Source organism: Drosophila erecta, unplaced genomic scaffold (assembly GCF_003286155.1).
Source record: "Drosophila erecta strain 14021-0224.00,06,07 unplaced genomic scaffold, DereRS2 tig00000055-arrow-pilon, whole genome shotgun sequence".
NCBI lineage: Eukaryota > Metazoa > Arthropoda > Insecta > Diptera > Drosophilidae > Drosophila > Drosophila erecta.
The window spans coordinates 14,037,252-14,141,547 of NW_020825200.1; the positions used below are offsets into that span (position 1 = coordinate 14,037,252).

A 104,296-nucleotide genomic window follows, 5' to 3' on the forward strand; every position below is an offset into this window, starting at 1 on the left:
TACACCGATTGCTTTTGTTGTGGTCGAAATACCCTAACGTAAGTGAAGCGGCAGTATTGGCTTTGTCGAAGCTTAAGTACTATTTTTTTTAGGCCATGTTGTTTCATTAAATATTACTTATATGAATGTATATGTATTATAAAAAATCTTCACCTTTTCCCTCAAACACAGCGTGAATAGTTGGTTTTTACCTTTTCCACTGGCACAGGGAGTTGGCGCTTCGATGCGCGAGTGTCCTTTGCTGGCCGCTTCAGTTGCTCCGACTTCCGTTTCCGCTTGCTGCTGGCAGCAGACATGGCGACGGCCATGGTGTTGCTGAAGGGAGGGGAGCAGGGGAGCAGGGGGTGGCCAGCGACAGCGACATCGGCGCGACGTCTGATGTCAGGGCTTTAGCGTCAGCGGGTCTAGTCGGAAGATGGCTTTGAGCAACGGTAAATCAATAGTGCTACCCACATCACTTGCAGCCACTTGCTGGCAGGAGCTGAGATCTGGAATCTGGAAGTGGGAGGTGGGAGCTGGGAGCTGGGTGCTCGGTCTAAACTTTTCCACTTGCCATAAACTTGGCCAATATTAACTAAGCGGGCGTCAGCAGCGATTGCGGGGTGCCAGCTGCGTAAATTTCGAATGGAGCTGCACTCGGATTGGGAACAATGACTCCATGGTGAAAGTTGCGGGTGCAGGGCCACAAACTTGCCAGCAAACTGCACTCATTAACAGCTGTTGTCTTGAGTTGGCAGTCAAGATTGTGTTTACTTTTAGAAAGTTAATTATGTTCGTGCAAGCGTTTGGCATTTACTATTTTTCGTATTTATTCTGCAATTAGTTTAGCTGGCTGCCGAACCCGAACCCGAACCAAATTATTAAATTCCCATTTCAAACGCAATGCCAGCAGTGGAGGATGTGTCGAAAGTTGCCAGAACAGAAACTTGTTTTCCATTGCGAGCGCAAATTAGTTTTCAATGTATTCAACTTTTCGACGAAATTAGCTGCACTCGGAAAAGTCGAACCGAACTAAACAAATATCCGACCAGCTTGTGTTGTTTCATTTTTTTAAACCCAACTTGCTACAAGCTCCAGGGTATGCCAGAAGCGTGGCCAAATCTGGATTTGGGTAGGGCGAACTTTAATGCCTTTTACTCTTGCCTCAAAATAATATTTATTTAGGTGTGATTCCTTGAAAAGCAATAACTGTTTTTGAGCATTGAAACGTGCACTGTTAAATTAGTTTGCCATAACCAATGGAAATGTTTTCGGGATATTAATTCGGTGGGCGATCCGGGCCGAGTGTGAATTAATTAAAAATTACGCTAGAACGCACTTCCAGCGGAAAACAAGCCAGTCCAAACCCGAATTCGAAGCAACCGCCTGGCCGCAAACCAATGCCACATATTTACTTTTATCACAGCCCGAGCAGCCGGAGCCCAGAAACCCCAGAGAAAGCCAAAGCCGGCAGAGCACAAACAAATGGGACTGCAGCTGGGGGCGGATCCTTCTTCATCCGGAGTCCTTCTCCTTGGCTCTTTGGCTCCTTGGCCTGGCCGGACTACAAATGAGTGGATAGTCCGCAGTCCGCAGTTCGTAGTCCGTATTTGGGACCACGCAGCTCTGCCACTGACAACGGCGATGCTCTCAAATTGTCGGTCGTTTAAATACATTTAAATATAAATGCAGCGCGCAGCCCAGAGCTGCGATAAGAAAGCGGCAGCCATGGACATGAATGCGGATGCGGATGTGGATGTGGATGTGGATGTGGATGTGGAGGGGGCTGCGAATGGGGGTAAGTGAAATTCCTCATTCATTCATTTCCATTCACTCTATCAGCGTGGAAAATCGTGTGTGCGCGGTCTCCTCCCTTTTCACGTGGCATGGAAATGTGGGCGTGTGGTCGGAGTCTTGCCACAGCCATTTTAAACGGGCTGCAAGTCGCAGCCAGCGATAAACAAATATATATCCAACACTTGTGATGCGCATTTTAAAATAATGAACGGGCACGTAAGCAAAGTTTCGCCTGGAAACGATTAATTGTTACCCATTAGCACACAGTCGTGTTAAAAGTTTCAGCAGTGGCGTTAAGTTGCACACACAAAAACCAATTCGCAATCTGCACTAATAGAGCCCAAAACGATGTTCTTTGGTTTTTGCCTAAAGTAAAGCTGCTTTTTACAAATGAGTAAATAGAAAATCTACGATTTTAGTGATTTACTGTCCAATTCCTGGAAGCCGCTGTGTTTGAAGCACCACCATTACCCCTGAAGCCTTCATAAAAAAGCATGAGCGTGGCCGAGGCGAAGACATGACATACGGGAGAAAAATTTAATTACATATTTCCTCACAATACGTATGCGCCTCCACGGCCTCAGCCTCGCATTTTTCCATCCGCGGATCGAGTCGTGGGGTTCAGGGTTCAGGCTCAGGTCAGCGAATGTGATTCATTTCGCAGCCACGGCCGTTGGCGTGATTAAATTTTCATTTTAATGCACGACTGAAGGAGCATTCAGCTAGTTTAATTGAAAAACAGTGCAGCTGCAGAGCTAATATTTGGTTTGCAGCACGACCAAGCCATCCCACTTCAACACCACGTCATCCTGTTCCATTCCATTCCGAGGATTACACCATGCGGAATTCCTGTCCGCAGTCATGTCGGCGCTTTAACGCTTACACGGATCTCATCGAGCTCTGCTGGCCAAATGAGTTCCTGACGTGTGTTTCATGGCACGTCGAATTAATTTCATATCTCATGTTTCCAATGCCATTGCATGCATAGTTAATCGAATTTACTGCAGATTTTCCATGCCCATATTCATATCCATCTGCAAATCCACATCCATCTTCGCAGTTTTCCCAAACTAATGGAGCAGTAACAGTTGCTGTCTAGACTCTTGACTTTTGCTGACCTCTGTTTAGTGCTTGTTTTTGGTTTTTTTTTTGGCAATTAGAGAGCAAGCGAAGTGGCCGTTTGACTATTGTCATGGCTCATTCACATGTCGATGACTTGGCTAAGTTGATAGTGGTGCCCACTATTGATTTGATAAAAGTACCAATCTGCTCCAGACATGAAAACTTTCGATTCGACCGACTCTCAGTGAGTCATTTGCAGCTGCTTACCTTTAAATTCGCATCTAGACAACTGTCTGCCTCAATTTCTTCGTCACATCGCTGTCAATTATCTGGGCGACACAGCAGGACTTTATAAGCTGCCACTTCGGAGAGTTACCAGCTCCTGTTTGGGGAGACACCAGGCGGGCGACGGATGTATTCATGCATCAGCCGGGCCAAAGTGACATTTATTGGCTGTCAGGAAGTCCCTCAGTCCGTCACTCAGTCACTCGACAGTCAGTCGACAGTCGGTCGGAAAAGTGGGAAAACAGGGAAAACTGGGAGAGCTGGCAGGGCGGAGTAAGTCATTGGGAAAACACTTTGTCAGCCTTCTGCTTTTCGAGCAATGAATTGATGAGTCTTGCATGCGAATTATGAAGCACTCTGTGGCCAAGAGGGAATGTGTTTCACATGTGAAGACGCCTCTGTCTGCAGTTAACCTGGTTCTCGAAACAATCGACTTTATCGCCTGCCCCAGATGGACATTGAAAAATGGCAAATGGGAAATAAATAAAGGTTATTGTTTTGCTTAAATATGTGAACGATCTATTTAGATCAAAAATGTGTACAAAGTGCAGCGGGATCTTCCTTCAATCCAAAGTCACTGTCCTTGGACACCAGGCGCAGCAGTTGAGGTCCTTGCAATTTTCGCCCAGACAGCAGCGGCAGCAACTGTCCGCAAGTCCTGCAAACAGGCAGAAAAGCATGGCGAGGAGCAGCAGGAGCCAGGACGAAGGACACTTCAGGCTGCGGTGTGTCATTGCTGGACAAGCAAACCAGATTGCCAGCCGGATGCTAAACTGAATGCACCGCGGCATTAGGCAATTTTCCACGGCAGCTGGCGACGGCAATCCATCATCACCAGCCTGGCAAAACCCGGCACCTGGCAAACAAAGTCATTAGCTGCACTTCATCCGGAGCACACGAAAATAGCAGCGCACATGCGTTCTGTACACGTGCCAAACCTACACGGACCCCACTTAAGATGATGCAAAGTCAACAAGTCAAGGACCTCTGGAGAGGCAGCTGAGTTGAACACTCGCAGAAAAGGAGTGTTTTGAATGCAAACTGATTATTTATCAGCTATAGTTAGAGGTGCTGTAGGAAGTTCCACAAAAAACAATATTCTACAATTGAAATTATATACTAGTAATTATTAACAAATATTTCTGTTCTATCTGAAACATGCGCTGGCATTTTTTCTAGTGCATGGAACCAAATGCTAATGTCGTTGAACTGTCGCTGATTCATGTCTTCAACAAGTTTATTGACAACGCGGCGTATGATTAATGTGCCTCCTAATTGCTGAGTGCGCCAAAGTGAAGTGCCATCGATATGTTCTTAGCAATTTGTGTGTTTCGCTCAGTCTTCTTAACCTCTTAAACTCTGGGACAAGCACCTTTCGAGCCTGAACTCCAAAGCAAGAATATATTGCCAGTTTATCTGACACTTCAAGGGGCATACATTCCGCATCATTTTCTTGCAAGCATAAAACATGATTTGAAAGTCGGTATGGGGCAGCTAATTTTAAAAATAACTTCATCCCTTACAAGTATACAAGTATATGTGATATGGATGAGGTCACCTCCCTTCAGGTAACACATTCACAAAAGGGGCCAAGAAAGAACTTCGATTTGCTGCGACAAGCGAATGCAAACAAACATGCAATAAGGTACGGCAGAAATTGTCGATTTAACTTAGTTTATAATGCCACTTGAATGAGTTTGCTTGGCACAAATGCGAAAAGCAAAGCGAATACGACACTGGGCTAGGGTTGCCACAGAAGTTTGTAACAAAAATACCGCATATTCACATCAGAAACAGTTTGAATTGGCTATGATAAAATAGTTTAAAAAGCACAAATACTTTGATTTAAGATCGTTCAATGCAGGCCTGATAAATATTTTGAATCTAGCTAAATTGAAAATACTAGTATCCTCCTTCTGAGCACCGGAAAAGTCCTTTCATTTATGCTCCTACACGAAAGGTCCTTTCAGTGCACAGAATGCGACGAAATAATACGCCGAGAAGGATCTGCCGACAGATGTATGCACTGGAGCAACTGGAGCAACCGGAGCAGGGATTTGGAATGGTTTACTGAGGAGCCGTCTGGTGGCGTTAGGAGAGCCGAAGAACTGAGCCAAATGCAAATACCAGGCGACACGTGAGCCCCGCCCCAGGCACGCCCCCTTGGCATCCAATTTGGCATTTATTCAATTTAAATATTCACACCATTGTGTAAAGCGAACTCGTATTAAAAATATCTGAGATGGAATATCCGAGCTAGACGCCACTGATGGCATAATAAGCCAAGGAGGAGTACAAAAGCTGGGAAAATAGTAAAATAAAGCGCATTCGAGTGAAATTGAACAAAAGTCAGCATATCGGAAAATGAAATAAATATTTTTATTATTATGTAAATGGCACAATGCTATGAAATTCAATTATTTTAAATTTGTATGCACAGAACGAAGAGAATAGGACACCGTATTTTCATATCTACCATGCAATTATCGTATTGTTTTTAAAATAACTGACTGAAGTGAAATGTTAAAGAGCCGTACATTAAAATAAATATTTGCAATTTGTTTTAAATAATTGATGGAACAATTGCGTGAGAATGCAAACTGATACAAGTCGATTTTACCACCATCGGCATAAAAAGTTTAGTTGCTTTTGTTAAAAGGCGTTCACGAAACCCCATTTATTTACATTTGGCCTTTCGCATTTATTTATGATGTTTACGGAACAATGCACCCTATATTTAAATCCAGCAAAGCGTGCCAGCTTAAAGTTCTGATGGAATTAATCATTTTTGGTTTCGTTGTTGTTTGACTTTGGCACGCAATGATAGTGCCAACAAAATTTAATATTAATTCAATATAAATGCATTAAGGGATTAATTTCCATTGTTAATCGATGCAGAGCAGCGTGCAAATGCGCCTAATGAGCTTTAAAAGAGGAAATAAATGAAAACTAAATGCAAGCGCACGCTTCGGCGAGCGCAAAGTGCATAAAGTTTATGAAACCCAATAAATGGGACTGGCCAAGTTTTTGGTGGCTCATAAAATATGTACACTCAACTCGGCCACTCGTCGAAGTCGAAGCTGAATCTTCGCTCCATGCTGCTTGCTTTCTTAATTAAAAAACTCATTTCAGGAGCAAACAATGGAAAACGGGCAGTGGCAACTAATGAAATGGAAAACGCAAGGCAAGAAATAATTACCCATGCATATAAGCCAAATGCAAATTTCGAAGTTTGTTTTTAGAGTGAAAAGAGAGTTTGAAGATGGCACACCAATGAAACAGAGCGTCGTATAAGTTTCAAGAGCTTTTAAAAAAGTCCTTAAGCGAGTAAATCATAATGAAAGTTTCATAAACTTTTGTATAACTTGAAAATAAATGCACTAATTCTTTGCTTTTTTAGCAGTGGACTTTACTAACATTTTAAAGACCAAATTGAAAAAATTCCATCGTGTTTGGTTTTTGTTGAAGTGCAGTCTATACTTGCCATTCTTGCCAAATTCCAATCAACATTCTATGTTTTTGCGGAAATGCATTTGCTAAATAATGAACGAAAGTCTACCATTTTAATGGAAACAGCTCCTTCCTCTAGAACTTTCATTAAGATACCTTTGTGGCCACAACTCAGCGAGATATATTTAAATGTTTTCCTGCACATTAGTGTGCATTAATATTATTAAAACTAAACAACAATGGCAGTGCTAGCCCGGAGCACTGACCTCATTTGTCTGGCCGGGGAGTTGAAGTCGAAATGGAGAGTCACTGGTGGGCGTAGGGGCGTGCCACTCCTGTCGCCTCACTTGATGGAAGTCCTCTGATGATTTGCGACGCCTTTTACTTTTCGCTTTATGCGCTCCGCCCATTTGTTTGCATTTGTGTTGACACTCACTTCATTTAGCAGCCCACAGCAGCTGCAGCTGCAACCTCACAAAGGCAGCAGCAGCAGCAGCGGCAGCGGCAGCAGCAACTCTTGCCACATCAACAACAAGAGCAGCGGCAACATCAGCTGCGAGTGATGTACGTGAGTGCAAGTGCAATCCGCCCCCGGCTGCAGGTTAAGGACCTTCTTTTGAACTTTAAAATGTTTGCTATTGGACATGTGGGCACCATTGGAGTAAGGTAGTCGCCTGGATGATACCCTGCTTAGCCCTATTGAACTTACTGTAAAATGATATAAAATGATATACATCCTATGAAGCTTACCTTCATGGTAAATTATTCTTTTGTGTCGTATACCCTTATTGTTCTTCAAGCTATTCCTACTGCAGCACACATAGCTTGAGTTTTAAAAAGGGTATTTGCTACTTCGACTTTCCTCGCAGTTGTGACTTACATATTTATTCTGCCACTGTTTCCACTGCGGCACCCACGAACCCCCATTTAAGCCTCCTCATACCCTCTCATCTCTATTTGTGTTTGTGTTTGCTTTGTGGTTTTGCCATCGCATCCAGGACCCGTGACGCTTTTTAATCTTAAGCGCCTTCCGCTCGCCGCAATTGTCCAGGCCTCCAGTCAACTGCCCCTTTTCTGGGACTTGGGTCCAGCCAGCTGAACAAATATTTATAGCCGTTTTTACCCTTGCTACAGTTCCACCTGGCGACTTAAGGCCGGCTTATGTGCTCGCAAACCAATTAAAATGGCCAACGGAATCGTAAGACCCCAGACGCTAAGGCAATGGCAGCAAATTAATTTCAAAGGATTACGAGTGGGCATGGAATTGTATTTAGTTCATTATGTTCGCATATTCGGTTATGGTAAGTCAGTAACATCCAGCTGCATCCCCAAGTATGTTATTTTTAAGGACGAGTAGTTCTGTAACTTCGATATTCAGCTGCATTCCCCAAGTGTGCTATACTTAACAATTCTCTATCTTCTGTGACTATCCATAGTTTATCTCGATTTTATAGGCTCAGTATTCTTTCGTCTGTGCTGGGGGCTCTTAAAGGATCCCTCCTTATCGGACACCTTTCGCAATACTTTAGCTGCTGCCTCCAAGCGCTGCCGGCGATGTAAGTCTACACTCTGCTCCGGATTGAGGTCCCTGAATAGGAACTCATCATCTATGCAGCCTTCATCCTCTGCCTCAGAATCGCGTTCATATTCGGACAGGTTCCTCCAGATTATTGCCTTCAGCCGTTGAAGGCGCTCCATCATGAAAAGACGAACCACAATGAGGATCAACAGTCCAAAGATCAATCCGTAGAACAACAGTTTATTGAGTAGAAAACCGGACGCCACGGAAAGCAAGCGGAAAAGTTCTCCAACAATCGTATTCATTGTAAATATGAACTGGAACGACTCGTTTCGACTTTTTACTAGAATTATTCTGAGTAGCGCAGGAATGGATAGTAATATAATGAACTTCAAATGCAACGCATGCCTGGTTACGACTTCTGTTTAAGCTATTTTAAATCTTTTTTAACTGAAGGCTATATACAGATTTCTGAATTTAAGAGAAATTACTACAATTTGTTTATATTTCCTTTAGTTTAGAGCATTAGAGCAATGTAATGGCAAACGGAACTTCATTTTCTGCAATCAAAGTGAAGGCAGTGAGTCAAAGTCTAAGGACGCATTGCTTACTTCTGGGAAGACAGCTCCCAAGGATTCAGTTTTGGCCTGCTACTGAGCCTGAGCCTCGTCCTGTGCCTGACCAGCACTTAAAGGTTCAGGAAGGCTCTTAACCCGGTGCTTGGGGCGGTGGCCAAATCCACACCACTGTGCACGGGAGTCGGATGAAAATAAATTAAAAATGTGTTAGACTCGAAGCCACACTCACCCACCCCACACACACACATGAGGCAACGTGGACACTTATCCAGGCGGTCGCATACACAGACATATTAAGGAACGTGACTTGGCTGTCCTGGGAGAACCACAAGCACAGCCACATAAGTTTAGCATGTTATGAAAAATGTATACACAGGCGGGAGACGGAGGAGTGAACTGGAGTGACTGCCTTTGTCCGCCCGGCACGTAACGGCCACGCCCAGTCTCCCCAGCACCCGATCCTGCCCGCCCCGCCCCGCCCCCACAGCTTTTAATGACAAAAGTTATGACGACAAATGACTCGGTCGACTTTCACTACGAAATCAGAGCCAGGGCCTCACAATGGGACCATGAATCATTTCCCGCTGACTTGACGCCGCTCTTCTGAATTCACTTTTGCCATTTGGCCGCCTTGATTTGTAGTCGCTGTTAAAAGCGCTCCGCATTTATCATTATGCAAATTATGAATTAAATTTTAACGGAATGCCGCAGATAATAATGTAAATGTTTTAATGCCTCGCTGATAATTATGCAAGTCTTGCTGCATCGGCGAAAAATACACGCTCGACCGCAGCCGCCGTCGCGGCCTGCAAATTGAATTTGTTAATCAACTGCATTTAGGCTTAATTGAAACTGCGAATAGTGGCCGTAAAAACCGGAGGCACTTTAAATATTAAATTCCACAAGTAAAATTCAGACCTGTGGCAAAATTGCGCACGTGCCCTCGGTGCATTTGCGATTATCGGCCAACGCAATTACAAAGTGCTGTTCGTTTGTTAGTAAACTGTACACACCAATTATGATCCTTGATTTTGATTGTGGAACGCCTGCGTTGAGTTTGAGCTTATCTATAGGAGCAATGGCTTGGCCAAATTAAATTTAATTGGCGCTCTTCACACTGATTATTAAATGCAGTCAACTAATTTTCAGCTGCAGGCGAGTGACTCATTTCCCTTTGAAACTGCCACATGAACACGAAATCGAAAATTGCATTATGATTAGCCGGCCAGCTTTCAATGCCAGTCGGTCGCCTTGTCATATGTGACTTGATAATTAGGGCAACTTAACCAGCTCGAGGCACTCAGAGCCTCAAGTTGATGTCTATTTTAACAGGAAATACTGGACCTTTCCCACACTAACATACACACTCGAAAACATGCAGCAATATTTACGGCAACTGATGGCAAACGTTGCCTCGGGCGACCTTGTGTCATAGGAAGCGTTAATTCAATTTTATTACGCATACGCAGTGTGGGCCGCACACAAAAAGACACGTAGGCGCTGAAAGTGGGCCCTGTAGTTTCTCCGCATAAGCTAATATCTGCACTGCGACAGTTTGAAGTGTGTTTAGCAGAGTTTGTGTCTGTTGATTTACTCCTTTCTGGAGCAGCAATTAATTAGCATGCCACAAGAACATATTGGGCTTACACAAAACGAAGTCGCATAAATTTGCGGCATTCCGTAATGCTTAGACATTTAAAAGGGCTACAATCCATTAAGATATGGGTTAATTTTATAGCTTAGTGTAGGCATAGCTGTTTGATTGTTTTAAAAGTAATTACTTTTGACATATTTATCCTAGAATTTGTCTTGCAATCTTAGGATAACCATAAAATATCTGTAGTAATTGAGGCAGCGCGTTGGGTCGCAACTATTCAAACTGATTCGCTGGGCTTCCTCTTTTTATCAGGGCTCAAATTACTTTGCGAATGTTTCTAAAGAAACCGCCGCCTACATATTTCCACCTTTTTTAATATTTTATGCTCTTTATAGGCGCAATGTGGGCTGCATCTGATGGCGCTGCCACTTTTGCCTTTGTGCAATTGCTTTTTGCGGATATTGTTGTTAGTTTTACTTTTGAGATCCGTGTTGGCTTTCGCTGTTTGTTTTTGCATTGTGCGATGGCGCTTTTGTTTTACACGGCCGGGCACTGAGACTGTGGTTTTTGCAGTTGTTGGCCGCTCCGGCTGCCGTGTCCTATTTGTATCCTGGGTATTTGTTGGCACACAGACACGAAAAATGCTCACATATACTTAGGTTCACTCGCATTTATGTCTATTGGCGCGCGTCCATTTCCATTTCATTTCCGTTATTGCAAAACTTTTCGTATTAAATATATTTTTCTCCCAGCGTTTGTTTCATTTCGATGCGAAGCCTTTGCTGTCGTGGCTGTCGTTTTTGGTTTTTGCACTCCAGCAAAGTTGTTTGTTGCTATTATTTCTGGTACTTTATGCGCCGTGCGCCATTATTGCAGTTGTTTCCTTTATTGTACAAGTACAAGCATAAAAATCCCCGCATTTCCATATAAATATCCCGCCCACCCACTCGCCTCATTTATTGTGGCCTACTTACGGACGAGTGTGCTCGGGCCAGCGGCTTACAAATTGACATGCAATTAAATGTAAGCCACAGGCATTTATTATAATTGTTCGACCCCTTCTTCTGCCTTCCCGGGCCTTTCAAGCCCGATTCCGCTCCTGGCCAAAATGCTGACGCTGATTAGGCAGCTGGGCAGCTGGGCAGTTGGGCAGCTACAAACTAACATTGTTGTCGGCCTCCGCTGGCAGCTGCAATTAGCATTCTGCGCTGTAATAAATAAAGTAAAATTAACCACAATACCCCAAACAAAACGCTCGGCCGAATTGTCCTCATTAATTTGATTTCGCAAACAAAAAGTCAGCTGAGCTGCCCGTGGCTGACTTTAATTGGAAATCATTTTCAATTTTCGATGGCTACCAGTAGAGCTTTAGTTTAATTCAAAAAGTTGGCTTGGTACAGTATTGCTCATGTCTCTTTTTATATTTCTAATAATCAGAAATTTATACATTTCCGTAATTTACTGAATCGGTTTGACTCGCCCGTTTTATACTTTATTTGCAAAATAAAGCTCACCTTTTTTGCATACCATTTTGTGGGTCAACGCATTCAGAACGAAGTGACCGCAAATTTCTAGCGCATTCGAATTAATGACACTGAACATCAGTAAAAAATGCTGCACCGCAAATCAGGTTAGTTTTCTCTCTGCTGACTCGTTAACCAAACAGTGTATTTTGGAAATTGTAAATGTAAAAACCTTTAATTTTCGCTTACATCTCTCTGTTCAATGGATAGCAATTCTCAGTAAATGTGAACTAGGGATTTGTTTGGCCAGGAAATTTGTTTCTAGGAGAGCACAGCATCGCTGAACCAGAAAGTCATGCGATCCCCATCAGAAAGTTTTCGAGGAACTTTCACCGAGTGATTGCGTGCCACGGAATTGTAGCGCCTAAAGTTTTCATTTCCGGCATTTAGCCGATCCGCCATCTCGGCAGCCTGCTGGTTCAAGGACTGTCTGTAGGATAGAGCTGTTTCCGAGCGAATGTAGCTGGGTCCATCCTTGGATTCAGGCAGTACATTTGATTTGTTGGTCTTTGAATGAGCTCGATCCTGGCTCGCCTTCTTGGGGATAATATCAGCGGGGCTTGGTTCTCGCGAAGTGATCTGTGATTCCTGCATCTTAAAATCGGAATGCTTTGGCTTTTCAGATTTCAGAGATTGCTTGGAGTCGGAGTCAGCAGGCTTTATGTTTAAGGAGCGCTGCGTGCCGGTTTCAGATGGTTTATTCGACACCTTGGAATTCATTGTGGCAGTGGACACTTTGTCCGCTTCTGAGGAATTTTCCTTCTTCAAAACTGACTTCGGAAGGGTGGTATTTGAGGAAATACTGCTGGCTATTGCAGATCGTTTTAATGCTATGTTTGAAGACTTGGAGTTCATGTCAGCCTGACTTTGCTTATGTGTGCAGCTAGTTTTGGAGGCCACACTGGACTCTGATATGGACAATTTGGTATTGGCTCTACCCTCACCACTGACCTGTCGGTGCGACCTTATTGGCATTAAGGTGCGCATGGAGTCCTTTGAAACCGCTTCCTTTGATGGGGAGTCCTTGGAGAGTTCCGTCCTGGAGACTTTACCCGCATCAATGCGGTCTTTTTCGTTGAGGGCTGCGGCCTGCTTCTTGGCTACGGCCATCTCTTCATTGATGGCCTTGGAAATGTCCACCTCGCCGATCCTGGACTGCCCCACACTTTGATTGCTGTTCCGGGCAGACAACTCCTTGGATGGCTGCAGGTATTCGGACTTGGGTACGAACACCGGTGGCGGATACGTAACGCAGGTGGGTATTTTAAATTCAGATCGGGCTCCACTATTGGGCGGTCCCACATTGAATGGATTGAAGGGTTCAACGTCGAAGTCATCAGGAAACATGTTGGGCAGACAGGTTGCCAATTGCCTATGGGAGTTACGTGTTTTCGTCTAATTTCACATACCCAGAACTCGCAGAAACTTACCTGATTCGGGTTTAATTTTAAAAGGTATGGGCCAGGAGGTGGTAATTTTCAGTCTTTGTGTCGGTGAGCCAAATGTTTTTTATAATTTTTGATTGGCTTTTCGATTAAGACATCCGGAACGAACTGACACAAAAAGCAGCTTACACTAGTCTTCAAAAACTCCATGATGGCAATCTGTTTTTTCTGCTATTGTAATTGGTATGCTCCATCCAAGTAATCTTGCTTACCCCTTTCTTGTTTGCTTTTTTATATCTCTGGCCATCTCGGCTGCCTTCTTCAAGTTCTATTGTGGGCTTAATTAAAAATGCCTCCTGCTTTCCTTGGAGCTAACACAGCTTATCAGTTCGGAGTGTACGTGATGATAAGGTCTGAGAGTTTCATTCTTGAAAAAAGGCTGGAGGTCTTTGCTCCGAGTTATGCCAAAATAATTGGCAGGCCGAGGGTTTGTTGTCAGATCTATTTAAATCTCTCGCCAGTATTTCGATCAACTTTTCGGAGTGCGGTTACTGAAATTCGAACACGGAAAATCTTGTACGGAAAACAGAGACACACTTTTATAATGACTAGTCTGAAAAAACCGACTGTCCACGAGGGCTCACCGCAAGTGCCCCAGAACAGCATGGTCACCTATGGCAGCGGGCTCGTCTTCGGCGGGAACGTGTATCCGGTATTGGTGGACGGAGTGCCCATGCAGCCGCCGCTGGGCGCTCATCAGGCGGCCATGCAACAGCGCATGCATATGCAGCAGGCGCTGCCACAGGCGCAACATGCCACCCATTGCCCCGAGCCCATTGTTCCATACCCAACATGTCAACGAGCGGGAACTCGGTATCCTGCGCCCTCATACGTGTCCAGGCCGAGCCAGCAGAGCTCCGTGAGTTGTCCTGGCCCAGTCATGGTCCGGCAGCACTCGACGTCCAGCAACCTCGCGATGATGCAACCGCTGCAGGCGCAGATTCTACAGCGCCGGCAAATGCAAACCGCCATGGGGAGTCCTTGTGGCACTAACGGCTACTACAATTTGCCAACGAATGCGGGTGGTGATTCCTGCGGCTGGAACGGCTATGCCATGATGCAGCCAATGGATGCCAACAAGCCGTACTCCTTTGGCTGGAGTCTTACCGATTAACTTAGCTGCTTTATCCTCTGTAACGCTGTTTGGACAATTAATGAAATTATATGTGGATTGATTTATTCGAGTCGGTATACAATCGTATGTAGTGCACAACTACTGCGAAGTATTCAGCTCTCTTGGAGAAGGTGCCCATTTGCAGTAGCTCGTCTGGGCTTCCAGTTTGCACTTCATAGAGCTCCGAGGTTGCTCCACCGTGGCGGTGGCACCTCGTTTTGGGGGGCTGGTCGTCATTTAGTGGTAAATTTCCGTCTTAGTTGCCAACGAGCGTCAGACGTGACATTTTGCAAATTCCGTTTTCAGCATTTTGTAATCGTTCCAGCACACATGTGCCACTGAAAGTGGATTCCCACCACCACACAACACCCATTTGGATCCTGGATTGGAGGAGCATGTGTGGTAAAGGGGTTGTAACAGGTTTCCTAGTGGCTTCATATTTTTTCACTGGCCTGCGACTCTTGTGACGATGGTGTTATGGGAAGTGGCACAAAGAGTTTTTAATGCCATTAAAAAAGGAAATAAATGCAATTACATTAGCTATTTTGGAGACAAAAACCATGGAGTTATATATAAACAGCACTTGCTGGGAGAAAATTTATCGAAGATATCGCTGAGCATTTATACTGCTTAAAGTTTGAGGGCGGAAGTGAAATGCGATGCATTGGTTACTTATATTTATACTCCGCCATACCTTTTTACGTAGCCACAAATGAATTTCTGCGAAGTTCAGGACTTGAGCAAATTACTTCCTTCGCAATGAACGTTACTAGGGGATCAAGTTTCCTGCTTACTGTGATAATTAACATTATTTCCATAAACAACTTTCTTTGCGGCGTGCCTTCGAAGCTAAGCTTCTGACGTCATCGGGATTTTCTGAAGAGGAAACTCAAACCGCAAGCTGCACGTTGGCAAACACTGCCACATACCCACCCGCTCTCTAATGATGATCCCAAAAGTCAACTTGCTAAAGTAACACGAGCTCAAACATGCACACATACAGACACAGACACACACGCATACACGCTGCACAAACACAGGGACAGCGGACTCATAAGCACATAGTGGTATTAACGCCATAATTCGTAAGTTACACACACACAGACACACACACACACACAGGCGCCGCAAAAGGATTAAGTTATATTAAAGTTGCGAGCACTGCATTTTAAGTTCGCCTTCTTTGACGATGGCATAAATGCAGAAAGCCACGAAGTCGAAGCCAAAGCCAAGGAATTTGCACACACGATCTTGGGTGCAAAGGACTCTGCTGGCCGAAAAGTGCGCCATGCAAATGCCGAGTGACCCACATTTAAGAAATAATAATAATATTCGCAGCGTCGAGCCCGTTATAAATGCAATATATGGCATAAGTTTACGCGTTCGCGAAAAAAGCCGCACGGCTTGTATAAATTTGCAATATTTTTATATAGTTGCAGTCGCTGGGATTTTTTTTCAGTTCAAGAGTTAATTTTTGTTCTCCTATTTGATTTCATTTTTTATACTTGTCCTTGCCTTTGCGTGTGCGCACATTTATGCGAAAAGTTGGCGTAAAAGTTTAATTTAAAAGTGCATTTGGACTGACATTGACCGTTGCGCCAAAACAATAAAAAATGGCCCCAAACAGCAAGCGCCACAAAACCGACAACTATCAAGTGTAAAGTCGCCGGAGCAGCGAGACATAAAACAAAACTAAATAAATTGACTTTCTTTTGGCTTTGGCTCTGCGCATTTAAATCAATTTACGCTTCGTTTCGCCTTCGCTTTCATTAATTGCCAACTGGCAGCTTGGTGTTTAATTGTTTTGGCTTTTGTGTGGATAAGGCAGTAAAAAAAGGCAGTTTCTATGCTCTGGTAAATTCTAAGAACTTCCCGAAATCTGCCAGTTTAATTCTCAACCTGTTTAACTTGCTTCTTGACACTTTGCCGAAATTTGGTTTATGAGCCTACCGTGCCTAATAAAACTTATATGTCTGGGAGTAATAAAACCCACGCAGCCCCCAATTCCATACGATTTTTAGGCCAAACCCTTCGGAATTTGCGAGGGCGGATGGAAACGAGCAGCGGACTTGTTGAAGTGTTTATTGTTTAGAATCCCGCGGCGTCGGCATCAGAATACATAAAACATTTTTTCCCTTTGAATAAAAGATACGCAGATGAGAGTCTTGTAGGGCGGCTAAGTAACCTCTTCAACTTTTCCAAGGTTCGGCTGAATGTCTGAGAATTGGATACGCATTTCAAGTGTGAAGCTGTTTTCGTGTATTTAGATATGGGATATGTGTAACCGCATTCCAGCATTTCAAATTAGTTCAGGCCTTCAAAATGTTCTATTCCGCGCGTGTGATTGAAAAAGGTTGAAGGGTGGTCTATGTGTTCTACTTAAACATTTGCAAAGTCTAGTGTAGAACCAAGAAATCAGTGCTTTGGGTGTCAACACCTACTGAGCTCAGACCAAAGATAAAACCAGTTTTCTGTAGCACACCTTTACTTAAACTCACAATGGATCGAAAGGGCCGAAATACACTGCGTCGAACTGCTCGGCTAACCAGACGCAGGCGCTCCACAGGAGGTGACGAGCTCGGCAGGATCAAGGCTACTGAGCAGCCGAGGGTGGAGCCTCCCTTGGAGCCCAGGACGCAGCAACGGGTCTTCCTCTACATCCAGCTGAACGAAATGAGCAAGCTGCCCAAGACGGAGCATCCTCTGGAGCTGCACCTCTACCATCCGAAGAACACACTGCAGAAGATGCAGGAGCGCTACACCACAGAGACCATCATCTATCAGCACGAGTTCAGTCTGAAGAAACCCGTATTTGCCATGGGTGTGATGCAGGACGATATCGAGGACATGAACACGTTCAGCGATCAGCCGCTGCTGATTTCTCTCTATCAAAGGATTCCGCGGCGCCGCAAGGGAGGATCTGGAAAGGGCAAGTCAACGAAAAGGGGCACATCCTCGTCGCAAGAAATAAATCAATTAATTACAAAGGCTTCGGGGAGCAATGTGCACGTGCCCCATGAAAAATCGAGCAAGAGGTCATCCGAACTCGATGGTGAGGAGGCTGGGGAGGAAGGTGAGGGCGGTGCCTTTTTGGAGGGGCGTCTGGAACTCCTATCTCGCGGCCACTGCGATCTGCTGCAGCTTTTCCAGCGACGCCGCTTTATAAGCGACATCACCATCTATCTGTATCCGGAGTACCGGTCGAAAAAGATTAACGACAAAATCACCACGTGCAGCGTTTGGCACATGTACTCCATTCTGCCCATCCTGAAGAACTTTACCTTCACGAATTTGGCTTTTCTGACCCTGGAATCAATATACAATGTTCCCGAAGAGCTGCACTCGAAATCCGCCGAATTGGGCCTCAGTGTTTCCTTTCGTTCAAAGGAGCCGCAGGAGTCGGATGGTTCTCTTAGGGTGATTCCCTTGTGCACCTACTCAGGATTCATTTCACAGATCATCAGTGACCAGAACACCATCATCGTGTGGGAGAACATCAAGCGGGATCTGCACCTCGACATGCACTTCAGCTTCAACCAAATGGAGACCAATTCCAGGATAAAGCTTCCAAAGCTGCTTCGCATGCTGCTTTGGGAACAGGACGTTGACTTTCAGATCTACAAAATTGATCCTGTTTCGGACCTGGCCTTGATCAACAACTCTCTGCACCGTTTCGTTCTCAACGAGCAAATGAGAAAAATCCTCGAGGAGGCTGTGGTTCACAATGACTACGAGTTGTTGCTGCAACTGTACCAGGAGACGCCCAGCAATGTCCTGTACGAGGGCGTCCTTAATCCCAGCATATTTGGCTACCCAGGAGGTGAGGGTTCCCAGTTAATAGACATCTTAACACGGTACTGCGTACCTTCCCCAGTGAATTACTGCCGCTTTGCATGCAGGCTGAGTCCCGTTTTCGCACCTACCATCAAGCTAAGCCTACCAAGGGATACCATGGTAATGGGCCCAATGTTCTGCACCTTCAAGATTTGCTTCTTTCAGCCAATCTGCGAGCGCAATGAACCTCTGGACAAGTACAATGAGAGCCTCCTCAAAAGCGCAAAGCTGCGCCGCTGCTTCGACATGGAGTTCGTCAAGGAGGACGAGACGGATGAGGATGTGCTCCTTGAGCTCTACCGCGCCTTTGATGATCTCATACGCGATACAATCGGGTACATAATCAAGCGAGATGTGCAGGACATCAGTGATAGGAAGGACTTCTTTTGCTGCCAGCTGGGCAACCTCTGCAATCTGGTGCTGAAAATATGCGGCTGCGACTTCAACATACGCATGCCAACCAAAACGAACATTGAGTTCAGAGTGGGTATCTAATCAAAGCACTATTTGGCACTGTATTAAATAGTCATCCTTTAACCGATAAGGAAATGCTGACCCACATGTATGAGGAGCTGATGGAGCGCATTGAGGGTGTGTTTACCGCCTGCTGTTGGAAAAATAATGCCGACAGTACGTCGAACCAGGATCGTGGCTTGAATCGGCTGATGCATGATATGCGACTGGTCAGCTGCACTGGCCAACGCGATTTGGCCATTCATATGTACGAAGAGATCGATCACAGCACCACCAACCGCATCATATTCGACTTCTTAACCCTGCTAAACAGCGTCGAAACCCTGCAGTTTGAACAGGCGGCGAGATACTTCACGAAACCCCGAACCACCGATTGGAGTGGCTACTACTTTACGTGAGTTTCAAATGGTTAATGCACTTCAGCTTATTAAATTATGACTTATTTATCTCATATAGCGCAGTCTGGTCTTGCAGCTCTATATTAACTATATGATGGACCTTAGATCGACAGACGAAGAGGTCTTGAGCACGGCCAAATCGAATATGATCGAGAGTCTGCGCCAGTTTGCCGATAAGAACAGAATGGAATCAGAAATCTGGATCCTTTTGTACTGCTACTACAAGGAGTATTATTACTTACCCGGCATGGAGTTGACGCGCTGGAAATTCCTGAATCTTCAGCAAATTGCACCCAAGACACTTAGCTTCACTCCTACTTCGCTTTACGAACTATACTTGCCGGTCGACTTTGATATGAAGAGCTCATCCACCTCGATGAATACTCAGTTTTTCCCCGTCTTCAAGCTATTTGCCCGCCTAGGAGCATACGCATTTGCGGAAATTGTATTTTCCGACATAGAACAGTGTTTTACGGAGGCTGAAGCCTATCTTATAACCACCACCTTGAAGATACTGCAGCGCCAGATCGATGACAAGTTCAATATCATTAAGATGCCTACGGACAACAGTGCGGCGGGAAAGTTGAAGGTGAGATTATTTTCCCATACGACACTAAAAATTATATTCAAAAGGAAATAACTATACAGCGCTGTTACCAACTGCACATCAACGGCAGTGTGGAGTATTCACGAGGGCGCTGTGATGAGGCCTTAAGATACTTTCAGGAGTTATTCTCAGTGGTGGATCCGATGGATAGGTGGCTATTCAAGCTGAGTTTCCTGCGACTCGGTCAGTTGGCCTTCCAAAGGGGACAATATGAGCTGGCCGAAAAAGCATTCGATAGCTGTTTGCCTGCCAGACGCAAGAGCTTTACAGCCAACTATGGCAAGGGACTGACACTCTACCATGTGAGTCTGCACTCGATAGTTGCCAAAAGCAGTTAATTCACATGACTAACAAAAGCTCAACCGCCTGGAGGAAGCCATTCCCTATCTCTCGCGATGCACTGAAGTCGACATCTTTATACCCGATGTCTGGGGATACTTAGCTACCATTAACCTACGACTTAGCAGAAATAAGACGGCCTTGGAATGCTGGAAGGTGGCTAAGCTGGTTAGTATATCTACGGCTCTAAACTTCTTACTGCGTCTAAAATTTCCCCTTAAGTACCCCGAAGTAAGCATCAGCAAGAGCGTTTATGCCGAACTTGATAAGATCCGGTACTCTGATGTACATCTGCTCGTAGATGATGATGGAAACCCGTCCGAGAAGATGTCGAAAGCGGACTTTATTCCTTTGTAATTTGGCGAAACAAAAGGCATTAGAGTAACCCAAGAAAATATGAACCACGGAGTAAAATGCTCCTAAACAAACACCTCCCATGTCACGCCTTTCATCAAGTTTGGCCAGCATTTATCACTTTAATTCAGTGGCCTGCGCTCAGGTGAAATTAAGTATACGCACACGCATATGTTTACAAGGTATTTCGGTCCCTAAATGTCCTTCGCCTGCCTCGTCGAGCTGGCGCTTGTCAAAATTTTAGCCGCAGAGCGGCAGCACATACGTGAATATGCCAACACAATGCATTTTTGGCCAAGGGCGAACCGCCACAGCAATAGCAATAACAAAAGCAACACCACCAGCAAACCAACAACGACAAAACAGAAACAAGTGAGATACGTAGTTAAACCCTTTTGGCCAACACTCAACCCATGACAGGTGTTTGCGCTGCAGAGCCCCAGTGGGGTATAAGGAACTGGCCAATTAGCTTGGCCGTCTTCAATGAATTTCCAGAGCTTTGCGAGTCACCCATGTACTATTTGATTTTGTTAATTTATTTGCCTAATTATAATTTGTGTATTGCCAAAGTTGGCACTATGTTTGCCCATTTTTAGATAGGTGTTTGCTATAATTCGCTATAAATCGTTTTAGGAATGCTGTTTTTACACTTATGAGTCTTCATTTCCACAAGATATTAATAGTAACTAGCGCAATCTATAATGCTTTGACTTCTTATATATACAAAATATTCCTTTTAACCAATTTTAATGCAGAGCATCCGCTATTCGTTGGCATATATATGCGCTGCCTCTGTTGTTGTTTACCTGGCAGCAAGTGCTCTAAAATCCGCTTTGACAGCTCGGCTGTCAGCTCAACTCAAACCAAGCCAGGGGTGGTCCTGTTGCCGGGGCGGGAAGTGGAGGTGGAGGTGAAACCGGGGTGCTGTACACTTTTTTGCCTGTCTTGTTTGGGCCTGACCCTCAACTACATATGCTAATGACGGGACAGCCTGGAGGGGCAGGGGCAGCCACTCAGCTCGGGCTGTTGAGCTAGTTTAAGGCCAACAACTCTCGGCTGCTGAGCACACACATTGGTGCCACCACCCAACCCCACCACCCACCCCCACCACCCACTACGCACACATTGGCTTCATCAAAATGAAATTTGTGAGCAAACACATAAAGTGAATCAAGTAAGCCAGCCAGGTAGCCGGGACACATGCTGCTAATGTTTTAAGACGGCTTTAAAATGCGTTTCAGTCCTCGCCCCTTTGAGGTCCATCAACATCACGCATACGACGCGTGGGCACCGCCGAAACGAAGACAAAATCAATTAGACACTTGCATTTACATACCTATTCCGATTGCTGATGCTGATGCCGTCCATAATGCCTGCACTCAACTGGCCGGCGAAACAACAATTGCAATTTAATGTGCTGCCTGCCTGCGCCTGCTAATGATAATGTTGTTATGTGCCTATTATGCCTGTTTGTGGGCTCCATGGGGTCGGTGGGGTACTGAGGCGAGTCTGGTTGCGAACACATGTCATTACCATTTGCATTATGCGAACTTTGCTGTCTGACAGCACTCAAAGTGATGCTGTTAGGCGCCTGCACTCGTGGGCATCCCCCAAACAGCAAATGAAATTAAAGCTGTACCCAAATGGGGCCAAAATCGATGTGTAGCAAAACTGTCAATATGTGAATGTTCTCGGCATTGTGAAACTGCGTTACTAAGCGTTAAATTTTTGCTACCAATAGCCCAAATGGAATATGAAACGCCTCTACCTTGCTTGCATATATTAATTTGTATGAATTTCATATGCCGAAATTCCGAAACAATGCCGAGCTGAGAGCCAAGCCAACCTTGAGGATATGGAAGGATACAATGTGTGGTGTGCGGAAACCTGAAGCAATTTCTAATCAAAATATGCGATGGACAGGCTAATATGCAAATACCTTGTAAGCAGCTCAGACGCAAAGCAGCTCAGCTTAATACCAAAATAGCTTAGCTCCATCCGCCGCAAGTATCTTCAGCTCCGGCTAATATCGCAACCGCATGGAAAAAATGCGATAAAAAAGACAAGAAGAAACTGCTGGCTAAAACTACAACAGCTGCGGATGCTGCCGAAAAGAAAAGTATGCAAAGATTCCGCCCAGAATTAAGTTGGCAAAGAGCTAACGTAAAATTTACACCAAATGGCTGGGAGGGGGGAAATGTTTGCCCGGGTGTGACATGAAAATTTCATTTGAAATTGAATATGGAAAAAATGGGATGCCTCGTGTGTGCCGCCTGTGCGGCAGCTGCTGCAATTGACAATTATTATTATTGTCAGTGCGAATAAGAGCCGGGTTGACTTGGATGTTGGCCCGGTTGTTTGGATGTTTGGATGTTTGGCTGGTTGGTTGGTTGGTTGGTATTCATATGACACCCGTGTAGCTCATAACCAAGCATCCAAAATGCCTCGACATCCGTCGGCTTCAATAAAATCCAATGGTCGCATTAAAATCATTTAAATTCTATTGTTTTGTCAGCTTCTTCCTTGAACTCCCCACCACCCCCCCACCCGCTCAGCGCTCCCCTCCGGACTGCCGTGTATTTCTTTACGGCTGTCAACCGCACACGCAAACTCACACACGGACGGATAAAGCCACGGATTTTGAGTACGCCGTACACACGGGTACGGTGAATGCCGCATAAGCTGTTTTCGCTGCGGATTTAGGTGATATCAGCAAATGCATATTTAATGGGCTTGCGATCAATATGAAATGTGCGGTGTGGAAGGACCCCTCGCGATTCGTCCTGCCGATTAATGCAATTTAAGGAGAGCAAAGGATTTAGTTCGCGAAATTGTTTACTGTTGGCGGCGGCCTATTTAAATTGATAGTCAAACAACAGCAAATTGTAGTTAGAAAAGCGCCTATTTGGTTTGTGATATACACCACTCCTTAGATTTAGGATTTAACAAAATATTTGATGGTTGAAAAATGCGATATAGAAGCATTAATAGCCAGGATCCAGATTAGATCCAGATAGTTCGTGCTGAAATCTTTGAAATCGCGAAATGAAATCGCTGGCGCCACTTAAAAATCATATCTGCCAAAAGGAAATGGCACCTGTTCGTGCTCCCCCTTCCCTCTCGCTTTCACCTCAGACACCCCAGGTGGGATTCCATTTGCTAACCTCCACTTTGGCCCCTTATGCTCCAATGTTTGCAAATTCTCAACTTTCAAAAAAAGCGACAACGAAACAAGTTGAATGCGCGCCGCACGCAAATGCGAAATGGAGACGGGGTAAAGGGTTTTCTGGCTTTTCACAGGATCTGTCTTGTTTGCATAATGCCAGCCAGTCAACAGCCACCCACTCACGCCCACTCCCACCCACTCACACCCACTCGCACGTACTCACACGTACTGCTGGAGTGGAAAGTAAGTCAGCGGTTTTCATTTTACAATTTGATAGCCGAATAAGAATTTTCCGCTGACAGAAGTCGGAGCAAGGAATCGTTCGAGGAGGGCTGGCAAAAGGATTTCCACTTTTGTGCCGTTGATTTGTTTGTTGATTTGCGTAAGTAACGTTCGCAGGGCGTCGCCGGGCCCTAAATCCTTTTGCCAGCAGCTTTATGGCCAAGTTGTTTTTAGATTTGTCGCACTTATAAATTATTTAAAGTGGCAGAGCGCCAGCTCAGCTCGGCCTGATGAATGTGTGCGCTGACCATCATTGACCCCGTGACCCCAAAAGTAAAAGCAGCATTTTAACGAGAGGCACTCTAAGCACTCGGAGAAACAGTAGCCTTATTAGAATAACACACTTGCACTATTGTAACCAATGGTTTAGTTATTACTATTTTTGTGGCTAAAAATAACCTAAGCAGCACTAATTTTTCCGCATTTTGATGTCAAATGCAAGCGGTTTTAAGCAATTAAGTCTTTACTAAGCAAACTCGTACTTACTAATATATTTCTTCCTGTGCACGCACTCTTGCAGATGGAACAGTGACATGAGAGATCATAAACAGTGGCTAAACAAGGTGCTTAAATTATGCCACAAATTCTGAAAACCGGCTGTAAATAACAAGCCGGACCAGCAGTCCACCGCCCCGCCCACTTCCTTCCGCCCCCGCTTGGCCCCCCATCCGCCTTTTGAGGACATGCATTCATATTTATGGTTGTCTATCTGTGGCCCCCTCCCGCCCACTGTTCCGCTGACAAGGCCATGCGTCGCCTGCCACAAACGGTAGCCACTGCCGCACCATCAGGACCTTTGCCGCCCATGTCCTGCTGCTCCTGCTGCTCCTGGCTTGTTGCTAGTTGTTGGTCTCATGGCTGGCTGGCTTTGGTTTCGAGAAATCAGTGTGGGTGTGTGATGTTTGCTCGAGTGTTTGCCTGTGCTTAGCGCTACTCAGCCGGCAGCTGGTTACACACACATGTGTGAGTATCGGCGGCCAGCGATTAAGTTCCGCTTTTCGGCGAGCGTTGCGATATCGTCGGTTTTCCGACCGCAGAAGGTCTGTCAGCATTGTGCAAGCACAGTGAAAAACAAACGAAACTGCTGTGTATTATTTTTTAAATTTTTATTTGAAAATTTGTATTTATGTGTCAGAGAAATAAATAATTTACCTAATTGAATGGCCTCGTAGCAACTGCTTCATTATTCAGCATTTCCATTCGCTCGTAATATGTACATGTGCCATATATGTATACTATGTAGTCCATGTGTAAATGAAATATAAAGCTTTTGTAAAAAGCACTTAGAACCAAATGCGAACAAAAAGTATGAATAATGGTAATTGCGGTGTATAACCGATGTATTATATATATCTGAAAGTCGGCGTGGTTAAGAAATATAATTGCCAGCCTTGAGCTCGAGTTTAGCAAGCAAATGATAAATTAGTTAATTATAATTATAATAAATTATAGCAAAAATATATATATATTCTTTTGCCAATGATTGGAGAAACAGTTGTTTTTTCTGAGTGCCTTGCCATGCGACTATTTTTCCGACTGTGGCTACAGTTACCTGCCGACTTGAAAATCGGGCTTCCTTCCTGCACAAAACGATTTTAATTAAAATCGGATTCAGCATAGACGATTTCCGGAAATTTAATTGCGTGTGGCTGCAAACTGTGTTTACATTGTGTGCAAGCCGCTCGACCCGACTCTTTGATCCACAGTCCCCCAACGCCAAAGAGACACTTCGAGCAATAGATGTCAGGTGGCCCAAAAAACAATATAAACTACATGGCAATTGGGGTCGCATGCCACGGGGAGGGAGGTGTGCGGATGGTCGAGAGCGAATGGTGGCAAAGATAAAAAATAATAAAAATTCATAAATGAATGCTTGAGCGCTCCTTGACACACGGAAGTTGGCCACCGGATGTGAGTGTATATATGTGTGTGTGTGTCTGTGTGTGTGGGCGGTGCTTGAGCACAATGGCTCCTGTCGCTTTGAGTGAGCGTGTGTGCGTGTGTGCGTGGGTGTGCAAAGGAAATCCACAATGCGAAAGACAAACGTCCTGCCGACTCGTCCTTGCGCCTGGATTTTTAGTGTTGTTAGCAGTTCCGGCTTCGAGGCAGTAAAAGCCATTATGGTATTTATTTTATGTTGCCCAGACGGAGTCTGAAAATTGTTGACAATTTTCTATTTTAATCTGCGCATCCAGAGACGGTCACTCGATCTGGCCGTAGAGGTAGAAACTTAAATCGTTCTACCCAGGACTCGAAATTTATTGGGGCACAGCGGACCGCACTCTTCGTCCCTCTCTTCGCCCGACTGGCTGACACATCCTTTATCCTTTTCCGCTTGCGGCCATCGCAATGGGGCAATAATAAACAGTTTCCGTCACTTGTTTGACATATCTACAAGGCGCAATCTGATTGCGCCGCACATTTGTTTGTGTGCTTAATGATATGTACAAGGACTGGCCAAACATTAACCCTTTCGACTGGCCAAGTAACATACATATAAAGCGCTTGGGCCGTGCGGTTATTGCTTGATTAATTTCCGGTCAAATGGCCCCAGACACTAATGACTATTTAATGTTACAATTTACACTTTATTGATTCGCACATAGGTATCTGATTGTGTTTGTGTCAGCATAATCGGGGCATTATGTCAAGCTGTCACGACCAGGTCAATTTAATGCCGTTTAAAGGAAACTTTTGTTCGAAGACTTTCCGCCGCTCAAACGAAACAAATTAGCCAGGTTGACAGCGTATGCATTCAACGTGCAGGCCCTGCAACAAATTTATGCTGCATTATCTACACCCCCACCCCCCCTGCAGATGGTTTTTCTTATTCGCATTTATTTCCCTCATTTTATGCCCTTTTGGCAGCGAAGGAACTGGGAAAAGTGGTTTGCATTTTGCCTAATGCGACGTTGCATGAAAACGAAAACAGCCACGTAAACAGAAAACAAAATAAGAGTTACGCCAACAGGATCAAGCGACTGTTTGATGCCCTAAAATCAGTTGGGAATATATTTGCTGAATTATAATTACTTGTGAAATATTTAAATCTTAAAATAATTTATATAAAGTGTACAAACTTAATCTATTTACATTAAGCTATATGCCCATTACTATGCCTATATTACTCTACAAAACTTTAAATCATTTCAATTGCTATGGAAAGCGGTTACCCAACGTTCTATATCCAGAAATGAAATGTCTATTCCTGCCTTCTCATTTCATAACTTTAAATGACAATTGCAAAGTTATTATAACAAGAATAACCATTAAGTTTGCGTTCCCACTGAATTATACCAAATACCCTTATGGCAAGTAAATCTGCAAGTCTAAATCCGGGGCAAAAAGTACAAGCAATGCGAAATTTTTGCATTTTGCATATGCAGAAACACAGACGCTTTGGACTTGAGTGACCCCCGGGGAATGGGGATTCGGATACCAGGACCAAGTCCGTTCTCAACTGCTGCCTGTCACAAAATTTGCAGCCAGCTTCGGACTTCCAGTGGTCTTTGCGGGGTATATAGGACTCGATAAGTCCTACACTGAGAAATGCTCGTTTTTAATTGCCTAATCATTTCAAACAAAAGTCATTCATTAAAGTAATTCATAAGTAAGATACATTTTAAATGAATCTTTCAAAAGTTAAGAACGAAATTGAAGTCCTAAAGAATTTTAAATAAAATAAAAATTTTAAATTTTAAAATTTTAAATAATATATTACCATTTTATTTTGATTTTTAAGTAGTACAATTTTTTCTCACAATTTCCTAATTATTCCTTAGATCCCAATAATCTACCAAATGGAATGTAATCTTTAGCATTTGATGCTATTTTTTTCAGTGCTTGTCGGAAACAGCAGAGCCCAATGGCTTTCGGAACTTCTTCCTGGGTGTTTTTCAGTCGAAACCGTTTGAGGCTGGGCCTATGGGACGCATCCCGGCTGTGGCTGCTTCTGGACGTTGGAGTAGTCACAGCTATTATTTTCTGGCATTATCTCATCATATTTCTGCGCTGCGTTAGTGCTTGCAAAATTGCTGGAATTTCCTGCTGCCCCTGCTCGTGGGGACTCAGGAACAGGACCTAAACAGGACCTGAACAGGACCTGGCGAATAACCATTGAGTTGGCGAGAGGATGAGCAGGATGCGAGCCTGTTTATGGCTCGAGTATGCCAGCTAATTCACAGAAAATACTCAAGAATTATGTGCTGGCTCAGGCTTATCCTCAGCAGGAAACAGAGCAACAGACCAAAGCAGTTCATCATCATGTGTGCGGAGTGAGTTTTGAATTCATATCACGTATTTTATTACATCGTTATTCATGATATTGACTCTCGACGGATGGAAAGTTTTACCCGCCGCTCGAGATATTCAAAGTGCAGTTCAATAGATTTCGCTGCCATAAAGAATACATTAAGTTTAGGGTCTCTTCTCGGCAGGCAGCATATAATTAAATTGATTTCCACGTTCGTTTTGCTCCCAGCGATTTATGGCCATGTGCGATAAAGTCAATTCGAGCAAATTGAAAAGCAAGCAACGAGTTTGAAATGTTGCTAAAAATGGCAGCATAAATTGTATATGCATAAATTAAACATGCCAAATTGATATAGTTCTTTTTTCCGGCAGGAGTTCAAGCATTTCTGGCATTTTCCCCGGCAAAGCGAAAAACATCCAGCTATCCTGGCATAGCCGGGCTTTAACTTATGAACTATGTGCTTTGTTCAGATATCTTGCCTCAAACTCCTCCAATGTTTGTGAGCTGACTTTGCAAAACCCTCGAATCCCCGACTGCTTGAAACTTCATATCAAAATACCAAAGCAAATATTTATTATCCGTGTGTGCGGAGGAAAATTCTCTTTCGATCTAAGGCCACACCTTGGCTGAAAACTGAAACGACAACTACCGAAAAGTCTAGGAAAATTGCGAACAGAAATTATTTCTGGCATTTTAATAAACGACTGGCAGCCACTGGCAACTATTCTAATAGGTTTTGTTCGGTACCTGTCGAAGAAACTTCAAGTGCTTTAAATATTCATTTGTAAGAGTTCGTACCATGCGGCGTATGCGTAATTCAATCAAAGCCACAGAAGAACCGTTGAAGTATATTAAAACTGTTTCAGACTTTTACAAGCACAACATAAAAATGTCAGAGAAATAGTCGGCGAAGCGTATACTAACACTAATTAAGCCATCGTATTAGCCGGCCTTTTCATACTTAATTTGGAATTTTATACGACCGCCTCTTGAAGCCTCCCCTGCATTTGCAGCGCATTTCGCGACGCCATTTAAAACAAACATAAAAAAAGGCCAGCAAAACACCGTGAAGTGCTGAAATTAAAGCAACAGCAGCTAATTACACGGCGACCTAATTTTATGCGAGAGTGCGAAAAAAAAGGAGTCCGGCGGTTGGGGATGCGCCAATAAATGGCAACGAGGCCAAGCACCTCCGAAAACAAACACAGAACCACAGGGAAAAGCTGCGATTCCGCTCACTCCACGGAATTGTATCTGTGTGCTTGTTTTTTGCTAATTAGCGAATAACCGTGTTTAGATTGCAAACACTCATGCCGGCGAAAAGAAATAACAGACGCCGGCAAATTAATTGCCAAACAAGTGAGTGCAGAGTTGCCAACTGAAAACTGCCGTCGCCCAAAACCAACTGCCACAACAGGATCGGGCCTAATGTCCGCCTCGCAAAAACGCCAGCGGAAGTCGATGCGAGGGGAGCCGCAGGAATTCATCATAATTACTTCACAGCATACGACTACTGAAACAGAAATTAAGGCTCTCACTGCTGACAGGAAAGTCAGCTCCTTCGCAAATGTCGCCTGTGGCTGCTGCAGACTACTGTTGTGCCTCCCCTCGCAGGGCTGCAGCACGCACTTGTGCAGCAGGGAGGCGGAAAAATCCTGACCCCGGCTGCCAGACGCGATGTGGTCGACGACAGCGGCTCTGAAGGTGACGTGGCCACAGCTGCGCTTAGTTAATTAGTTTAGCAGTATGTTGGTCCGGGTTCGGTGCCTGTATCTGTATCTGTAAATGTATCTGCGCCTCTATCTGAAACTGTATCTAACATGTTGCGAGCATCCGCGGAGGAGTTGAACTCTGGGCCTGTCATTTCGGACCACTGGGATTGGAGTCCTTGCTGCGTTTGCCACTGTTTGCGACTATTTGCTGTTGGTGGTTGATCAGCAGCTCGCTGAATTTTGGACGCTGTATTTGCGCGTTTCAGTTCCAGTTTCCTGCTCCTGCTCCTGTTTCTGCGACCAGGCTCTTCAATTACCGCCGACAAATTGTGACGACAACTGTTTGCAGCCTGCGAATTTAACATTGCTTAGCCGGCAGCGGATCGGAGTTGTTTGAAGTGCTGAGTCGACGAATGCTAATTAGAGCTTCAATCGGGGAATAAGCTGAAGCCTGCTGGTGAGTATTAAGCTACGGATTGTAGAAGATCCAAAAAATATGGATCAAAGTATATGTAAGTAAATATAGCTTACTTAAAACACTTTCGCAATAGGCTTACGCTTTTGATTTGGCAAAACAAATTTGGTTATTGAGGTTTTTGTTTGAAATCCTTCTGATTCAATTGGGCTGCGTGTGTTTGCTCAAAAGTCCTTGATGCATGACAAACACTTTAGCAGATTTAATTTCAGTTTTTAAAGTCTAGCAACGTCAACACCCGCAAGGACATCGGGAATAACAAGGGAAAGTGTGAAACTTTTATGTTGTTTGTTAAAATATAACCTTAAGCCCCTTCTTGGTCAAGACAGACTGCACACGCCCACTTTCCCGCCCCTCATTTCCCCTGAAGAACAAACGAAGTTGGACGGACGGAGACTTCCGAGCAATTCCCTGGGGGGCATTTTTCAAGTGGAGCCCGACATGGGCGAAACTTTTGCCCATCTCCAATCTCCCTCGGAGCCGGGCATTAAAAATTGATGAGTTCTTAATTTGTGTTGCGCTGCCGCTGCTGCTGCTGCTGCTGCTGCCATATTGAAAATAGATTAAGTTCTATTATTTGCAGTCATGATGTGGATTAGCACGGACACTTCGCAGGAGCCTCGAGCCCGGAAAGGAAGCGATTCCCGACTCAGGGACTCCGTATCCCTATGCTCCTGGCCGCTGGCCGCCGGGGCAGCCTTTATGGACGTCATCATTAATCATGCTGACAAGGGCCGCTTGGATTTTCATTTTACGCTGCTGATGGCGCTGCCGCTGCCGCTGCCGCTGCCGCTTCCACTTCTGATGCCATTCTCGAACCCATTTCCATGGCACTTTTGCCCTGGCTCTTCTAGCCCCTCTCCGGAAAATCCTATTTCGATTCTTATGCCGTTCCCATGGTCCGTAACAATTTTGTTTGCCTTTTGCGTTCAGTTTGTTTGTATAATTTATGTGCCTCACCGACGACCAGGCCAACTGGCCAAATGCGTACTCCCTCTATCGGAAATGGCCGGATGGATGGGAACTGGGCAGTGCTAGATACAAAAGGCAGCTAAAAGTATATGGTTAATAAAAAAATCATTGTGGGAAGGGAAAATGAAGATCAGGGGAATTGGGATTAGGTGATATCAATTTGCTATTAATCACTGTGAAAATGTTGTGAGTATTGGGTTAGTTTGGGTACCATATTAATCCTGGGCCAACATTTGGCTAGCAACTTATTGTTGTGCATATTTTCAGCTTGTTCATAAAACTGAAAGTGTGAATCAATCAATCTTACATTGATGTGAATTTTTTAAAAGTTTAAATATAAGCTACATGTATTTTGGGTTCGATTGCATAGTTTGGTTTCGGTTTTTCTAGGCCCAAATATATATTTTTCGCTTGTAATCGGTATCGCCCGACTCGTGATGGTTTCCTAGGTATTTTTCAGCCTCGATACCCACACACAACAATTTGCGAGTTATTTATGCGCAGCGCGGGCTCTAATTGCAATTTCCGCGCAGTCGCGAAATGTTGCAAAATGTATGGCCCAACCTCATGCGACTTCGGCAAAAACTCAATAATATTTGCCACGCACATACACGTCTTTTTGGCAAATTTGCCAATGACGATGGGACATCGCGTGGGGAATGACTAAAATTTATTCATGGTAATTTCGTCAAACTGCGCTATTCCAGCACTCAAACACGGCATTTGTTGGAAGGTAAATTTAACAGATTGCCTCTGTGGCCAGGCCAGATTTTGGGGACCCCATGCGAACAGATTTGGAATTCGGCTCTTTATTTAATACGGTCCAGTGGCTGTTGATTTAATTTGGCGCCCAGCGCGGGGCGCAGTTTATATGGGCAGAATTTAATTAACAATTTCGCGCCGCCTTCATTGACTGCTCGTCCTCGTAATTGAAAATATCTACTCATTTTCAGGTACGTAGTGCCAGCCAGACGATCGCTTTGTTTGTTTTGTATTCTATGGCGCTGGTGTAATTAGCTTGGCGCGCATTTAAATTTTCGAAATTAATTAGTTTAAACAACTATGCGGTTTTTGTGTTTTCGTAATGCACCTGTTCAAAAGATTTTGTCCGTTTTTTCTGTACTTGTTACTGTCGCTGCCAATTAATATTTTTATTTCCTTTGCTGCTGTCTTATTGTGGGTGAGTGTGTCAATAAAATGAATATAGTGATAAATTCGCGTAATATAGTGCATTATAATTAATTATTAATGGCAGACAATTATTATAAATTTATGTATGAGATCATCATGGCTTACATATGTAAAAGCGCTTTGAATTTACATTTTTGTAAGCTCATTAAATTGATTTGATATTCAAGGAAAGTCCAGCCTGGCATTCACACACTTATCTGACCATTTGAATGCGAATTTATTATTCCGGATGCGATGTCGCCTACGAACATTTCCTAATTAGACAGGGTTCCCACAGCCCTCCACAGTATCCTTTCCACACACTCCCATGCACACCCACACACCCACACACACACCCAAATTGGAATGAACGTCGAAAACTTTCAACGCCACAATGAGGCATTGCGTATGGTTTAAGCTTTATTTATTTGCGGCCATAAATAACGCTTAACGCATCTAAATCTTGAACTTTGTGCGAATGCGCTGGGTTAGGACGAGGGCGGAGTGCGGCAAGGGCTGGGCGTGGCAGATGAGAATGCCCGAGTTGTTTACCCCGACTAAGGATAACTCGACATGGCTTAAACGGATGCCGTCCGATTCAAAAGCCAAAAGTTAGAAGACAATACAAGAATCGTAGGTATTTCGCCTGCCGAGATTTATGAGCGACCTTTTTGCGCTCTTAATAAAATGCTTTAAAGTTGAATATATTTTTGGCATTCTCTTTTCAGTTTCACTTGTCCGAGGTTTTCTGTTGATCTAGCGCCATATTTATATTGGCAGCAGTTGTTGCGGCAAGAGGCGGAAAAAAAGCACCAAACAAGAAAGATAAACATAAAGTTTAGAAAGAATTTTAGGCTATTGCGAACTCAAGGTTGTTTATGTTTGCTTATATGTTTATAACTAACTAAAGTGTTCTTGTTATACATTATACATTTTGTACACATATTTTAAATCAATTAATTTATTTTCTATACATGCAATCAATCAATCAATTGACATACGAAATCAAACGCTTTCATTAAGTGTTTTAAAAATGTTTAAATATCTAGGTTTTCCTATGCGCTATTGCCTTGGCTTGTATTGTCCTGGTTGTGTGCATCCTGGCCCAAAGTGACGCCTTTCGGGGCTGTCATGTTGTTCTACCAACTGATGGGTTACAGCTGCCTGCTGAAACTTGTGTCTCGTGCTGTCCGCCCACTTTTCCCGCCCCTTCCACCCACACAGCAACACCAACACACACACACACACACACATATTGGCCTGGCAAATGTCAGTTTTGGCACCTACAACACTTTGTGGAACTTTTTGTTTTTTCCTCTTTTTGGAGTTGCGTGAGTGAATATTTTTGTTTGCCAATGTAAGGGGAAAGTTGGTAGTGGGAATGGGGGTTGGGCCAAAAGCTTTAACACACTTTTCTCTGTCGCTGTGGATTTTGCTTACAAATTAACATATAAATTGATTTTTCGCAGCGGCAAAGTGTTGAGCTTTTCGCATTGGCAATGTGGGCCAATAGGTGGGCCAGTTGTAAGATCATCTGGATGAGCATTTGAAACGCATTCTCTTACCTAAAAATGCAGTATTTTTGTTTGCCACTGAGAGCGATTAAGATTCAATTGCAGGCAGAAAGTAATTGTTGTATCATGGCTTAAACTCCTTCGGCCGTCCACAAACCATTTAGGTCCGTAAATCGTTTTAGCGCTTTGCCTTAAGAACCGGGTCAGCCGGAAGTTGTATAAATTACAATCCTCAATCCCCTGCCAGGCCCGAAAAAAGAACGGAAGCCAGGCAAGCAACCACATGCCCAGCCTGGACTTATTATGGCCAAGATACTCGTGCTGCTGCAATGGTTATCTTTAAAATAGCCACAAAATCCATTTAAATTATACAACAAAGAATGGATATAAACAAACAAAGCTTAGGCCAGGCCTCAGGGCCATCTTAGATTCAGCCAAAGTTCTGGCCAAGTTAATTACACTTAATACGCATGAGGAAATGGTGAGCCTGTGTGTGCGAAAGGCTTTGACCAGGAAACCTGTTTGGTTATTTGGTGATTTGTGTTTAGAGAATGTTCGGAATATCTTTGCCAAAGGGTTTGAGGGCGTTGGGCTGGATTTGTGTGTGTGAAGACATAATATTGGGTAGGTATTTTGGCAGATATAAGCTTGAGAGCTTGCTTGATTCGGACGAAAGGAAGTGCTGGACCTTACATTGCCTTTAAGATATGCATTTGGGAAATACTGCTTATTGTATTTATATTGATCCTAAAACAAAGTGAAACCGTAGATACTTTACTATTTACACTTTTACTTAGTACCCAAGAACCATAGTTTTATATCGTTTACTTAGGGTACTTGACATTCGATCCATTCAATCAATCATCGCAGCCATCCTATCCTATTTACTATTTGAGTTCACAGTCCAAAGTGTGACCATTAAATATTTTGGCAAATATCCTGGTGTAATCACCAGCAGAATGGCCAAGGAGCAGCATTTGAAGAGGAGGAGCTGTGTTGTAGCAACAGCTGCCCAAATTATTCTAATTGCCAGTCAATGGACGTTGCCTGGCAAAACAAATTTAAAATTCCATCAATTTGGCAAAATAGTGAGATGGCCGAGAGATCCGAATCAAATTATCCTAAAGACGTTGACATTGCTCATTGTGTGCCGGATCTGGCAAATAGAAAGTTTCGCAAGAAGTCCTTTGTTCGTTTCATCTGTCGCAGTCTCGCAAAATTGATTTGTCAAGCAGCCACATTAAAAATTGACAACTAGACAAATACCAAAACGAGTCGGCCATGGAAATACGTGGAAGGTTTTCCAAGATGAATGGCCATCCCACATCATCTTTTGGGCCAGCTGGCAGGCCAAAGTCAGTTTGTAGTCAATATTTCATGAGTTTGAATTAATTTGGAGACGTATTCGCAGCTGCTCGATTTTATTCGAGCACGTTTCGGGCCTGTCCATTGTTAGTCAGTGGAGTTTTTCAGTTTGACATATTTTGAGAGACCACTTGCCCGGGGACACTCAAAGTTTTTCAATATTTTGCGTTGGCCCGACCATATTAGTGATGCAAATTATTGTGCATGCATGCGTGAATGTGAATATTTAATTTGTTCTCAGCAAGGAGCCTACGTATGACAAAAAATGGAATCGTATATTTTTATGGCACAGCCCGAAACGAGCTAGATAAATGAGACAAGTTTGCAGTGGGTCATTTTATGCCTGGGATCCGAAATGGGTTAAGTTTTCTCAATGTTGGGAAAAGCGCCTTAAACTACTGTGAAACTTATGGTCAAACTTGGCATATTTTGGGAACTGCCTCTATTAATTTAGAGTCTTAAATTTATATAACGCAGACATCAATATTTAATTGGCACACTAAGCCAGCTCCACACCTAATCTCTTTCAACCTAATGACCAACAAAGTTCTCCATGAATCACCTGCCATTTGGAAACGCTTTACTTATGCATTGCCTCTCTTGTGGCTGCAAACCACACTCCAAAGGATACTTACATGCATAGATTGACTGCCCGAATCGTTTATTTTATGCACAAGCACTTCCGAACCACATCGCAAATTTTATAACACACATTAATTTTGGTTAATAACTTTATAAGACAAACTAGCCAACTTGTTTAGATATCAAACTCCCGCTTACAGCCGGATGTTCCGCCCTTATGCCGCAAACTTTGAGTCAACATTTTTCACACAATGTTTGTGGAGCCTTCTTTGTGGAGGGATCGAGTTGGGGCATAAAATAGAATTGGAATAACCATACGATAAGCCCAATTTGTGCGCAGCTTTAGTGGGGCATTAGCCATACATAAAGCAAAGATAGACGCCTCCATATTCGTGCGTTGATGTGCGTCACTTCCGCTTGTAATTGTAGCTACAATGTCACAATCACTAGACCATATAAACGCAGCCAAGTCGTCGAAAGGGGGATGGGGTGTTGGATCGGCCAACTCTCGCACACATAAACAACCAGGATACCCACACACACACACTTACATTGGGGGCTGAGGACTGGCATTGTGTGCGCTTGTAAGTGGCTTGTGTCTTGCCCACTCGCCGCCATTCCACCAAACTGAAACTTAGACTGCACTGTGGACTGGAAAATGTATCTGCAACGAAGTCAACAGTAATCTCTTAATTTCATGGATGATATTTTGTAACTTTATACCAATATGTAATGAAATTTGTCGTAATATGATGCTAAATGTTTGGGAAAACCTTCTTAAAAATATATCTTTCAATAATAGGTCTTTGAATATTGATACATATATGTAGCTAATGATTTCATCTTCTCTAAAAACTTACTTTGCCCCACAGTGCTCGAAACCTCAACATCGCGGTCCTCTCTCGAACTTGCCACATTGTAAGTAGCCGCTCCAAAGGCACATGCCCACACAGACACACACACACAAACACATTCGCATCCCAAAGATACTCGGCATCCGGTAGGAGATATGGATGTGGGCTCTGTGTACGGATACTGTGCATTGCCTTGGCAATATTTACAAGTCACTTGTTTTTATGCCTACATTAATTATGCGCGCCTCTGACTTTGGTTTTTGGTCGGAGTCGTGTGCTCGTTTTCTTTGATTTTGATTTTGATGGCGTTGCCGCTGCCGTTGCCGCAATTCCTGCTTGGCTTTGGTTTTTCCGGGCTCTCGGGCGCTTTCAACTATGCGGCTGATGCTTGGGAGGAAGCCCCAAGTTCTTCACAAGAAGTGCCCCGAGCACTTCTGCGGCCATATATTTGCCGGCTTTAGACGCCTTTCGGGTGTGCTGGCTTAGGGCTTTTCCAATAATTTTCAACACTCATGCGGAGCGGCTGCCGTTGGTGCGGCGCTGGTTTAAGCGCTGCTCTTAATTGCTCCACACTGGAAACTGTCTTTCGCTCTGGGCCAGCCAGCTACAGCCAGCTACAGCCATCTACAGCTGCTCATAAATGTCAGGTCGAGGTAACAACTGGCTGGCTGCATTAAGTGACCCAGTTGTGCTTCCCTTTTGGCGCTCGCAGCCTGCGTTCTCCGTTTGCGCCTTTTAATGACATTATTGCGCACTGAAACGTATAATGCGTCAGTGCCGGGTCCGGGTCCGGGTTTTATCCTCCGTACGGGCTTTCAGTCCGGGCCCTGTGTGCTGGCTTTGCTTTGAGCTGGGCTGTGACCTTGCACGCGCCTTGACGTGCTCACTTTTGGGCAGACACTGCGTATGCGTGATGTGCGCATCTTGAGGCCTGCAAATAACCTTGTGCTGCAAAATTTGCGGCAGCAGGGCCGTCATTACATATGCCAAAAGCGATTGCAGGTCTTTGGGATGATGCCACTTACGATAATATTATTTTGCCTTACTGAATTTAATAATCCATAAATATTTAACTTTGCCTAACTTTATTTATGCCCTCAGCATTTTTAATTAGCTTATATTTCGTTTTCTGTCACTATGGTTTTGAATATGTAAGCACTTTGTGTCGCCAGCAATGAGAAAATTCTTCCTCCTCTTTTGAATATTAATATTTAATATGCTTTCATTTTCGACTTTGTAACACACAGTTTTTTTCACTTACATAATCTTGCCAAATTATTTCAATTCTGCATAAAATAGCATTTAATCAACAAAAAGGTATTTGTGTGCATTTTCTATCCGCCACCTCGTTCATCTCTGATTTAATTTATTTTCTGTGTTCCAACACATCCAGCTTAGCATTCCCTCCAGTTTCAAATGGACGTTTTTGCGTTGCCTACTTAGCGGCGCATTTGCATATCCCTCTCCATTCTTCGTTAGTCCTGCTAGGAAAAATACGAAAAGGATCCATCTCCATCTATTTAATATTCAATCGCTGAAATTGTTTGCGTCCCCTTTGTTGGCTAGTCCATTTGGCTTAAAAAAAAGCGACATAATATAGTTTTTATTAAATTCTTCAGTTTAATGCGTTTTATTCGGATTAATTTCTCTCTTATCCTTTATACACTTTGCTTCTCTTATTATCTTTACTCATTTCGATTTTAATTTAGCTTAGAGAATTAATTTATAGCTAGATTGTGTGTCTTCTCATTGTCCTTCTGAATTTATCTCTCTGTTACCGTTTATGGCCCTTTTATTAGGTCTATGCGTGTATGTTCTGCTTTGCCTAACCATTAACTTATGCTAAACATTCTCTTTATATTGTAGTGTATGCCATATAATATTTAAAATTATTCTGCCAGCTGGCAATTTTTTCGTTTAATATATTTACCTTGAGTGTGTCTGTGTTTGGGTTGAGACTTAAACAGTTGGCTAGGCTAAAATGTGTTTTTTGTTGTATTTTCGGTTTTTAATTTAGTTTTTGCTGCTATATTCCACTTGGTGCATTTGCCAACTAACTCACTTGGTGAAAATAAAATTTAGTCCTTCGCTACATACACAAATCATTCCGAGTACGAGTGTGTTTGCCTTGTTCTTACGTCTAATGATTTATTTATGCAATTTACAATAATCGATATTGTGCTTAAATGATTGCTTCTTCCCTCACTCCCTCATATGCATTTAGCTATTGCTAATTGTATTTTTTTTTTTCCTCAAAATACTTTTGCAAACATGTCCGCTTTTCTCAATTTTTCTTCAATTTATGTTACAGTGGAAAAGTCTTGAACACTTTACAGAACTTTTGGGTTAAAAGGAAAAGCTTGGGCTTTGCTTAAACGATTTCTATGGCTACATTTACATACAAGTCTCAAACGGGGCTATCCTAAATTTAGTTACTTCTTACAATGTTAGCCGATCTAATTTACGATATCTACTTTAACGATACCCGGAAACACTCGTGTTCATGTCTGTTTGATCCAATACAACAAACTTAAGGCGGGAAAAATCAAATTCGGAAGTGAGTGAAGGGTGAAGGATAAGGGACAAAGGCTTGCTTCAGACTTGGAAAAGTTCTGTGGAAAATAAATGCGATACATTATTTAAATGCAACTCTGGAGCGGATGAGGCCCGAATTAAAATTTCATAAACTAGAGCACACTACACGGGGGAAGCCCTTGACGCCACTCGCGATTTTCGGCCGGGTTTCTCGACTTGGCCCTTAGTCCTTTCCCCTGAAAGGCTCAACAGTTCAACAGCCGGGTCCTCGAGCCGGAGTCCTTTGTGCCACGGAGAGCAGGTGTCGCCATGGCGAAAACACATGCCACTTGGCTCTGAAGTGCGCCACCGACTCGGAACCTCGTGAAGTGGCTCCGCAGAAGGGGTGGATGGGACTTCCCGTCGATTGTCAACTAACAACGCCTGCGAGAATACAACAGCCCAATCGGCGCACATAGAACCCCACATTGGAACCCCCACATGTCTAGTAGTCTGGTAGGCCCGGGATTTCTTGGCGTCCCTTGCTTTTTCTTGCCATTGTGCTGCGGGGAAGCTGCTGAAAACTTTATATTAAATGAAAAAGTTTTTCAATTACATCAGCGGAAATAAAATGCTGCCAGCTTGCCACTCGAAGCACGCAGCAAACAGAAACAAACAACGACAAGAGGCTTTTGTTTAGCGGCGTCTTTGTTTTTCGGCTTTATTAGGTTAGGTCTGCCTATTGTTCTGCCAAATACTCTGAAGGCAAAGAGTCCTGTGGAAAAGTCGTGATATTTTGGCAGTGCCGACATGACTTCATGGAACCGTGACTAAAGTCACAAATTGATTTTAAAGTAGCACCTCTTCAATTGATGCATTTATGGGTTATCCATAACACTTTGCGTAAAACAACTTTAGATCCCAAGATATTTAAAAATATATTGCTCAGGCAGAACTTCCCACACCTGACGCGAACTTTTCCTTATTCCCATAAGCTAACTGAAACTGGATCCTTTTCACTGGGCTGGCGAGGTCCTGTCCCTGCCCCTACTTTATTTGGTTTTCTGAGACTTCTACTCGGACTCGCATTCGCAGCTCTCTCTCTTTCAGCCAATTATTAGGTTAAACTTGGGTCTGTCCTTGTTTGTTTTGCTTCCTTTTTGGGGCAAGCCAGCAAAGAAAAAAGGGAAAATGTAAGGAAGTAAAAAATCAGCGGGACGGAAACAAGTGAAGGGTGAACTTAGGCTATGAGTGGTTTGCTGATCAGCCTGGCCATTTACAGAGCCACTGAATCGTCTAAGGCCGCTTCATCCCTGGCAGTTGGCTGCTGGCCGGGTCAAATGTCGCTGGTTTCCTGGCCATCGCCCACGTATCCCTCGTCGGGGCTGTCGGCCAAGGGGCCATTAAGCTGTTTGAGTATCGCGGTGTCTGAGCTCTCTTCCTCGCCGGCAGGTGGCGCTGCGGAGCCAGCGGCTTCCTCGAGTCGCGGCGAACTCGCCTCGCTTTCATCCAGCTCCGGAATGGTGGACGTGGCCGTGGATTGTGTGCAAGCTGCTGATGTGGGCGCTGGTGGTGTGGCCACCACTGCGGCTGGTGGTGGAGTTGCGGCCGCTGGCAGGCTGGTGGGTGACTGGGCGAAGCGGTAGCCGGGCAAGCAGCTGGGCCACTGCTGGAACGGCGCCGGCATCACCGCCAAATCGCTTTTGTAGCCCTCTGGCGGCGAGGGGAACTGATGCTGCTGCTGCAGCTGCAGCTGCTGCTGCTGCTGAAGTTGCTGCTGCTGCTGCTGCTGCTGTTGCTGCTGCGGATAACCCTCCGCTGTGAAGCGCACATTGGGCAGCTGGTACTTCTCGTAGCTCACCGTCGGACCCCTCTGGATGAACTCGGCCTCGAGGCTGTAGCGCAGAGTGGGATTGCCGCCCACACCGACACCTCCGCCTGCCGCCGCAGCCGCCTGAAATTGCTGCTGCTTGTGCAACCTGTTGTGTGGCAAGGTGCGGTAGAAGTTGTTGGCAGGCTGCACCTGTTGCTGCTGCTGCTGCGGCTGTTGCTGCTGCTGCGGCGGCTGCTGCACCAGATGGGCGCTGCTGTAGTCGTACGCAAAGGCTCCATCTTGGCCCAGGAAGCACACCGGATTCAGGTGGACATCAACTTGATGGGGAGCCGGCTTCAGTTGCATGCCGCGCGGCAAGGTGGTCATCGCCTGTGCGAAGCGTCCCATCAGCGGATGTCCCGGATGTGGGTGCTGGTGTCCCGGATGCGCATGTGGAGCGGCCGCCAGCTGATAGCAGCCCTCGTACTGACCGCAGTCGCTCTGCGTCTCGTACTCCCCGGCTCCGTCGAGACTCACCGCCGTCTTGAGCTTGTGCTTGACACTCTCCGCATCGTTGACCAGGTCCGGATTCTTCTCCTGGTAGTTGCGCAGCGAGGCGGGTGGGGAACAGTAGGCGGCCGCCAAGCCATGGCCATTGCTCAGGAGCAGCGGCGGTGATCCCGGTCCAGTGCCCATCAGGTTGACATTCAGCTGCAGCTGCTGCTGGGCGGAGTTCGGAGTGGCGTAGAGGAGTAGGTTCTGCTTCATCTGATTGCCCAGGATAATGCCGCCGCCGGCTGCGCCATTCGCCGCCTTGGTGGGTGTCAGTGTGTCGCCCAGCAGGAGTCCTGCATTTCCGTTCAGACTGTCGCCGCCGTCATTCAGTATGGAGGCGCACTTCATCATTCCCATGCCCGTATCCTGGGTACTGCCCGTCGAGGAGTCGGTGCCGCCGGCAATGCTCGTCACCTGATCGCACTTCTTGCGCTGCTTGGCCGGCTCCGAGGTCTTCTTGCACTTGACCACGATGGTGCAGAGGAGCACCACGAAGATTATGCCACCTCCGGCGCTGCTGGCCACAATGTAGTTCATGTAGTACCTGGGGAACGAGACCTCGTTCACCACCGGCGGCTCCTTGATTATGACCCTCAGGGTGTAGTTGCTGAAGGTGGTGCCAGCTATGTTCTGGCCCACGCAGGAGAAGGTGCCATTGTCCTCGGCGCCTACGTTGTAGATGAAGATTTCGCTGCGCTTCTCCTCGGCGCCACTGACTCCGATCGTCTCGTCGATGTAGTAGTACATGTGCAGGTTGTCCATGAGGCTGTCGTTGCTCATCACCTGGCCATTGAATAGCCAAAGGACCTTCGGCTCCGGGATGGCCCTGACCAGGCAGGTGATGGACATGTTCCTGCCCTCGCTCACCTCCGTGTAACTCGACTGGGGACTGACCTCCGGCAGACAGGCCAGCTGCTCCCGCTGCAGGCTCTTGATTACCTGACCCTTCAGCCTCGCCGGCTCCATGCACTTGGGCTCCTCGGCCAGCGGGGTGTTGTAGTTGACCAGCCAGAAGTGGATGTCCAGGAGGCGGCAGTCGCAGTTCCACCGATTGCTGTGCAGGCTGATGCCGTGCAGCGACTTGGGCAGGATGTGGGTGCCCTGGATGAAGCCAATCCGATTGCCGTCCAGTCGCAGCCACTCCAGGTTGTCCATGCCCACGAAGGCCTCGTTCTCGATCCGCTCCACCTGGCAGTTGGATAGCTCCAGGGTCGTGAGGAAGGAGAGGTGCCGGAAGGCCGAGGTCTTCAGCTCCCTGATGGGATTTCCACTCAGCGAGAGGCGCATCAGGGAGCTGTAGTCCTGAAACGTCTCGCTGGGCACATTCTGCAGCGCATTCTCGCTGAGATCCAGCTCGACCAGATTGGTCAGGCCCCTGAAGGCCTTCTCGTGTATCCGGATCAGCTGATTCCGGGACAGATAAATCTTCTGCAGGTTGAGCAGATCCATACGCAGAAAGCGCTCCGACTGCAGCACCTGCAGCGCATTGCCGCTAAAGTTGAGCACCTGGGTGCCCGGATCCATGCCCTCCGGTAGATTGGAGAGCTGCTGGCCCCCGCACTCCACCGTCTGCTTGCCCCCCTTCCACTTGCACACACACACCTCCGGCGGACAGGCCGCCGTTAGGGCCACAAGTGCAAGGAGCGGTATCCAGATGGACAGACCACTCATTGTCTCAAGTGCCTCCGGCTGGGCTGCGTCCTTTGTTCAAAGATCCTTCTAAGTTTCCTACTTGCGTTTTCTTGGCTCTGCCTGTGCAGCACTGGGGTAAACAATTTTCGCCAGCTGGCTCACGTTGGCATGTCAAATTATGCAGCCGGGCTCTTTCCGCGGGTAAATATTATTAGCCGATCGGACGCTGTCACGTCTACTGGAGCAGTGTCGGGCCATAAAAGTAGCGCTTCCCCATCCACTTTAATCGCTAGCGGAGTGCCGCCCGTCATTGTCCTGTCGCTGGCGCTTTTGTCATGGCTGCTACTTCCGCTTCCACTCGGCGCAGCCTCTACTCCTTCAGCGTCCTTTGTATTAATTTCATAAAAATGCCAGGCCCTTGATTCGCGCTTGACAGCGCTCAGAAGTAGGCAATGGGCTCGGGGGCTATTGTCGCCTTTTGCGGCTTTCTGACTTTCTCCGCTCGCCTTTCTTTTTCCCCCCAGCCGCTCTTTTATCTCACGGATACGCTGTTTCACTGGCGGCGGAGAAAGGCTGTTGTGCTTAATGAAATTATAACGTAATGCATTTGCCGCGTCTACTTGTCGAACTGGTTTTGTGTCTCGTTTAACGCCGGTTGCTGCAAGGAAATGAAGAAAAGATTCAAAAGAAGGATGAAGTTAATATTACATTTAAGACAATCATATTTTGCTTTAGCTTTTGCTTTTTTTCCAGGCAGATAAGATTAAATTTGATTCAACAAAATGTATATACATAGACCCTGCATTATTAATAGAAATAGGCATTCAAGAACAAATTTTGTAAAAAGTAAATTCCCCGTTTCGATGGCCCATATTTTGTATTTATGTCACAGTAAAACTAATTAAAATGCTGCGACTGGTCGATTTGAAAATGGTAAAACGCGATTAAGCTAACAAAAATGTAGCTCTCAAACATTTCACTCTAATCCCGAAACATTTTACGCATTCTGTGATTACAGACAAACTAATTTTCCTCTCGTGCGATTAACGCACAAAATAAATTGAAAATAATTTGGCTCATTATCTGCGTGACATGGAGCCATAAATAAAGCGCAGTCGAGGTAAATTATTCCCGATAATAAGCCCACTGGCCACTTTTGTGTCTGGGCCGGTTGATTTATTTTGAATAGTTTTTTCAGCAGGTCGCGTTTCAACGAGGCTTCTCAATTATTCAAGTGTTTGTTTTCTTGCATAATGAATCGTATCGGATTGGTTCGGAAGTGAATCGAGTGTCTCAACAAGCTTATTATGCCCCGAATTGATATTGCACTTATGCAAATATAAATCCGCGCCGGATAAAGTGAAATGCGAATCGCAATCGCACCGCAGCATTGACACAGCGAAAGTACGAATTGAGTGCAGATTGTTGGGCTTTAATTGGATGGAAATGGATTGGTCGTTTTGTTTATATAATCCCAATAATTTGCTGTGCCCATTAAGACGCATCATTGTGTGTCCACCTTGTTCCCGCATTTATTTGCTTATTATTCATATTTTTATGAGGGCAGTTCATTAAATTCGCCCTGTGGCCTGGCAGGTGACATTAATATTTGTCAAAATTAATCTAAGTGAAAAACAAAAGGCACAACGAAGTTGAACAGGAAACGAGAGCCATAAACAATTGAAAATGTCAGGCATAAATCATGCAACATATTGCCCGATGGCTCCTTAGTTAAATAACAGATAAATTACAGGAAAATTAACTTAAATGCAAGTTTATTATGCGCACCAAGAAATTGCGTTCACGTGAAAAATAACATAAAAACAAAGCCCCAGATTTCGCCTGGACTCTGGGTAACCCAAGATGAGCTGTTCGGTCACAAAGGCAAATCCCGTAAAGATTCCAGTTTCATTAGCCGCCCTTCTGCCCCATTCCAAATACCCAACTACGGATGGACTCGTATTTCAGTTGACTAAGAACAAACCGTCTGGCGCCAATGCAAATGCGTAATGGATACTCGGATTCCAGCAAATTGACTTGATTTGGCAGCCACCTGAAGTCTGTTCTTCGACCGACAGGCCGACAGGACGACAGGACATTATTAATAACCGAACATTAATCATGGCCGGCGACTTTCAGTGGCCTAATGTAATGTTGGCCCAGCTGCTTTTGACTCTCACTCAAATGTTCGGCACTTAGTACGAAACTGAAGCCGAGATTGTAATGATACACCTGAAAGGTGAGGTTGCTCAAGGACCTGCCCTACACCCAATGGCAGACTGTTAATTGGAAAACTGTATTCTGGCCGACAGTACACAAAGGCATTTTTGGGCAGCACACCGAACACTGAACACTGTGGGAAAAAGTTTGGAAAATGCATTATTCAGACTTCGCTCTAGTCGACTGTAAATATTTGTATTGGCACTTGCGTAATTGACCAATTCAACAGTGCTTTCCTGCTGTTTTCGGTTAGTCTAAGCCGAATCGTAATTTTAATTAAGTTTTCGGAAATGTCCCTCTCGCCAACTTGCGCACAGAGATAAATGGAAAATGTTCTTTCCCATTTGGCTGGCTTGTCAGCAAACATTTTTTGACATTTTCATTTGTCAGTTATGAAGCAGACACAGACAAGAGATAGAAAATCCTAGCTCGCATCTGTGTGGGTGTGTGTGTGGGTTGTGCACATTTGTTATATCCTTATCACAAAATGATTTGACAGTCGAGACCAAGAGGCAGTTGAACCTCTGCGAAGCACTTCCAACTGTCCGGGCCCGAAACTTTTTCTATCTTGTGTGATTTAATAAGATGACAGGAACGTAGCAGACTTGTAAAATTTGAGGGATTTATTCAACTGCTGCCTGCGGCTACTGCCGGAATAATTCGGGCTAGATAAATATTTATTTTACCTTCCACATGTCCCATGTTCACGCAGACCCAGACATCGACACGCCAGTTAAACTGCTGTCACTGGGAATAATTTCAATTTCATTCCGTTAGCTCGTTTGCAGGAAATCAATAGGCCTTTACAACAAATTGACCTTTCACTCAGGAGCAAATGAAGATTTCATAAGAAATTCTCTTTGAAATGTTGATAATTCTGATTATACTCCTTATCGGTGCTGATAATTTGTGTGCGAAATGCGGTTTACAAGATACTTTTGTTTGCGCTTGTACAACAGGACGTATGCGTTATAATGGAACGTGTAAACTAAAAGTTCAATCACAAGCTGTAATCACATTTATAGTTTGAAATAGTGTTGATTATAGAGTTTGTAGAGCTACATTTATACATACTGATAAATTTGTCCAATAAAAGCCAATGAAATTTAAATTCACTTACAATTTGGTACACATTATAAGGAAAATCGAATTTAAACGTAAATTAAATTCATTCATCCCGGCCTAAATGTCTAGTGCTGCAACCGCACTGCCTCTTGGCCCAGCCCACCTAATAAGCCTAAACCTAATTAAAAACTTATCAACAGCTGCGGCAAAATGGCAATTTTCCAAGCATTTGTTTGTTGCCGTTGGCAACCTCAAGCCAGACAACACCAAGCGACTCCGGCTGACTTCTGCGGAGTCCCAGAAATTGTAATACAGTTTCTGAGAACACTAATTCAACATAGTCGCCTGGAAGTGAAATTCCACAGGCCACTTAAAGCCGCACCTGGAATTAGAAACTTCAAAGGGGCCCTGCGCACATGTCATAACATGTGGAAATTAAAATTTACATCACAACTTAAGCGACGTCGTCCCGTCGAGATCCGTTTTTTCCCGTCTTTTTCGCAGCTCCTTTTTTGGCAGGCCGAGCACTTAATTTGGCACATTGCCGTGCATATTCTGGCAACGAGACGACGACAACAATCCGCCCAGGTGCAGCCACAGTGGCGACGACGGCATTTTGTTGTAGAACACATAAATTTTGTACAAACTGCCAAAGGAGAGCGAGCAGTGGCATAAAAATTGGTGATGTGGCCATCGAAAATCATCTGTAAATACATTCCAGGCTTTTCATATACAGCGGACTAGCTGGAAAATAATAATAAAATACCAAGCCTGCATTTTCAAGTTGAAATAAATAATTGCCTACTGCGAGAATTCATTGAATTGTGTTTTAAAGCCACAATTATTTAAGCGGTCATTTGTTGTATCATATTTATCTGTGTGTAGCTATAAAAAAGCTAAGTGGCCAGCACTCGGGCGACACCAGCTACAAAAATCGCAGCAATGGTCATAAAACTTATACCTTTGCTGCGAATTACGAGCCCCAACTAGCCGCAGCAACAACGCCGCAGCGGCAGGAGTGGGCGCAGGGGGCGTGGCGCAAATAAAATTACGCATGCAATGGCAAAATAAAATATGCATCAAAAATAAGCTGCAGCTGAATCCGCGAAGTGCAAAAAACGCCGTGGGTACGGCAAAACATATTTATATAAAAGTAAATAGCAGAGCCAGGACTTTTGGGTTCGTTAAGCTCTGCGGGCTGCAATGGGTGTGTTGCGGGGAGATGCAGAGTCCATGGACAAATTTGCTGATTCCGCAGCATAACTTAATTATTTTATATGTGCCATGGCGATAGAAGAAGCCATCTCACAGCTTGTGTGGTATTTATTGCTGCATTTCGGCGAGGGCATCCCGGTTTCGGCTTGACATTAAGTATGCGCCCCGTGTGCCGCTGTTTTATGTTAATTTCCACTTTACGCTTGCCGACACAAACACAAATAAAAATGTGAATATGAATGTAATCCAAACAAGCGTTGTGAAAATTTTTACTTAAAAGATTTTTATTTTTTTTCCCTTTTTTTTCGAGGAACAGCAGCTGCTGCTCCCCTAAAAGCTTTAAGAGCCTCGCGCCTTCCGCGCGGTGGGTATAAAAAAATCAACTAATTTTCATTTTATACTGCAGCAGAAACAATTTTAATTCAAGTGCGCCAGACGCACGAACACAGCGCCACTAACAGCCTCTAAAATTTTAATAGCTCACACATTATAAACGCAAATAAACGCCTCCGCCGGCATTCCTTTGAGCACTTTCGTCCTTTCGTCCTTTCGTCCTGCTGCCACTTCGTATTTCGATGTACATTTGCCTAGCAGCTTAGGTTGTTTGTGGCATGTGCACTTAGGGATGGGGCGGCGAATAGGGGAATGGGGGAGAATGGCGAGAAGGAAAGTTTTCCGACTTTCCCAGCGTCCAGCGCCCACTTCAGGGGACTTCCCCATATCCTTGAGTCCCGCCTGCAACTTAAAGGCACTAAAGCTGCACAGAATTAAGCATACTTCTAGGCACTCAGCGGCACATTATGTTTATCATTATGTTTATACTATGGGTATATATGGGGCCTAATGTTGCCGTTTTCTTGGCCAACGCCAGCTGTTGCCCGGAAAAGTTCAACTCGGCCCTAAGGTGAGTGGCAAGCCGAAATCAATGCAGTGCACAAAACTTTTTAATTGCTTTTAAAGTTTCGCAAATATAGCAAAGCATTTTGGCCATCGAAAACAAACACATTTTTTACTGTGAATGAAATATTACCAAAAATATTAGGAACAGAGCTTGTTTCATGTAAATTTTGGCTGTTTCGTTAGCAGTTTATTAACTTTTATGTAGCCCAATATGCAGCTTAATTGCTTTTTAATATTCGAAAAACTTCGTAGCCCTGCAAGGAATAAACTTGTTTAATTTTATTTAACTTTAAAAATAACACGTAATACGAGACACTTTTGGCAACGTTTTATGACTTGAAGCGTAATAAAGCTTCCCAATTATCTTGTGTTTCAAAGGCGATTTTAACCATCGCTGATCTAATCGTAAATACATATGCTATATATTTTTATTCCACCTTTCCGCCCATTCAAATGCCGCAAAATGGTCTTCTTTTTGTCTCATCTTTTATTGCCTAGCGTAATGTTTAATTATACTCTGGCTGATGACGTCCTGATAGCTTTTCTGCTTTTCTCCTTTCTGCTTTTCCGCTTCTCCCTGCATTTTTTTGGCGCATAAACATAACGCAGTTTATATTTTATTTATTTTTCCCTTTTCTTGTGCCTGTTTGCTGCTCATTTTCGGGAGGGAATGCCGCCTAAAAACCAATCATAAAAAACCCAGCCGTACGAAACGGTTTTATGACATTTTCCTGCCAGCGAAACCCCACCAAAGCCACGCCCCAGTGCCCCAATGCCCCCCAGCCTTCCACACATGCGGCTGGGTAATTTGCCATAAAAAATTGGAGCACAGGCTCGTATTTGTGCAATTTCACAGAAATTGTCAATTTGCACTCCCCCAAAAGTCTAAGCCGGAATGATGATGACGAGGAATGTCAGCGGCTGATGGCTAAAAGGCGGGAGTGGAGTGGGGCTTATCCGAGGGAAGGGTTTTGGGTTTTTTGTGTTTTTTGGGCTATGGCAGAAGACATGAGAGGAGCACGCAAATACGCGTTGATATTTTTATGTGTCTGCTGTGTGCATTGGAAAATCGACTGTTAACATTTAACGCTGCAAATGTAGCCACATTTATGTATTCCTTTCAGTTCCGTCGGCTTTATTTGATTCTCGTTTAATTTCGCACAGCCACCGCCTGGCCCCTAAAAATTGGCATAACAATTACGTCGGAAATAGGCAATGAGAATGAAGCTTTCTACGTTACTGGAAGTGCCGGACTCCGAAGGACTCTCTGCCCGGAATGCGACTATTTGCTATCTGCAGAGCACTAACAATGGTCTGCCTCAATGGCACGTAATTGCAGTGAACACAGTCGCAGCACGCACAGTGGGTCGAAATCATCTAATTGTACCTAACCCTACTCAACTGTACGATGAAGCTCAAACTTCTAGTTCTCATAGGTCCCGAGATCATAGGATCCGTTTTCATATTGATCGAACTTGACTCGTTTTCATTGTTAGCTTCGCAGATATAATTGCACCTCCCTAAGTTCCAAAGACGTCCCACTGTAACCCCAACTATTGCACGGCGCTGCAACATATCCTTGCAACTAGCGCTTCCGTTTCCGTGCGTCAAGGAGACGGCGCTCCTCATCCACCCCTCCAGCCCGTCGCATTTTCTCCTCGACTTGCCACCGCTCTTGTTGCCGTCTTCTGCAGCATGCCTCTTCAGACCGCCTTTGTTGTCGCTTGCCGTGTGAATGAGTGCAATTAGCAGAGCCACTTGCTCTCGACGATGCCGTTTTTGTTTGTGTCCGGCTCTGTTGCTGATCTGTCGAGCGACTTGCATTAAAAATTAATTGTCCCCTGTCTCCTGTGTCCCGTGTCCTGTGTCCTGCGTCCTGTCTGCGTGCACTGTGCACAGTTCAATGTGGATGTCAATGTTTCGGGTCAATTATACGGGAAAGTAGACACTGCGCCCACCCAGAAAGTTATTGAAACATTTGTAAACGCCATTAGATGTTTGCGATTCTGTTTGAGCTCGAGCAGCGCGTAAATATAAGGAAATGAAATGCGCACAAATATTCCACTTAAGCCCACTGTTCGCCTTTAAGAAGGATTAGCGGCCTTTGTCGGAATTTCCTGCATTGGGATTTCTTGGGGCTGAGCAATTTTTGATTAAAATTACATTCATTGCGGCCTTTGAAGTGTTGGGATTTGCCAACGGACATCTGTAACCTAAATTTTCCGTCCGGTTTGGGTCAATATTTTGCCAGCTTAGGCAACGCACGTGAGCCGGGCCAAAAAGGACTTTGGCTGGAAAATCCCCTAACCAAAATGTGGGGATGATCACGTTCCTTCTCAGCGGGATTTCGTACCTTTTTGTGGACTCTGGACTCGGGTCTTTGGGCCAGCATAATTTGCCGGCACTAGCCACGTTAAGGCGGTCCGGTTTGCGTCCTGATGGATTGTTTGACTAATTAATTTTGCTAGAGAATTTTACAAAATTGCATTTGGCCCGGACCAAAGTTATTAAATTTTTAATGGATGCTTAAAGGCCCGAAGGCGCTTTATGTGTTTTTATTTCGCCTCGGTCGGCAGCCAGATGTTTAGCATTTAAAGTGATTTTCATTTGGATTTTTCCTTAATGCTATTACGTTTTCCTTTCCTTTGCCTCCTTTGCCTCCTTTGCTTCCTTTGCTCTCGGCTCTCAATTATTTAGCCATTGACAATTAGAGACTTTCGCAGATGCTGCCGCACCTAATGCGATTTCGCCTCATTATTCTCAACAATTGTTCATTTTCCAGCGATTTTCCCAGGAAATTATATTTGATTCAACGCATTTCTCTGGCCCAATTATCGAACACTTCTTTTGTGGTCGAGTGTCATCGTGAATAGATTTAAACAAAAAAAGCAGTAATTATATTTCCTAGAAATTCTGATGTTTACAAACATCTAGTAGACTGTGCTGGACTTTTCGCAGAAATCTGCTCGAGTGCATTAACGACTCAATATTCTGAACAAAATGGATGGCTGTCGACGAGCTAGAAAGCGAATTTTCCTAACTTATCTGCTCTCATTCGTGCTGCTCTCAAGCTTTTTCTACTACCTCATGGCCTACAACAGCAGGAATAACTTGGGCATAATGCGACTTCGTGAGGATGTCGACGATATATCGGTAAGGCGGTTGCCTAATCTCTGCCAGCAGACCCCTTAGCACACAGGCTTTCCCCCAGCACATCCTTCGTCAGCAGCAGGTGGGCTGCAAAGGAGCGCAGGGGTCGTGCAAGGTCAGTTGTGCTGGAGGCGATCCAAAGGGAAGTTGCGACCACCGGGATGTAAGTGCCTATGTGGACACGCTGCTCAAGCGCAAGATGGGACATTTGATGGACGACGTTTACAATCTGAAGAAGCAGGTGATGAGTGCCGATTGCTCCTCCAAAAGTGGCCAAGCGGCACCGAAACCAGAAGCCGCTTCGCTGGCCAGGCCGCGCATTAACTACGCCTCCGAGGATCTGGGTGCCAGGATCATCAATGTGAAGGCACAACCCATCGGTGGCACCAATTTCATCAAATGGCTTCTGGGCCTGGACTTCAGCGCCAATCCGCCGGTGAATATGATTCGAGCGGCGCTTTCTCCGGGTGCCTGCTTCGGATTCAATGGCAGCCAGGCCACCGTGACTCTGCAACTGGCCAAGACCATCGTCGTGGAGGTCATATCCCTGACCCACGTGGCCCGCGAAATGACGCCCAGCTTGTGCGTGAGGAGTGCGCCCAAGAACTTCGATGTATACGTAAGCACTCTGTTGTAATGGATCCCGATATCTTCTGGGGTTTTCTTTCCGCAGGGTTTGCGAAATGACAATTCTAAGAAGGAGCTGTTGGGACAGTGGAGCTACGATAACGCGGCCAACAGGCGCACTCAGAGCTACAGTGTGCGGAGCGAGTTCTTTTTTCGAAATCTGGCCTTTTTGTTCAACTCGAACCACGGTGCGAACTCCACCTGCATTTATCGGTAAATGTTGCTCCAAAATCGTACTAACAAATGTTTTAAGCACCTGTCTTTTTTTTTCCAGCGTTGAAGTGTATGGCAGATTGCATTAATGTTTTTAATTTTTATTTATATATTTTATATCAGTTGTTTTGCTTTAAATGTTATTTAAATGTGTTTTACATGCTGGCATGTATAGTTTAAATATTACTTTTCATTGCGAGCCATTGTTGCACAAGCAAATACATAAGTATTGCCCAATTTTGGCTATATAATGTCTATGTACATTCCAAGTAAAGCAATAAACGAGTCCGTAATAAAGTAAATTTCAGAGTTAACCTTGCTATTTTGGGCGTTCAGCTTGCAGAATGATTCCCTGCTAAACGGTGCAACTAATTTAAATTTCTCAGCACGGAGCGTTGGAAATTTCTGGGATCCCCAGTGACTTGTCGCATCCGCTTTGATCTTCCGCGAATGCTGTGTTTTCGTTTAATTTCGCTCGACCTGAACGCTGAGGGGTAAACATGGCATAAAAAAGTCGCCCAGGGACGAGTTGAGTGCCCCAAATAAAAAGAGGATGCAAAGTAACGTGGGATCTGAGCCGTTTGATCTGCGCCGTGTCACATTGTCAGTGCCCCGAGACTAATTAGCGATTGTTGGCGGTAGCATGCGTGAGGACCACGCCCCCAGCGCCCCTTTGCACATGCGTTTATGTAATTAGTCGACAATATGCTCAGATGTCATCTGAGATTTACGCGGCGTTCGATGGGGAATTTGGCAGCCTTTCCAGCACGGGAAGCCATCTGCCCGGAATTGTTTCGTTTGATTTCGTTCGTTTCGTTTGATTTGATTTAATGCGATTCCATTTGTGACTTACTCGGAATTCGTTTTCGTAATTTGCAATTGTGTGTGTTCCGTGCACACACACACATGCACACACCTGCACACACCCATACACGGAAAGCCACGGAGGACATGAGCACAAAAGTCTGATTGTCTAAATGTAAATGTCGGTGGATGTGTGTTAGATGTGCCTGATTTTGTTTGCGCAAAAATTTATATCCGTTGTTCTTCTACCAAACAGGGGCATGGGGAATTTTTAATGCACTTGGATACGAAGTTCAAGTTAAAAATTAAAAATATCCTTAATTTAAAATGAAAGCTTTTTTTATTGTAGGAAATCTTCTGCATGAAAAAAACCTAAAAAATGCCTACATTTTTAGAGCTCACCTTTATAAAATTGCAATGCGACAAATGTACACAAATGTACTATTTAATACGTATATTCTTTTTTTAACTGCGGGTAGTGTGTTTAGAGTTCGTTATGCCCAAGCCTAGCTTTCGCCATTTTCTTCCTCGGTGGCGCAATTGTGGCTTGTTTACACGGCAGCCAGTGTTTCGTTCCATTCTGCGGTCTGCGCTCTAATTGCGCTCTGCAATATATCAGAGCCCCTCCCACCGTGCCACGCCCACCTGACACTCATCTGCAACCACCCACACACACGCACACGTACACATACATCCATGTATGCGGATAGCTCTTCACTTTGCGCTTTTTGCGCATTTGGCGCTCTTTCTTAGCCAGCTGCTGCCGTTTTGCCATTTGCTTACGCGTTAAAGCTGACAGGTAAAATGGATTTGTTACGGCAATAGAACAGGTAGCTGGCTGGCCAGAGGAGCGGAAGACGGCGATTTCACGAGAGCTGGCTGGAAAATGCATGACAGGTGAGAGGGAAACCCACGGACTCGTGCCGGTGCAGCCGGAAAATAACTTGGAATATTTCTGAATATTTTGGGAAGAGCTTTTCGAGAGCATGAGGATATGCTCTGATTTTGTAAGCTTTGCTGGAAATATGTGTTAATATTATAAGCATTTACAATAAAAACGAAGGTATCAAATTGTCCGATCATTTACTGATTGAGGTAGCATTAGATATCTTAGCTTGGCATAAAAATAATAACAAAAATGTAACAAAACTTATGCTTATTATGATCAAGAAAAGTAATTCCCAATCCGAAATCCGGCATCAATTAATCATGTATTTTCCCTACTCAACGAGTGTTGTTCCGTTCAGTAGCAACTCATTCTGTTAACCGAACGATGCTCGAAAGGACTTTTGGCCAAATCGAAAAATACATTTGAATAATGAGAGCGTTGAGAGCTGCTGCAGATTGGCTGAGTGCTCTGCTGCATTGTTACGAGCAGGAAAGCCGGCAAACTGGTGTCCTGGCAGTTGGCAGGCAGCAGCTGCTCCTGTCTGACGTCCTGTCCCCTGACAGCCTTCCACTGTCTGCTGCTGTTGGCCACTGACATTTTGGGATTTCGGGCTCAAAATTTGAGTTGCCAGTCGCTTATGCATGCAGCCTGGGTTGGCTAACAACCAGAGCAATAATAATTGTAAGCACTGGCTGTCGGAGTCGAAAAGTTTTGGGTTTGTGCTAATTATGCCGCCAGGAGTTGGGCATTTGCAAGGAGCTTGGAGTTCGGAGTTCGCATTTCCGAATACGGACTGGCAGCTAATTTTTGCCAGCTGTCAACGCTCCCCATAAATCCCTCAAAGTCAGCAGCACTGCACCCACGTGACACATCAATTCGCATTCTTGTCTGTCGCTGGCACACGCACATGTGTGAATACACTCATATCCATCAAATTGCAATCGTCGGTTGTGTCGCCGCATGCAACGTCGCTTATCGCTCAGCTCTGTAATGATGGCAGCAAACACCGAAAACCCGAGGAGACCCGAGGACCCCGAAATTCCCCTCATTTTCATCACCAGCCCAACCCATCCCATTCCCAGCTATCAATCCATCTCCTGGAACTGCTGCAGTACATTTTTCATAACGCAATTCATGTTATTCATGTGCCAGCGACACGTCTTCGTGCCCCTTGGATTCGACTTTGTGGCAACTGCACAGTGGTGAGGGATTGACAGCCGCATTGTTTATTTTTCTAACTAGTTTAACCCGTTTCCCCATTAAGTTGTATATATACCTTATAAATCTTCAGAATATTTAATATTCTGAGAACGTGCTTAATTCGAATTTAAAAACAATCTCAAAGCAGTTTTATGGGCCATAAAAAAGTCATCAACTTGTTAAAAATTCTTTCCCAACTACATTTCAATATGAGCTCTAATTCTGCTTCACAACTGCATAGTTCCTTGACTGCGAAGAAATATCTTAAGTTTTTAAAGCGCCTTCCTTGTACCCTAGAGCAGTAGTAAAGTAATCAGTTTAATATCTTTGCCCATTTCCACTTAATGTTTCGACATTTTGGATATTTATGTGGGCAGACTATTACATGCGCGCTCCCACTGTGCGATGTCATAAAAATTGTCTCATTAATCATCACACGACATGCCCCAACGCTCCACGCCCCCTGCCCCCGCCACGCCCCCTTTCTTGTGTTCCCGTTCGTGATGTTCCCCAACTCAAGGGGCTATTTTTGTGCCATTTGCAGGAAGCACGGACTTAGTGTGAAAATCCAGCGAGCAATTAAATTGGCTCCCCCATTTTAATTTCCATTTCCAGTCCCAGATACAGATACAGATACAGATAGAGATTCAGCACCAAAAGCAGAACCAGCATCGGATTCAGATGCAGCCCCTCGAACAAGTGCAGGCAGCATAAATCAAAGGAATCGGCCCTTCGTGGCAAATGGAAGTGGTATTTTTACTGGCGTGGCATTTTAAATTGTCTGCGCCATATTTAAAATAGCAACTAATTAATTTCTTTTTTCACGCTGCTGCTGGGAAGTGCGCATTAATAAACAATTAAGTCCCTTTAATTGCAGCTAGCACCGTGGATTATAAATTTCCAAGTGAAAATCCCCAGACCCCGGAGCATCCATAATGAGTTGGGGCTCCCAACCAAATTCGTTTATTATTGATCAGTTTGGGTCATAAGCTGCTTAACTTTGCCCCGCCAAAGTGCCAAGCCACCCAGGGAGCTCTTTTTAATAGAGTCAAATGCGCTGCGAGGCATTTGGCCATTTCCTAGAAAATTCACTGCTCACTCTGCTAAGCCGAAAATCTGCGCTCATAGTAGCTCATATGGTGCACGGATTTTCTAAGTCGATTTGCAAAGGACGGTGTGCTAAGTTTGGGCATCTTAACATATTTAATTAGAGTGCAAATCAAACTTAAAGTCAATTCATTTACATACCATTCAAGAGTGTTGCTGACAGATGTCCAGTCTGGAAGTAGAAAAGAAGAAGTTCCTTTTAATAAAATAATTAATTTACGGAAACGCCCTCTTCAATCCACTCTCACTGACAAGCAGTTTTTCCTTTTAGCATAAATGCCAGCTCCGGCGGGAAAACAACATTCGCTGGCATCTTGGCCAAGTTAATATGATGGGACACGTTAAGCAGGCTTGAATGATGTGTATCAAGGACGCAGAGAAAAAACTACCAACTGTGTCAGCAGAAAGAAGAAACAACGCCAACACAGCAGCCCAGTGCAATGTCTGGTTGGGAAAAATAAAGGGAAAAAGGACAAGGACGAGCGGAAAACCAAATGGGAATGACGATAGACATTGAACACAAAAAGGGAAAATGGAGCGAAGACATTAGCCTGGAATGACAGCAACAAGATGCGAGATAGACACTCGGCTTATATCAGTTCTGTGTCCTGTTCTGCCGAGGATGCTCTACCCCTCTTCTGCCCCTTGGATGCGGAAACAAAGGCAACTTGCAACCGAAAGGCGTCGAAAGTGCGTGCAACAAATTGAAGACAACTCGGTGAACAACAAATTCCAATTGACAGGCTCCTCTGCAAATGCTGCGAATGAAAATTCGGTGGAGCAGAAAATCGTTGATTTTTAAAACAGCTGTGAAAAATTCATTCCAGCAAAAGATAACAAGCATTGAATATCACTACTATTATTATTAAGTTTATATAGAATAGAAATATATATTAATTAACTTCTTTCCATCCTGCCTTTTATATTTATTTTCTTTTCTTACTTTTCTGTCTTGCACCTCTAATTAAAAACACTGTTTATTGGCGCAAATATAAAGTTCTGCAGCTCGTGCTCATCAAATTTTCAGCCCAGTTCAACATCTCACGCAATGTAGTTTTCTTGAGCAATCTGTTACATGTTGCCAGTTTGAGTTTTCTATTGAAAATCGCTTTTCTGGCCCAAGGACAGCTGGCTTGGCCCAGATCCCAGTACTCGCATTCAGAGCCACGCACACACAGGACTTATTCATCACTCACTCACTTAGTCAGCGTGGCGCCCAAGGATCGATGCCGAAGGAAGATGGAGGATGTGGGCCGGGAGGAGGGAATTCGGAGACGTAGCTCCTTCGTCGAGTTCCGATTTCGCTGGCCAGGAAAACACAACGCCGCCAGCTGGCATAGGGCTTTTATTTGCCATTTGTAGACGAGTCCTAAGTGCAGATAGGGAAATGCCTTTCGTGGCTCTGCTTTAGTTTAAATATTTATATAAGCGCGGCATTTTATGAGAAATATTTCGAAATTGCTCTGCATGGCCGTGCTCGAGTATTTTGCTTTTATTATTATTGCAATAGGCCCGCACTGTGGAAAAACGAATTTATGCCAAGTATTTTTCTTTGTTACAAATGCACTTTGGCAATGATATTTGTGCTGAGCATTACATTTTTCATTTATGGGATTTTTGGAATTTGTGCAGCTTGTTCAGATTACTAGCCTAGTGATGCAAGCCTGCTTTTAAGATTATGAGCCTGTGTATCCATCAAAGGATTCCACATTTTTAAACACGCAACTCTAAGGAGCTTGCTGAAAACACAGCTTCATTGATATCCAACCACTTTCTCCGCCTTTCAGTTGCAAACAACATTGCACATACAAATTCAAATCTATTTATATCAATTTACTCACTTCACTGCCGACCTGACAGACAATTTCCCGCAGAGACCCTGTGCTCAGATCTCGTGGTTGAGCAATTTTTCAACAGATAAAATCAAGTCCAAACAAATCAAATCAAATGCAGACAACAGCACAAAAATGTAACACACAAAACACCGAGCAGCACACCCACACGTGCGGCAGTGGCAACTACAGAACAGTGGCAAAGAACAATAACAGTCGGCAACAAAAGTAAATTAATAGAAAACAATAACAATTCCTTTTATTATTATTACTGCAGTGAGTCGAGGGCAGATATCGAAGTGAAGTGAAGTTCCCTGGGAGAGAGATTCGAATTTGTTTCGCCAGTGTTTGTTGCTCGCCGTTAGCTGTTAGCTGTTTGTTTGTTGTTTGTTGTTTGTTGTTTGTTTTCGGTAAATGCCCAAGTTTCTGGGCTTCTGAAGTGTCTGTGTTTGTGCATGTGATTTACTCAACGGCATGTACGTAAAATACAAATCATGTTCAACGCTCGGCCTTGCCCCGAAAAGTGAGCCACACTCTTTTGACACTGGCCCACGGGGCGGATGCGTGACGGGGGAACAGCTGAGGTTTGTCCTGGCAAATGGTTGAGCTGTCCCACTCTCTGCGTCAATTTTTCTCTTTTATAAACCCAACAATGGAGCCCAAGAAATCAGGCTGAGTGAAAAAGCAAGCACGGCTGGCCAATGCAAACTTAAGATACCCTGCCTAAGCTTTATCCGTGAAATATTTTTAGTTTATTGCTAGTGCTGGGTTATAAAAACTTTAGAAAGATGCATTCGAGAATACTGCTGCACACGAATTTACGGAATATTTAAATTGAAATTTGTTGCAGCAAAAACTTTTCAGCTATCTTTAACTTCCTGGGAACGGACACGTATTTAAAAAGTTTAATGATGATTAAAGAAAAAATTTATGTGCATGTATATACTTGGGATACGTATTTCTGCTTTCGGGCGTGGCAAAGTTTTTAGAAAAACTTATCACACTCGCTGCAAGAGTACAAACTGGGGAAGGAAAATATCACAACAAGCAAAGTGGGATAAAAGTCTCTCAAGGAAAACTTTTGCCAGGTGTTTGTTAGTTAGTATGTGTGCATGTGTTTCTGTGGCATTACGTGCATTGCATGTCGAATGTGTGTAACAAAGTCTAAAAAACATCAAGCACAAACACAAAGCAGTGGTAACTTTATCTAAAGTACAACATTCTCCAACCTCCGCTCAGACATTTCGTGTTGTTTTGCTGCCTGATTGGCGAGCTCCCTTCGCCGGGTCGGTTGTTTTTGGCCAGATTTCAGCTGCTTTTAGCTGCTTTCAGCCGCTTTAACGAAAACGAAACCCTTGTTGCCGCCACGCATGCTATTTTTTATTTTTCGACTTTTTATTTATTTTCTTGGTCGGGATCATGTCGTGCTTTGGCCACCTTGCAAATGGCTCGCCAATGATTTTTAATGCGATTTCCGAAGCAAAAGAAAGCATCAGACCTGCACTTACACCCAGGACACGAGCCCATTTGAGCGGCTTTGGCAACCTTTTTTAAGTGGCTGGCCAGTGAGCGAATGTGGTATGGGCACGGTCTCGGTTTCGGTGTTGGTTTCCGTTTCCTGTTCCGTTGCCGAGATTATGTTCGTATGGGTGCGTGCAAGTGACTTTATTTAATGCCATTAACGCAAATTGAAAGTTTTACGCTTTCCCAGCGGCCGTTGCATGCGCAATTGAGTTTTTCGGGTGCCTGCGTCGTAATGCCCCATCATGACGTTCATCGCATGGAAATGGCACTCCAAATTCACAATTTTCGGGCACGACCCCAGAAAATCCTTTCGACCATTGAATGTCTTGTGTAATTCACTGCGCCTCTCATTATCCACACACACACACGCTCGTTAGCGCAATCCCATCACGAGCCGTGCCTCATAGGAAAATGGAAAAACTAGCCATGTATTCATGCTTTCTATGGCCACTCCGTGGCTGAAAACCAAGGACAAGATCTGGCTTTATTGCCAACACTTTGTCGCGACTGCGGAGAACCCATTACAACTACTTAGAGCATGTAAATAAAGCAGAAATAAGCCAAGGCGAATGACGAACTGGCAGCCAGCATAGGAACAAGCCTGAAGCAAGGTGTACTAGCCACCCACTCAACCACCCACTCACTCCTTCTTGCACCACCCTGCAGAGCATTAACATAATCGTTATGGTTATGTGCGACGTGTGCATAATGGCAGCGTGGGAGGATGATAAGCCGGGGCATAGAGATAGAGACAGATATGGCGGAGGAGAAAGAGATGGAGGCACGAGGATAAACTATGTTAAGTGCGCTGACATTGTGATATATAGTTGGTTTCGCTACGCCGAAGTGGAGAACAGGTATAACTGCATCCTGCATTCAAGATGCCTTTGATGAAATCATTACCCAATTTAAGCTTAATTGGCAACGAAAGAAAGGACTCTTATGCGGGAACCTTTCAAGTTAATAAACAGATAATATTCGTTAGATATAGAGGCAGCAATACTAGAAACATATCTAATTGCTTTTCTTACAAGGACAAGTAAGAACAAATAAGGACTCCAGCTTTGGTTCCTTTCCGTTTTGGCTAGTTACCTGCTTTTAAAGTTGCCAGCGAGCGTTTTGGGGCGTGGTTGCCAGGTGTGCATATCAAGTAGCCGTCCCGTCGGCCGTGGGACAAATCCATGTGGCATACTTTTCGGGCACAGGCCATTAGCAAACAAGGAAAGTGCGAAACACAAGAAGGCCGAAAAGAAGCACAGACACACGTATGAATATAATAAATTTCCCACACACACAGACACGGAAAACTGAGAGCGGATAAAGAGACGAGCTGGAAAAGCGGCGAAAAGTTACAGACGGGAAAAGGCACATGCTCTATAAGATGTTTCGAATGCCACACGCATAACTTTTAAAATAAAAATTCCAGTTGCAAGCCCTAAATTTAAAACTCTTTTCTGTGGCTCAGTCTTCTTTGCGTTTTTCGTACAATGAGATAGGTAAAATGAACATTTTCAGAATTTTGTCTGATTTAAAAAAGTATTAATTCAACTGCTTGTTGATTTTGCCCAATCGATTAAGATGAGCATACAAGAAATAAAATGATTAAAAAGTGGCTTTGCCCGCTGTGTCACTGCTTTCATACCTAATAGATTGACTTGGCATACTTAAGAACTTCTGAGTTTTCTCAGAAACTCACGTCGCTTCTTACACCATCACAACTGAGCCGAATTGAGAATTTTTAAAAATTTGGCCCAATAGGCTTCTATTGGTTATGAGGCTCTCACGCTTCGACAATGCGCGTCTCATTTCAATGAGTTTTGGCTTAAGACAGCTGCCATTGTGTAAGCAAAATGCACTGCGAATAAATAAATATAAATGTAAAAAAAAATTATATATTGGCTATTTCAATAAAACATATTAATGTAGCTAACTACATTTTTCTACAAAACTTTTACGCAATATTATATTTTTCCTATAGTTTAAGGTCACTTTTTTAAACAATAAGGCCCGCCGTTTTTCCCAAGTAAGTACTTTCTTTTTCGCCAAGTGGCCGCCACATCTTGTAATTGGCATTCCGCACACTGACCGAAATGAAAATGCTACGTGCTTTCATTTCACGTTACGACAGACGGAGAATTCGGCACAACGCTCCATTGACCGTCGATGGAAAAGCGTAAAAGGGCCCAAAGCGAAGCTTATTTACCGTGGTTTTTGGGCCGCTCCGGCCGTTTTAATTTTCTACGTTGCGGGCATACAGAGAGAATGGCGAAGTTTTTGGCGATTCTTAAAGTCAATCACATTATGCCGGGACATCAGCCATCAAACAGACGACAAAGGCACTCGAAACCCTTCCAGATGATGGCAAATATTTGTCTGGCCTGCATCCCCTGCGAAAATCGATCGGCATTTCGAGCACCTTGTAGCATACCCCCTACAACCAGTTACCCATCAACTCTTTTACTTCCGTTTTATGTACATATTCAATATACGCAAAAAATTTCATTTAATTTTGGTTTTCCTTGGCAAGCCTGGCATTGACAGTCGGCAAATTTCGTTGTCAGCCTGACGCGTCTTTCGATTGTTTGCGTTGGCTTGCTTTTTTAATGTATATATGTTATATATGTATATATATATTTCTGATGGGTATCCAACTGTTTGTTTTAGTTTTTTCAGCCACTCCACTTCAATCCACTCCACGATTGGCAATCCTTTTTGTTCTCTGCCTTAAATGTTTCCTGGAAAATATCCTCTGCGCTGGATTTCTTTCATGATTTATATCTTGCGTAATCCTTGCTCTGCGCTCTTTGGTTTTCCCTGCAACCGCAACCTTTCATCCACCCAATTTATAAGCACCCAAAATACTTGTAAATTTCAGCCGGATTGCCGGCATAAATGTACATATATATGCGCTGCCACTCAGTTCTTAGCCATCAAATTTATGGCCACTCGTCACACTAACTCATAAAAACGGGGCATTTTAAAACGGGGGCGGTACAAGACTGCAAACACGAGACAACACTTTGCATGTGAACGGGCTTTATGCCGGATCATGGGCATTGGAGTGGGCGGCGGATGGTCCGCCGATGAGATTTATGTGCTCTTCGGCTTAGACCGCGTTCTGGCCTGTATTTTGTGGTAAGCAGCGCGTCCTGCCGCCAAAACCTGCCACCAACTCTGCCAGCAACTTTGCCACCAAGGCCGCAAACGGAGAGAACTTGACGCTATTTATTCTACTAAAAACGCAATAATATATCATCTACAGTTTATCATTGCTATGACGCCAGACTGAAATTATTATCCAGCGAATTTATTGCCTTACAATAAACGCAAAGTGCACGGCAGTATGTCTGTGCGTGGGTGAGGTTTTCTCTGAGTGTATGTATGTGTAGCTTGGCGTTTCTCCAGCAACATGAAATAGTGGAAAAACAACATTTAGAAAGTGAACTTTTTGACGAGTCCTCAGAGCCAGGGAAAATGTAACTAGGAATAGAAATCTGGAATACCCTACTAAAGAATTCATTTTCAGGACCTACGCCAAGAAATATATTGAGACTTTAAGTGCAGTGTTTCTTAAGAAAAATATTGCAATATTAAATTAAATCTCTGAAATATCTGAAGCCCACAAAGTGTATCTAGGCCTATAGAGTATGTAACATACAACATAGAAGGCTTTCGCTAGTTTGCCCTTCATTCCATTCGTTTTTTTTTTCTGAACTGGCTGCACATCTCCCCATGGTTACATATACATATTTCTGGCCAAGCTTACGAATTCGTGGCAATCTCGAGAGCTGTCAGACTGAAACTCCATCGCGCATATTTTTTACTATTAGCCAGAAGCAAGGGAAAAATTTGTCAGTCAGGATAGAGCCGAACTCAAATGGCTCGTCCTGTCAACTTTTTTGCGTAACCATTTCCTTTTTCTATGCTCGCTCTATACATATTTTTGTATTTATTTCATTTCTGCGCAGCGAGACAAATAGCACAAGTTTGCTAAATTGTTGGCCCCATTCCTCAGCTAGTATCCCTACTCTCCATTACATTTTCACCCTTTCTGCCTACATTTTTACGACAAACAGCCCCCACATCGTGCTCACTCGTCAGATACTCGCTCTAAACTACACAGTTCTGTTTTGGCAACTGTTTGCCCAAATTGCCACACATTTTGTGCATAAATGACAAATGCCTTTGATGGCATAAAATATGACTTTGGAAATTGTTTTGTAGCAAATAAAATGGGCGTTGCCATCGCTCTGAAAGGGTTTGATTGTCGACTGTGTCGCAGGATATTCCACGAATCAAAGGCGTGAAATCGGGAGATTAGGTGTGAATAGTTTCGACTGAGGGCTCACTAATAGCAAGTAATTTTTTCTGAGCATGGTATATTATATTTTATGTATATTACACAATTTGGAAGGACTTTGATTTACCGTCAATGTGTTTCACTTTGTATCTATCTCTCACCTAAAACGAAACCAAGCCCCAATTAAAACTGTCAATGACCTTTTCTGAACCTTCTTTGCTATAAATTAATTGCCTTTCTCGGCAAAAAGTTCAAGGCAACTCAAAAAATGTTTGCCGTACTCACGAAACTTTCAATCGCATTCAAAGTCAAATTAAGGCACCAGATTGGCGACTGAGCTTGGGTTTAAAGTTTTTCACGAGGGCAATGACTTTCGAAACATGTTGAAGACGTTTTGTGGAATTAGAAACCCTCAATTAAATATTTAAATAGCCAAATTAATTGAGCTCTTGATGGCTTTGTTAATATTTTATAATTTTGTCGATATAATTTGGTTTTTTGTTCGATATTTAAAGTTTTTGACTGCCTCCCTGTGCTCCAAATAATTAATTAGCTTTCCATATCAATGCCAGTCACCACTTGACAACTTTGATTCGATTCCATGATTTGCGAGCTCTAATTCATACATGCCTCATATGCGGCTCCAATTAGCTGACGATTGACTTGTCAAAACATCAATTACGACTGACACTCGTCGAATGTTTCACGGTTTCTTGGCGGCTCCGCCAGGCTTTTCCGGGGAAAAACCCATTTGCATTTACAAGTGGGCCAATAAGTCGAAATGTGAGTTTCTTGTTCGCGGTTCTGCCTTTGCATATCGAATGCGCGCATTAACATGGCAAATAAATGGAAGCATTAAATATTTAATTGGCACAATGCTAATCACTCTATGGCTGCCAAAATTCATTAGCGTTTCGCAAATATATCCACCGATCACATCTGTCAGCACTCGGCAAAACCTCAAAGCCAGCCATCAAAGGCTGAAAATCAACCCATTTCGAGGGACTTTGGGCGCAGCAAGAAAAAACTAAAAACCCTCACCACAATCTGGCACGTGTTTGGCGAGGCCCCTAACCCGCCGTGCCCCTTGGAGTCCCCAAGAAGAGCCCCAAAACCCCCGAAAACCCCTGGAACCCCAAACCATTCGCCATTTCCTGCTGCCAGCTGATGCTGCCTGTGCTGGTGGCAAGCAAACATTACACAATTTTGATTGTATTTCCGTTTCGTATGCGCAGAAAGGCAGCAAACAGGCAGCGGCAGCAACAAAACCCGGTGACAGCAACAGGAAGTTTCGCTTATTTCCGTTTGTTTACCTTTGCGCTGTGCCTTGATTAAATGTCAGGTAACCCCCGGGTCAAAATTCGGTGGGTTTTTGGCTCCCTGGCTTTTGCGGTGCTGCAAACACTGCTTGCCAGCTGTGCTACCCACACACACACTTTCCAGCCATTTTCAGCTGGCTTTCCCCGCGGAATTGCCTGCATACGTCAGCATAATCTTATTAACAAGGCAAGTATTCTAATGATGCCCGGGCACTAAATGTCTTTCGTGGCAATAAGACAGCAGCCCACAATATTTGTTTGGTTGAAAATGGCAACTGGCGGATTAGTTGGCTTAGAGCTGCCTAAGTGGGAAATGCGACAAGACTCTTGATAATTCTGAGCCAACTTAAACTGCCATAAGTATACGCTTGATTTTCCTTAGCCAATTACACAACGTACTAATGCCTTAATCCACATAATAACAATTGGATGCCGAGAATCATTGGTGTTATGTGTTGCCATTAAATTTGTGGGCAGCTGACTCTGAGTTCTGGGCCTTAAAGTGTCGCAGCGACCTTAAATTACAGGGCACATATTTCGAACCGACTGGCCGCCGACTGCAGCTAATTAATTGGCCGCAATTTGCGCAGACTTGCGCGGTAAAAGTTGGTCGGGAAAATGGAAATTCGCCCGCTGCCCTTTTGTAGGTCAACAACAATGATGTTGCGGCTCTGTTGCTGTTGTTGCCGCTTTTGGTTGTCTGCCGATTGTTGTTGCCGGCTCATGCTTTGGCATAATTTATGTTGGCCGAAAAATGTTTGTGCACTTTTCCCGTATTTATTTATTTTCTTATGTTTGGGCGTGTGTTTGCTGTTGCTGCTGCTTTTATTTGGCGGCATTAAAAGCTGCCGCGAATATGTTTTATTTACCGAAAAATGTATTAGCATGTCTGCCCGGGACATTTGCATAATTGCTTAACAAACCCGAGCACAGATGCAGATACGTGTGCGCATTGAAAGTGTGTGATATTTTGGGCGACGTTGGCGCATTTTTTGGAAATAAGCCAAATTGGGAAATACACAAAACCGCCGATAAAACGATGTTTTACATGAACTAAATTGAAATACATTCTGGTACAGCTTAGATAGTAATAAAAATAATGAAAAGCAGCAAAAGGCTGAATTAAATTTGAACATTTCTGCTTACTTATATTAAGGCAACCTTTATAAACGACTCGAATATACCGTTTAGGAAATGCTTTTCCTCATCTCATCCGCCTTTGCTGCATTAAATTCCCGATAAAATCTATTAAATATTTAACTTATCGCCGCTCTAAATCAATAGCCAAATATATGAGCCCCATTATGTACACCCTCAGACAACACATAGACAGCACACGCACACTACTGCACATGAAAACCCATTCAAGCGTTTCATAATGATATGAGAAAAACGAAAAAAGACATGCGAAAAATAGCAAACCCAACACATTGCCTCAACTCATTTTCGCATAAAAGGACGCCAATGTGTCGGGCCTGGCAAAAGGCCAAAAATGAACTAACACATTCGAAAGCACTCACACACACACACACACACACACACACACAGATGTTGGGCTAACCCATACAAGGACACTCGCTTAGCTCCTCTATATAAAGCCATTGCTACATGGCAAACAATAAATGTACGCTGCCAGGACAAGAGACCAACTAAATTATCAGTGATATTGGAGCACCAGGATAACGCTGTTTTATGTATCTGTGTGTGTGTGTGTTTCTGTGTGTATGTGCGAGGGAGGCGTTGCGGGAGGGAGGTCCTTCGGTAGGCGTGGCAAATAAACACATCAGGCAAAATGCTTTTTACTTAAATTAACAGAGCACCGAGCAGCTTCCCTCGCTTTTCGACACCCAACTAACGTTTAGTCGTTATCTTTCAGTGTGAGTAGAGCACTTGGGAAAACTATAAATGTTTCGGCGAAAATCGTCTTAAAAGGGCTATGTATGGCAATAATAGTATACCAAATTCCTGATGTATTAATTCTGCTAGCTTTTGGAGATTCAGTGTTCCACCATAAGCGGCTTAAGAATTTATATTTATTTATATATTTTATTGCAGTTCCTCTAATAATACATCATATATGCATAAAAATGTAACGTAAAAACCTATAAAAGGGGAACTGCATATTTTTGGAGACAGCTCACGAAGACGCCTAGGAAAAGTCAGGCAGAAAATCAATGAAAATAGATTTCTGTGAAAAAAACCCTTTTTGGCACTTGAAACCGAGACATGCTCGCATACGAGTGTGATTTGCCAACGAGGCACATCAATAATTGAGTTTGCACCATTTTTCTAATGGCATATAAGATTCCATGCTCGCTCATAGAATTACGTAATGGTATCATAATACCCAACTCGCTGGGGTGCAGGAACAAGCTGCTCATCAGCTACTCCTCCATCTCCTCAGTCCAATCCCCCATTTCCAGAGCTTTGGCAGCTCTTTCCTGATATGGCATACTTAAGCAATCGAGGCAAATGTTTTATCGTCACTTTGGCACACACACTCACACTACTAAAATAGGGATATACACAAGTGTGTGTGTGGTATGCATGTGTCTGTGTGCGGAATACAAAATGGCGCCAGTTTCCTTATGCCTTTGGGCTCTCTGCATCGCTTGGCTCGCCTCAATCGCAATCGTCAGAAAAGTCTATCAACGCAGGAGCCCGAAGGCCAAAGGGGCAGGGTGGCACGGAATCCGGTCTGAAAGGCGAAAAGACAAGCACAAACTGAAGTTAAGCGGCGATGTTGGTAGGAACATTTTTAATAACACGGCTTCAGTTGCGCAGGCAAACGTTTGGCATCGAGTATACGACAAGTTGTACCGTTGTAAATTTAATAAAGCCAGGGCTAAGTAGTTAGGCTGGAAATCAAGAAGCCAGCAATTATTTGGTTACGCAATTACCACAGCCAGGCAACCGGCAGGTTCAATAGGCTTAAATAATTTGCCCAAATCCCCTTGGCGCAAAAACAAACAAATAAATTCAATGCAAAAGAGGCGCAGAACTTTCCGGTCCCGGAAAACACAAACACAAATAGTGAAAGTTAACAGGGCATGATACTGGGGGCTTTTTGGGTAAAGTGGGCGTGGCTTGGCAACAGTGGAAACTCAAAGCGACAAATGCCCGTTTCCCGAACTGCCACACAATTTATTATTATTGTTTTATGCGAACAGCAAATGCGCGAAAATAGAGCTGGTTCAAGAATAGAGTAATAACTAAACATTTCCCATTTTTTTCTACAACAATGGCACTGTTTGCCCTTGTTTAACTGAAAGTCAAAGCATTAGTTGCTGTGCGCGATCTCAAAGCTAACAATATCGAAGTGGAGTTTCTGTGTAGTTTCTATTTCGCCCAACTTTCTGTGATTTTCAGTTGGAAAAATCAAGCATTTGCTGTTTTATTTGTTGCATTTTTGCGGCTGGCTTTGAATTGGAAATTAAAAGGGAAAGCAAAACAGTTGCAACTTGGCAAATATGCACAGTACACTGAACTATATTAAAAAAAATGAAAAAGCTAAAAGAATATATGGAATAAAAAGCAATATAATAAACCAGCGAGAAGAGGTATTTGTAGTATTTATTTTACACATATCCTGTATTTCAATAAGCAATTTCAACTTATTTATTGCCAGCATACAGCAGCACAATGAATTACTTCGCTCGGCGGAATGTATATTTCGCCAGCCGAGCTGCAACTCAGTCATACACGGTTTAAAGAATTTATATTTATGGCCATATGCAATCAACGGAACCATGTGTCTGCCAATTGTCCATCAAAACGAGAGTCCACAAATGCATTTCGCATTAAATCAATTCGCGTTGACTCGCCGGCCACAAAAAGTTGCACAAAGCTGCGTCCATCAATCAAACATAAGACACCAACAAAACCAGGACGAAATGACAAAACGTAAGCCGCGGCCGCACAGATATCCACTCGAACTTGTATCCATGTGGCATGCGAACTGCACATGGGTTTATACGTTTAATTAAAATGCGGAACAGACGCAATATTCGTCAAAGTGATTGGCCCCAAAGCGGCTTAGTGAACTTAAGTAAATTAAATGTTATGGTTTTTCGGGCAGGCGGAGTGGCGGGCGGGGGGGAAACCTCAATGAAAATTGTCTTTAAAACGGATCTCGGCGACGACAATGCGAATCGCAATAAATACTCCACCAAGTGGTGGGTGTGTCTGGGCTCGGAGGGTTGGAGCACAGAGCTCTGGGAAATTTGCATATTTTAAATTACTAGTGGGGCCTCTACGCAGCGATTGCTTTTGGGGTTGACAATGGCGCTGCCACGACAACTCCAATTTATTTGTAATTTGTTCGAAATTTATAAGCGCCGCTCCCACACCTACTTACTTGCCCCAGAGAGTCTCTATTTCACACACGCACACCCTGCCACACATAATTGCACTCATAAAATGCCAAATACCCGGCTCCGCACGCTTCGATATTTATGCCGGCAAGTGATACCCATTGCCAGAGAGGGTGTTATGGAACACACAAATCACGCAACTTTTATCATTGCCTCGAAACAGGTTTGCTCCCTTGGAATTGGAATTTTCTGGCTATTATGCTTTGCTAGTATCGCAGTATCCACCAGTTGGCATGGTCAGGTCGATCACCTCCTGCGCAGGAAGTCCAATCCCACATGCAGACATATCTTAATGCTCGCAGACTTGGGGTAGCTGGGAAGCAAACAAACAAATTATGTGCTCATTTGAATACACATTCTAATGCGAATCACGTTGACAAAAATTCATTGAAGCGTGCAGGATACAGGATACGCACACAACCGCACCGGACTGGAAGGATACCTTGACTCTCGAACTCTGGTCTATCCAATCAGGCCTGCTGTCCGGGTCCTGGCGCAGATAAAGTTAGCGTGGGAGTGGCAAATGGTCCCCACCTCGGACGCTGACAAGGACATATTTATAAAGCGCTCATTTGGAGCAAAGCACATATGTACATGGCTGGAGTGGCATTCCAATATCCAGTTAATCTATCAGGACATGGTGCAATGTGTAGGAAATTAAATGTGCTAGCTGGAGTCTCAGACACTGACAAAAACGGGTGCTACATCCAAGATTGATATTGCGCTTCGACATTCGAGATTGCTTGCATGCAAGTAAAGATTAATCTGGACTACGTAGTATTGCGTGCAAAATTATCATATAAAGCATATTAACTGCTGCCTAGCTTCCGTTTCTGCCAGTGCCTTTGTATGCCAATGTCCTTGTTGTGCGCCATGTAAATGCAAACTAAATATGTACCAACGCCACAGCCAGGCACTAAGTCGATTGCTTCAAGGACTTTCTCGCGCTTAGCGCAGAAAGCCAGGCAGAATCGGAGAAAGGGGACCAGACAGCTGGAGAAAGGCGCAGAGTGGGAGTGGGCTGGATTCCTGGCGGCTTTGCCATTCACACCCAGTTGGATGTCTGCCTCCATCGCTCTATTCCGCATTGTCACTGCTAACAGCTCCTCCACATCTCGCTTTGGTGTCCCCTCGAGTGTAAATGAGTGGCTCCATTCTCAGCACCACCGCATCCCATGCCCAAAACACCACCCACCTGGCTGTGCTCGTACATGTGCGGGGTAGGCTTTTTAATAAGCAATTTATTTTTAGCTTAACAACGCTCATGTAATGAAAAACGCGCAGCCTCGCCGGCTTACAATATACTTGCAATGATTTCTCCGCCCAGCTCCGCCCACTTTTCCATCCTCTTTTCTGCGCTGAGCGTGTTTGCCAACGATAATTAATTTTTTTGGCCTACCCCAAGCGAGAAGCTTAGACCATGAGTTCGTACCGCATTAAAAAGAAATTAAAATGGAGCCATTCTCCTCCGCATTTTCCACCTCGCCAGCCGCAAGTACATCTAATGAGATAACTGGAGACAACTGGCGCGAATTGAGTGTATGGGGTAATAATGGACAGCAAAAGAACTGGGTTCCTTAAGGTAATATTTATAAATTAGGTCCCACATTCTAGTACAGTCTAGAATATTGTTATACAATTTCTAGCTGTCTCGAATCTACAAAACGTATTGATTGTAAAACATTACGTGAGCGCTTGCAGTAATTAATGCGTGTAAATGGTAATTATTCCTATTTAAAAATGAAATATTTTTAAGTCAGTGGATTCTCTTCGTGTTCGTCAGTCCGCAAAATGCTTTCTTCCCAACGAGTTCCATTTTTTTTCACCTTTATCCTGATCCTAGCTGGACTGGGTCGGTACACAAGTGGAAGTCGACTCCCAGATTGCGTTATTTATCCAACATGTATTCTCACAAAGGATCTGTGCTGCAGGTAGTGCATCTATAGAAATCAAAGACGGATGTGGAACAGAAACTGGAAAGCCAACTATATTTCAGCACTTGTCAAAAATTGCACCCCGTTTTTATAAATACAAAGATCCACAAATATGTGACCTTAACATGGTAACATTTCATGTCTTTTCATAAATCAACTTCGTTTTTATTGCGAATGCCGTTTGTCGGTGTTACTTTTACATGACCATTGCCAGCGATTTTTCTGGCCATTTGTATGTCGTTCACTTAATAAAGCCCGAAAACCGAGAAGAAAAAGTAGCAGATTCAACAAACAGGCAAAAACTCTTGGTTTTACTTTTAACCCGCAGGCGAATAAATATTGTTTTTAAAACCCAATGAAATATTGCATGCGTTTTGATGAATAGCCCATATGTACACATAGCATTTATAAATAAATAAATATAATCATAAATAAATAATGGGCCAGCGCATGACAGCTCGGTGGCAAAAACGCACAAAGAAAAATAAATATTACACCAAATTGAAAACTTACTTCAAAGCCATAGTGTCGCTTTCCATTTACATGTTTTATTTAATTTGACGTAAAAAGTGAAACAAGTAATACATATTTCCTATATTAGTGGTTTGTTTTTTGGGTCTTACATTCCCCTTGAATATTTATAGGCCAAACAAGTATTCAGCAATATTTAGCGTAGTACATGCACACTCAATCTTAAAGAATTCTCAAAAATATTATGTTAAAGCTGTCTGGAATTTTGTGGAACCCACCTTTTTATCGTTTTAATCATCCGCGGCTTAGTGCTCCCAAAAGCAACCTGAAAAAACAACGCAAAAGGGTTTCATATTAGAAATGAATAAAACTTTTCGTTCCATTTTGTTTTGTTGCTCCCGCTTTTTTTAATATAAAATGGCTTTGGGTGAAAAATTTGGAAAGTGAAACGGGCAAGGAGAATATGTAAATATGTGTTGGATGCTGGATGCTGGATGCTGGATGCTGGATGCTGGATGCTGGATGCCGGATGCCTTTGGAGCCTACGGAGCAGCATGCTCGGAATTTAAATTTGTAGCTAAGCCTCGAAAAATGCGAGCCGCTTCATTTTGCGAAAGCAACTGGACCCTTTTGTGGGTGTGTGCGATGTATCTTTGGTGACAAAGGACAATGCCAAACGGGCTGTGGGGGCGACAATAAAATTAAATATTCTATTTAATGGCGCCGTAGTATGCCAGACGCGTCGCGCAACTTTTCTTGATGCATTCCTGCAGGAGCGGGACCTTTGACCTTTGAGAGTTCATAACTACAACTTGAACTTCCTGCAGCGCTCTGAAAGTCTAATCCTTTGTTTGCTGCAGATAACAAACTCGTACTGCAATCCAATAAAAACAAAGCCGTAAACTATCATTTTAATTCCGTTTCCTCGCCGCTCGCATTGCATCCAGTTTATTCGAATTCTGATTGTCCGTTTATTAGCCCGAGGCCCCTTTTGAATAAGCAAAAGTAAAGCCACGTCCATGTCCTCGCCGGGGGCATGCAAATAAAACAGATTTTATTGGCGGTCCTTGGATCCTTTTTCTTTTTACCAATTTTCGTCCAGCACTTTGCCTTTTTCTGGCCAACAAGAGGCATGGAAGGGTTGTTGTTTCGCAATTTCGTGTGCCATATAAATTAGACAGATAATATAAATTAGATGGGATCGGGCGGCTTGTGTGATCAGATACCGAAAGCATATTTGGGGCTAGGCTGAGCCAAAATCGATGACACAAAATAATGCCTCAATTAAGCTGGCACCGAAAGTTGTTGAGCCAGCGATGGAAAACATAATGAAAAGCAAGCATAATATTTTCATCTCCTTAAGGTCGAGCCCCATTTCAAGCACTCCACACTCCACAATCATTTTCAATAGATATTAAATACTCGGCAGCATTTTTTGTTTGCCCATCCGTGCCCTCCCCTATAGAACCTTCCCCCGCAGACCACGAGGGGTAACCGCAGCAAACAGAGTCAACATTTTTATTCCACGCTCCTTGCGCCGAAAGACGTAATGAGTGGCGGATGTTGGGGGTCAAAGGTCGGGGACGTAGGCAGACGCGGCATTTGTTTGAGTAATATTTTCGTGTATATTTTTCAGCTTTTCTGAACATTGCTGATGGTTTTTTAGTACCCTATGAGAGGCTTTTGCGGGTATGTCTGTTTGGGGTTTCAACAAAATCACACTTTGTACCGCTGTCATACTAGTACGGTAAAAATAAAGCGCATTCTGCCTTGTTGTTTGTTATTTCTGTTTAAATAAAAGTCACCCTCAATGATAATAATTCTCAAGAGGTATAAAGTAGTCGATAAATTAGCTCCATTTAGCTCTATTTCTGTTTAAATAAAAGTTACCTTCAATGAACACTGTTTTTGTCAAATCTAAATTCTTCAAATAATTCCAAATAGGTATAAAGTAGTCGATAACTGAGCTCCATCATCCCTTGACGCCGGGCAAAAGTTTTAAAGGCGTCACAACCTTACAGAGCATTACAACTCACTTGTTTCGCTGGCTGGCGGGGGAGGTTTCGAGAAATGGGTCTTAGCCCGAGTTCGGGGGTTGCCTGGTTCCTGTTCGAGTTGGCCAGGGTTGCCAGGTCCTTGCACACCCACTCACCCCCACTGACGGCGCATAATTGCGCCGCGTCTGAAAATGAAAATATTTGAAGCTGCGAGCTTCTCAAGTGTAAAAAATTTAATTTCGAAATGTAGGTTTAACGAACGGAAATTGCTTTCGCTCTCCGCGGAAAAATGGAGTAAGCCCTTGCCGTTATTATTGTTGCCTGATTTTCCCTCAACTTTTCGCCTTCCTGTAGTTGTTGTTTTTGTTTTTGTTTTTGTTGTCGTTTTTCGGCTGCGGAAAAAGCAAAGTAAATGCAAAGCCAGAAGTAAAGTCGGGCGAGAGCAGAGATTCCCGGCCGAAAACGTATCTCATTTGTGTTTTCGTTTGCAATTTGTTTGGCTAACTTTCTGATTGAGCTCGTGGCTCATTGCGGCGCATAACAGGCGAACGGAATTGTTTAATGCTTTACATCTGGCCCCAACAGCAGCCCCGCGCCATCTCAACTTGGCCCCATTTCCCCGATGGCACACTGCCGGGTAATTGCAATTGATTTGTCGAGCACTTTGCACGCCAATTTGTTTCTGGTCACGGTCAGTTTGGCCGGGAAATGTGGTCAAGGCTGTGGGAGGCCTGCAAATCGAGAAGGTTTTAAGTGGGCAAAACTTGAAGGCTTTCTTTGATCTTGAGATGTGAAAAACCAAATTAGCACCTTGCCAAAATGCCAAAGAGAGCCACATTTTTAGAGAGGGGGTAACTATTTTTGGAGGCCAAGCAATCCACGCTTTTTTAAAACAAAATAAAAGGAAATGGAAAATATATTTTACATATTATTGTACAACGTATTTCTTAACCATGAGGAATGGTCCTCATGACCAAAGTGTTAGAACGAGTTGAGAATTATTAAAGTGCAAGTAGGTAAATTGCGAAATATTATATTGCTTGTTTTAAGCTTTAGATCGACCATTTAATTCGGGTAACTGGTTTTTAATTTCTACAAAATGCATCCCCTCCTAAGGGTGGTTCATGATTATCCTCGTACAATTCCCAATCAGTTTACGCATATAACGGTGGGTTTCTCCGGTTTCCGTGGAGGGTAACACTCCAATACATTTTTATAAGGCCCGGCGAATTTTGTTTGCTGGGCTTTAAAGCATACTTAAAACATTTTAAGAATTTATTTTACTTATATATTTTCCATTGAGGAACAACAAATATTTTATAATTAGTCGCAGAAGTATGTTAAAGTAAGCTTTATAAACAAGTTAAAAGGTTGAGGTTCTACCTTTCGTACAATTTAGCAATTTAATCCCTTCCATTTGAACTCTCAGCAAGCCACGCGAGGTCAAAGTGCATTTCTGCACAGTGTCATAAGGTGGAAGCCAGCTAACCTGGCTTTTACCAACAAGTTCCTACTGAAAAGGCTTACAGAAACCGGTGCCTGAAAGTGTGTAACAAAAAACAACTCTCATGGAAAATCCGCAAACACACTATGGCAAACTTTTTTAAAAACCCCTGCCCAAACTTTCGGCAAATATGTTGCCAAACCTTTTTTGGTCAGTGCTCCGAGTTCGATCAACTTCTAGGGCACTCTATAGGAAACATTAATAACATTATCCGCTCCCAACGCCCAAAACAAATGCAAAACAAACTAATCAAACTTTCTGCAGGATAACCGAAACGACACAAAATGCGCAAAACAAATTGCTTTATTTTCTAATTCAGCTAGAAAGCATTTTCCATACTTTGTTTCCGAGCAGAATCTACGAGCGAGTGGGGGAAAAATCGAAAATCAATTTCTGTTAATGTGCCTGGGCCAAGAGTTTTCTGCCAAGAGACCTTGCCCCCCATATAGCCAACTACCCAGCCGCCCATCGAAACAGCCACCCAACCCATGGAAGCCCAGCATGCGTTGGCCAGAGCATATTTTTGCATAAAGTTTATGCAAACATTTTTACTCGAAACCCGCATAAATTACGGATGCCGTCTCGGTGCCCTAATAAACCCTATCTGGTGGATGTCTGGGGCTCAGTAAGTGGCCCGCCTGCTCCGGCTCATGCTTCCAATGGTTTCAATGGTTTCAATGGTTCCACTGGTTCTGGTCCTGCTTATTTTGCATGTCATTTGCGTCTGAGCACTCTGCGGCCCAGATTTTGGCCCAGATCTGGAGGAGCTCTGCGGATGCAGAATGGACCCAACCGGCTCTGTGCGCCTCCAATCGCTGTGCGGCATATAAATCTTCAATATTTATAGCAGAAAACCTACCAAAAATATATATTTTAACTTGGTTTAAAAAGGGTAGAGAGCATGCCGAGATCAAAGCTGCCCCTGCTTTTACTTTTCTCCAGTATTCTATCGGCATAGAAAACAGCACACACTTTGTAGACTCAATTAAATAATTATTTCGGAATTTTTACTTTTACACCGTTCTTGCAACGAAAATAAAACACTCTGCTCACATAAATTACGAACGACTTCGTGTCCTAAATGCACAGATAAGCATTTGCCCGCAAAAGTATGTCTCTTTACCATTATTTTTCGACTTTTATCTTAAATATATTGCATTCATCAGCGAACCACGAAATGCCGCCTGTTTCAAAACGGAGTCTACCGAAAAGGTCCAATGCAGATCAACACATTCGAGCCCAAATCAAAAAGACGAGTACGCTGTCGAAAATAATAATTCAAGGCACTGAACAGTTGTTGGACTCCAAGAATTACCCAAATATTCAATTTATTGAAAAGCCCAGAAAAATGCGGTATTCAAATTCGTCGATTTCCAGTCTGGGGCGCCATGCCACACAGCAAATCGATAATGTTGCAACTAATAGCAAACCACAAGGAATGTTTGGTGCAAACGAACAAAAACGGACATCAAAAGATGTGATTTCCGAAATTAGCAACATGTCTACTAGTTCAGTGTCAGTAAGGAATAAGCCGTTTGAGAACTTTCTTCAGGATTTCTGTTTGGCTCATGGTTCCATACCACGGGAAAGTGTTCAGCAGGCCATCGCGAAGTGGGAGGAAATGACATCCAAGCAAAAAGAGGAATTTAGTCCTGAAAACTATGTTCTGAAATTATGTAATCAAGTGCGCAATCGTGATGAAATTTTAAATGCAGTTGGTTTGAATCCGGCTTATCAAACTACAAGAAAATTTCAATTTGGAAATAGTAAAGCCAGTAAGGTCAAGAGATCGTCCCCAAGGCTACGAAAGTCAACTAAGCGCTTAGCTTCAAAGCCACGAGGTGTGGTGAGTCCCAGAAAGTCGTTGAAAAATGCAGCCAAAAAGCAGGTGCCTCCAATGGTACCGGTGCGTCTAAGTAACAGCGCTTCGGCCTACAAAAACTTTCTGCGCAAAATCCGTCAAGCAAATCCTGGTCTGATGTCCGTAGAAAAGTCCTCCTTATGGCGCAAAATGACTCCCGCCGAAAAGGATCTCTATCGCGTAGTCAACAAACCAAACCAAGATGAAACCAAGGACCGGAAAGTGTCCAGAGTTCAGGCTTCCAAGCGCGTGAGGAAGGGAAAAGCATCACGATCAACCCAGACTCCGGAAAACGCTTTAAATTATTCGGAAAGAAATTTTAATATTCAGCGAGATGGCCAACTACAAGTTTGGGCCCAAAGTAGCACTTCCCTAAGGGATACGCGTCGCTCCTGGCTCCGACTTGAATACATTTCAAAAGCCTTTAAAAAAGTCAAGAATATGTTTAATTAACTACTTGTTTTCAAAATTTTATACAAAACAAATTTAACGCTATAAAAAAACAGAACTGCGCGTAAAATCGCATAAAACACCAACAAAAAATGTTTCGGTCTACTTTGGTTGGGGTTCCCGAAATTCCTGACTAATATTTCTAAGTATCTATCAAGTCAGTCGGATGAGGTTGAATTTTAATTCGCCATGCGGAATAATTCAGCTGCTTGTGCGATTTGTTTACTACTTGTAGCTCTGCCACTGACGCCTCTGAATCCTCCACAATCATCGCCGATTTGTGGGCGGACTGGACACCGAGGGACTCGAAGGGCCTTTGTCTACACTCGACTTTCCTGCATTGGTTCCTGCTCCTGGGCTAACAAATTTCTCGCCATTGTTTACTCGGTTCAGAGTGCGTTCAGAGTCGTTCCAGCCCCTGAACTCTCATAGCTGCTTCCGTTTCCGGCTTTGTTTTCGTTCCGTTTCGTTCGAAGGGCCCGGGGCAAGCTTTCCACATTTGGTGTTTATTTTATTGTACATTTGCTGCCGGCAACTCCGCTGAGCCGTGAACTGTTCGGCGTGTCATCATTCGCCTTGGCTTCAGTTGCTGAACATCATCATCATCATTATCATCAGACCCGGAATCACCGCCATTATCATCACCGCCATATCCATGTATGAGAGGTAAATTTCCCCAGCTACCCTAGACACGAGGCAGTTGGGACGGGACGGGACGGAGTTGGACGGTGTTGATGTCTGTGCCCGTTGTTCTGGCTGCTGTTATTGTTGTCTTTCGGTTGCTTTTCAGCGTGCGCCCTTCGTGTTATTTACTTAACAATTTACTGAATAATTTACACACCTTCCCCACCCGGCGGCTGCTGAAAACTTTTGGGCTGGGCATATTGGGCCAGGTAGCCAAGATGCAAGAGCAGCACACAAGAACGCACCGAATTAATTTAGAATTTTCCATTTTATTGCCTGTATTCTTAAAAAAAAATATTTTTTTGGAATAGATTAATTGGAAATTTACATAACATAACTGGATATATGCATATGTTCTAAACGCACGGTTATATTTCATTAAACGTTTAAAGAAAAGTCGAAAGCTGGGTAGCATTTAGTCTAGCTGAAGCCGAGACATTTCCATAAGTTGCCTTTATTTTTTGTTACCGCTTCGCTTCCTGTTTGCTCCTTGCCGGCCACCCCCACCGCGCCTCCCTCCCCGTTTTCCTCTGATGGGCGTTGAATTATGAACCTGACTTTCCTTTTGGGGGTTTTGGTGGGGGGCTCTGTGGAAAGTAAAACTTTCACCGGTGCTGCGTGCCCGTGAGCCTGTGCGATTGTGTGGGTGTGTCAGTGTGTGTGTGGGCTGGTGTGGTGTGGTTGATAGTTGTCCACAGAATCACACACACAGCAAAGGTTACATTCGCTTGTGTTTACTTAGTGGAGTCTTTGACTGACATTTAATGCGGTTAGCATACGTGTGTGCGTGTTCGCTCCACTGTGTTGATAATGTGCATAATAAGCCCTAATTAATGTTAAATAATGAATTTTCTCATTTGCACGCCGTCAGCGCTGAACAGGCATTGCCTTCGGCATTTTCTCGATTCCATTTCATTTCAAGGCAAACACACGACTTCCAAATACTTGCAGTGTAACCCCCGATTTACCCAAAAAGGATCCAGTATCGAGCAGACGGGGATGTTAAAAATTGGTGTTTGGAGAGGTCCTTTGTTGTGGTTCTTGCACCTTTCCCCTTTCCGAAATTTGCCAAAGCCACAGCACAAACATTTGAAATATCAGCAAGTTTTACTTCAGGGCACTTTGTGTGTTTGCTAATTAAATGACCTTATCAAAGGGGCTTTTTCATGTTCGCAAGCCATTTGACAGCCGTAATTTACACGAGCTTAATTGAATGTTGAACAAATTAATGGCAAGAGGCCAAGAATGCTTCCAAAAAGGCAGTATCTGCAATCAAGTACTGAGTAAAGTTGTTGGAACTCTTTTTTTAAAAATCCAGGCTCCTGGTGAACTTCACTACCAATCCCCCAAAGAAGGCAATCCTCACAACGGCCAACTTCCCGTGAGAAACTCTTTTAAGTCGAGCACTTTTGTTTATTTACAAGCATTTAACCGAATTAAACAAGCAACTTTGCGCATAACAAATATCGAATTTGGCCCTTCGACCCCAAAATCGTAATGCGGGATAAGATGGGAAGGAGTTCGAGCATATAAAAAGTTCAAACTGTCAGAACTTTGACAGCAATATTGCTGAGTTTTATGTACAACAAGCGGAATAACTAAAACAGTGCAGAAATTAGAAACAACATACCGAAAATGTCCATAAAACTTTGCCCTCGTCGAATCCTGCAACTTTTTTCGCCTGATTCTTATTGCGGATGTTGCTTTTGTTGCTTAGCCGATGATGATGATGGTGGTGTTGTTGTCGCAGGAGAAAATCAATGTCGGCATATTTTATCCTTTTTTCATAGCCAGGCACGAAAATACATGAAACATATATATACAATATACATATATATACAAATAAAATACACCACTACACTGACACAGCAAGGGAGTAGAAATCCAAACGAGAAGCCAGAAAAACAGTTGCCAAACTCAGCTTTTTTTATATGTATATCGTAGTTGATTAGCCGCCTGATGCTGTGGATTTTTATTATTACTTTGTTTGATTTTTTGCCCAACTGGATTTTCCTTCTTCGGTTTTTACGGGCCTTGATTTGATTGCATTTTGTTTGTGGATCATATATTCTTTTTCTTGTTTGCGTTGGCACTTTCGCTGACAGCCCTTGAGGCAATTATTTGTTAGACCCGAAATCGCTTACAACGTTTCAATATTTTGTTTGACTTTTTAGTGAATACATGTTGCAGCGAGTGCTCCTCAAGTTTGTTGTTTGTTTAATTTTATCGCTGCCTCACTGTTATTTTTCTTTTGTCACTTTTCGAGCTGGGTGGCACGCGCTGAGTGGCATGTCAATCAAAAATCAATCAAAATGTTCGCGTTTTCGCGCTCGTTAGCATTTACACATGTTGTTGTCGCTGGTTTCTCAAATTGCGGCAAATGGATTTCAGGTTGTTTTCCGAATATCCCGTCTCGCGTTACCCGGCGCACTCGGAAATTCTGTTGGCGACACGTACTGCTGCCCCCCAACTCTTGCCTCCTGCCTCCTGCCACTTGCCACTTCCAACTTGCCACTGTACACAGACACACACACACGCGCACAGCAGCAGGGAAATCCAGGCTCCAAGGAGTTAACTGCGGGTTAGTGGAGTTAACTACGGATTAGTTGACCACCTGGTCAGGCTCCTTGGCTCCTAGCAGCTTCAATTCCGGCGGAGTGCTCCACGGGCGGGGCTACGGATCCGTCCGGCTCGGCGCTGAGCGGAAAGAACGGAGCGGAACGGACTCGAACGGATCGACTGCGGCGTGTCTGTCGCTCACGGCGTACGCTTTTCAACTGCTGCGCCCGCAACGCTCGACGGATTTCCAGGCAGGCGGACGCCTCCGCCAAGTGAAAAGCAGGCGGAGTTCGGCCTCCTCTCTCGGCAGCGTCCTCGTGCCTCGTTTTCACTCGGCAAACTGTTATACGCGCTCTCTCCCGAGAGAGAGAGAGATGTTGTGTAGAAGAGAACGCGCCGCGAGGGAAAGTTGCCCACCACTTTCACCGGTTTCTCTGCTGGGGAAAGAGCTACCTTATTTATATTTTCAATGTGATTTATACGCCTATAAAATGCCTAATCAACGGGACATATCAATTGCAGACTATTACCAATGATTTGCACCTACAATTAGTTGTATTAAATTTTAGAAATATATAAAACATAAAAATTGAAATATTAGTAATATACTGAAGAAACCTGGAGACAGTAATTATGAAAAGTTTAAAGGAAATAAATTAATATAATTTATTTACAATAAAACATTATATTTTAACACAGTACAATAAATTATTTAGGACACAATACTTGCTTATTTTAATTAAAATTGATTTAATTACCTTCTTTCGAACGGCCTACATTTTTTATTGTTATTTATTTATTATTATTTAGTGCTATTGTTTGTGATTTCTTTGCCCGCTTTCTTGCTGAACACAATCCAGTGCGATTTTATTTCTGGCTCTTCTCAGTATAAGAGTAGCCACACAAACTGTTCCCAGTTGATTTCCCCCTATTCGATGCTCTCCCAGTATCACAGTTGGTATAACAGGGCACTCGTTGGGGAGTCGGCGCCACTCTGGAAATACAAAGCCCACAGCCAGAGCCAGAGCCAGAAAAGCCAACCTCAACACTCGCAGCTGACTGACCGAGCGGGTGGAAAACTTCAACACGGACTCAGGCGTGAAAACTCCCAAGCTGAAGTCCTCAGCCGGCGAGATATGTGGCCGGAATCGAAGGCTTCAGTTGCCAGTGCATTTCCCAGCCGCCCACGCACAGCCCCGCCCAAATACCCGTGACACCGGGCGAAGCGGATCCCTGCGGAGGTGCCGAAAATCCATTTTGGCCAGAACCGAAGCCAAGGAGGAGTCGTGGAGAAGGAAGGAGGAGTGGGCGGTCGGCCAAGCCAGCAGCGGATAATATCGATTCGGTTCGATTGTTGTTGCCTGGCTGCTCGAATTGTATATTGCTTTATAAGCAGCTTCTGTCTTCGCCAAATATATATACATATATATGAGAGAAAAGAAAAAACAGAAGAAAATCAGCAGACCCTGCCCTGCGGTTGCTTATTTGGCTGCTTTAGTTTCGATGCCATCAAGCGAAGTCCTTTTCGCGATTTCAAAACTGGAATAAATAAAAATAAAACCAGAGATGGGAATTTTACGTTTTACGCTGTTTTTCTTGTTTGATGCCTCTCCTTCTATCGCAATGAGTAAATAACCAATGAAGCAGATAGAAATGTTTATTGTTATTCTTCGGGGGCTCCTCCTTGGTCATTCAAATCAATTCCGTAGGCAGCTTGTAGCTGAGTTTGTATCTCCGATTTCATCTGCATTTTTATTTAAATTTACATTGGCCGGGCATAAAGGACAAGATTGTCGTCTTGCCGAGTAAACGAGCCATTGCACATTATGAATGTTGGCTTACAATCCTGGTCCTCCTCCGCGCAAATGCTCCTTTGTCGGGAAGTACAATAATTAAGGCTGCGTTAAGTATACGCACCTTGGGCGCGGAGTGGTGCGGCTTGTTCGCCGTGTTCTCAGCTCCACTCGCGCATAGTTTGTGTCGCATTAAAACTATTTAAGTTTTTAATGCCCTAACAGCGATGATCTTGTGCCTGGCATATAAATTACTCAGCCGCCCCTTGGCCCGCCGTCTTTGCGTTAACGGCGCCTCAAAGGCCTCTGCCCTGCCGCCACCCACAACCACCCACAACCACCACCCATCAGCCAGCAGCCAGCTGAACGTCCTTGCCATCGAGCGTGGAAAGCGCGGAAGCAGCGAAGCTCCAAGATGTTGAGCACTTTGCCAAAGTTTTTACTTGGCTCGTTGGCAATTTTTACTTTGTTGCTTTATAGGGATTTATGTTTAATCGGCCAAAGGTTACTTCAACTCACACGCACACACACATTTGCTCTTCGGTCGACATGTTAAAAGCTCCTTTGTTTCACAGATACACCGAAGGACGAAAGGATAGGGGCAGTGAAATGCGGCACTTGCACTGTCATCGCCGGGAGTGGAAGTAATTTTGCCTTACTTGAATCGCCAATAAGCATTTACTTAAATCGAAGGATATTCTGTTGACTGGTTATTGGAACCCATTACTAGCTGCTTTGAAATATTAAAATTGAAGAACGTGTAGAAGTGTAAGAGAAAACCGCCACTAACCAATTTACTTATATTCATTTTAATTTAATTTTAATTTAGCAATTTATGCATTTTAATTTAAATTTGAGGGCATTTAATTATTAGCAATATGCTGCTCTCTATACTATACTCCTAAAATAAAAATCATCAATAGGTTTAAAAAGAGAGTTTCAAAAGGCTAAAAACAAATTTTTAATTTCCTGCGGGGTGTCTCTGTTTTTGTAAATCAACAATCTTAGACTTACAACTTTAAAAATTAATTAAATGTTCCAACGCTCTTGTTCTGGCAGCTTTTAACAATATTATTCCATTAAATACCCGGCAAAGAGCAAATAAATAATCCAACTGCGAACCGAATTGCATTCACCCCTCGCTGTTGGCGTTCATTAACCCGCTCTTAGCCGTTTATTTACTTGGATAAACTGTTACAATTGTCCCCAGCTCAGGTTCGGTCAATAAACGAACTTTCCTTGGCTAATTGAAGGAGTGGCAGCAGCTGCATGCAAAGCAATATCTTCCAGAGTTTGCACTTCAACAAATGGATTCGACCCTTCGAGCAGACTATTCCCAAATTTTTAAGCCATGTACTTGTGTTACCTGATACTTTTCTTCAGCTACAAAGTTCCATATATTTAGTAGCGTTGGAAGTTCATTTATAAGTTAGTCTGTGTTAACTTGTTTGCATTTAGTGGAAAAGCGACCAAATTGCACAAAAGTGGCTCCACCCAGCAACATTATTGCATTACATCTTAGAATGATAGCATTATACGAGGTGCCATAAGCAACCCGTTAATAAACGCCACAAAGTTTAAGCATGCAACTTTGAGCCAGTGCCAGGACTTTTCTACAGTACTCACTCGGCGAAGGACGAACATTGATTGGTGTGCGAGACGCAGTTCTTTGATTTGTGTCTAGACCGATGAGCGCGTGCCTCAATGTTGGTGGAAAATGGAGGACTGGAGGAGTGGGGGAATCAAGGAGGCAACTTGGCTTACGAAAATTCATAGCCCGAGCGCGAAAGTTTATTAGATGCTCTTTGCTCTCTGTCTTTGGCTTTGGCTTTGCCATTGCTTTTGCTTTTGTTGCCGTTGCCTTTGAAACGTCGCCAGAATTTTAATTTCCGCCTAGAGCGTGTCGCACGTGGCCGCACTGACAAGGAAGTTGACAAAGCCGACAGCTCCTTTGAGTTGCAGCCAAGTACCGCCGACCTTTGGGGGCGTGGTGGGCCATCAAGTTGGACGCCTGTCTGTAATTATGGCCGCCTCTAATTAGGACTCCAAATAGTTGACCTTAAAGCCAATGGACAAGTGTTGTCACTCCTTAAAATAGAGTGTGGCAAATTGAACTAAACAAAAAAAAAAAAAATTAACGGACATGGGAAATAGTTGGCGATTGTTTTCGACGCATTCGAGCGTTCGATGCACTCCAAATATTTGTTCAAATATTTGCCAACACGCTTCAGCTTTTCTGTTTCACTTCTGTTCGCCTTGTTAATGCTATTGTTGTACAACTTTTGTGCAAAATATTTTACGCCCCACAATTTCCTGGAAATCTACATTTTTCCACAGCACTTTTCTTTTTTGCATTTCGAAAGGGGGAACTACTCGAGCACATATACAGATGAAACAGGCGGAGTACCGAGACAGACACACATTTATGAGAATGGCTATTGGCATCGAGCCATGGCCCAAAGCCTCGTGATGCAGTTGGCTCGTTGGGTCGTTTTGTGCCTTTCCCAGTCGGTATTTTCAGCTTTTGTTTCGATTCCCAGGCACCAATGGGCCAATTTCTATTACCGAAACTTTGTATGTACCCTACTGGGACGTAAAAATGCTATCAATCGGTGGCCATATCAATTTCCCAGTTGAAGGGTTAGCACCTCCGTTCGGCAGGTGCTAAGGCTCCATTGGGATGTTGCATCACAGGGTTTCCACAAATCTGCTCATCCCTGCCGAATCCGTAAGCTCCATGATTTCACTCCAAAAAATAAAACTGTATGTGATGGTCTTATGAGGAAAGCAAAATGAGAAATGAAAATGGGAATAAAATGTTTCAAAAGTAGGTTTTAGTATGAGCATTTGTTAGATACTTAATATTTATATTTACTGATTTTTTGAACATTTTATATTATAATGGTTTTCTATGCTTAACATCTCAAGGACATCCCTTTTCGATTAGCGCATTAGAGCATCCCTTAGTCGTTCGCTTCGGCTTATCGAAGATTTGCTCAAATTAATACTTAAAATGCGCTGCGTTGTCAGGCCGGGATTTGTCTGGCTGCTCCGGCTGCCAAATGGGAAAAATGTTCGCTCCGGCGGTTCTGTTTTGGCACGGATTGCATAACAAATGCACGGGCCGCGGATGGTAATGGAAATGTCAATGCAGCCCCCCGTTTTTGGGCCAAGTTTCGAATGCGGGGGCAAGGTGGCGCTATAACTCAATTTAATGTGAATGTTCGGGCAATTAAAGAGGCAGCCGCACTGCAAAGGCAATTGCAATTTGCCTACTTTCGAGCCTCGTGCAGGTCATAAAGTGAATCATTTAGAAGGAGCCTCGAGATGAGCATGCATTTGGAACTTCAGCCAGACTTGAGCTAGTGCAGCAACTCGAAACGGAAGCTGAAGAGCGCAATTAGCAGTCCTCCAGCCGAAAGAATAAATGCCGGGCTAAATAGCTCAGTTAAATGCAGGGAGCTCTGGCTAATTGCGGCCCATTGAGACTTTGAGTTGGTTAAAACTTACAGCACCTGAAGTGGCCGAGCAACCTCAACGACTCACCGATGCAGATCCAAGTATTAGGCACACACTCGAGCGGAGATATAATCTGAAGATGTTCACAAGTGTGCCACAACTGCCAAAAAGACAGCAAGGTTAATTGCCTTGCACTCTACCATAGTTTCTTGTATTTTGTATCTTGCATCTGAATATGCACTTCAGTCTGTGAGTGTGTGGCAAAATAAATTGCGTTTGTGCAGCTTGCCAAGAAAATTGAAAAATTCAGCAGTCATGCAAAAGCCGTAGTCCTGGCAATCTCCAACCGATACATACTTACATTTCCAGCCCCAAAGACCCACCTAAATGCAAATGCCTTTGGGCGAAACTCACTTCCATGTATTCCCCCCTTTAGTTGCGTAATTTGAGTTGTCTTGGGAAACAATTTGTCACTAATTCGAAATTTATTTGACTCAAAACACTTTGACAGAAAATATAATAATCGAAATAGTTCGCTTACAAACAATTAAAGCCAAACTACTGCTGATATACGAGGAAAATGTAAACAGAATTTAAATTACATTTTGTAGTGCTATTGCAAACTGCACTTTGCAGCTTTGAGTAAGCTGAACTAATGTGTGTTCATTAAGGTGAATTAAGCTGGAATAAAAATTATACTTTATGCTCCGGCAATTTTGCACTTCGGGCATGTAAAATATGCGATGATAAAAATAAATGAAAATACATAAACAATATGTAAAATTCAATGTCAACATAAAATGCTCGTTACTTTGTTTGCTGCAGATTAAGAGACTTTAAAAGTAGTTCCCTTTTATCCTACGCAATAAAATATAATTTGAGCAGCTAGGAAATTATTTGTTTTCTATTTACAATTTATTTTAGAAAATAGCAGTTCACAGCGAATGTTATGTAATGGATGTACTTAGGTGGGAAGCTATTTTCCGCTTTTCCGCTTCCCCGCATCTCGAGGCTCTTAATCGATTCTTAAGGATCCCCGGAATTGTTTCGCTCGGCTACGTGTGCGCCATCGAAATGGATTGCATTGTTCTTTAAGCACCTTCCATGCATTCCACATGCTGCACCATAATTCACACTTAACACTTGCATTTTTTCGCCGGGTCGAGGGTTGAGTTGTTAAGGGCCGGGACCATTCTTTGGGGCAACTATTTCGCACTTTGCGGAAAGTTTTTATGCCACTTTTATCTGGCAACACGTAAATATTCGTTAAAAGTTGAAATTTAATTTTATACCCTCGACGCATCTCGCATCTCGCATCTCCCAGATGCAGTAGCATCAGCATCAGCAGCACTCGCAGCAAGTGCAACTATTTTGCGCTGTTTCGTCAAGTGCGACGGAGAGAAAATCAGCCAAATAAATTTCACTTGCACCTTTGGAGGGCGTGGCGCGTCTGCTCTGGCTGCTTGTTAGCATTAAATTTATGTCTGGGCATAAATAAAGCTTTTCTAAACAGCTTGCGCCCTGCTCCTGCTAACTCCGGAATACTTTCCGGGATTCTCTTCTCGGACTCGGATTAGTTCGTCCGGGCGGCGCATCTTTATTCGGTGTACGGACACGCAATTGAATACCAGATTACGTCGTTTAGATAATTTCATTGAGATAAATCCAAAGCAGCTGTAATGGCATTTAATATTTATTATTATTATTATTATTAATCCGCATGCGCGGGTTCCTTTCGCCTTTGTTTGACTAGGAAGTTGCCTCGTCATCGGTTCAATGACTTCATCTCTGGCCTCTATTTGCGGCCAAATAGCCTTTATTATTGATGTTTTCGCCTTGTTTATGTGTCAACAACAAGCGAATTCGCATAAGCAGAAATTTCATTAAGTTGGCAATTCTCAGGGCCCGCTTTCTATAATAATCCAGAGAAATCGATAATAGCGCTTTTTTCCGCTGTGCAAGTGGGTGGAAAACCAACTTTTCCAATGTGTGCTCATATCGGTTTAATTTGACATTAAGTTCCCTAGAAGCAGGCTACTGCCACAGCTTGAGGATAATGATTGATTGAAAATTCATACCAATGCGGGATGTGATATTCCAGGAACCTCTGTGAATATATGGGCATTATGTATTCCAAGAACTGCGAGGAAATTAAATAAAATCCAACGACTATTCCACTCATAGTTTTCTGTTAATTATTTGTATACCTCCGATACCAATTTAATTTTTCTTACTTTAGTTCTTACTTTAGAACTTAGCAGTGGCCTCATGCCGTGTTTATCATTTTAAGAAATTGTCATAATTGATTGCCATTTCGAGGTTAATGGCTCAGGTATCCAGAAGTTGTTAATTAGCAATACCAATCCATTTCCATTACAATTTTCATTCCCATTTTCATATCCATTAGTATCCATTTCATTTTAACTGGCACTTCAGATGTCAGGGCATCAGCAACATCAGTTTTCCTTTTGGCCAGGCTAATTAATATTGGAAAACAAGAAGGACGCGTTGTTTGCCAACTGTGTTGGCTGTCAAAACTTGCGCCATTTATATTAAATTACGATCGAGTGAAATTCAATTAGAAAACATTCCATAAAATCGGCTGCCCACAATTTCCTTTCATTCCCACACTTTTCCTTTCCATTCCATTCCTTTTTTTCCTTTTTATATTTATTTTATTGCTGAAAACTGAATGAATGGGCTGTCGGGGGAGCATGTACTGAATTATTCTGAGCTGTTCGAGGTGCAAGGTAGTCGCTGCTCAAGGAGCAACAACAAGAGCAACAAGCTGGCAGGCAAGTGCAAAAATATTTTTATAATTTACAGTCGACAGCCAGGACACAAACAACAATGAGGGCAAATGTTTCGAAGAAGCTGAAAACTGGAAGCTGGAAGCTGGAAGCAGTACGCCCCACGAAAGGCGGCCAGAATAAATAGTTGTGCAGGTGGTGTTAATTGAAAAACTTTCGCAACACTAATTAAAAGTTTCTAAACAAAATGCCACGGCTATGCCGAGCTGCTGGGATTATGTGAGGCTAAGGGAACCCAAACTCCTCCCATGGATCCATTGGATCAGTTACCAATGCCAACCATCAATTGGCTACGAAATGCTCTCAGTTTGCTTCTTTATCGCTCGAATTATGTGAATTGTCGAGTGTGACAGGCCAAATTGATTGTGGATTGCTCTGCGTGGGTTTGGGATAATTAAACGAGCCGAGCAATACATAATTGATTGGGTGAGAGCAATTGACAAAGTGCAATTCCCCAGCCCCGCTAAGTAGGCTACAAATATTTTTTAATTACTTCTCTGCAGGGGTGGGGAAAATGGAGCGGGCTGGATTAATATTGTATGCGAACGACTTAGGATGGGGCTTATTAAGTTCTGAAATGCCTTGATTTGAACTCCTCTCCTTAATGAAGGTGGAATTCAATAAGAAAACATTCCACAAATCGTTAAGGCACATAAATGAGTGAGAAGTTGGTGCTTAACATGAAATAAATAATGAAACAAATAACAGTTAGCTAACGACATACGATACATTTCCTGTTACCCAATAAATATTTACAAATTCTCAACACATTTCTAATTCCCATAGCTAAATCCAACACTGAATAAAGCAGCATTTAAACAAACATATACATTTTTAAAAAGCGAGCAACGCCAAGTGGCTGTCGACAATGAGTTTAATTTCCTCAACTCGCCTCAGTTCCTGCTCGGTTGCCCAAAAGTCCATCTGGATGAAATGGCGTTGGTCACTTTCTGGCTGAGTTGTCATATTTTTTGGCCGGGCCCGGCGGTCGTCAGTTGGGTAAGAGGTAAGAGAAGGCACAACATAATGCCAGCGAAAGCGCAAAACTGGAGTGAAAAAATGCTGACAATATTTTATATCAAGTGCCGGCATTGTCCGAAACGGACCACGTTTCAAATTTAAAATAACTTAAACGACTTGAAACAAGTGGCTTTGCTGCCATGCTGACAGGCGCTGTGTCACGCCGGAAGTCTGGGGCAATAATAGAAAACACACCCAATTTACGTGAAAAATAATTCACTGGGCGCAGCACGAGCTGCGGCATCCACAAAAGAACCTAAAACCCAAAACCCAAAACCAGGAGCAGGTGGCTCCGCTTTCAGCACGCTTCCTGGGAGTCCTGCCGCTCTGCGAGAATGTTACCTTTTGGCCCCGATGTCTCGCTGGTTTGTCAACTTTTGTTTTGGCGCGTGCAAGTCACAAAAAAGTGAGCGAAAAAAGCCAGGATATTTCTATTTTTCACGGAGAAAGAAGTTGCAAAGGATGTGGTTTCGGGGAAACGTAAAACTGGACAAAAGCATGGCTAGCTAAAATCTTTGCCACAGTATTTTGTCATGCGAATATCTGATATATATCGGCGTAGTTATTCTTATATTCTTTTCATTTTTTTTGTTTTCATAGAATATTCAAATGAAGAAAGGTTCTGAAATGGCCGAAAACAGGATATACACTGGTCGATATCCAATCCCAACTCCAAGTGTAATTTACTCTGGCCTAGTGCTTGAAACCTGGTCACCTCAAGCCGAGGTAAACAAACGGGAGTGGGAAAAAAATTTCCATGCCCGGCTCGAACTTGAGATGATAATCAAGGTAATGGCTAGGCCGTTTGGCCGGAAATGACTTAGTGTTTGCTGGGAAATTAAGCGACAGGAAAGAGCACCAGGCGGCGGAAGAAGGTGTAATGAATTTAATTGAAAAGTTCGTATATGAACGTCATGTTTGGGAAATGACCTGCCATTGTGCGAGCTCCCAAAGTGAATTATGGAAAATTGCGGGCACGCGCCGCAAATCGGCGTAGTGGGCCACAAATCGCTTTAAATGGACCACTGGGAGAGATTTTTGGTTTTTTGCGCCGGAAATGGCAAAACAAATAATGCAGTTCAATAATAATTGCTAATACGGCTTGTCGGCCTTAGCAAACATTACATTCTAGCTGTTCCGTAATTAATTAGCCAGCAGAGCGTTGACAGTTACATGTGCCGATCAAATAGCGAAAGAGTCATGGTCCTTTGGGCCTGGCATGGATACAGATACAGATATAGATGGCGATATGGCTGGTGTGTTAGATAAATGTCCTACTAGATAGTTCCCACGAGTGCCGTTTAGCATGTGCCATAAATGGGGACACTCGCCCGTTGACTGGGGCAAAATACATTTGTGTTAATAATAGACATTGGCAGTGCCATTTTTCATATACCAAGGGAACCCAGTGCGGGGACAATTGGCCGGAAGGTAAACAAATGGCGGCACCAGGATAGCTGAAAAATTGATACGAGCCAGCGTTGGGCTCTCCCTTGGATATATACGTATTTCTATGGTAAATTATGGTTAGATAAATTATGCTATGCGATTTATCGGCCTCACAGCACTTGCCTCAATATTTATGCGGCTAATCTAAGAAGTTGGAAAAATCATAACTCAGATTTGTATATGGAAAATTGTCTGAATGCAGCCGGCTCGTATACAAAATACTCCTATACGTAAGGGTAATTGAAACTCATCATCTTAAGTTGGCAGCCATGGAGAGGCACTGACTGCTCTGAAAAGAAGCCAGCTCACCGGGCCAAACATAAATTTAGCCATAAAAGAGCATTTAAGATAAGCTTGCAGTTATGGTCGTTAAAATTCAAAATGCCATTTAAGAGGAGACAGAAAAAAATAATAATAGCAGAGTGGGAGGCGAAACAGCACGACATCCTGGGAATGCTGAAGCACTGCACAAAGCCAACTTGCAACGGATGCGGCAAGTAAAAAACGCGAGCCATTTACCTAATACGCTAAATATCCAAAATCACATTGGACCTGGGGATCGGGGATTCAGCTGCGGTCCGCTCATGGCCCAGACAACATTTTATGTCCTTTTTTTACTATTTGTTCGCACAACCTACAGGATCCCTCTCGAACTCGACTGCAAACACACATTGCCAAGCTTTATGCTGCCTGCGATAGCAGTTTAGTGTCGTTGATGTTAATTTTTGTAGCCAGCCAGGTGGGGATTGGCAGCTGGAAATGCATCCCCATCCTCCATCCGCCTCCGCATCCCCATCTCTGCAAAGAAGAACCTCATCATCGAGAAGCATTGCATATCGGCGACTGCCTCGATTTCTGCTGACTTTCGCTCGGCATTACGCTCGATTGAGTGCACAATTTCATTAACCGTATGTGCCTCAAAAGGGGTCAGGTCCTGGTCCTGGTCCTGGTTCTGGTCCTGGTCCCCGGGATATCGAGGTAGTGGTGTAGACCGGGGTAAATGTGGTTACCAGAGTGCCGACAGCTGGGAGACGCGAATCGTCAGCCGTGGACCTTCGAATGGTGCATTTTCCGGACTAACATTCGCTCAAAAACGGGACAGAGCTGCCGCTAAGGAATTTGCATGTTGTGGCGCTAATGTCTATAGATATACAATAGTTGTTCAGCTATTTAGGCGATTTAAGTAAGTCATCGAAGGGCAAAAGTAAGTAACTGCAGCTCCTAAAGTCTTAGCATGTTGACTATAAATATCGTACTATTCCTTGCGGATTCAAAAAGGGCTGTTTTATGTGGTAACCGCCTAATTCAGCTTTCTAACAAAATAAAATTAAGCTGATGCCCTTAAGTATACAGTATCCAAACCAGATAATGAAAAAAAAAAAAATCTACAAAATGTTGATTGCAAGCATAATCAAAAAATATGAATAAGCAACGCTAGCTTTTATTTTTAAAAATATAGTACGTTCACTTTTTCTCTAAGTTTAAAGATTACTAATTTTTGATAACTTTACCTAATACTCGTAGTACAAAATAATACGCTGATTTAAAAGGAACCAGCTATGTCCGCAGGAGCAGGACCAATAAATTTTGCCACCAATTTCACGGAAAAAATCTAAATGCATAATGAAGCATGCCAAAGATTGATGTGTTTTTTGCGGCTTTTGCGGTTCGGTTGCATTGCGGAATCGGCTTGTAATTAGCTTGCAGGTCCGGGTTCGATGACCCGCCGACCTGTCACTCAGTCGACGGGACTCAGACGTACAAAAACTTGTGTCGCCGCCCGACTGGCCCGAGTTGATTTCCCACAAAAGTGTGCCACACACACCGAATGCCTTTGAAGTGCCTCCCTGAATGAGTGCGAATGCGAGTGTGAATGTGGGCTTGGGTGCGAATGCGAATGCGATGTGAATCTGAGTGCTTTATTCATGACGGCAATGCCTTTGCTGTTTTGTGGCTTTTGGCATGCCACAGAAGTTATGCACTAACCAAGGCACGGCACTTTGCAAATTTATGCTCTGTCTGGGCCAGTTCTTCTTTAAATGTATTTTTTGGCAGGCCAAAGTTGCCGGCAATTGAAAAGTTCACCAGGCCCTGGCCAATAACTTTTTAAATGCCTCCTTGGCTGGCCCAAAGCTCGAGTGCCGAAAGTCTTCAGAGTACATGTGTCCAAAATAAATAATCCTGGTCCGGCTCAGTCGTCTCTGTCGCAGAATCTTTTGCCACTACTGCATGCGAGTGTCTGTGAATCAACACCATTTGTCGTCTGTCAAGTGACAATTGAATGCAATGACTTTTGCCAAATTGATTCTCGACAACGGAACGGAACGGAACGGAGCGGAGCGGAGCGGGGAGGAGCAACAATGAAGGCGACAATGAATTCTACTATCGAATGCAAGACACTTCTCCGTCTGCAGTTGGCCAAGATCCTTCAGATGCGAGTATTTATGTGTGTCGTCGAGATGGTCGCATCTGTGTGAATGGGTTTCGTTTCATTTCATCTCAGTGGCTTTCGTTTCGTTCGCTTAGCCTTGAGTTTTTCGCCCAAAATAAATGGCATATTAAGTATACGCTCAGTGGCACCTGCGACTGGGTGCCAAACTAACACCGAATGCGCATCAGGCCACGCCTAATAATATATGTATATAGTGCAAAATGGATAACCATATTAAAAAGAAATGGATGGCCGATTCAAAAATAGAAGCTGTACAAGGTAGAGAACGGAAATATATTGGCAAATGTAATGTATTAGGGAATCATATAAATTATCTAAATATTTTATACTTGGATTTGATTCTTGTTTAGTTTGCTTACTAGTGCTGAAGAAGTAATATGAATTTGCAATAGTGAGTTGTTAGGACAAACAATCGACGAAGACACTTCCTAACATAAGACAAAATTATGAAAATGATGCCAAATTCCTGGCATCTATGCTAACTTCATTTCGAGAGATTTAATTCTCCTTTCCCATTAAGCGTAAACTACTTTTCGCTTCAGTCAAGGACTTGAAACTTTTCAAAAAGCAAAGTTAAAGACCCTTTCAGTCAGCAGCACCCAGGAAGTTGCAATTGTCGGGCTTTGGGCGGCTCTTGAGAGTTAGTGTACCATAACCATTTCATTAGGGGCATATCATGCGGCCATTGAAGGTTAGACCGTACCTCGGTAAACAAGCTCAAGATTTTGAATCCACACCGGCAGCTGAAATGGCAATCTGCAGCCCCAAGATTCCCAGAGTTGCGACCTTCAAGCAGCCACTTGGCAGTTGCCAACTCGTCATTACCGGTTGCATAAATATTTACAAGCCACATAAAACACACACACCCAAATACACACCACACACACACACACACACCTGCACACCCACATGCGGCAGCTAGTAGCTACTAAAGTAATGCTAGTGACGGACGCAAGGGGGGCATGGTGTGGCAAGGACTTGGGCTCATAAATTGAGAAGCTGCAAGGCGTTTAGGTCCAAACACAAATACGAGTGCAAACACGGCTTGACATCGACACTGACTGAATGACGCCTTTCACTCGAGGGAATTTCCCCCACCGTCCCTTTGAGATTTCCCGTCACTCGCCGGAGATTTCCCCCAGCATCATGGCTTCATGTTTAATCGCGTTAATTGCGAGCTCCTTGTTACCTTGGCCAACTAGGAAATTCAACTCTGTTTAATTGCCGCACTGGCTGAGTGGAAAACTTCTTGCAGCTGACTGTCTGTTTGGGCCCGCGTCTTAAATCTTAATTGGAGGCTTAAATCCCATCGACTTTTTGACTTTATCGCGGTTTTTAATTGCTCATGTGTTGCCCTCAAAAAGTCACTGGTTATTAATTAATTTGCGGTTTGGCATACGTGTAAATGCGCCGACTTTAGCTTTTACTTGTGTCAATTATTTAAGTCCTAATTATTCTGTTTACTTTATTCCACTTGGCCCTCAGCTTTCACTTAGAAAAATTAAAGCCAGTTCTTAAAAGTCCTCGAAACAAAATTAAATTAAATTGATGGCAATATGAATAAATAATTCAGAAAGCAATCAATATCAACATTGATTTTATAATTTAACTGGCCAATTTCTAGCAATATGCCGCAAAATTCTCCCTTGCACTTCCACTATCGACTCTCTCTTGTTTTAAACTTTAGCTGGAGTTTAAGTTTGGATTCAAGTGGCCTCGACATTAAGCAGAGTTGACAGGTTGCAGCTTTTGTGTGGTTTCAATCCCCAGTCCCTCATTAACATCTCCTGCCCCGCGGCCAAGCTAGTCCGCTCCCCAATCCCACTCCCAATCCCAATCCCAATCCTCACCCCAAGCACTCTGGCACTCCTCCCCAAACCAGGACCACTTATTGTTAATCCTCGGCGGCCTAATGCACAAATGTTGGAAAATTGAGCCGACAGCCACGGATGGCTGGCAAAAGTGAAAATAAAGCAGTGCCTACAGAAAACAGAAAACACGACAGGGAGAAGAACGCAACTTTTGAGTGATGCTTGCTGCACGATAAGCACCACCAGCTAACCAGATTCAAAATCCGCTTCGGTGGTGCTGTCCTGGAAAAGGCTTCTCCACTGGAAACACTGTGTTGCAAAGCCAGAGATTTTAAATGACTTTCTTTCTTACACCCTAGAAAATATTCCGCCTTACAAATTTATATACTTATTGGTTAAGGTAATTCATGCTGCCACATATTGGATTAAAATTTTTACTTAAAACTTTCATTTCTTCTAATTAATTTGTGTAGTATTAAAAAAAAGGGAGCTTACCCTGTTGCCTGGTGTTATTAGAGCAAGTAAAAGAGGTCTTGGGCGGATGGCGCGCCAGTGGGTGGGTGGCTATAAAAAGGCGGAGTTCGCGGGGTCAGCGGAGCTTTTAGCTCGGCTCTCGCCTTTGTCACTAGTCCAGGACAAGAGCGGCACAAAAGTTTGTTTGTTCATTTGATGGTAATTATTGTAAATGGCGGCAGCGACGCAGGTGGAAGTGGGACTCCGCCGGCTCTTTGATAAAAATGAGCCGGAGCTCGTGGCCCAATGGGAGCACTGAGATTGGCGGTGTGGGGTGGACTGGGGGAAAACATTGACGGCAAAATCGCCTTGGGCGCTGATTGAGCAACCAAATAAATGCGCCAAACTTTGACAATGGCTGATGTTGTTGATAATAGCATAAGGATGATGCCCCGACCAGTACTCCTTCTTCCCACTGGATGCCGCTCACGCTGGTAATGATGATGACGACTCCCGACTCCCGACTCCCGTTTGGTGTTTATGGCATTCCAGCGGCATCCTCAGCCGAATTGAGCTGCGCTGAGCTGAGCTGAGGTGTCCTGTGGATGCCCAGCGGCCAAAATGTGAAAAGTTGTCGCGCCACCAACTAGTTAATGGCATTTGTGTGTTGCCGGATTCCCAGAGGAGTCGGCAGCGGTTTTTTGTCCCTCTCTCGCACATCAGCTGTCTCAGTCGCCGATCCTGCAGGTGTGGGTGGCGAACATTTAATATTTAAGTCGTTGCAAAAGTGCATGAGACGTTACTGGTAGAAAATGGTTACCCAAAATATTCATATTTCCCATAAAAGAATAATTCAATACATTTAGTATCAAATAACTAGTAAATGCATTATATCCTTGGTAGCATATCCGAAAGCAATAGGCAGACTTAAATATAAATATATACCATATAAAATATGGTATGGTAATTAAAATAATATGGTAATTTTTTATGTTTAAAAATTTTAAATATCAAAACAATATGTTATTAATAATCATTTTTGACATTACTATAGAACGTTCTCTTTATTTTAAATGGTTAAGAGTTAGGTAAGCTTTCTTTTCATAAAACCAATTTGCACTGAAGAAACTCCCTTTTGACTAAGCAGCACCATCCTTGAAAGTTCTTCAATGGCCCTAAGCAAATTGTCCTGTTTAATTAGATTAGTTCACGTAAATTGAAAATACCAGGACAATGTCTTCGGTATGTGAAGGCAAACGTTGTTAAAGGGCATAACTTAATAAGAAGGTAAATTAATAGATTGACCACACAAAACACACCCCGCCCATGCTCGTCCTGGAATGGCCATTGATTGGTCCCAAGCCATCGATGAACTGAACCGGGAAAAAAGGAAATATTTTTCTAATTTTGTGAACATGCCCGCAGCCAAACACAAACGGACAACAAACTAGTTGGCAATGGGGGAAAAAGAGGCTGATACATATGCATAGCAAAGAGCTGGAAAATCATGTTAACATTTCACATTATGGCCATGCTGAAGATGAACGGAAAACTCATTCAATTTTCGTTGCAAAATAAGAAAATAAAGAAATCTTCCATTGGACATTATAATTTTATAAGAAAAATGCAATGAATGTTGTTGGCCGTGCAGAAGATGGCAGAATATTGACGGCCATCGAGGCTGGGCTGGAAAATATGGAAAATGTATACAGGAGCAAGGAGCCAGTAGCCAGGGAAAACTGCCGACATAGGGAAATGGAAAATGGCTGAAAACTGGGCTGATTGAGTGCTGCTATATTGGTGTATAGTGGTCTTGGTGTCAGTTTTATGGTTTTATACTTTCATTTCCGCCACACTCGCTCAAAAATACAATGCACGACTTCCGCAGAGGTCTCTAAATTTTTACCTAAATGCACAGCGAACTTTGAAGGTGAAATGAAAGTTTCGGCGACTGTGAAAGCGGTCATTGCATTGCAGTTACCCAAGCTTAGTTCGCAAAAAAGTCAGACACATCATTCTGGCTTAGCCACAAATGGACCACCAAAGTCATGTCTCCTTTAAGGGTTTCTTGTCCCCAGCATGCATTGTCTGCATTTATTTTCCGAATCGTTTGGTTTTGCGAGGTCTCCGCTGCTTTTATAAATTTCCCTTTTTTAGGATTGACCCAAGTGAAAATGCAAGGTGTTGACTGGATTCCGACATGCTCAATAATTTTAAGCCCCTGGAAACTATAAGACTCGAAAGTTTTCTTGGTAAATAACCATCTGTGTAGGGTGAACGACATTCCGCAGCATCAATTTCTGATTATCGCAATGAAATGCACTTCAGTTGGTTTCATTTACTCGTTGGATTGGACAAAAGCAGCCAGCTGATGGGATCTCCCTTGATTAACCCTAGAAAAAGTATATGCGACTTATTTGAGATATAAAAATAAAAGGCCAGTGAGAAAGCGAATTTTATTAGGGAGGCAATGAAAATGTAAATTATTGGGAACTGATTGAGCGCAGATAAAACTGCCTAAATTGCTGACTAATTAGATGTCGCATAATAAAAAGGCTAGTTACTACTAGTTTGACATATTTGCACAAATTATTATTAACCAGGGAACCATTATTTGCCAATTGGTTTTTAGAATAACACAAAAAACAGTAAACAGTAAACTGCTAGGGACTTAAATTAGATGTTTAACGGATTGTTGCATTTTATGGCACGCAAAAAAGAACGGAGAATAATTAGTTGCAAAATGCACATAAATTGAATGCAAAATTACAAGTAGACAAAAAAACTAGCTGAAATCAAGTGGAATAATAAGTGAAATTATTGCAGCTATGGTTAATTAAAAAATTATCTATGTTAATCCGTGTGAATTAAATAATACAAATTGCATTAAATACGATTATATGTTCTGCCACCTTTTTTCAGCAAATGTAGTCCACCGGTATGGACATTCAACTCAGCGGCCAAGTGGAAAAGGGCAAGTTTTTAATCTGATAAACATGGCCAACATCCAAATACGAAATTAAATTAAAAGTTTTCCTCGTCGGGCACAAACAAAAATCGAATCAAGTCCGTTAAAGCGAAGGGCATTTGGAATCTGGAAAGCAAATAAATGTATTAAATCAATACAAGTAGCCCAAATAGAGAGGAGCTCGGGATGAAGGCTTTGTTGAACTCCCCGAATCAAAAGTGATAAATCTAAACCGGACGTGTGCGTGTACACTTATAGAAATTGAAAATGGAAAAGAAACCGGGAAATAGCGGGGTAGCCGATGGAATTTCCCCTATATTGGCGAACGATTGCTCCTTTGAGCTGCCGAAACTATAAATTTTATTTTCGCTGAGGGCCTGCCAGTTTCAATGACACTTTAATTTAAATTCGCTCAAACGCAATTGCTAGCCAACGCACCCAGTGACAATCAAGGAGCCATCCCGAACTCCACATCCACATCCACATCCACATCCTTGGAACGAATGGTTCCATTGAGCAAGTTGTCAAATTGTTTGAATTTATTTATTGACTTGCTGGGCGGCGGCATTTGCATCCCAGTCGACAGACTTTTGACTCAGTGGCTCGAATGAAGCCCTTTGCACTGCCTCCGGCGGCGGATGTGTAAGTTCCCTGGCTCCCATATCCTTCCACTTTTTGCCATCCTTTTCTGGAGTCGCGTGTAATGAAAGGAGAAGGACCACAGCTCATCCTGCGGGGCAGACAAACTCGACATTGTCTGGAAGGCACAGTGGTGATGGGGTTAAGATCTTCCTTTGAGCTAAATTAAAACAGTTGCCATTGGATTTGGGCCAAAGCTGTTTAATTGTTGAAACATGAAACTTTTCGAACGGATTTACATTCTGATGGATAAAGGCATATTTATAAGTTTATTCATATAAGTTACAGTTAAATACAGAATTGAAATCTTTAAAACTAATTTCAAGTACAATTAGCAATGGCCTGAACGCGTAAAGTTATCTATTCTTAGCCCTTGCTATCCGCTGATCACTGATTTCATTATCCTTTCCCATGCCCCACAATCGAATCATTTTATAGCACACTTTCGAGGGCATTGACGAGAAAATATCTCAAACTGATTTTCCACTGTGAGCAATTGAATGGGAAGCGGAAAAGCGCACACAGATACAGATACAGATACAGATACAGATACAAAAAGGGTCGCAGGATGCGGTGCCCTGGCATCATGTGTAGCTATGTGCGCGGTCATATGTGCGTGTGTGTGTGTGTGTGGGAGAACCTTTTAACTTTATCGCATGCAGCGAATTTGACCCACACATACGTAGAATAAGTTAAGCAAGACTTGCCGGCGGCATTTGTGTGTGTGTCACGCACGTCTCACTTGGCCACAGCCCTTTGTTGGTGTGAGTTTCAGTTGACTATTTAATAAATCCCAGTTTTGTGGTCAGCATACCAAATTAATGCGATTTACTTGGCCAACGCACACGCACACACACGCACCGTCAGCGCGGCAAAAGTGTTACCAATATAGAACGAAAAGAAAGAACCGAGAATTCATTTAATTTATTCCAAGGATTAGCTATTCATTTCACTGTTTTGCTACCACAATTCCCCATCTCCGGCGAAAGAGAATTGTTACACCCTCCGGACGCGGTGGCCAGTATGGAATTTAAATTTGTCCTGTCCAGTTAGCAGGTGTGAGAGTGTCTTCGAGTGTGGCTGCGAATAAAACTTGAAAACTTCTTCCTGGCACGTGTTTGACTTATGCGCAGGACAAGTACCAAAGTTTAAACTTTGCCCAGCTGAACAAAGCCGGGCACACGAAATTCCATCTTCGAATGGCGAGTATCCTAGACAAATTTCAGAGCAATTTACATTTTATCAATATAATTTTTAAGGAGAAAATTGCTTGTGTGCTAGATACTCTTGTCTATACTCTGTTTATATATATTTTTTGGAAGGATTTATCGAATTCTTAGGTTTTTAATGGTGTTGATGCATTTGTCCGCAAATTTGTAAGCAAACAGTATCTTTATTCCAGCACGCTCAACATTTCAAACGGCTGAAGGGTAACACAGCAGTCTCGAATTCAACATCACAATGGTGGAATGGAAAAAAGTTTGCAAGTACAATGCTAGCACCGGACACTAATGCCCGGCAGGAGCCCAAGATCAGGTCGGGTCAGGTCAGGGTGGTCAGAATGGTCAGAATGGTCAGGGAGCTCGGGAAGCTGCCGACAGTTGGCCAAAACCGTGGCCCATATGCCACCCGCTCCTGCTAGCAGGGACTCTCTGCTGCGCTGGCAGCACCCCGAAATTATGCTAATTTCTTTGAATTCCTTACACATTTATATTATTTATTGTTTTCCTTTTTCTGGCGGGATACTTCTATTCTATTCCCGGCGAGTTGAAAAGAAGTATTCAAAAGTATTTAGAGTCCTGACAGTTTTTGTTTGTTTGTTTACGTGTTGTGGGGTTGGTGGGATAGGATTTAAAAAGTTTTTGTGACCTTCATTTATACTCTGCAAAGGGGAAGAGAATGGCATGTTGATAGAAGCATTTCTACGGCGAATGTATCTCAAAAAGCATGTGAATTTACTGTAAATAACTTATTTTTATCTCGAAGACAAGTTAATTAATCCATCAGTGTGTCGTGTTCATCGCTTATCAAATGATCATATTTCAACGAAATGTAGAAATCCCGTCTCATGTCTCATCAAATAGCTCAAGCATTTCGCAATCAGGCTGCGGCTGGGATCACTCAACTAAGCCATCCAAGGGCAGGATTTTGACCTGGCCAAAACCGGAGACAAGGCCACCGGCAGCAGCAAAACAAATCAATTAAAACAATACCGCCGCACACAAACACCCAGTGAGAGACAGCAGAGACGGAGCTTAGGCCAAAGTCCACTTCAGTCAAACTATTACATAATTAAATCACAGAGACGCACGCACGGACACACACGCACACACACGCACCCAGCGATAGTCCACACATACACACTCATAATAAATGGAGGATTATGTTAATCAAGCGGAAAAGCAGACATGCAACCGTAGAGAAAGCAGCCAAATAAATGAATGAATAAATGAACGATTTTATTAATGGTTTATTTCTTCTGCCTCGCGCTGTCCTTCGACGTCACAAAAAAAAGTTCAAAAAGTCTAAAAAATAAGTATGCGAAGTCGAATAAGGACAAAAAGTTATAAGCATTTAGCTTTGTTTTCGTTTGCTTAAATAATTCATTAAATTAAGTGTGCCGAACAATCAATCAAGCCGCCTTTAGTTTTGTCAGCCAGCGCAACGATAACGAAATGCACAGATTCCTTTTGACTTTGCCCTCATTATGAGGAAAACTTTTTCTTCAGAATCCTGTTTCCTGAAGACGAATTTAAGCATATTTTTTAAGTCGGCAATAAATTTATTTCCTCTAGCTGTGCGCCTGGGAAATTCCTTTTCGGTTCAAACATTGTCGGATACACGATAAGCTGCAGGCAATTACGGCAAGAAACTATTGCAACTTGCAATATTTCAGATATTGGCTTACACTTTTTATATTGGGCTACTGTTTCAGTAAAAAATGTTTTTAATTTGAAAATGTATCTATATTTTGTAAGGAGTTTTGTAATAACATAAAAGTGATCACAAAATTATGTATAGCATTTATTATAAATAAGGTAACTAACATCTAAATATTAACACTTTGATAATAAGCCAAACAGCACTTTATAAATAGCATATAAGTACCGACGTAGTGGGTAGCTTTCCACGAGAACTAAGAAATTTAAAAACGTTATTTCTTTGAGTGTGGAGCCTGGAACAGACCGCAACCAGACCTCGGGGCAGACTTAAATGCTCCTGCAGCTGAGCGCTCCGAGTGGCATAATAATGCGCATAAAAACTAGCGCATTTTTCGAGATATTTCGTGGACTAGTCCTCCCGCAGGAGCGCAGTGCCACGCCCCCCAATCGAGCGCCCACCAACTCATATGGCTGTCGCGTGGTTGTCGAGTCCGCCAGATCGTCTCATACTCGTAAGCAGTTGCAAGTTATTGGCGCTAGATTTCCCCTGACGTCGCATCATGCGGAAAATTCAAGGCGAGTGCCGACGGCGGCAACATAGCTTAGTCCTCTTCCATCACTGAGACTAAGATACAAGGATACTAAGACACTCAGATACTCAGATACACCCACACACTCACAGCCGGGGGACGACGGCAACAAATATGCGAAACAAATGTTTGCCTTGTGCTTGCATTTTCAGCAACATATTTTTACAGAAATAATGTGTAGCCCAACAATTTTTGGGGCCGGCACGCCTTTGCACTCGCTTTACTTTCGTTAAGCATTGAGTTTAGTTTTAGTTTATAAACGTTAACAAATAGTTGCCCTTGGACCATGCTCGGTGATTTTTCAGCAAACTTATTTACTGCGAAAATAGTTGCACTCGTTATAAAGTTAGTTGCTCGAGTGCCAAATAAAATGCCATACCTTGCACTGCTTTCTCTTTTCTGGTATTTTTGGGGCTTGTTTGTCGGCAATTCCATCTTTTTGTTCCACTCTTACAATATTTTTGTGCATTCTGAGCTCTCTTAAATATTTTGCGACTTTGTGGCCTGTGTTTACTTTGAGTGGTAAGGAAGCTTGTGAGTAAACATATTTTCCAGAGCC

The 104,296-nt window shown here is 43.5% G+C and overlaps 9 protein-coding genes across 17 annotated transcripts; 5 read left to right on the forward strand and 4 right to left on the reverse strand.

Moving 5' to 3' along the window:
- Positions 1-2,198: 2,198 nt before the first annotated feature.
- Positions 2,199-2,685, reverse strand: LOC113564120. The gene has a single exon (XM_026979258.1). It carries the CDS (start codon positions 2,637-2,639, stop codon positions 2,532-2,534), a length of 108 nt encoding a protein of 35 aa, XP_026835059.1. The 5' UTR covers positions 2,640-2,685; the 3' UTR covers positions 2,199-2,531.
- A 5,152-nt stretch (positions 2,686-7,837) lies between these two features.
- LOC6542149 lies at positions 7,838-8,488 on the reverse strand. The gene has a single exon (XM_001969786.2). It carries the CDS (start codon positions 8,395-8,397, stop codon positions 8,011-8,013), a length of 387 nt encoding a protein of 128 aa, XP_001969822.1. The 5' UTR covers positions 8,398-8,488; the 3' UTR covers positions 7,838-8,010.
- Positions 8,489-11,914: 3,426 nt separating this feature from the next.
- On the reverse strand, positions 11,915-13,330 carry LOC6542682. The gene is made up of 2 exons (XM_001969787.3): positions 13,221-13,330; positions 11,915-13,162 (listed from the first exon to the last, which is right to left on the reverse strand). Exon 2 carries the CDS (start codon positions 13,135-13,137, stop codon positions 12,052-12,054), a length of 1,086 nt encoding a protein of 361 aa, XP_001969823.1. The 5' UTR covers positions 13,138-13,162; positions 13,221-13,330; the 3' UTR covers positions 11,915-12,051.
- Positions 13,331-13,659: 329 nt separating this feature from the next.
- On the forward strand, positions 13,660-14,419 carry LOC6543122. The gene has a single exon (XM_001969788.3). The coding sequence runs from the start codon at positions 13,780-13,782 to the stop codon at positions 14,347-14,349; it is 570 nt and encodes a 189-aa protein (XP_001969824.1). The 5' UTR covers positions 13,660-13,779; the 3' UTR covers positions 14,350-14,419.
- Positions 14,420-16,739: 2,320 nt separating this feature from the next.
- Positions 16,740-24,437, forward strand: LOC6542520. 6 transcript variants are annotated; one of them, XM_026979402.1, is made up of 6 exons: positions 16,740-18,666; positions 18,729-19,051; positions 19,119-19,644; positions 19,689-19,964; positions 20,020-20,169; positions 24,324-24,437. In XM_026979402.1, the coding sequence occupies exons 1-6, from the start codon at positions 16,849-16,851 to the stop codon at positions 24,333-24,335; spliced, it is 3,105 nt and encodes a 1,034-aa protein (XP_026835203.1). In that variant the 5' UTR covers positions 16,740-16,848; the 3' UTR covers positions 24,336-24,437. The 6 variants fall into 6 exon arrangements, with proteins under 6 accessions (XP_026835203.1, XP_026835200.1, XP_026835201.1 ...); XM_026979399.1 differs by lacking the exon at positions 24,324-24,437 and adding an exon at positions 20,224-21,002; XM_026979400.1 differs by lacking the exon at positions 24,324-24,437 and adding an exon at positions 20,224-21,002 and having other exon boundaries at positions 19,704-19,964.
- Positions 24,438-40,153: 15,716 nt separating this feature from the next.
- On the reverse strand, positions 40,154-81,668 carry LOC6543011. Of its 4 annotated transcripts, XM_001969790.3 has the most exons (4): positions 80,483-81,668; positions 72,635-72,681; positions 56,745-56,775; positions 40,154-43,871 (listed from the first exon to the last, which is right to left on the reverse strand). In XM_001969790.3, exon 4 carries the CDS (start codon positions 43,250-43,252, stop codon positions 40,550-40,552), a length of 2,703 nt encoding a protein of 900 aa, XP_001969826.1. In that variant the 5' UTR covers positions 43,253-43,871; positions 56,745-56,775; positions 72,635-72,681; positions 80,483-81,668; the 3' UTR covers positions 40,154-40,549. The 4 variants fall into 4 exon arrangements, with proteins under 4 accessions (XP_001969826.1, XP_026834742.1, XP_026834741.1 ...); XM_026978941.1 differs by lacking the exon at positions 72,635-72,681 and having other exon boundaries at positions 80,483-81,654; XM_026978940.1 differs by lacking the exon at positions 56,745-56,775 and having other exon boundaries at positions 80,483-81,654.
- On the forward strand, positions 51,575-52,692 carry LOC6541765 (SUN domain-containing protein 3). Its single transcript, XM_001969791.3, has 4 exons — positions 51,575-51,766; positions 51,825-52,382; positions 52,437-52,603; positions 52,665-52,692. Exons 1-4 carry the CDS (start codon positions 51,614-51,616, stop codon positions 52,690-52,692), a joined length of 906 nt encoding a protein of 301 aa, XP_001969827.3. The 5' UTR covers positions 51,575-51,613.
- On the forward strand, positions 71,721-72,038 carry LOC6543040 (accessory gland peptide Acp33A). Its single transcript, XM_001969792.2, has one exon. The coding sequence runs from the start codon at positions 71,743-71,745 to the stop codon at positions 71,884-71,886; it is 144 nt and encodes a 47-aa protein (XP_001969828.1). The 5' UTR covers positions 71,721-71,742; the 3' UTR covers positions 71,887-72,038.
- LOC6541996 lies at positions 76,803-78,254 on the forward strand. The gene is made up of 2 exons (XM_026978943.1): positions 76,803-76,966; positions 77,024-78,254. Exon 2 carries the CDS (start codon positions 77,035-77,037, stop codon positions 78,169-78,171), a length of 1,137 nt encoding a protein of 378 aa, XP_026834744.1. The 5' UTR covers positions 76,803-76,966; positions 77,024-77,034; the 3' UTR covers positions 78,172-78,254.
- Positions 81,669-104,296: the final 22,628 nt, after the last annotated feature.

Bases quoted from the DNA above. Each gene is read 5' to 3' on its own strand.
- LOC113564120 (XM_026979258.1), bottom strand. From the start codon at position 2,639: ATGACTGCGGACAGGAATTCCGCATGGTGTAATCCTCGGAATGGAATG.
- LOC6542149 (XM_001969786.2), bottom strand. From the start codon at position 8,397: ATGAATACGATTGTTGGAGAACTTTTCCGCTTGCTTTCCGTGGCGTCC.
- LOC6542682 (XM_001969787.3), bottom strand. From the start codon at position 13,137: ATGTTTCCTGATGACTTCGACGTTGAACCCTTCAATCCATTCAATGTG.
- LOC6543122 (XM_001969788.3), top strand. From the start codon at position 13,780: ATGACTAGTCTGAAAAAACCGACTGTCCACGAGGGCTCACCGCAAGTG.
- LOC6542520 (XM_026979397.1), top strand. From the start codon at position 16,849: ATGGATCGAAAGGGCCGAAATACACTGCGTCGAACTGCTCGGCTAACC. The intron at 19,052-19,118 runs GTGAGTTTCAAA...CATATAGCGCAG, and splicing joins TGGAGTGGCTACTACTTTAC to TCTGGTCTTGCAGCTCTATA. The intron at 19,965-20,019 runs GTGAGTCTGCAC...GACTAACAAAAG, and splicing joins AGGGACTGACACTCTACCAT to CTCAACCGCCTGGAGGAAGC.
- LOC6543011 (XM_001969790.3), bottom strand. From the start codon at position 43,252: ATGAGTGGTCTGTCCATCTGGATACCGCTCCTTGCACTTGTGGCCCTA.
- LOC6541765 (XM_001969791.3), top strand. From the start codon at position 51,614: ATGGATGGCTGTCGACGAGCTAGAAAGCGAATTTTCCTAACTTATCTG. The intron at 52,383-52,436 runs GTAAGCACTCTG...TTCTTTCCGCAG, and splicing joins CCAAGAACTTCGATGTATAC to GGTTTGCGAAATGACAATTC. The intron at 52,604-52,664 runs GTAAATGTTGCT...TTTTTTTTCCAG, and splicing joins AACTCCACCTGCATTTATCG to CGTTGAAGTGTATGGCAGAT.
- LOC6543040 (XM_001969792.2), top strand. From the start codon at position 71,743: ATGCTTTCTTCCCAACGAGTTCCATTTTTTTTCACCTTTATCCTGATC.
- LOC6541996 (XM_026978943.1), top strand. From the start codon at position 77,035: ATGCCGCCTGTTTCAAAACGGAGTCTACCGAAAAGGTCCAATGCAGAT.